At 38.9% G+C, this 144179-nt stretch overlaps 4 protein-coding genes and 2 long non-coding RNA genes across 8 annotated transcripts; 5 read left to right on the top strand and 1 right to left on the bottom strand.

The window, feature by feature from the left end:
* Positions 1 to 37546: 37546 nt before the first annotated feature.
* Positions 37547 to 40340, top strand: LOC127351696 (guanylyl cyclase-activating protein 2-like). The gene is made up of 4 exons (XM_051379501.1): positions 37547 to 37804; positions 37901 to 38050; positions 39128 to 39236; positions 39367 to 40340. Exons 1-4 carry the CDS (start codon positions 37607 to 37609, stop codon positions 39492 to 39494), a joined length of 585 nt encoding a protein of 194 aa, XP_051235461.1. The 5' UTR covers positions 37547 to 37606; the 3' UTR covers positions 39495 to 40340.
* A 549-nt stretch (positions 40341 to 40889) lies between these two features.
* Positions 40890 to 42964, top strand: LOC127351694 (guanylyl cyclase-activating protein 2-like). The gene is made up of 4 exons (XM_051379499.1): positions 40890 to 41190; positions 41317 to 41466; positions 41761 to 41872; positions 41989 to 42964. Exons 1-4 carry the CDS (start codon positions 40990 to 40992, stop codon positions 42129 to 42131), a joined length of 606 nt encoding a protein of 201 aa, XP_051235459.1. The 5' UTR covers positions 40890 to 40989; the 3' UTR covers positions 42132 to 42964.
* Positions 42965 to 45390: 2426 nt separating this feature from the next.
* On the top strand, positions 45391 to 52955 carry si:ch211-210p4.6 (malignant fibrous histiocytoma-amplified sequence 1 homolog). The gene is made up of 9 exons (XM_051379478.1): positions 45391 to 45491; positions 47063 to 47927; positions 48425 to 48722; positions 48920 to 49106; positions 49204 to 49397; positions 49795 to 50294; positions 51142 to 51299; positions 51376 to 51550; positions 52089 to 52955. Exons 1-9 carry the CDS (start codon positions 45476 to 45478, stop codon positions 52162 to 52164), a joined length of 2469 nt encoding a protein of 822 aa, XP_051235438.1. The 5' UTR covers positions 45391 to 45475; the 3' UTR covers positions 52165 to 52955.
* A 1767-nt stretch (positions 52956 to 54722) lies between these two features.
* On the top strand, positions 54723 to 107542 carry mapk8ip1b (mitogen-activated protein kinase 8 interacting protein 1b). 3 transcript variants are annotated; one of them, XR_007880931.1, is made up of 13 exons: positions 54723 to 54820; positions 71590 to 71701; positions 83899 to 84156; positions 91596 to 91677; positions 93353 to 94486; positions 97212 to 97287; positions 98646 to 98818; positions 100338 to 100441; positions 100874 to 100990; positions 101684 to 101754; positions 101912 to 102010; positions 103953 to 106350; positions 106389 to 107542. XR_007880931.1 is itself a non-coding variant. In XM_051379481.1 (12 exons), the coding sequence occupies exons 1-12, from the start codon at positions 54744 to 54746 to the stop codon at positions 104023 to 104025; spliced, it is 2376 nt and encodes a 791-aa protein (XP_051235441.1). In that variant the 5' UTR covers positions 54723 to 54743; the 3' UTR covers positions 104026 to 107542. The 3 variants fall into 3 exon arrangements, 2 of the variants coding, with proteins under 2 accessions (XP_051235441.1, XP_051235442.1); XM_051379481.1 differs by having other exon boundaries at positions 103953 to 107542; XM_051379482.1 differs by lacking the exon at positions 54723 to 54820 and adding an exon at positions 62804 to 63101 and having other exon boundaries at positions 103953 to 107542.
* A 167-nt stretch (positions 107543 to 107709) lies between these two features.
* Positions 107710 to 110178, bottom strand: LOC127351701 (uncharacterized). The gene is made up of 4 exons (XR_007880934.1): positions 109779 to 110178; positions 109466 to 109542; positions 109158 to 109237; positions 107710 to 108974 (listed from the first exon to the last, which is right to left on the bottom strand). It is a non-coding gene; the product is annotated as an uncharacterized LOC127351701 (long non-coding RNA).
* A 2261-nt stretch (positions 110179 to 112439) lies between these two features.
* Positions 112440 to 116377, top strand: LOC127351700 (uncharacterized). Its single transcript, XR_007880933.1, has 4 exons — positions 112440 to 113647; positions 114129 to 114203; positions 114310 to 114402; positions 114892 to 116377. It is a non-coding gene; the product is annotated as an uncharacterized LOC127351700 (long non-coding RNA).
* Positions 116378 to 144179: the final 27802 nt, after the last annotated feature.

Here is a 144179-nt window from a genome sequence, read left to right as displayed (position 1 = left end):
CATTTTTAAAGTTTCAGAAGTACTGTACAACCAGGCTGTGAGCACAGCTGCAGCTGCTCTGCCTGGCTGTGGTGGTTAAAGTTGTGGCTGTGGACTGTATTGCTCGGCCTACGACTGCATTTGTTGTTAATCAATGACGCTATGGATATGGTTGCAGTAGGTGCACTGTACTGCTCCAATTTACATTAGCCAAGAAAGAAATAAATCAAACAGGATTTTAACCTGCAGTGCTTACTCAGACGTGACAGATTTGTTACCAATACACCACAGGAGTTAACGCTCAGTCAGCAGCACAACCACGTCAATCCCTGCATGAAGTGTTACACATATGGCATTGTTACCATAACAACCAAAGCACTTACTCTTTGTTTACAATAAGTGGCGGTCTACTACATAAGACATAATAATATCACATAATGCAGCGTAGCCTTTCTCCATGGACATGCAAAACATATTGTGGGGTAATGCAAAATATTGAGAGGGAATGCAAGACTTAATGCAAGGTAACATAAATTAAGTAAAGTAATTAAATTATGGAACATTTTACAGTTGAAAAAACATACAGTATTTATTGTTACATTTCTTGTCAGCCAACATGCCGAGATGGTCTATTTATTGAGCTAACCTTAATAATAAAGAATGTACATATTACTTGGGAAAAAAATTGGAGAAACATGGACATGAAGCCCCTAAAGGATAAGTTCAAACTTTTACAAGTCTGTGTTAAACCAGTACTCATGTTCTCAGATACATATTTAAAGCATTATTGTATGTTTTAATGTTCATGGGCATGGTAGTATTATTGTAAGAAGGTCTTGTGAACAACGGATGAAGAATCCTGTTGGTATTAACATAGTATTATATATTACAGTTAAAAGCATTTACATTATATATTATAGTTATAGTTATATATAACAACCTCTTGTCATCATACAGTTAATATTGCCCATAACATCATACAAAACAAGTGCTGTTAGTTCATTTCATCCTCATCAACTTGGCATGAAGTCTCAATACCACACATATAATGGTGTGTTTTATTCAGGGTTGACTCGTAATGCTTCCAGCAGTGTGTGTGTGTGAGTGAGTGTCTATTAGTGTGGCCATTCGCCGCTACGTCCACCCCCTCACCATTATAGCAACATTTTAGCAATTGGCCTACTGCATATAGTGAAAAGAAAAGGAAGGAGGCCCTGCCGTGAAATAAAACACTTGGCACAAAGTAATTACAAGTAAGGAAGTTTGTGTACGAGCCAGCAGTCTGTTTGAAGTTCTGAAAAGGACCAAGCAGCAAGAAACGCCTTATCTGATAAAGATCAGCACTATGATTGAAAATGGATTTTGAATCATGAATATACATTAAGTAGCCTGGACTCCCATATGTATAAGTCAGTGACAAGAGTGTTTTAGCACTCGTAAACTTCAAAAGGGTTATGTCCCTCACACTCTTCACTATTTCCTATATGTTTCATCAGATAAAGTCTTCAGGTTTTTCTTCATTAAGTATGGGGCATGCTGCTCTGCTGCATACTGTATGTCAGCATCTTTCAGATGGTCTTCAGATTGTCTCCTTTGAACCAGGCAGAAAACATACTCATCATATTTAGCTCGGGAGGGCTACAAAACACTGCTTGCTGGCTGTGTTACTGCCATTGCATCACCTTGACTTCCCCACTTTAGACTACTTAATTGCTACTCGTGCCTCGACTATAAATAAGTGGGGTAGGCATCCATCATTGCTGCACCATTTTACTCAAGGGCCACTTGTGAAGAGATGAAGCCTTTAATGTATGAGGGCTCTTTCTGTTGAGTATGTATACAAATACTTTTTCACATTATAGTTATAATTTTCAATTTCCTGTAAACTTAAATGACCACAACCAGTTTTTTGGTTAATAATTTTGGGCCGGTAAGTGGTTTTAGCACACATCCCAAGCTAAAGCTGAAAGAATGTTTTCATTTAGATCATCGCCCCTGTCTCCCTGTTAGTACTTGTGTTCCTGTCGTAGGTGTGCCATACTGCTATCGATTCTAGTGAAATGGCCTTTGACAAGAAGGTGGCGCTGAACCAGCAGCACATACCACTTCTCTGTATTGATCGCAATTCTTGCTCTACAGAACCTTTCCATGCTTGTTTATTTAGAGCCTCTGGTGTGTTGACAGAGCAAGGCAATAACCAGGCCAGGCACAAAGGACAAGCATGTCAAACCAGGTGAAGAGAGCCCAAAGACCCCATGAGTGATTAAATGTGTTTCATTCTCTCTTGTCGGCTGAGGATTAGAGGGGGAGAAATTACATCATAAATACATTGACCTAAAAAAAAAAGAATAACAATGAGCTGATGTGGAATCCAACATTAATAATTTGCATTTGTTGGGCTAAATTTAAGCTAGCACATATCTTTGATAAGAAAGTCTATATTTAAGTGAGACAGTCTTTGTTAAAATGCTACTGATTAAATCTCAGTTGGGGAAGTCAATTAAGCATGCAAATGATAGCAGATGTGTATCTTTCAGTCTCTTAGCCAACTGGTGTCTTCTTGCTCACAAGGGGAGACTCAGAATTTCTGCATCAATGAGCTTTACTCAACTCACATAGCTCATGTCAGGCCTTCACTCATTAATTCATTATCTCCACTTAACCAGGGTAATCCACTTTTAACCATACTCTCCAAGCAACTGCTTTCCAGGGACTCCTTGGCACAGTACATTATACTGTGACGTTGATACAGGTCCTTTGTATTGTAGTTACAGATTTTGTTCTTTCCAGCTGAATAATGATAGATTTTCTAAACTATTAAGTAATCCACCTACCCTCATTATGATATCATTGTATGACCACTGGATTTATGTATTTTGCAGATTTTTGATTTACTCACTGTGTGTTTCAATATTCTATCCCTCCTCCAAGGACAACTACATCCATGTATTTTGACATGGGTTTTACTGCCTAACACCACAACCTGACAAGGATTGTGTGATTCATTCTAAACACTCTCAGCCTGCCTTTCACTCCCAGAAATCCTCATTTCAAGACATGTCTTACCAGCAGGTGCTTTTCCAAGTTGTCACAAGGGCTGTCAACTATTGTGACATTCAATTACTCCTTCAGTGCCTGCCATCACCAAAGTGCCTTTCTGGGGCATAGGAGGTCACTCAATCCCTACTATGATTGGCTGATTTGGCCCGGTCAAGAGAGCAAGTTTCGAACTGAAATGAGACACTGAGCACACCTGACAGGGATCACGAGTATGGTGTAACAGGACTTGGTCTTTCTGACACTTTCCAGTTTGCAGTTACAGGGAAAAAAGCTCTGTGTACATGTGTCCATGCATCTGTGTGTGTAGTATTCACCATCCATTAAGGTTCTCAGAAAACCAGCATTGTTCGCTGATGTGGAAGTAAACAATTCTCTTACATAACGCTCTTTGTAATTTATTTTGAAAATGTTGAATAGAATCTGAAGTGTCTATTTGCTGCAGAACTTTTTTTGTTCTTGTCAGAAAGAAACATCAAAAGTCTAAATGTCTTTAAAGATTTTGGGGGGATGTGATATTGTTGCAAATCAACTGGAAATAATGTCCTGGGCAAAATTAAAGGGACAGGATGAATTTTACAGCAGCATTGCTCAAGGGATGCCAATGGATAGTCTGTCGGTCAGTGCACCACTTTGACTCTCAACAATCATGAGACAATCATGGTCCCAGATGGTTAAGACTACTAATTTTGGAGATTCTCTGACTTTTCCTATTGTGCCACCATGATGCTGACAACTATTGAATGAATTGTCATGAAATTTGATAGAAACATTCACATTCCCTTTAGGATAAATCCCTACCCTGAACGTGTTAGCATGCTCACGTTAGCATTTAGGTCAAAGCATCAATGTGCTAAAGTAGAGTATCACTGATATATTTTCTGAGTTTTTCAAAAAGACCATCAAATCCTATAGAAGTGTGGTCATGACCAACCATTGATCAGACAAGCAGTTATAGCCTATGGTAGCATGCCATCTGCTATTTTTAGTTTCTCTTTAGTGGCATCTAGTGGTGAAGTTGCAGATATTAACAACTGAATACTGCTCATGATCCCCCCAGGGATCAATAAAGTATTTCAGATTCTGATTCTGAAAATTCTAGAACCAGTGTTTTGTCCGTTCTAGGCTTCTGTAGAAATATGGTGGTTTAATGGCGGAAACAGCTCATTCTAAGGTAGAGCTAACACAACAGTTCTTATTTTCAGGTAATTATACACTGATGAAATGTTACACAGTGAACCTTGATTCACTACATCAGCAAGCCCCCTGAACATTTAGACTGGTTACAGAGTAGTTCTGTTGTGATTTCATAAATGTCAACCTGAAGTTCAAATTTTCCTCACACCCATCTTAGCTTAGTTATTTGATGGCCTATGCATTTTACCTGGAGGATTTGTTTTTTAACAAAAACATGTATGCATCTTTTGATGGGACAATTATTTGGACATACATTGCATCTGCACCAGAACACCATCTAACCCTGAAAGTACTAGAATAGCAACAAAGTCAGCTTTGTTTTGTTTTTTGTTTTTTCTAAAATATAGAGCTGTTTGGTCTTGATTTTTCATTAATATGGGCACACACGATGCAGCTATAGTGTGTGTGTGCGTGTGTTTGTGTGTGTGTGTCAACTGATGCATGATGGACAGAGTTTGTCCTCTTGTGTTTCAAATCAGTTCACTATGTTGTCTTTTGTGGTTCTAAAACATTATGCTAATTTACTTGGTAATGTTGATTTTGGAAACAAACAGTAAAATGCCAAGTAGGGAAGCCAAGTAATTTCATGTGTAGGATTGTGGCTTTGTACTGATAAAACTCATTGCTTTGCTGTGCTCAATTCACTAATGACTTAGGACTATTATTGCCAGTCATATCATGCTGGTATCCAGTTCTAGCAAGGTCACATTTTCAAATTCAAGTTATTAAACCCTAGCTTGACATGGCAGTGTGACACATTTGGTCCAGGTTCAAAACACTGTATCAGAACTCATTAGCTGTGACTGAATGTGTGAGCTGAGCTATGTCACAAATTGTCTTCAGTCAAACTAAAAATAGAATTGCAGCCGCTGTCACATAGCATGCCATGCTTGCCACCACTTGTCATTCAAAGGGATCTCAGCTTTCTGATAAGTTAGCATGTAAAGCTGGCGTTAGTCACCTCAGGCATGCAGTTGTCATTCAATGTTCCCTTCTCATTTTGTTCCAAGTGCTTCATTTCAAAACAAGATGTCAATCTATGTGAAATAAATGCCTAGAAGGGGCAGAACTCAAATCAAATTACCAGTGTCAATGTCCCAATGTCCCTAAGTGGTTCTCAATATTTGCTGTATGCCACCCCTGGAAGCAAAACAAATGCCATGCCACCACCACCCAAACAATTAAATCAAAACAGAAAAACATTTATATTATTGGGGAAATTTGTCAACATCTTAGGTTTTCATGTTAGCATGCTCACATTTGATAATTAGCAGACACAAAGTGCAGCTGAGGCCAATGAAAAAATTACCATGCAGTCATTACAATTCAGTGGGACATGGATGAATAAATTTAAATTCATCAAATAGTTGGAGACATTTCACATAAGACCACAAAGACCTGACATGCATATGGCTCACCTGCATATCCGTACAAATTTTTGTGGCAACTGAATAGATATTTCACTGGAAAACCATGACCTGCTCATGGCGCTATAAAGTTAGAGGATCACAGAAAGTATTAGCATCATTTTAATATCATAGATATCTGAATCAATATTCATGGAAATCCATCTTATAGTTGTTGAGATATTTCACGGGGGAACAACTGACCAGCAGGCAGACTGACATTGCCATCCCTAAAGCTCTTCTTGGAGTTCTATTCATTTTAGCCTTGGAGATTCAAAATCTGATCTACACTGATCAGCCATAACACTATGACCACTGACAGGTGAAGTGAATAACACTGATTATCTGGTTATCATGGCACCAGTCAGTGGGTGGGCTATATTAGGCAGCAAGTGAACAATTGTCCTCAAAGTTGATGTGTTAGAAGCAGGAAAAATGGACAAGTGTGAGGATTTAAGTGACTTTGACAAGGGCCAAATTGTGATGGCTAGATGAGTCAGAGCATCTCCAAAACTGCGGCTCTTGCAGTCATTCAGGGTGCCCATGAGGTCATAACGTTATGGCTGGGTTGGTTATTACGTGAATGTTAACACATACTAGAATATAAGACCACCAAAACGCTGGTTCTACACAGGAGGCCAAAGCTGAGATTTCAAGTACCATGCTGCCAAATATTTAATATAGTTTTCACTGTCACTTCAACAAAACTGCACAGTAAAGTGTTTAGCATCCTAATGCAACTTAATCTTCTCAATGTTGAAATAGCTTCTTTTAAAAATGTTGCTCCAAACTCGTTTTAGACTTATGATTAGCTGTCACACGGCCTACTGTCACAGTTTAATTTTGTCAATTTAATTGCTTTTCTTTGGCAAGGTTACCTCTTCTGTTTGAATAAAAGATTGATTATTTAAGCTGTTATTACAGCAATTGCTAAAAAAAAACTTAATCCCCATGTAAAGTTGCAGACACTTTGCCACAGTCTGCTATATCTCATAAACCCAGACAGTCAAGCATGAGCAAATTAAATGCATCTATTGCAAATTTGTGCATTCAATGTCTTGACATCATGAGGTTTGAAGAAGTAATTTCGGCCTTCCTAGCCCTTATAGACACTCTCCAGCTTACCCAGTATTATTTTGACAAGCAGTTGTGTATAATGCAACCACCTCTCATACAAATAACACAATTTTACACTTTCAAATGTTTACGCTGAGTGCAATTTTGCATGTACTTGATAGTTTACAGAGCATTCCCATCAGCACCTTTTCAGACTAAGTGTGTCAAATTTGCACAGGATTGTTGCTTTGTGTGTGAGGTTCAGATCTTATGAGAATTTAAGTATTTTCAACAAGGAAAAATGTGGAATGTGGTTCTGTTTATTAATCTCACAAATGGGTTACGTAGTATTATAATAATTAGAGATAAAATAATAATTATTTATTTCTGATGCAATTTTCATTTATATGTAGTGTTTTGATGATCTGTCTGTTAATGTTTGCTTGCTTTTTCCTATGGTCCAGACTTATAGCAGCATCAGTTTATATACTGCATCAATTAAGTCTGTTGTTGGTTTTGGTTTAACTAAAGTATGAATCTTAATATGTTAAGAAAATGCTCTGAATTGCTGAAACACCTGGATATGCTAACCTTCAAACAACTGACGGTACCGGTGCTTGGAGCGGCCATGAATGACAGCTTCGAGACATGTAGAGCTGGAGTTGGAATACTGGGCTGATGAGCAGATGCTAGGCAGGTGAGCTGAGCTGGGTGCCAGGAGGGAACCCTCAACAACACACATAACACAAAGAGACAGACAGGAGCAGAGGAGACACAGGGGAGCGGGAAACACAGGAAAACACTTGGGAAAATGCAGGGCTGTGGCTGTGGCCATGATAATAATAATAAAATGTAAGGGAAAGTCATCATGGAATTCACTAAAAATGACCCTTTTCTACTTAATAAATGTATAAAAAAGGATTCCTGGAATCTCTATCTGAATATAATTTACTCAAGCCTCTTGCTTAGTTCATTATTTAATTATTATTTTCAACTTCACCTTTCTCTTCTTGTATATCATTTTATGTAAACATTTTCATCCTGTTTAGGAAAACTTGTACTTTAGCCTTCATGTCTTATGTATGTTACAAATAAAGTTGCTTATAAAAGAAAGTTAACAGGAGTTGTCAATCAGGCTACAAGGAGGTCCAGTGCCACCTTTGGTTTCTACCCCAAAATAGTCAAAGGTCAGATTGAATTGCGTGAGCAGAATTCAACTTTAGAGCAGAGTAAAGCCTGTGAGAACATATATGGCCTCCAGCGCTCTCTCAGGCATTGTGGCTGCTTTGTGTGCTTGCTGCTTAGATGTATACACACACGTGCCATTCCTTGCCTCGCCCTATGTATTGTTTCTCCCTCGCTACTGCCTGTACAACCCGTGGTTGATTAAATTTGTGTGCAAGGACTTAAATTGTGCAAGTGGCTGTTAACATACGTTTGTGAAATAAAATAAGTTGCTCATAAGCATGTTTTATGACATGACATTAATATGACGCCATATAAAAGCTACATGCTATTACAGACAAGCAAAGACAAACAATGTTCAACAATTGCTTAATTACGTTGAACGAATGCCTATTTGTCTAGAGCCCTATTCGCACGGGAGTAGTATTACCTGGGGACCTCGTGATTTAGTAATTACCCCACCACGTCTGTGATTCGTGCGGCGCATTCGCAAGGGATAAGCAAAGTCTGTGTTTTAACTCGAATTTACTGACATTATCCCCCGGATATGATGTCAAGGCTCTGCGTAACCTATGCTTAACATCTGCTTCCTGGACAACAAGAGCAATGGCTGCAAAGAAAAAAACCTGGCACTGGACGCGCAAAGAGACGCTCAGTTTAATTGCTGCATACCTAAATGAGCCTCCTGAATTTGCACCCAAAATGCTGTTAAAACTTTCATTTATAATTGCAAACGCAGCCTCCATAATTCTCGACCGGGAAAAAGGCAGAAAAAAGGCGCGAAAAAAACACAAAAAACCTTGTGTTTAGTTCAATATGTCCCCATAAAACATGGCTCTTTTCAAGGCTCTTTTCCACTGCAAGTCTTTGAGGGAACACACACCAACAATACTTATAACAAACTTAGGTCAACTATTATCATTAGTCTTGGAGATGCTATTATAGTGGTTACCAAAAGTGCTGAGGTAAACACAGAACATATAACATGATAGGATGTAAAACCATCACAGCAAAATACTTATACTATATAAAATATTACTATAATAATATAATATATAAATTTCCTTTGTAATTTGAAAATAGCTGAAAGGTATGCATAGCCTATTACAGAAAACATTACCCAGGCAGAGGTTTGATACAACAGAGAGAAACTGTAAGCCTCCTGGGGTAAGGTAAGAAGCACAAAATACTTTCCATGAGAACAATGACATAGTATTATCTGATAGAGAGGTCTGTAAAAGAATTTCCAAGCTATTGCCGCGGACAGTCTGGGTTGACACAGCGTTGGAGGTTGTATGTGCAAGGACTTCTCTGAAATACATGAATGCACAGTGAAAGGCAGATTGCCAGTCAATTGCCACCACTCGTAAAGCAGAGTTGTACTAACAGCATTTTCAGTACCTTGAGAATGATTTAGTCCTTAGTGGAGGAATCTGATTTCTTATTCAATGACCTATTTTCCAGTCAGCTGGGGTTTGAAGTGTGTTATTTCCCCTGATCATTTCTATATCCACCATGTTGTTACTGCTGACTGTTTACTTCCCTTGAACTGAACCAAAGGATCAGTCAGTTTGAGTATGGTAATGCCAATGACCTTGTGAGGCAGGGAGCAACTGAGCTGGAATCTGCACAAAACATTAAAAGACAAGAGGATATTGCTGGTTTACTATATCATTTTGAAAGCCACTGGAAACATATTGCCCAGGCAGAGGTTTGATACAACGGAGAGAAACTGTAAGCCTCCTGGGGTAAGGTAAGAAGCACAAAATACTTTCCATGAGAACAATGACATATGTTGATATAAATAATGTACATCTCTGCTGCATTGTATTCAGATTACCTTTTGATGTTTAAATACAGAGGTGATCACTTTTGATCTTCACTTTTTGCTGGGCCCCCCAGCAGTTATTAGCTCTTTGCCACTGCCTTCCTCCAGTCCAGGCGTTGTGGCACCTAAGGGCCTCAGTTTTTTCTATGTTGCTGTTTGCAGGCAGTAAGGTAACATTTATTTAATGTCATCTACTTATCAATTGTAAATGACCAACAATTAGCAGATAGTGTATAGTCAAAGTCTCTGAGTTTAAGTTGTGGATACATCATATTGTTTTGTCTCAAGCTTTATCACCTTGACAACTCTGAATTGGGCTGTCTTTCTGTGAAGCTACAACAACAATTTCAGATCAGAGTTGACAACAATATTATTAAGGGGTCAGATAAAATTGAGCTAGCTTTTACATGGTCAGGTATGACTCACCAGCAGTTTCTTAAGTTGATGTTTTGTGGCCTTAGAGCCAGGAGTCTTGTAGTGTTTTGTGCAGCTCTTTCTCTCTTCTGTGCTCTTCCAGGTACTGCCCTCCCCCTCTGCAGCAAGTAGCTGTGTGCGTCTGTCCCCAATTGCTAATCAGGGCTGGGCACATATAAACTGGGAACGGACTTGCAGCTGGTACCAGTGGGTCATTTGGAAAGCTAAAAACTGAAAGTGGTACGCCTCCTTGCCATTGGGAGTGTGTGATTGTTTTTCTACTCAGTTTGTTAAAATACTTACAAATAAATATAGCCATACAGGATAGACTTATCCTTAGTTTTTGTTTTTTAAAGGAAAGCATATTTTCTCACTATTTTAATTTTCTGTTGATTGGTAATAAAAAAAAAACCTTTGTTTGGATCGAAGTACATTTTCCTTGGGTAAATTTTTAATGTGCTACTTCCCACAACCCCTGGACCTCTCTGGGAAGTAAGATGATGTGTAGCTGTTTTAATCCAAGACAGTTATTTTTGTCAGTGAATGTTAAGAATACTAATATGATAACAAATGTCTGCTTGCATTGGTAACTTTTTCTACAGATTAAAAAAGTACACTTGACTGTAATCTTCCAGTGGTTTGGGATAACAAATCACATATGCATGTTTTTCCCGAATCACTCAGTGGGAGGAATTTTACTAAATCATGGGAATAGTTTGGTCCTAAGAAATGCACAGACTGCTGACTCAACACCTCCTCCAAGGCCTCATGTCAACAACACTGTCATCTTAGGGCTGAAAACTTAGAAGTTTAGTCATATTTGTATTTAAATGTTGGTTCATGATTGATTTAATGTTTTCTCATGCTTGCAAATGCCACAAATGCCTGCACTGCAACTACAGCATTGACAGAATATGTAATTTTAATATGTAACTATTTCATTTAATACAATCCAATCCATATCTAGGTATTGTATACCAGCTCTATACTTTTTATGTCAATTTAGCTGCAAGGGTGCAAAACACATGAATTATATCATCTGCCCATCTCAGAGAGGGTCTGTACACACCAACAAACGTGTGAACTAGTCCATGTACGCACAAACCCAATGTAGAGTGCACCTTTTTATAAAATTCAGTATGTTTCAGAGGAGGAGCTTGTTGGTTTGGTGAACAGCATCTAAAACCCCCTCTCTCTACACCTCGTTCCAAAATCTATAACTTTCTGGAACAGGCAATCCAATTGTAGGGATTAGCTAGGTGTGCCGATATGGGAAAGTATGCAGGATTTGAATTCAAAATTGACCACTGCATGAAAAAATGCCTTTCTTGCATTAATGTTAATACACCTGGTTGAAATCCATTGTAAATAACATGATGTGTGAGGCCTGAGACAAAAGCATCTTTAGAAATACCTAGCTGACTTTATTTAGCCACAGTGTTTGAATCATACTGAGATGGACAGTGGAGGAGGGGATTGTGCTGCAGGAGTTCTTTGATAAGTTTCTGTGAAAACTACTGTGAAGACTCCTTTGTAACTGACCTGAACCCAAGCTAAACCTTTCTCCTCTGTGCCGCAGAAAATAAGAGACATTTCACAGCCACCTTTCTTGTCAACGGGGGATACTCAAGAGCATGGCTGGAGCATTACTTTCAAGAATGTAATGTCATAATGAATAGTAGGGTGACTGAGAGGAAATGCCTCATGGATAATTAAAATATTAATAAATATTAATTGCATATACCAGCACTGCTGGAGTGTTTGCATAAAACTAAACTGCCAAAAAATGCAGGGTTAAGTGCATCCAAAATACACTAAAGTTAGTACACAGAAAGAAAGCAGGTGTTTGGCAGCTACGTGTTTGGAGAGTTGTAAATAGAAACTCATGAAATATGTATGGTCTGGATTGTAGATGAGGAACAAGCAACTCCAGATGCCATTAATTTGCTCTGACGAAACTATCAATAGTAATAACAGCAGCAGCGTAAACTACTCCTCTCAGCTTTCCACAGTATCCCTGTTATCTCAGAACTGCTTCCTGTTTTAAAAAGTAGGGCAGGAAACATGGAAATATGAATATGAAATATGTAATTGACAGGCTCAAGGTTATATCTCCATGTCACATAGATAAATTATTTTAGAAATAAATTCTTTTTGGAAATATGACTTCCTAAAAAGGGGTTTATTGGCACAACCTTGGAAAAGTTGTCAGGGTTTTTTGGATCACTTTCTTATCATTTTAAAATGCTTATATTCGTTAAACATTTCATGACTTCCAGACATCTGTTTAATCATTTGCGTAAATCATCTTGTTTATCTGACCGCTAACATCTGCTGTCATTTTAGACCTTGCCATTCCTCTCCTGCCCACCAGTTGTCCACAGTGTGTCCCTGCCTTTGCCAGTCACCTGATCCTCCACCTGCCTGCACACCTGCCACTCATTACCCCATTATCCCCACAGTACATATAGTATCTGCCCAGTAGCCTTAGCTGTTTGCCCTTTGTTTTGTGAATTTGCATCCCTGTCTAAGTGACTTTGGTAGTTTTGTCTTTTGTTTTTTTGTCTGGCCGCCTGCCTGATCCCTTTTGATATGTTTTGGCTCTGTTGACCTACCGGTTGCCAAACTGTGTTCTGCCTATTGACTAATTAAACTCAGTTTTGTATTCCTTCTTCATTTAAATAGATGACTTGGCTTTTACTAACGACAAACATGTTCTGATAAATTACTTCACGTGAAAAGACAATGTACAATATGATTAAATATCAAATATCGTAAGTCTTGTGCTCTGACACTCATTTGTTTGTGTAACTCACACACACTCACACATTTGTGATATTTTTCTTTCCTCACACTTTTATACTCGTATCTTAGGCTCTCCAGTACAAGACGCTGGGATGAGTAAATGAGATGAGATGAGATGATATGTTTTTTTCCTCCTATGTGCTATCACTAATTAACAAATATAGGCTTTTGGAAGAGGGGTTGAACAGACAGATCACCCCCCCCGGAAAAAAGAAAAAAAATCCACTGAGCTGCTCAAATTGCAGCCCATCTTTTCTACACACATTGTAGCATGTGCAATCAAAAGATAATTGGGAGCCTCTGGTTCTAACAAATCAAATCCACCATCAATTTCCATATTTCCCTCCCATAATTTTATGCTTCATCCTTGGCACACCCATTAATTCATACACATTACTACAACATGGATGCAGTATGCAAGGCAATGAAAATGAAGCACTGTGATTATTTATTTATTTATGTTATCTATTCAATTCTACAAACCCAGCAGTTTCTGAATAGAAAATGTTATTCACCCAGAATTACACACTTGTTGTTGCACAATAGCTTCCTAAATGTTTAATATATCTGCTGTTGACACAAACATTTAATTAATAGGAAGGGACCCTATCTCTCACACTTGCAAATGAATGTAGAAAGCATATCATCATTCTTCTGCTGATCCCATTAACACATTCACGGCAATGTGCTTCCCAGAACGCAGTGTACAGCTCACATGAGGGTTCACGTTTATGAATCCATCATGTGCAAGTACTGTCTCTCTAATCAGTTACTATGGCTTTGAAAAATTCAAGGATTCTTTATTGTCCTTTGCAGAATGCATTTCAATTCTTATTGTGCTATGTCTTAATCTGGTGCCGTCAATTATTCAATGAAAAATACATTAGAAAATAAGTCTAATAAATGAAAGATAAAAGAAAAGTATATAAAAGAAAAGTACTGTAGGCAAAAATATAAAGACACAGACAGCCACACCACTCACGTACATCCATACATACTGAAGTAGACAAGGTGACAGTTGTGCTAAAAACATTAAAAGGATGTGCGAGCATTATAAAAGTATGACAAAAATTGTATAAGCCAGTCTGTGTAGTTTGCACACACTCTAATACAATCCATCTTCATGTTTGTCACCGACAGCCTGCCATGTTTTGAATTCTAATTTGTCTCTTACCTTCTCTGCCAGTCACAAATCTATACAACTTCTTGAAAGACTCTTGGAGATCACTGACACTATATCCTATAACAGCCAATTCCAATATCAAAAGGTAATCAATAGGAGCTTAGTGAGATGGCTGAAGGAGCTTGATGCTACACAAGAGATGCCTGGTGAGATCTAATAACAAACTGAATGTTTTTAAATCAAATGGCTTTTTTAACTGCAATCCTGAGCTCATGGTTTACAATATTTCTCCACTGTTACTCATTGTTTGAAATCTCAAGACTTGGATTGTTAAAGCGTAAAATGTGCTTGTTTGTGAGTGTGGCATGGCCACGCTCAGCAGGCCCTATACAGTCAGAAAGATGACATTGCGGTTGGAAATCAAAAGCAATTACAGCTTTGGGGTATTGGTTCTATGGGTTTTACAGGTGGCAGCAGCTAGTGGGGAAAGGATGGCAGAAAAAGAGGCTGGACGGAGGGAGCGTGTGATGATGTAGATGGCAAAGGAGGTAGTGAGCTCCTAGAAGCGTCTGTGAAAATCAGTGGCCCCCTGGGAGACCAGCTGAGCTCAATTACCAGGAGAATACAGTTGCAAAGGGAAGCCGAAAGGATACAGCATCGATCTGTCACACACTGACAGCGGGGAAGAGAGCGCAGGCGGAGAGGGAGGGGTGGGTGGCAGACTAGAAACAGAGTGAGAAAAAGAGATGAAATTGGAAAAGGAGCGAGCCAGAACAAATAGTGAGGTAAAGGAAGGTAGGCGTAAGTGAGAAAAACAAATTCTGCTGTTTGAAGGCAGATTATACTACCTTAAGTAAGTGCATAATGCTGAATTTATAGTCTAAAACAGTTTGTATTTGCCAAGAGTTCATGCTAAAATAAATGAACCATCATTATATCAGACTTGACTTTAATAGTCATGAATGTACAACCTAGGTAAGAATTAACATCCAAATGTTAAATAAAAAATCATCTTTCTCATGCTTCATTTCAAACAGTTTTGGGTACAGACCATAACCTTAAGGTTTGTTTTTAAAACTTCATGTGCAGTTTTGCTTTGCAATTCCTTAATAATATTTTTTTCTTTTCTTTGTCTTTTTATTTACTCACATAGGATATTAGAGTGCAGAGTGCAACCTTAGGCTAACTCAATATTTTATTTAAACCTCTATTTTGTAATCTACACCTTAGTTGTTATTTTATTTGCCTATTATGGAACATTGTTCCTGTCTATTAAAAGTAATGCAGAGTTTCAATTAATGCCATAAAAAGTGTGCTACAGCACAACAATAACTAACATACATACAATATATTGTGTGTGTGTATATATATATACAATTATTATTTATAAAAGACTAACACTGGTAATTATATATCTTTATACTAATTGAATATTACCATCTCATTAACTCCAGCTTCATTACGCAATAGTCTTCTGTTTACCAATAACCTTATTTCTGTCGCCATGAGGTAGAAAACCTGTTGTACATAATTCCGTGTGCCAGCTGACTCACTGTGCAAGTACAGAAACATTCAGTCTAATAATAAAACCAGCTGTTATGCTTGTTACAGTGTTACATGAAAAATAGTAATAGAATAAAATAGTTTGACATGATGGAGCTCTTCTGACAGCTGCCTGATTATAACAAGTAGCTGAGTATTCCTTGTCATAATCACGAAGTAATAAGGGATTACTCAGTAACTACTTAGTATGATTAGTATGATTTCTCACTTTACTTGAGGGGGCACAAAGAGAGTAAAACAGTTTTGTACCACTCACCAGCTGGTTCAGAGCTAGTCAGGAACGACTAATGAAGTAATCTTTACCTGATGTTTTCTTGTAAATCATCATTATCTACTAATGCTCTGAGTTATTCACTAACCATTATTTAACGATTCATCTCGTCCCTTAATAATTACTCACATTTTTACATATCATATGACGTGTCACTGATACATTTACTGTGGCTATATATGACTTTAATAACCAGAGTGTGTTGATATTGTGATATCTGATCTGTAGAAATGAAATGAGGAGAACATTGGCAAAGACAAATGTAATATGGGAGGTGCAAGACAAAAATATAAAAAAGGAATTTTTATGAATTATGTAAAATGAGAAGCTATATCTGAGCAAATCCATTAAAATACAAGACTGCAGAGGGAATGGCATGAGGATACCACAGGCAGCACATCTGAAAACACAAAAGCACAAAATGTAAGGAAGTGGTAAAAGAGTGCAAGATACATTGGAATGAACATCAGTTACATAAAAGCCAGTTGGTCATGACTTTGCATTACTTGAATCCATCCAGCATTGAGCAGAAAACAAGGCAGACTGATTATGCAACATTAAAGTCAAAGTCTGGATCACAGGAGTTGTGATGATTCCCTCACTCTGGTGTAAAATCCCTTTTGCTCAGCTGTGTTGAGCTAAACAAGTGTTCTGTCTTCACTTAGCAACGCCTTGCCTTCAGAGATACTTAGTAAAGCTAAACAGAAGCTATATTCAAAACCACCTACATGTAGAATATCCTGCAAACTGTTTTTCATAGTAGTGTGAAATGGTAAACTGATAAACTTTGCAGTTAGCTGGGCTTAGCTTAGACTTTGGAAAGGACGTAAATATATAATATAATAGCACGGCTAATGGCAAACCACCACGTGTGTGTGTGTGTGTGTGTGTGTGTGTGTGTGTGTGTGTGTGTGTGTGTGTGTGTGTGTGTGATCCCATTCTCTTCTAAAATCAGTTCTTTTCCAAAGATGAACATTTACTTGACTACATCTTTTAGGTAAATGTTCATATGGTCTATCTAATGACTTCACTGCAAATGTATGTCATTCTCTGTTCAGTAATGTAACGCAATGACAGAATAACAGCGGTACAAACATTTACAGTTGTGGCCCTGACTTTCCTCCTGTTGTTGTTGTTGCTGAAGTCATCTGTTGTGTTGGCTGCAGTGTTCTGTGTTAGCTTTACTTGTGTAGCTTCTCAACTTCAAAAATGATGGAGCACATTTCACAGTCTTGCACAAGTCTACACAGTCTCAAACATTCTCAGAGGTGGATTTAGTGATGAAATAGCAGAAGACATTTAATAAACTTTGTGATCGTTCCAGCACCTTGGAACTCATGATGACCACAAAGGAAAAGTTAGTGGATCACTAAAATGATTAAAATACATAATGATGAGGACATGACTGCATGTACCAAATAGCATGGCAATTCCTTCTGTGGTTGTTGACACATTTAACAGAAAACCACAAATGTCAACCTGCTGGTGGCACTAGAGGAAAAGTCAGGGATCACTAGGTCAGAATGTACCAAATCTCATAGCAATCTATCTAATATTCTAATATTATTTATATATTGCAGTTTGAACCAAAGTGATGACAGAACGACACACCATAATAATACAATATATTAATGAGCCCTGAGAGGCTTTATTCTTATCCATGTTGGAGAATTCACAAACCAAATCCTTTAATATTTCAAACAAATCTGTGTCTTTTACACTGATTTTATGAATATTAAGCCAGTGTTGCATTAGCAGGGCTCTTTGATTAATCAGAATGTCATGAGTTGCTATAGGCCTTGCAGCGAGGGAACGGCTGGACCACAAGGATGATCTACAGCTGCTGGATTCCCTGCTGCCATGTGCCTGCTCAGTTGCCTCCATGAGCTGTGGGATGCATGTGACTTGGATCCTGCGTTCACCTGACATGTTTAATCTTTTAAAGAAAGCTTTGATTATAACAATAACAGGGACCCACACAGATCTCACAACTAATTCAGCTGTCTTTTTGTTCATGAGCATTAGAGAGGCCATAGAAAATGTACAATGTGCAAAATAAATTAATTTTGCTAATTTAAAATGAATGGAGGTGTCACAGCCGCAGGTGTTGGCTCAGGCTCATTTTCAGATGCAATTATTAGATTGGATCAGGGTACGTGAGTAATCATTTGTGGAAAATCAGTTTTCATAGGATTTTGATGGCACCCACTGTCTCAGCTGGCTAAAGCAGCAGATATTCAAATGTTGACTAGTGTGTTTGAGGAGGAGACAGTCACACTCGATTGGTGACTGATCCCCTGCAGCATGTTTTTCTGGCTCTAATGAGGTTGTCTTTTATGCAGGAAAATGTCAAAACTGTCTCTATTTTACAAGGTTATTAAAGTTACAGAAATGCAGGCCTCAGAACTATAATACAATATTGAAAACTTATTATCTAAGAATTTAGAAATTGAAGTGAGGAACATGGCTGGAACAGGGATGCTGTGACAGCAGGTTCTTTTGAAGCCTGGAGTTTGGGTTTTCTGCTTTCTACCAGTTGGGTCACAGTTGGCTCCAGAAAATCCAAACTTCCCTTTGTGTTGCTGCTGCTGTTTATATAGAATTTCAGAGGGCGACTTCAAATTTGGTCGGTGCAATCTAAAGAACATCACAATTAAAAGTTGTGCTCTTTGTGTCTGTACATCGAAGGGCGTGTCTGTGGTAGAATTTCTATACATCGCCATGAAACAGGACGTTTTCATAACTTCAGTGTACGTGGTCCAATCTCCATTAAACTTCACACATTTGATAACAGTCCCGCCATGAACACATCTACATGCCAATATTCAGTCATAGTCATCTTTTTTGGACTGGACTGCAAATAAACATGCACCCACCACTTTGAGGATGCTGGACTCATCCTGAGCATGGCCACTTTGTTCCCAATGATTCAGCTTGCTTCTGTGTGACAGCCACAGTTTTTTAAAGCTGCAGTGCGGCACTTTTGTTTCCCCCTCTGGCAGTGAGAGTAATTACACACAAAACACACTAAAACACTGTGGTTTACTTCAAATTCTTGAGCCAGTGCTCAATACAAAACCCACAGTTCAACTAACATGATCTTTGGGATCCAAGGACGCAAACAAATAAACTCAGTTTGAGACATTTTCAGTTAAAATCACACTTTTTTCGTAGTCAAGAGGGTCCTTAGCAATAAATGGCAATAACCTCTTCACACCTCTTGCAGATAAGCTCAGTGATTCTCAGACACTCTGGAGTTACCTCCTGTAGTCCGGCCAGTGCGCTGCAATCAGTTTCAGGAAATGGCCAGACTGGGAGCTGGGGGTTTGAAGCTGGTTCCACAGAGTAGTTGGAGGAAGGAGTTGGAAAATGGTCCGATTCTGTAGAATGGGAGAACTGTGATCATTAGCTTGCCAACCAGCCAAAAAGTCTGTATTTCACTCTCAGGACGCCCTGGGCCTCTTCCACTGGTTACTCGATGTGCCCTTTTTCGTTTAAAGGTTGGCATTGATGGTTAATGTAAAACACATTAATATTGGTGCTCCAGCAAGGAAAAGTTGCCACAGACACAATATTTATTAACTGAGATACTGTATACTGAGAAATACAGAGATTTATCTCTTGCTAGGCTTAATAGGCACTGTGTTAACTCGTTTGGCATGTTCTTGAATGTAACAAATGTTCATTTATTAAATCTGGACTGCGGGAGATTTACACATAAAGACAAATAACAGGAGTCTAAATTCTGTCTGGACGAGGTGAGACACTGTCTGAATGCGGATGTTTCATTAAAAATGTAAGAGATGGCAAGGCTTTTTTAAATTTGTGAACGGGCTGTGTTCACAGTTAATACAGAATGTTTCTTTTATTGTAAATTTGGCCATCCTACTGCAGCAACAAAACAAAAAAAAGTCACATTTATGTATTATACTTCCTTCCAGTCAGCTCCTCAACTGCTTTTCAGGTAGTAACCAGAATAATAGGATATACAAATGTTTATGAAGCAGAGCCAAGATTGAAGCGATTGATGTGTATAGTTGACAATGGGATGTTTATTTCCGACTCGTAATTTCATGTAAATATAATACAATATATTTGCGACACATACTACTTTTTATGAAGATTAAGATTAGTCTGAGCTTTCAGACTTCATCAGGGGGTGTCTTTGTTCATTTAATGAGCCTCATTACAAACCTTATTACTTTTATATCCAACATTTTTCCCTCTCTGCGTAGCTAATTATTTCTGTCTTTATTTTCATCAGGAAAAATAGAATTGAAGCCCATCAAAATTTCCTTTTTGATTTGAGAACAAAAGTGCCTGTGCACAGGGTAAGTTGCTCCCAGGTGTATGAATTGATTAGCTCCTGCTACATGTGGTTTTTTTAGAGCTCTGTGCCAGTCATCAGAACCTGCTTGGCTTTCTGCAGTGAGTCAGATTAGCTGGCCTCTCAGTGAAGTGACGTGGACGTCTAGTGGCACTGTGGTATTTATTTGTCTACTGTCTGATGAGCCTCGAGCCTGAAATATTGTGATGGCGTTCATTCAATGATATGCCTTGAGGGCAACTTGAATGTGTGGACTTTTTTTTCTGTTTTCTGTCCAGCACCTCGTTAGCTTTGAGATGTTCTTGTTTTTGTATTGCTGACATCTCAAACTTTGACAATGATCCTGATTGGCTGCGAAAACAGGCAGGTTTGATTCAAAGAAACAGAGATTTTCTCCTTACAATTTGTTTCAATGTGACAAGTTTGACATCCTTCTCACTCCATCGTCTCTCTGAGGAACATCCAGCATGCTCGTTATTTTTGGTACCTCTGGTACCAACACAGGGCTTCCCTCAAGGATGTGTATGTTATTTTTGATATTCATTTTATAAGGCATATGTATATTTTATAACCAAATGTTTCAATATGAGCAAAAATAGTCTACAACTATTTAAAAACTCCCGTACTGACAGAAGCAGCTGGGCACCAATTAAGAGGACAAATGGGGCTTTTAACTTCATTGCTCATTAAAGGGCTAATCTCCCATTGCATATTAAAATAGCATTGTAGTTGTAAAACCTTTTTGTGCAAAAGTAGGCTAACTGTCAGTGACTGATGAAAATGAACACACAGGCACACACTAGACAATACATCTATCCACACACTACTCAGTATACCTCCTCTTGATACACAAATTACAGTGGAATTTGGCCTTCAACCTTTAAATCTGTCACACCCATCTACTAAACCAGACAGCTTCAATGGCTCTGATCATCTAAAAGCTTAATGTAGCAAAAAGCATAACTGCCAGTGACAATCCAGTCTGGCTTTCATTATAGTGTCCTGGGGACAGAAGTGATTATGCGTGGAAGTAATATGACATCTTCAAAAAGGCTGTAATACTGTGAGGAACGGCATTTATTTATGCATGAATGGAACAAATGAAGTTTAAATACTACAATAGAATCCAAGCTTGCTGATAATGAAGTCAGCCGTAAATGGGCGGCGGTACAATATATTTGGAATTGGAATAAGAGCTTATCCAGGTTTATGTAAACAGAATATGTCATTAACAATCAGTGAGTGTGCATATTTTCATGTGCTTAGCCATCTGTGTGTGTCCCATTGCTGAGGACCTTGCACATTAACAAAACAGTGAGAAGGAATTTAAATTAACTCTATGACTTTTTGATACAATCTGATCAACCTGATCATTTGTGTGTGACCATTAACATCTAGCCTCCAAATGGAACATCTGCTAAAATATAATTTTTTCACAATGTCAGGCATACAAAAGGAAATGAAAGTTGAACAAATTTGAGTTTTAGTTGCAGTAAAATTCACTTTCCTCTTCCTCAAACTCAATTCAAACTCAGTTAAACAGTTCCAGAGACACCGATGTATATACCTGCATTTACACAATGAAATGATGAAGATCCGCAGTAATCAGCTATTGTTTAGGATTATGTTTTGTAAAGAGAAAAAGAAGTTGCAATAAAAGAGCAATTTTCATCTCTAAATGTGATAACACAAGCCCTTTAGCCTCTCTTCTCTTTGTTACCTTTTTATCCTCCCTTCCTTAGCTCCTTCTGGACCAATTTCACATGGCAGTAATTACAAAAACAGAATGCTTTTGGAGCCTTTGGAGCTTATGGACAGCAGCAGATAAAAGAAGCGTTCTGGACTGCAAAAATGGTCAGGATTAACCTCCCTTGGCTTTCCCTGAAGGCAAGTTGACAGGGATAGAATGACTTCCATTAAACAGAACATCACAAAAATCACTATGGATATTACATCACATAAATAGTTGTTCTTCAAACCTCAAATGAAACCAAGTCAGACAATAAGACATTTTTTTTCTGCCAAGTAAATGAAATGCAGTTTTAAATTTTAAAAAGAAGCCACCAAAGTTAGTGGAGATGATTATTGAGCCTGACCACATCAGACACAATTTTTTGTTTGAGTAATGGGCAAAAAATATGAAAATCTGTAAAAATGTTTTAGTAAAATATGTGAAAATATATCAGTAACTTATAACATATGTGGTTAGAATTAGTGGAATTAGGTCTTGAAATACACTACAATCTTTTTCATATACTATATGTTTCAAGGAAAATGCCAAAATCTTCTCCTGTACAAGTGGAGGAGATTATAAAAACATCTGATTCAGTGGAAACCATTGGATGAGACTTTTAATCAATAAAATCAATGTTCATACATGTATGCAGGTTACTGCTGTTAATACGGGTAAAACACTAACCATTCTTCCCTGTTTCCCCAACACTTTTTAATAAAATTTCATTGTGGAGTTGAATGGTCAATGTTTCCAGGAAACTGAAACTGAAACTGGACTGTGTCTCTGACCTTGATCATTGACCCAGAGACTGTTTCTAGAGACAAAGGACATGATTTACAGATAACCACCATGGGCAGACACACACACACACACACACACACACACACACACACACACACACACACACACACACACACACACACACACACTGTCTGCTTAGCCATGTGGTCAATATTCACTGGTGCATGTCATTGTGTCTGGGGAAGGGAGACAAAGGTTAATGATGGGGTAAAGGGCAAAACCTCCCTCCCCTGCGTGCAGTTTGTGCCCATTTCAACTAGAGGCGCAACACACCGTAGTGAGCTAAACAGGGACAATCATTGGTGTACAGAGTGTGTGTACGTGTGTCTGTGTGTGTGCGCGCACATGTTTCCCTAAGACCATATTATTTCTCTTTAGGCAAACAGTATAGGGGTTGTTTGACTTGACTGTCCTCTGCATTAAACTGGAAAGACATTACACAATTTCCTGTTGTTTCTACATCATGGAGAGTTTACTTTGTTGTTTTAAAAATTGTTAATGGCATATTGATTATGAATAGTGTTATATTACAACATTGGTCTTATTTTGGTAGTCTTTCACATCATTCCTCTCTAATCTGTCTAGATCTTGGTAGTGTTGGGGAACCTACCTCTAAACTCTAGGTAATGAAGCTACAAGCTACTCTTTCTTTGGAAGTAGTTACTGTAAGCTACATCTCCACAGCACTACAAGCTACTCCAAAAAAAAGTATCTTACTACAACAAAAGCAATTTCACATAAAAACACATCTCCTGTTATATAATGCTTATTATTTCCCAGTGTCATGTATTACGCTGAAGCAGGAGAGCAGGCGCAGGTCTGCAATTTTTGTGAGTGGTGGAGCAATTGACTGCAAGATGTAATGCAGTTTTTCTTTTCCACTACTCAATCTTTTATTGGAAAAAAACTTTACTTGCTGCTTCATATGTTACATGTTTTTGAAAATGGCTACGCTTGGATGAGGCTTTAACCAACATTTTTACAGCTGACAGTTTTTGACCATTTACATATACATCACGTGTCTTGCAATGCATGTGTTTGATATAGGTAGATAGTTTTAAAGAAACACCGACATATATTTTTCTGTAATATCTCTGTTCTACATTAATGACTCCAGGGCTACAGTGAAAGCAGACTCCAGTTTGAAGCCCTGATGCCTTTAATCCTCTTTAACTGCACCCTGCTTCTCTCACCAAAGAGAAACTAGCAGCAGAAAATCATTTTTCTACTCCACAGCCGATCAACAAAGGCTTACATTTGGCTTTCGGCTTTGCGCAATTTACTCATGGAGAGCGTGAATTAGCAAGATAGAGGGACAGAGAGAAAATAACAAATCAACAGATGGTCACAAAAAACAGGACGGCATGGCCACACTTAACGTCATAGTAATTTTTCATGCCAAACAAAGGGAAATCTGCTACTTATAAGAAGTCTTTGCTCTACTTTAATTTAAACTCATTTGGTAAATTGCTGATATGGGGTGTCCCATTGTGTAAATAATGATGGTGACTGTTTCCTCAAGTGACCAACTGTGAGGCGGACCTCAACACATGCCTTTACAAAGGAAATCCATCTGACCCATCCACTCTTTTTTTTTGTCCTCCATAAATTGACATCTTTTACACTTTTATTCTTCGTTGTCACAATCGCTGTGATTGCAAATCGCAAATTATGCATATAATTGGTCTCTGTCCATGTGTTGCCAGATGATGCCGAATTGCATTTTGGCAAAAAACTGAGCCAGGTCAGATTGTTTTACAGGACGACTCTGTGTTTTTTGGTGTTCAGTCTGCTGTGGGTGATGCCCTTTAGGATTGATAGATTTCAAGTGATTTTAAAGTTATTACAGTAGTGCCCAGAAATTCCTAGGATTCCCGGGATTCCTCACATTTGTTGATTAATAATTATAAAATGTTTCTAAAAAAAATTCTGGTGGTTTTCCTTCCATATTTATTATCTTATGTGACAGGAGAACAACAATTCCTCCTAAAAATACCTTTTGAGGTGCAAAAACACACTGCCTGTGTTTGATGGTGCTCATGCCGCAATATTACAAATATTACCACTGTTAAACTTAGAATCTCAGTTTATTGGTCTGGTGTTTAGAAAAGCACTGAATGTTAATTACCACTGACTAATCATGTCGCTGTATCAGGAGATGGTCTGATGTTGTCCTGCATGCGGAGGAAGTCTATATAGCCTTCAGAGTATTTTTCATGAAAGGTCAAGTGTATAACATTTCAGGTTCTATTGGCAGATATTGGAAAATACTATTCACAGGTTTGTTTTCATAATTGTATCACTGTTAATCTACAGATGCTATAGGTTGCCTTTCATGGAGTTGAACCACCAAGTTTCTACAGTAGCCAAGAAGAGACAAACCAAACACTGACACGGTCACCGTAGTTTCTCCTTCTCGTTTGGAAGGGGAAGGTGAAACAGGTGAGTTGTGATCTTAAACTACATCGTTAGACGCCACTAAATCTTACATGCTGCTCCTTTAAGAAGCGGCTTTTGTCACTTCCTCTTTTGTTGCGTGAGAGATGGGCAGCGTGAGTTCATCAGACAGAGCAGGCAAGCTCTGGATTCTAATCAATATTTAATCACACAGCTGGTCTGTGAGCTGCCAGCTAAAACCTACAATTTGATCCAGTTATATTATCATAGTAACAGCATTTTAAGATCGTGATATATCTACAACAATTACGTGGAAGTGTTAATAGACATTTTTGTTTTAGTATACACAAACGTATATGCAAAAATTTTTTTTTTTTGCAAAACTTCGGAAATCCCACAATCTCAATTCTCAACACTCCATGAAACAAACATATCACCTGCAGACATACTGTATAAGTTCCCAGTTTAGCTTCATCCAAGTTTTACTTATATGTGTGTGTGTATATATATATATATATAGTTGGTCACATAAATGCAGTGTATGATATAAATCATGCAAATCACTTTTTTTTAACATCAGTTAGCATTAGGTGTGAGAATAACAAGGCAAGCTGTGTCTGGTGCCCTCAAATCGGTAACCGCTTTGTGAACAAGGGTTTACAAAATCTGGACTGTGTTCCTGTGTTAACAGGACCGTTCCGGAGTGGAAAAAAGTTGGATGACTAAAAAAGTCAGCTGAATTGCTTCTGGTGTTTACAGTATATAAGTATCATACATATAGGCCTAGATGATATAACTGACAGCTGCTTTCACTTTTCCTCTAGAGAATAATGGAACTAGTTTATTAGACTAACATACATGAATGCAGACACAACTGAGAGGACATACAGGAAACAATTACAGGCTTCTTCATATTCCATTTTATCAGAATTTAAACATTTCCACATTGATTTGTTTTTGTTTCTGAGTAAACTTTTAAACTACCATAGAATTATCTTGAGGGTCTGAACACAATCCTACATTTTCAGATCCAAGATTTACCCCTGGCAAGGCAGTTATGTTTCTACCCATTTAATTAGTTTCCATCTGTCAATATAATATCTCCAAAACATTTGACTGTATTTCAGGGAAATTTGGCAGGCATATAGGCCTTGGGGTAAGAAACAACTCATTAAAGTTGGTTGTTAATCTGGGTTTTTTGCTATTAGACAGAAATTTATATGACTATAAGACATGATCCAGATTTTGAGGAAATATTTCAGGAGATTAAATCAATTTAATTCAAATGAGAGACTTTGAAATGTGGTCTTTGAATGTAACAGAATGTTAGGACATTGTTCGAAACTGGCCAATGTTTCTGCTCTACACTGTAAACCCGGATAAGTTGAGTTTACTTAAAAAATTTGAGGAAACCGGTTGTAATGTTTCATGAAAATTTTAAGTTCAATGCACTAACCTCCAAGTTGATATAACTTAAAATCATTTGTAATATAAATGTATTTGCTCATTTATTCCACTTAAAATTTAAAGCTCAACGCTCTTATCTCCAAGTTGATTTAACTTAAAATCATTTGTAATATTAATTTCATTGCTCATTTATTCCACTTAAAATTGAAAGCCCAATGCACTAACCTCCAAGTTGATTTCACTTGAAATCACTTGTAATGTTAATTGCTTTACCCAATTACTCCACCTAGTATCTTAATTGTAAAAAACAAAATTACATTTCATTAAACTGTTTTAAACCAGAAATTCTAAATGTGACCTGCTCCATCATTTTGAGTCACTTTGACCCAGAAACACATTTTGAGTTTTCTTCATGGCTGTAAAGAGGAAAGTCTCAGCTTTATGGCGATACCAAAATTATTTTTCTACTCCAAAAATTGTATGAGACACGCCCTTCCAAAGGTCGACTGTCACCAAACCTTGTTTTTGAGAAAAAGGGCTCTGAAGATAGCAATCAACATTCCGCCATATTCCAAATGAATTGGAAGACATTTATAGACAGTTTATATTCAAATAAATAAACTTTACTGCTTTACTGCTTTACATAATTATAATCAGAGACATTGTATGCTACCATCGGGTCAGCCACGAGTGGAATATCTTCCTCCTGGCCTCCGTCACACTCACTTTCTTCGCCATCACGATCGGAGCCGGCCAGTGTCGGTAGCGCGAAATCCAAGTCAGACTTGGAGGTCGAGCCGCCGCTGTCACTCTCACTCTCAGCTGCCGGTGCGGTGAAAAAGTCCGTAATAAGGTCGATCCAGTTGTCGTAGCATGTCTTACAAGAATTGAATTTAATTTAATTAGAAACATGTAAAAACTGAAAATAGCCCAAAATTGTATTTTCTTGTAAAAACGTGTTTCTACACAAACGGGCCGACATCGGACTCATTTTGATGGAACGCGTCACAAATTAAGAAAATAAAAAGCAAAACACAAAAGTACATTCTTTTCATGTTTTATTTTAACTTGGGGCACAGGAAAGGAAGGAAGGGAAAGAAGACTGCCTCTTCTCTGTTAACTTCTGCTGCTCTCTACATGCACAAATTGGAAAGTGGAACCACAACTTTAGCTTTGATGTGCACAATTCCAGTGTCTTCCATGCTCCCACTATGACAGGATTGCTGGAGGATTACAAGGACCCTAAGTCCTGCTAATAATAAAACCACAACAAAACCATAAAACATGCCTAGCAATACGGATGGAACCAAACTGCTTGATCGGTACATATACATCATCTGATCATCATCAGAAAGACACAAAGACAGTGGAAATACTTAAAAACATATCACAAACAGTGCAAAACAGTAAACGTGGTATTTTAGACGTGCAACAGCACCAAGCCCTGGTATTTGGAACAGTGGTATATTTCAGAACACTGTTTTAGACAGAGAGTTGATTTTTCAGTGTTTGGATTTTTGGTGCAAGCTCACCTCTGCCCAGGTTGAGCATTACCTGCTGAATGAACTGGAAGGTGTTTTTCATGCATTTAGGGTAATCTAAGGGCAAGGCATAAATCAGTCCAAAAAGATCACAGAAGGCCTGTGGTAGGTTGGCCAGCTCCTCCATGACCACAACCCCCTCCAACACGATGCCTACTCTGGATGGGTTGAGCTGAGGATTTTCGTCAATGCAGAGGATTCCCACTGGCATCTGACTGTACAAGTCCTTGTCACTTGCGTCCTGACAGAAAGAAACAGACAAGGAGAATAAATATAACTTCTCAAACTAACAAAACACAACAAAGTAACTAGTAAACACGGCTTCGTCCGCCTCCTACGTCCCATCCGCCTTCTTCTTCGCTTGGCAAAGTAGCGGCGAATCGCTACTGTGCAGCGGAAGATGTCAGCCTCCGTGTAGGGGGACCCAAGGTATATGTACACATAAATGCGAAATCTGAAGTAATAAAAACGTAACGACTCGTTTCATAGGGTGACAATATAGCACTAACAACATAGTTATATGTATTATATTACATTTCTGTTAATAAATCACCATAAATATTACACACTGGAATCACTAAAAAACAATGCACCTGCATATAAAAAATGGACAAAAAACACATCTGTTTTGTAGCATCCATGTTGTTCCCACAATATTTCCCACAAAGTCGGAAAAATTACTTCCCAACTCAGGAATGCCGAAACTTCCAATACAAATGAATGCAGCACTAATCATCAAGATTCAAATTCTGTTGTGACGGGAAATAAAGAGGCGTGGTCATGACCAAAACTTAGGAATTCCAGCCCATTAAACTTAAAATTATTCACACATTATATTGCTATCAAATGTAAGTATATTCTACTTTTAATTAGTAGAATATACTTACATTTGATAGTAATGCAATCAAACTTAAATGTATTGATAACATTGTACTTGATTGTTTGTTTAGATAGGAAATCCGGGCTAACAGTGTAGTGTATTTTAGTTTGATTTGTCTCTCTGTAGCCCCCTTCACGTAACTTGGGTGTTTTTGCTCTAGCCCAGCAATGCTACTGGGATCAAACTGTATAAATGATTCAGAATTTTCTATAGCTCTCAACCCAAACTATGCCTTTTATCCCCACAACACCCCTTGCACAAAAGATTGCCACATAAACATATACTAACACACTCAGGCACTCACACACAGCACCACCCCAAAATAACTGCATGCACTATTTAGACGGTATAAGAGGTTCTCACAGGCCTTTTGTAGAAAATGAAACACTGGCCCAAAATGGATGTGGCAGTAAAACAATGTGCAGGAAACTTTATCATCTTAATCTATTTTTGGTTATTGTTACTGTATGTTTTTTTTTTAGCTTTTACCTAAACTCGAAACTCCATAAACAACATCTAGAAATGTTTTTGGTTAGGAATTTGAGCAAGAACATAAGTGGAACTAGAGAAAAAATACCAATTGATTTTGGTTCTCCAAGTAAGTATTTTCTAATGAGCATATCTCCCTGATTCATTACTCACGAAGACACAAAACATTCTGTGCACATTCATTCTCCCTGGAGCAAGAAACCCATTGATTTTTGAAACTCTTTCTTCCACCATCAGGCCACAATTTGACATTTGATTGATTACTATTATGTCATACCCAGACAACATTTACAATGAATGTAATGGCCAGTTTCAGAGATTAGTAGACCACAGTTTCCCAAACCTTCACATGTGAAGGACTCCCACAGTAGATACACATTAGACCACAGGGCCCCCAATTTGAGAGGATTTTGTCTGAAGAAATACCCCAAGTAGTGTTCTTCTTTCTTTTCTTTTTTTTTAGGGTTGAAAGCATTTAGTCTTCTAACTAAGTCTTAATGGTCAACCAATAATGAAACCAGGATCTCTGATAAATTACAACCAATCAAAACACCCAACATAATTTCCTCCCTTTTGGTTCCAAAACCTGATAAAAAAATTATATTTCTTCTTCAGCAGGGGACCCACTACAACCCATTCAAGGACCCATGTTTGTTCCCAGACCCCAATTTGAAAACTACTGTATAAGACTCTACTGACTGAATAAAGGCTTTAATTTACACAGTCAAATATTTTCTTTTTTAATCAAGACAATTTCATATTCAGGTGGTAAATTACCCAGGTTATCTCGGCTGGGCACAAGTCTCTGTGAAGGCTGAAGTTTATTAACTATATTTTTCAATGTCACCCCAATGCTGTTCATTGTACATGAGAAATGGGGAACGATAGAATGGAGGAAGGACTGAGGGACCTCTGTTGTGAATTCATCTGCCCTGTCCTTGGAATACTTTAGGTGTGTGTTTGTTTGTTTGTTTGTTTGTTTGTGTGTGTGTGTGTGTGTGTGTGTGTGTGTGTGTGTGTGTGTGTGTGTGTGTGTGTGTGTGTGTGTGTGTGTGTGTGTGTGTGTGTGTGTGTGTGTCACTAAGAAAAGGAACAGATATGGGGAAGTATTAGGATCATATGTTGACAGAGCGTTGTGCAGAGAGAAATTAAAAATCAATGTGTCGTCCTATGATCCGTGCTATTCTTCTCTTTCATCACAGCCAGTGGTGACCATTGACCTCCGCAGACTGTTCATCATGAGACGCCAGAAGGGGGGGAGTCCCAAGAAACACTGCAACGACCTTGATTTTTTTCATTAAACGATTGATGAAACAGGCCGTTAACTGATGAATCAACATTAATCTCTATAAAACCAAACTATAAAAATAATCTTTCATTTGATCTAAACACCTGTTCTTTGTAATTTCAGGATGTCTGTTTCAAGGACAATTAGCGTAAAGGGGATTAAAACTGTCTTTACAGTTATATAATTTCTACAGTGGAATAATGGGATGTTTCTGTCAATTCTGTTTGATGATGGAGGAACTTCAGGGCGGGAGAACTCAAGGATCTGATAGATTATAGCTTTAAAAAATATGACTTATATTGGGCATTTACACATCGAGCGGACCCAAAATAACACATCATATATATTAGCATTCATTACTCATTATTATTCATTAAAAGTCATGTCTGTGGCTCACAGACAACGGTAAGTCCATTAACTCTCCTTTTAGCTCTGTTTTCTGGATCTCTAGCTGCTATACCAGCTAGTTGATAACTTTTTCTGTCTGAATTTTTGTGCTGGACAGGTTGTGTATACAGGGCTATCAGATCTTTTTTGCTCACTGGTGATCTACTCCTTTCAGATTGTGTTACATGTGTGAGGATTTTATTCTGAATGGCAGATTCTTAAACCTGATTTGAAGTCAACAGCGAACTAGCTTTACTGTTACCTGAGTTCTGACCATGTGTCACCTAAAGGTCTACTGTGCATAAAGTGATAGCAATTATATACTTCTCATTATTGGCCATTAGACTTAATTGGGAGACATTTTATGAACATGCTTGAGCAATACAGGACCCTAACCCTAACCCCTGCCCTTTAAAGCAAAAAAATAATAATAAAACTACATATTTAGTCAAAACTGAGTTAAGACAAAAAATCTGACTTGCTGGTATCTGTTTCACCATATAAAAATGATTATGCCAAAGAAATGTGTAATTAAAAAAAGGGGGGGAAAAAAATGATGCTCCAAAATGTCTTTAAACTTTATTATTACACCACTGATTAAATCATAATATAAAAATAAGAGATATATTCTAAAACAAGCATAATATCAAGATTTTACAAATGATATGTATATTAATTATACAATTTTGCTTAATATTTTTCAAACTCAAATCCCTTTTTCTGTATTTCCCTTTTTTCTGTAGGCTAGTAACTGCTGAGCTACTTGTTCTGAGAGTAAAAGAATGACAGAGGTCACAGAATGTGTTCAAATGGAAACCTGTTTACATGCTGTATGCAGTATTTTAATGGTTGCTTTGTCTATTTAATAGAAGGCCTTTAGAAACAAAGGGTCAGGCTTTTCAGGGCTTCCAAGGCTTGAGTACACCTGAAGAGGGTGATTTTAATCGGTGAATGCTGTCTCTCACTGTAAAGCACATGAGCTTTGGAAATCATTAAAAGTCTTTCAAAATATACAAATAAACCTTTTCAAAAAAGTGATGACCCTGACCCTTCTTCAAAACCTCCCTGACCCTTCTCCAAACCTTTGAAATAAATAGTACAAAGTACAAAAATGAATAGATGATTGTTGCTCTTCAGTGAGGGCACAGTCCACCCTCAAGGAAAGAAATGCTCCAGTTCAGAGGTGAATAAAAGGTGGCTGAAAGAAATATACTTCACAACTGTACAGCATGTTGGCTGAGTTAGATGTTTTCCTGATAACTGGTAGTTTTATCAGCCAGCCCCCTTTCTCTCTTTTTTGACCCACCAAACCTGTAACAAAACAAATCTCTGTAACTCAAGAAGAGAAAGTGTGTGTGTATGTGCGCTGTACTCATATTTAACTTATACTTGAAATTAAGCATCATTTTATGTTTAAAATACAAAGAAGGGATTATGAGAGTGAACCTGATAAAAAGAAAAAAGCTTTTCCCTATATAAACAGAAGGTGACAGATAGAGGAAGAACTATCAAGTCGCTCTTATGAGATGTGACTATAGATTAAAAAGATTTGATTATTGAGCTTCGGTGCTGCTGTTGATGCATCCTTTTGTAATTTAATTTAGTGATTTTTTGAACGCTTGTAAGGGTTAGCTGTGATGTATATATTTCTGGATTAAAATCATTTCCCAATAACCTGTATAATGTAAAGTATACTGTACCAACAGTGTGCAGCCACAATGCTCTAACTGTGAACTAATGTCACCATCTAGTGGACATAATATGAGGTACAACGTGATTCATGCCACCACACAAATTGAAATATCTTCAAGATTGAGAGGTGTTTCTAACATTATGCCCCTCTCCTATAAATAGGAAGGACAAACACATTAGAAACACCTTTCAATAAAATGCAGTAATACCACCTTAATTTACTTATAATTAAATGTATAAATTTCTGTCAGCAAGAACTGATTAAATTACTGCCAGGTGCAAAGGAACATTGGTTCATGCCTGAATAACCTTTCTCACAATCTCACTTAAATGGCATCTATTATTTTATTTCTGTCATGATATGTCATCAATACAGAGCAAAATTGTAGAAGCCAATCTGCTTTTAATGGACACATGCACACGCTGTTCTGGATCAGCGAGAGTTATTTGGGTTCTGCAACTACATTGGAGCTGAACTCCAAGAGAGTTTATATTGGAATAGCAGAGGAGGTTAGACCTTTTGCGAGGTGAATCCCTCCATCAAAAGTCTAATCTTGTTAGGTTTACTGACCCTGTTAGGTTAACTGAGGAAGAGTACCAACAAATCTTAACCTAAAGACAGACCTAATTAACCTCAACGAGTGTGACTAGACCTTATTTAACATCGGTTCATGTACTTGTCCCTATAAAAATAAACATTAAATAAAGTTATCTACAGAATTAAACTAAATCTACAGAGTGCTGTGGCAATATGCATGCATTATAAAACAATACACTGTAAAACTTTTTCCTTCCAACTTCAAGACATGAATAGACCCATGATGGTTCATATCAAATCTTCTTAAAACACACTCAGTAAAACCTTCTCTAAACTTGGCGCACAACGGAGCTGCTAATTTTAGATCCACCCTATGGGTTGGCCTTCTATCTACTTAAGACCACTATAATTGTTTAAACTAATTTTGCTTCTGACAGGCTGTAATGTATATTCTGAAAATAAGTCTGAAAATATTTTCACTTTCTAGCCAATGGACAAAGACAACATTCATAAGAATAGGACCTGTCAAATTTCTTCCAATAATTTGTATTAATAGTAAGACCTTATACAAAGTAATACATACTATGCAGAACAAGCAAACATGGTTCGTTGGTATAAAGGATAAATGAAACAGACAATGCAAAGTGTTCTCCACTGCAAAATATTTACATCATTAGCATGGAGTAAAGCTCCAACCCTCAAATGAAGATCTGGGATTAGGGAACAGATATCTGCCTATCTACACAGGTTAACTCGCCAGCTCATTAGCAGGTCTTAAGTGATTCTTGACCTCGACAACAGACAAGCTTTGGTTAATAAGTTTAACAAAAGCCTCTAGAAACTCAGCAAGACCAGTTGCATAAGTGCTGTGTTAGCAACTGAAGGAATGGGTTTCATATAGGATCACATATACAGTTCTCATCTATCCTTGTCCACACTGAGAGAGAGAATTCTCAGCAGCAACATTTTGTAATCGTCTAATCCTTTATTTACACAGGTAGTCTCATTAAGATGAAAATATCTTTTTCAAGAGAGACCTGTGCACAAGAGTTCATAGTATTAGCATAGACACAAACAGAAATTTACAGCAAACACACAATTTACATACACAGAACAGCGCTACACATTAAAAGAATTAAAAAAAAGATTTTCCCAGTTTTGTTTAAACATGTCGTATAGATACAGTTAAAATGTCCTGTGACCTGACATCCTAATGTCTGTATTTATATGTGATCAGAGAGCAGTTAATTCCTGTCAGTTAAAAAACAAGTGCATGTTGGTTAAAACAAAAGTCTGAAATGAATCAAAAGGAGATCAAGAGAAGGAAACTGGGGGAAATGGCCATTCACAATTTGTAATAAAAAATGTAGCCCATAAATGTTATCAGTATGGCCAAAGAATTTGTGCATTTTTCATTTTTCCTTCCTTGAGTATAGGTACTTTATATGTTGGTATTTGTACTAGCACACATTTTAATGGATGCTCAAGGTTCCTTTATTGGATTCTTTTTTCATAGAGGTTAAAATCATCCTTTGTCCATTTTGTGACATATGTTGGTGTAAAGTAGCAATTCTTAGGTAGGTGGGCATCCTAAAATGTATTTGCTACCTGCTGAGAGTGTGTTTCTGCTGCGCAGTCTGGAGCATCAACCGCAGTGCATAAAGATTTACGGATCAAGCCTGACAGTGCCACATAATCAGATCAACAAAAGAAAAAGAAACCAGGCTATATGATTACACCACTAAAGAAAGTGAACTCAAAATGTGTATTAAGAGGAGTAGCAGGATGTTGCCAAAGTATGAGCCACTATTTATTTGCTTAAGGCTGTGCAGGTAGCTAGCTATACAGCTTGCTGCCAAAGAAGAATAAAGCAACAAAACATTTTCTATTGTGTATATTAAATACATGAGCATGAAGAGCTAGACACTATACACATCCTCGTGGGCGATGCTATACATTTAATTACAGGTTGTTCTAATACATGTTACAGACATCATTCTATAGTGCACCTCCTGTTGTGTGATAATCTTAACCTCTAATCACCTCTCAGGGATTTCAATGTGGATCACACTCTTAATACATTACCCACTAACCAATGAGACATCAGCATTAAAGGAATCCCAAACTTTACATCTCAGATTATTAAATAGACCACATATTTGTACCAGCTCATCCTGATTGGCAGTCCACATCAGTCTTGTGGGCAAGAAATCCTGCCATCATGCCATAGAGGCTACAAACCACTTTAGCAGACCACTGTACAGCAACTAATTGATTTCATTTGATTGATTCCAAGGCGTGTTTTTGTCCTTTATGTAACTGCAGGGTAAAGAGAAAGGAAAAAATAACAATTAACAGTAAATAGTAAATAACATTTCTAAAAGAGCACACAACATAATTAATTGTTTTACACTAATCAGCTCCTCTGAAACTTTTGCTCAAGGGCACTTTCACTGAAAAATTACTGTTTTCTATCCTTTCACAGAAAGAAAGAATGTCTGTGCTTGCTGCACACACTGTATTCAACAAATCACCTAAAAGTGTAAAAGGTAATGGAGTGTAATTCATGTTATTTGCTTAAAGGAGTGAGTTACACCTCTGCTCTGCAGCTAAACACTGGTTGAAAGGGTGCAAACATAAATACTTAAAAACATAGCTAGTTATTCATACTCACTGTATCTTACTAATAATGCAGCAACCAACGAGTAACCATCAACTATTCTTTTTATTGGACACCCCCGATTGGGCACACTGAGAGATCATCTCAGTCCATACCCTCTGTAGGATTTGTGTCCCTTGCCTATTTGCAAAGCTAATGCAATCTAATTAAAAGAGATTGATACCAATTCCAAATTAGCATGACCTAGAGCGCCTTAGTCTCTTAGCTTCTTTTTTCTGATCAGAAAAAACAACACTATGACTGATTAGGGACAGTAACAGATTTGGACATCAGCCATTTGGCAGATAAATTCATGGCCACATGTCTATGTAAGAGCTCTAGATCCAAACTCACTCCTCAAACAAAAGACTGATAAAGGCCCTGTGCTTAAATGTGCTGGCTGAGTAAAGACTGGGCTCTGTGAGTCTGACTCTGAAAATTTCGTGGAAATCCATCCAACAGTTGTTGAGATAGTCTGGACCAAAGCGGTGGACCACCCAACAGATCAACATTGCCATCTCCTACAGCCATGCCACTACCATGTCTAAAAAAAGTGATCAGATCACAACAGCACATCGTAACTCTATTCATTTTCCCTCCTTTTCAAAGTGCAAAGGGGAAACTACACTGGCCACAAAATATGCAAAAAGCGCAAATGCCCCTATCTAGAGCATGTTTGGTTTGCGGGATACTGTAGGAACATGGAGGTTCAACATGACGGCTCATTCTAAAGTAATGAAAACATTACAATTCCTTAATTCAGGTGATTATACACTAATGAAAACATATAGTTTTGAATATTGTATTCCATATCTGCGAAAGAGACTCCGAAATGTTACATGTTGGACCTTTTAATGGTTGTTTTTTAACAAATGCATCCAGCTTTACAGCTCTACAGAGCTTTAGCTTCTTTTGCCTCTTTGTTTTGGTCTTTTAGTCTGCAAACTCTGTTCTCATAAACCCCATTTTCAGCAACAGTAGGTGGCTGTTTTCACAGAAAAATCTATGATAAACCTGCACTACCTGGCCAGCTCTAAACAGCAGACAGTCAAGTATAGAAAAGAGCCAGATGTTTTTCTCAACAGTTGGTGGAGACCATAAGGACAGTTGGTCTTAAATTAAATGAAATTCATTCATTCAGTAACATTTATGTTACATCCAAGTCTAAATTTAATTCACACTCCTAAAATGGGATTTCACAGTCTTACATATGTATTGCCTTCCATAACTTAAGAAACTTCAAAAACAGTAAATATGCATTGCTGATCTTTTGGCAATATACAGTATGCCACACTACACTTTTAATTTGCATGTTGGAATAATGCCTGTCACTCCTACAAGTTTGGAACAGACCCACATTAGCTACATACCTAATTAACTCAGAGAGAGGAAACTCCACCAACGTAACACCTAATCCTCAAGCCACACTAATCCCCTATATGCTAACTGGAGCTTTGGGATTCCACAAGGTTATAAAAAACAACAAAGAGTATGAGATGCCTCTTACAAGTCTGGCCGCTCCATTGCGGAGTATATACCCAAAGGCTACAGGACTATGGACTGTTAAATTACAAGTCAACCATGGGGCAATCACAGCAAACAGAGAACAGTGAGGAGATTGATGTTAAAGCCCTTCAAGATATGTATAAAAAGTTTGTCATAGAGTGCCCAAGTGGACTACTTTTTCTGCACGAGTTCAAGCGTTTCTTTGGTGTGGACCCAACAGGGGAGGCGTCTGATTATGCGGAGAACATGTTTCGAGCTTTTGACAGAAATGGGGTGAGAGAGTAAAAGCTGTTACAGCCTTGCATTCTGTACATTTTTAACAAAATGTGAAAATGTGACCCAGTTGTTCTCATTCAATCTGCCTTTCAGGACAACACAATTGATTTCCTTGAGTTTGTGGCGGCACTGAATCTTGTTTTCCGGGGAGACCTGGAGCATAAACTGCGCTGGTCATTCAAGGTGTATGACAAAGACAACAATGGCTATGTGGACAGGGACGAACTACGATCAATAATTGATGTAAGTCTACCTTTAAGTCAACTACAACAAAAATGTGTATTGGATGCTTGCTGCTATTCAAATGCTAAACATGAAAAAGGGGATTCCATTACAGAAAGTTCCCCTTTCAAGCCCAAATTTAAGCAAGAAATTAGGGCTGCTCAGTCTATCTATAGAATTTGATTTATGTAGGGAAAATTGACAAAGAGTTTGTTGATGCTATTGTGCTAACCCTAAATTCTCTAAAATCCAACTAGGATCCCTTTTCATTAGTCACTTCCCCTGTAATTGTTAATGATTTACAAAATTGTGTTGTGTGGCCGGACATTAACTTTTTTGGCTTCTGAATGGGGGCATGACCTGAAAAGTTTGAGAAGCACTGGTTTAAACCATGAGTTCTCGGGTTTAAGTCTGAACCGAAACATTCACTTCACTTTTTCTCTGGATTCCAAATCCTCACTTCACTGTCTTTCTTTCTTTTTCATTGAGATAAAAGTAATGTATCTAAAAAATGCCCATGGGAAAAGAATTACTTTATTTTCCTAATATCATTTTATTATTGTGTATTTTAACTGTTAGCTTTGTATGATTACAATTTGGGCACAAGTATATGCAAATGTTTAACTTCCCTCTATGTTGCCTGCACCCAAAGCACCACGCTCATTTTTTCTCTGTCGATCTAACCATGGCTCTATAGAGCTGTTGTTTGAACTACGGATTGTACTTCTGCATTTCTTGTATGCCCACTTCCAAGGACAGCTGGATTGAGACAGCAAATGAGTGGGGAGCTCTGGGTGCAGGAAACCTGGAGGGAAGTTACACATTGTTCATTTGGATGCACCGGAATCATAAAAAGCTTGGCAAAGTTTCCCTTTAAATCAAATAAGATAAGCTTTTTTCAAATAAAAGAGTGCTCAAGATGGCCACATATTCTGGATTTCTATGTATGAATAGAAGTAAAGCCAAAGTGAACATAATGCTGCAGTAAATATATTCAGTTCCATTTAAATCTCAGTCCTTTATTGAGTATATCATGCATCATCACTGAGTGATTTTCTATGTTATTAACATGAAATGTCTTCTTTTCTTTTCATATAGAGCATTTATCGGATAAAAAAAGTCTCAAAGACAGACATGAGTGAATCACAGCTTACAGTAGATGAGGTTGTGGATCGAATATTAGAGGCAGTTGACAGTGATGGAGATGGTAAGTAGTTAGTTACATGTCTACAATCTATCTACAATGCAGTGAAAGTACTTTTGGAGCAACATTAGATGGAATATTTTGTTGTATCAGCAGATAATTTTAATCTTGCTGGGACTTTTTTGTTCCACAGGTCACATTAACATGGAAGAGTTCATTAGAGGTGCACAGCAGGACCCCTGGGTGCTCAACATGTTGAAGTTGGACATGAACCCTGCAGGATGGGTGCTGGACCAGAGGAGAAAGAGTGCACACTTCTGAATTGTCAAAGCACACGTGCCTTTCCTATGTGGACACAGGGAGAACCATGGATAAAACCAGCTAACTAAATTTACAACTAAAATCTGAATTCATTTTGGATACTGTGTTAGCAATTTCATATTCACAGACCGTGAAAGAAGCTGTTCAGAACAGGCCATCATTTGGCTTTTAGTAAAGCAACAATAGCACTTAAAATCTCAATATGAACAGTATCGCACAGAAAAATGTATAATTTCTACGTCCCTTTTATACATTATTCTCTCTTTCCACTATTGAAACTATTATAAAAATAATTCTTGAGCTTAATTCTATTGTCTTTGAATACTATTAAAGCAACCATTTCCAGTGCATATTGCTTGCTTACTAAAGCCACAGCCTTCTTGTTATAAAGTGATAGTGGCATTATGTAAATAGTGAATGATTATAATGTGTGCTTTTCTATTGTGGTTTGTTTTTTCTGTTCACAATTGTATTTTTTAATCTTGTTTTAAATAAATAATACCATAAATAAGACACAAATACATCCTTACTGTGTATATTCAATTAAAGTAATGTTGTTTTTACCGGATTACCTTACTTTGTTGTTAAAGACAGGTTTAAACACCAACAACTCAAGTTTAATTTAAAAAAAGCCTTCATGTCCTGCTTCTGCCTGAAATGCTTGACTTTTTATTAGAAGTGTTTCTGTAGTAAGCCTCACTGTCTCCATTTAAAGGCAAACAGCGGTCTTGCCTTCAGTCACACCTTGAGGCAGAAGATAGATAAGAAAAGAAGAAAGATAAAACACACTTAATACATACACATATAATACAATCTGGAATTTGCAGTGTAATTTTGTTGTATGAATCAGGTACCAATAAAATACTTATAAGGTGTTGACCCTTCTCCAATTTGTACTCTTTAATTACACAGTAGAAATAAATAAGTTGTATAAAAATGTAAATTATATAGGAGACAGGGTTGCAACGAGTGATTTATTTGAAAGACATTTTGACACATCATAATCATATCACATCAGTTTTAATAGTAAAACTAATGATAGTTTTCAGGTGTACAAGTTAATTATATCAAAATCAAACAGACTAGCCTGACAACCTTAACACAGAATACAGAACAATTTCCCTGCAGATATTTAATTTATAGTGTACATATCTTCATCATCCACACACAGGAAAAGAACCTCCAGTCACTATTATAAGTTATCATAGTAATACTGTGTAGTGGCCCTGGGTTACTTAAGGTTCAAGATGGGATCAGGCAGGTGGATTACTGCTTTAAACTCAGCTTGCCAAAGACTTTAGCTAAAAATAAGACTCTTGGGGTCACATAAATCAGTTATGACAGTCGACTCAGTTCAAAACCCCTGAGTTGTTGCAGAAACTGTCAACGGCAGCCATGAAGAGGGCATTCTTAAGGATATTACTTTACTAAAGCAGTTTATTTTTTATATAAAATAAAGTGTTTTTTGCTGCAGTGGCACGATTTGGATTTTAGCATGGGTCAAAGTCAGCAAATACAGACACAGGAAGAAGAACTGGAGTTAAACAGCATCCAGGACCTCTACAGGTCATTCATCATGGAGTGCCCGAGTGGATCTTTGTACCTGCATGAGTTCAAGAGGATGTTTGGAGTACAGAATGGTACACCTGAATCACAGTACATGGACAGCATCTTCAGAGCATTTGACATGAATCATGTGAGTTACAGCTCCTTTGAAGTCACATGTTTCAGCCTTTAATTCTAAATCCAAACAATATCAGCAATTATAAAAATATAAGCTTTCCTTGTTGGGAATTCAGTAATAATGTTTTCGTGTTTTCAGGACAACACAATGGATTTTATTGAGTATGTGGCTGCACTTAATCTTGTTCTGCGTGGAAAACTTGAAGATAAGCTGCGGTGGTCTTTCAAGGTCTTTGACAGCGATGACAACGGCTGTCTAGACAGACATGAACTATGGAAGATTGTTAAGGTAAAACATATTTATCTTATGTCCCATTAATGTCAGCATACGAACTATTCACAATGACAATGCTAATATGCTGATACTTAGCAGATATAATGTTTACCAAATTCACCAAATTCATAGGTGTATTAACAATTACCAAATACCAATAAACACAAATCAGATTTGAGGCTGATCAACTATCAGACCAACATTGACATCCCTAGAAATATGCTGCTAGCATGGCTAAAAACCACACAATATGTCAAAAGCTTTGCAGAATAGGATACGAAACAGTCAAATTTGGAATCTGTCTTTCAGATTATCTACAAGATAAAGAAAGGCTGTGTGTCTGATGAAACAGGAACAGGGAACCTGACCGCGGAGCAGGTGTGCGATCGCATCTTTCAAGAGGTTGATGTGAACAGTGACGGTATGTTGACTGCATACTCTACACCAACAACATCCTCAAACAAATCCCTCAAAAATAGGTTTCCTCAATATTTAGCCATAAATAATTCATGCAGAGTTTGTGTGTGTGTGCTGCAGGTCAGATTACACTGGAAGAGTTTGTCCAGGGGGCTCAGAGGAGCCCGTGGCTGCAGAACTTCCTGCGACTTGATGTTAATCCCTGCGGATGGGTTCAGAGGTACTTGTGTGACAGGAAACTCGTAAGCACCAAAGATTCCTGAGGGCATTCAATATATTCAGACCCGCCTGCCAAATGGAAAGGAACCTGATTGTGAACTGATGTGAGAAAACAGAAATACTTCCACCAGCATGTGTGTGAGAAGACTCCTCTTGCCTTCACTGTGGTACAATGCAAAGCCAGCATTGTGGTTTTATACATCATCATAAAATATAGGTCCCTATTTCATATGCACCTTCATTAAGTTGGATGTTCTTGCAAGAAAGTTTTTAAAAGGTAAACATTGATAGTGCAGAGACAGAAGTATACAGAGTTCCAAGTATAGGTCAAGTAAGTATAGGTCTGTAATGACATCATCAGGTTAGTTACTTTCTGTGTCTACTCAGACTAATGTGTACATTTAAAATAGCTGTGGTGCAGTGCCCCTTAAAATTCCCAAGATACTAAGCTAGTCAACATACAATATGCATAGGTATTAACTATGTAATTCATGGCTATGCTAGATTATGTTCATTATAGTATAGGCTTACACTTTGTTGTATGAGAGGATAAGTCTCTCCTTTGAATTTGTTGAATATAAGCACAAAACATACACAATGTTTTTAAATGCTGTTTGTATTTAAATGTTGCCTTTCTCAGCCTGAACACATACCAGACAGTGAATTGTGGATGATTAAATTGTGTGTCTTTTATTGCTGTAGGTTTATGTTGGCACACTATGGTGTTTGCTACGGGATTTATTTTACATGGTAGCATAGTTTTTTAATTTACCTCTGAATTTATGCTTGCATTGAAATTTGGCACAATGTCCTGTGTAATATGTTTATAATGTCACTGATTAATGTGGTACAGCATTAAATATGTCAATGTGATTTACTCAAGTCCCTTACCCTCATTTTAATAGTGAAGTAGTGCAATGCAGATACACAGTTCTACATGGATAGTGTATAATATTACACCCTTAAAACTGACAGTACACACTTCTTCTCATCTCGAAAGAAACAGTACAACTTACCAAATAAAATGACTCCACTATGATATGAAGCATTTGATGAATGAATGATTCTAAGGTAGCTACCCAGCTGCGGTGGGAATCTCACCATTTCACAAAACAGTTACAGCACATACAGGCAGAGAGGAGCAGTGTCGAGCTAGTGTCCTGTTAGAAAAGTCTGAATAAGGTCACACTGGAGCGAATTTCAGTGCAATATATGCAAGGTCTGCTACCTTAAATGGTAACAGAGGCAAAGGTTAAAGGATAAGTAATGATATTAAAAGCTACAACATGTAGCATTCATTTTGGCACCATCTGGTGGTAGTATCAAAAATACCACTATGCCAGGAGCCATGTGAAAGAATTAGTTGCCAGACTGCAGTGCTTGTTTCATTTCCTACAAACAAGAAGTTATTATCTCAACATTAAGTAAACAATTACCAATAATATTTAATAAGAGTACTAGATAGAATTGGAAGAACATTTATATATATATGTTTTGACACAGAAAGTTTGCAAGAAATCAACTAATTATTCAGATACTGAAAAGATGATTATATTTTTGATGCAGTTAGAAGTTAGGAGATGGAAGGAAAGTAAATCGTTAGGTCGAGGGTAATGTACAACTTGCTGTCAGAGACCATATCTGGACACAAAGTTTTAGAAACTGTAATTGTAATGAACCACACTTAGACAGGGACTCTTAAGTATTGTACTGATACCTTGAAGATGGAACATGAGAAGTCACCTAGGCCTAATCTGAGTACTTTACTTGCACATACATACAGTATATGCTGGTAGTAAGCACTTGCACATACATGCATACTCTCGTGCACATACGTATATACTGCTACTAAGCACTTGTCTATGTATGCACACTCTCACACTTTACATATGCATACATACATACATGCATATACATACATACAGCCATGCACATACATACATACACAGATACACTACATAATCAGACATGCATGCATTATGTATATGAGTGTAAGAATGTATTTATGTATGTGTGTGTTTCAGTATTTATATATGTGTATACACCGATCAGCTGTAACATTATAACACCTTTCTATCTGACCTTAGCATCAACTTTTTCAGCAATTTGAGCTACAGTAGCTTGTCTGTTGGGGCCAGCCTTGAAGAGCCAATGAGCCTTGGTTGCCCATGACCACCAGTCACCAGTTCACCTCTTTTCCTTCCTTGGACCACTTTTAGGTAGGTACTGACCTCTGCAGACTGACCCCACAAGAGCTACAGTTTTGGAGATGCTATGACCCTGTCGTCTAGCCATCACAATTTGGACCTTGTCAAAGTCGCTTAAATCCTCACGCTATCCATTTTTCTGCTTCAAACACATCAACTTGAGGACAAAATTTCAACGTGCTGCCTAATATATCCTACCCACTAACAGGAACCATAATAACCAGATAATCAGTGCTCATAATGTTAAAGCTGATATGTGTATATTTCAGTAGAGACAAGACAATGTAAATATATATATTTCCTGTATTGTGTTAAGCATAGAGGCAACGCTGGAGGCAATGCTGCCACTATCTAAATAGTGCCACTAGACATTGACAGGACAGAATATACAAATACAATGAATACTTATATCCTAGTTGATTACGTACACTAAGATCAAACTAATACTGTATAATACAACAGCCCTGCAATAAAATCTGTTGATGTGAATGTGAATATTTTTTCTCAAACTGTTTTAAAGAAGGAAGGGTTGAACTTTACAGCACATTTCCACTCAAGTGAATGAGGGATGAGGGAGTGAAGTGCCTCCAGTGAGAAATTTGATGCTTTGGGGACACCCTACTACACCAAGTAACACTCTCCAGTGTAATGGCTACAACTGATTCTGGGGAAACACATTTTGTTCTGATGTTACTACAACTGTCTACATACAGGGCAGTGGGAAGTAGAGGTACTGCCGGTGCTGCAGCATCCCCTGCTGGAAATGGATCAAGCTGCAGACATGCACAGCGCCCTGTCAGATGCAAAACAAATAAATAAACGTGTTAAAACTTTTAAAATAATTCTTCTGTTATTATTTACCTGAGAATTGAATGCTTGAGGAAAATAATTATTAATACTAAATTATTATAAAAAATAACGCCAAGGTTCATAGTTAATGGACATTACCTTTTAAACTCTTGTGCGTATTATATCTGGAGGAATCAGCTCAAGGTAAAAGTAATAAAGGTGTTTTTTTTTTTTTTTTTTTAAGATTTAATTACTGTAAGTGATCAGAGTTCATTTCACTTCCCTTTGTTGGGTTTGGTGTGTCTCAACTGCCGGCTCACTCTCTGTTCCACCCTCAGCCACACTTCCTGGGGAAGTCAACAAGGAAGCAGCCCAACAAATACCTGAAGAAAATGGCCTGTGTAGAAGGTAAGCAACCTAACGTGGATTTAAATTATTGTTAGATACGTCAGCCCAAACAATAGACCTTTGGGGTACAGAAATGTTATAATGAGAAATGTATTAAATGTGGCAATGTTGCAGGAAACTTGCAACGCTTGTGCCATGAACTTTCTGTTCTGTACTCGTGCTGAGGACAATGACGCAACTTTCAAGTGAAAACTTAAAGACGGATATACCAGTGCATTTATTTTGAAACTATAACAAAAACAAATCTCTGACAATAAAACAGTACTATAGCCGACCTACACACATTCAAAAACCGTAAACCTGCTGTGCGAACACCTGAAACAATGAGTCCAAACCCAACCCAATGTTAAACATGGAAATGGCTCCAACAGTTTAAATGGCTATCTATATAAACGCAGACGGACGAGGTAAAGCAAAGGTGTCGCTTTTCAGCGTCTCCTCCACATCCAGCTCACCTGCTGCCTGTATGATACATGGAGAGAGAAGCAGAGACGGTGGTGCAAGCTAGTGTGTGTGAGATAATGTAGTAGTAGTAATTTAATAACTAATTAATTTTAATACTAAAGAATAGTTACCCTGGTTATTTATCTCTTCCTATACATCATTATAACCCTCTGAGGTTTGTCTGTTTTCTCTTAAACTCTGTGACCTCCCCAACATTCTTTTTTGTTACCAATTTAAGAGATATTTCTTTACCAGCTTCAGAGAAATTACAGTAGTTGAGGATGAACCTGTTTCGGCTTATAGCAGGCTTGATATTGTAAAACCTTTTGCTGCTGATTTGGTTTTTCCAGGAATGGAAGATGAGTATCATAAAAATAGTTTTTCCTGTTTCTCGTGTCAGGCTTTCACTTTATGAAGATATGTAATTTTTAATAATATCTTCTGTTTGTCAGACTAAGGGCCTAGTCATCTTAGTATTTATCCCTACAGAATTTATGACCTAAATGAATTCAACAACAAGTTCAACTTTTGGTGACTTTAACATCTGAATCCATACTTGAGGAAGTATATTATTATCCTAATCGCACCTTTGCTTGTTCGAAGGGGTTAAAGTAAGTACCAATGATACCTACAGTGAAGGTTTTGATTTATAGTTCGGTGTTCACCCGTTGATATTACCCCACAGCACTAGACCATAGTATACCATATATGCAGTATTTGTTTTTACATATTTCCATTTACCTTGGGGTACGAACAACCGTGGAAAAAACAAGAAGATGACTGAGCCTTTTTCCAACTTGGTTAATGCTGTCTTCACTCTGAACAATCTATACTGGGATCAGAAATTTGTAGGAAAAGAAAAAATAGCCCATGTTGACCAGTCACAGTTCTTGTGGTTCCCATGTGGTATCTCCATAGCCGCCATAGCCTCGACTGTAGTTAGGCAGACATCAGCTACAGTGCAGATTATGCGTGGCTTCAGTGTTACCCCCTATTATGCAGAAATATAAAGCAGCATGTAAAATTAGCTGTTCGTCGTTTAATTTCCCAGACAACTCTGTAAACCTGCTTTTTTAAACAATTCCCAGATCTTAAACATACTGTAACCCTACTCATTCATAACACAGGAAGCAGTTGGGAGGAATGTGATATGTCTGGAAAGAAACTGAAGTCCCTTCCTCAGGATCTTCTAATACACGCTAGTAGTTTGGATTTGCAGAGGAACAAACTGAAACGGGTCATTGGCATCTCCAGATTCAGCCATCTGATAGAGCTTAATCTCTCCAGGAACAAGATAGTGGAGTTTTCTCCTGAAATGCACCACTTGCACAAACTAGAGACACTCTACATGAACTACAACAACATCAGATCCATTCCAGAGGGAATCTTTCCACATCTTAAGAGGTTAAAGTTCCTAAAACTCAGTGCCAATCGCTTGTCCAGGATTCCTTCAGATATAAACCAGTGCACCAGTATCACTTACCTGGACCTTTCCAAGAACTGCCTGCAAAACATCGAACCACTAGTTGGTCTCCCAAAATTGAAGGAGCTTTTGGTTGAGAAGAACAAACTGACAGAGCTGCCATCCCAGCTCTTCCAGGATGGCAACTGCGAGCTGACCATGTGCAAGGCTTTAGGGAACCCACTTAGGTGCCCACCAGAGGAGGTCTGTGCTGGAGGGGTCATGGACATCCAGAGCTACTTTCGTCAAATGAAGGAGAATCCGAACACACGCAGTGCCTGGACAGTCAAGACCATGTTCCTGGGCTCCTCCATGGCTGGAAAGTCCACACTCTGCCGCAGCCTGAGGGAAGGGAAGCCTGTGGCCGTGGCAGTCGAGGACCGGACTGAGGGAATTGAGATCAGTCAACTCTATGCCAAGGAAGTCCGTTTCCTTTTCTGGGACTTTGCAGGGCAGGAGGAGTACTACCTGACACACCATGTCTTCATCACACCACGAGCCCTTGTCATCCTTACTATTGATTTAGCCAGGTAAGCAAATGTAATGATTTTGATTAATCATCTTTTAGGACATAGCTTCACAATCTTTTATGGCTTTTGACTCCTTAAAGCTACGAACATACATGATATTTATATTATCCCAAATGACAATCATGTCTAACGTGTTCATTTAGCGCCATCATTGCCACCATTAGATTTATGACCACACACCTGCAAGACTAATAACAGATCCCCATTAGCCTCTCCTGCACTTTGTGTTTTGTGCTAATGTGCAAATGTTAGCATGCTAACATGCTAAACTAATGAGGTGAAGGTGCTAAACATTACTCCTGCTTAACAGCATGTTAGCCTTATTGTTTTACACAAATTAGTATCATTTTTGCATTGAGCTCAAAGTACCACTGAGCCTTCAAGTAGGCCTACAGCTCCACAGAGACATGAGCATGGCTGTAGACTTTCAGTGTCGTGAGTAATTTTATTTGCACAAGTAACAAACACACTGCTGTTTGATTTTGATTTTCAATCAGTTACAGCATTGTAGAGCCACATTCATTCAAAGACCAACTGTGGTTCTGGATAAACAACATACAGTTGCGTGTGCCAGACTCAGTGGTCCTGTTGGTGGGAACACACTGTGACCAGTGCAGAGACCAGGAGGAAGTGATGGAGAAGAAGAAAGACATAGAGGAGAAGGTCAAAACCATGTTGGCAAACAGGAGAATGGTTTTAAAACAACAGAAAAAGAATCTGGAAGAAAACACAGACCTCTCTCTCTTTACAGACCAGCTTGATGAGCTGGATTGTCTCTTGGAATACAATTTGAAGGTACTGATTTAATTAATGGATGTATTTTGTTACTTTCCTCAGAAAATGTGTTTTTAGATGATTTAATTGAAGCACAGCTTTCTCCTACAAGTACCATATTCTTGGTGTCCTTAGTGTATTAACTGTACTGTATAAAGTATGAAGTTTCTTGCCTTGCCTGTATAGCCTTTCATAGCTGCGCATAACTGTCCTTTTAGGTTCTGGATCTTTTAACCATTGACTGCACAAGGACTGAGGATATAGCAAAACTGAAAAGTCATATTTTGATGTGCATTCAATCAGAGAATGAGTTTCTGTGCTCTGAGAGCATCTTACCAAAAAGTTATGAAGTGGTGGAGCAAGCCATTCATACACTTGTTACACTTCAAGAAATTCCCCAACATGGTAAACTAATTATTTTAACTCCAAGGACTGTTTACTTTATTTATAAATGCTTATGTTGATTTTATACCTTAATTGTTTGTTCTGATTTATATATCAGGTATTATTCTACTTGAAGAACTGAGTGATTTAATTCTAAACCATGTTAACATGAGCAAAGAGAGTCTCCACTCCATCTTACGATTCCTCTTGCGATACCTGCATCGGATTGGGGTGATCATTTGGTATGAAGATATTAGTATACTCAGTGACAGAGTGTTTATCCAGCCTTCATTCCTCATCTCAATGTTCAAGGTAAGCAGTTACTTTTTAAATAAATTACATAAAACAATTACAGATCATACATTTTACACCACTATTTGTAAATTACTCTTTAACTCTAACTGAAAATACAAAAGAAAATGTTCAAACCAGCTTCCTTGACCTGTTATAATTATGAGTGTGTTCCTTACCTTACTCAGTGGCAGTGAGCTGAGTTGATGTAAGTGTATCTGGCTTTTATTGCCTATGGGTGATCTGACAGTTGTGGGGCTTATATGTGGAGCAGGGAAGTGGTAGTTTCAGCTTGGTGGTGCGTTCCAGTGAACACCATTGACCATGTTCATGTGTGAGGAAGCACATCTAAACTCTTTCTATCCCGTTACTATGATTCATACATTTTCACTCTCCCCACCTCTTTATGTAAATGCAGACCATTGTGAGACATGACCTGCTGCAGCAGCTGGAGGGACTCTCCAAAGACCTTCTCATGCAGGAGGGGGCTCTGGTGAAACAGAGGTTCACCTGGGTGGATGACCTGATCTGCAAAGGCATCCTGCACAACGCAACAATGCGCATCTTGGTCCGCAGAGAGTTAGAGAAACTGGTTGTGGACGATGACGACTTGGTCAGAGAGGTGGTGGGAACCAAAAGGGAGGAAGGCATAATACTCACCCTACTGCTGTACTTTGAGGTCTGCCTTCCCACTTTTGTTGGAAGCCCCCTGAACCCTCAAGCACCAGAGTTCATCCCTGGTGAGAAACAGTGGGAGTTAGTCAGGGAGGCCAAGAGGGATCCGGACGGAGCCTGTCTCTTCCCCGTCTACCTGAAGGACGACCTCATAGTGTGCCACAAGTGGGGTGAGGACAGACAAGATGACATCAGTGTTCACTTGTACTTCCTTCCTGAGATTCCTCACGGCTTCTTCCACAGGTAGCATAGATTAAAACATGTTTCATGGTTTGATGATATCATAGTTATATCTGTAGCTGAAATCCATAACATTTTAATCAGGTTATTGTTACTTTACCCATCAGTGCGGTGGCATGTTGTGAAGGAATCATGAATATGTAACATTTTCACAACGTAAATCAAATGAGACACTGCATGGTTTGTCATTAATGCTGTAGTTTGAACACACAGAAAGTCACACATTAGAATTTTATTTTTTACAAGGACTGCACACATTAATCATTTAATGCTTTAATGTTCTTGATTTATTAAGAACACCCTCCACATTCAGCTTATGTTATATTTTAATAAAGTATAATAATAACAAAACAAACATTTGTTGACCAGAGGTTTACGGTGTGAGCACAAAAAATACTGTGGTAAATCAATAATTCCAGATTTGGAGTCTGATTCGTAAAGTGCAACCTGGATCCTTGAGGCCGAACAAACAAAAAAATTTTGAATTGAGGATGTCCCAATTAAATATTTTTGGCCCCAATCCCTATATGAGTACTTTGACATTGGGTTTCTACCGATAACCAGACAAATCTTTACTCAAATGTTGATTAAATATGTATCTGACAAACTGAACTTGTAGAATGTGACTCCTGAAATTGATGTGATGCTATCAGCTAGAGAGAAGACGTGTTGATCTGCACCTACCAATCTATCCCTGTGCACTCTTAACAGTGGACCTACAGCTGAAAAGTACTTGTTTCCAATGTTTAGATTTTTTGTATTGAAAAACACAATTCAATTGTGTTTTCTGATACTCTTGTCATTAACGAACTTCCATAAATTGGGGGTATTAACTGTGTGTAACCATCAGATTGATCATCAAGACATGCTCCCTGTACTCGACTCACTGGGTGGGTAAAGAGCAGTGTCTCCTCTGCTGTGGAAACAGACTGGCTCTGGTGAAACAGAATAATAGAGATGAAGATCCGTTCATAGAGATACGCTGCAGGAGACCTGAGAAGGATGAAGGTAAAAATCTTTGATCACTCTTTCATAATGAGACCAAATGCACAGCTACAGTACAGCCAACTGTTTCTCTCCTCAGAGTTTCGACCGCTGTGGGATCTGATCTTGGCGGTGATGTCCAAGCTGTTTGTTCTGTCCAGGCAGTGGCCAGGACTGGCTCAGCAGGTGCACACACCCTGTCCAGAGAGAGGCTGTCCACACTACTTCCCCTGGAGAGACTGTCAGGAGTTCCACAACACTGACTTCTACAACCTGTAAGTGTTCCAACAGTTTGGCTTTGTGCCTTTTATGCACCTGTTTTTCCTGAAAGACAGATCTCTGGTTGTTTTTCAAAAACTCAGAACTTAAACAACACCACTGTTTTTGAGTTCTTCCCAGAATCGTATTAAACACTTCTGCCCATCTGGATCAAATATCACATCACTGCAGAGAAAGAATATACATTTTAACCATTTACAAATAGTTGCTCTTCATTCCTAATCCAAAAATATAAATGGAATAGCACCACAGGTGTTTTGCATTACACAGTAAAAATATGAATATATTTATTATGTATGAAAATAGAAAATTACGACTTGTGATAAACTTGATGAAAATTGGCTTATATATTTCCACTTGACAACATTGTTAGAAATGCAACTTTCTGGGGCCTTCTACGTCCGTTATGATTGCTTGTTGTGTAACAGTTGGGAATTTACTGGTGGCTTCTGACAGGTTATGACTCAGATTGTCTCGTGTCTCAAGCAAAGACGACACCCATCTTTCATACTTTGTCTTTTTTGTGTTTTTTAGTGTGAAGGAGGAGAAATTAGTTTGCCAGGGAGGCCATACACGGCGGACAGAGCTGATTTTTCCAAAACATAAATAAATGTCTGCGTCAATATGTGAGGTAAAGGTGGAAACACAAAAGGATGTGTGCTTAGAATTTTATTTTAAATTCATCAACAAAGCTTTTCCACTTCAGTTCCCACTTTGCAAGCAGCAGGTCTATAATAAAGTTGAGAGTTTTGTGACATTTGCAGTTTTATCAAGTTTGTAACTTTGTGATTGTTCTGAAAACCAATGAATGAGATAAATGTTTATGTGGCAGGTTGATTTTATTTTATTGTATCTTTTGTATCGCAGAAAATTCTGCTTGTATTTAATTGCACAGCTTACATGTACATGACTGGGAACTGTCAGGTCTCTGTAAACAATGCTATAAGGACTTCGGTCTAGACCTGCTCTATTTGAATTTTATTGTCCTGAGATTACTTCTGTTATGATTTGGCGCTATACAAATAAAACTGAATTGAATTGAATGACTGTTGTTTGGGACTGAATCTATAATAAAGAAGGAAAGATGACAAACAGGGTCAACTACAGGGGAAAAGAGAAGAAAGTTGAAGACAGAAGAAGACAGGAATATAGAATGAAAAATTCCTCGGTTTCCCCCTTTTATACTTTCTGTATACAATACTGCCCTCTGCTGGTTCTCTCTGACATGACTCCTTAATGATCCCAGTTCTTGTTAAAGAACATGTCAACATACTGTCTCAGATGTGACTGTTTTGTATGTGTGTTCGTTTTACAGTGTAAGGACAAAGCTAACAGCTTTCATTCTAAAAACTGTAAGGGATTGTCTTCATGAATGAATAAACCAAACTGTTTGGTCTGCGAGTAACAGGTGTGTTTTTTTCTAAAGCTCTTTACTAGTCACACAGGTGTGTCAGATACATTGGGTCAGATATTTCAGATTAGTCCAATCTGATACTGGCTACTGACATACACCTAGCTGGTATACCACCTCTATTTTTCATCAGGTTCCCATCCCTCTCCTCTCTGTGGGAGGTCCTGCTGCCTTCAAGGTCCCCTCGTAAAATCCATGTTTTTGATGTAATAGTCATGCAGTCTGTTGTTTTTGAGAGCATTGAGAAGATATAATTAATTATTAATTAGACACAGTAACAACAGTGTATATGCTGGAGAGTGGTTTATCTGAACTAAAACATCCCAAAAATAGAAAAAAGTCATTATTATTTGAGATTTAAAGTTAGTTTTCACAGTACAGTTAAAACTGCTCGGCCCTTTTTGCCAGAAAGTGCTGCAGTGGATCAGAACAATGCTCAGAAAATTATAATAAATGTAATCCTGCAACTTACATACAATTCTTAATTGGTGGTGGGAAATATAACTCAGGAGATTGTTCCCTGTTATATGACAAGCCTGTGCAAGTTAAAACACAACTGAAAATGTATTTCATACCGAACTGTATGTCATAATACAGAATCACACTTCCTGCTTCAGATTACTGTACTCATTGATTAATGACTAACAACTTCCCAACATAATTCACGTCATGCTGTATAGAGGTGATCACATCTCTCCACATTTGCATCACTATGAGCTCTGTGTGAGTGTGTGTGTGTGTGTGTGTGTGTGTGTGTGTGTGTGTGTGTAAGTATGTGTGTGTAAAACAAAGACTGAAAAAAGAATTCCCCCAATTGGGGATAAATAAAGTATATCTTCTTTTCCTTCTTCTTCTTTAATACCACGAAATCAAAGGATTTTGATTGTCATGATACACATTATTTGATTGTCCAAATATACACAAAACAAGGGAAAAATTAAATTAAACGAAATATAAATGGCGTGTTGTACAAACAAGGTGTATTGTGCATACAATTGTAGACTGACAGGATAAAAAAAAGTTCATATAACTTCTTGTGGTCCATGGCCACCCCAAATCATGAACCAAGGCACTGTCTTTGCTACATTACAATTATGACATGCAGGTTTAATTGAGGTATGACTCATTATACAAATAGTAGAAAATAATACATTCACCGAGGCCTCCTCTTTCCATTTCCTTTATAAAACACATTAACAAATGTATGTAAAAGTGTAATAACCTGCGAGTATCTCATGTGATCTTGTAAGGCTATTACAACTGGTGGCCTCCACACAATGTTCCAAAAGAGCCATATCTATAAAGTTTTGACTAAATAGTGACTGTGCATATTACAGGCCGAGCCTACCTCTACTGTAGTTAAAAACTCTGTAAACAATCTAGTGCCTGGTTGTTTAAGGATTTATAGGTTACACATTTACATTGTCCTGCTGATAAATACTTACTAGCAATGTCGAACTTTATTTTTTAATTAAAATGTTCCATGGGCTCTTTATTGTAGGCTAATAAAAATGTCACCTTAGCTATTCTGTGTAAGCTGATTGCTGTTGCTTAGAAGGATACATACATTTAATGCATGGAGACTAAATTAAAAACCACATTTTCTAAAATTCTGCAAAGTTACAAACACTATTTAGTCACCCTTGCGCTGTTCTGCCGAGTTTCCATTTCCCCCACAGTCTCTGAAGGCAACACCCTATCGCAGCATCGCCGGACCTCTCAGGTGTCTGCTGGGCGGCTGCACAGCGGAGCCAATGGAGGAGATATAGCGCGGCGGCATGGCGGATAGAGAGAAGAGGAAAGCCAGCACGCCGTCTGGCCGCAACATCCAGGTGAAGTCCCCAGCCAGCTTCAGGTAAGAGCCCCGGCGAGGGAGCTTGAGAAGAGGGGGCGGGGGGCCGAGCTGCCCCCCCTCGGAGGCTGTAAATGAGCTCTGCAGAGCTGAAGGTGCTGATGCTGGCTCCTCGGAGCCGCTGCAGCTGCGTTTGGCTCCGCTCAGCTTTGCACATTGAAGTCGCAATGTGTTGTAGAGGCGCATGTTTTGTGTTTGGGCGTGTCTGCTCCCCGAGGACCGGGGCGAGCTGTGCTCCCTGCATCCACTACAACCATGCATTCTCAAATATGTCGCACACTTTTTAGGTTGTCTGTTCCAACCGCAGACCAATGTTAAACTGCAGCTCGAATAATGACTTTATATTAGCCTTATTGCCTGCTTACTGATCTTTTTCCTTAACCTCACATATATAGGCTTTTTACTAAAGGATTGCTTTTCTCTACAGCATCATTATGAGCTTGATTTGGCACAAAAATACTATTTCACTGCTGTGGTACCCCTGCAGTTACTCCAACCACTGACTTAATGTGTTTGTGGCGCACAGTACTATCGGATATTAACATATATTAATAACACTCTAACAGCAGCATATTAATCTTCTATCAATATAGCAGTCTATTAGAGGAGCTCATATTCATATTGTGTGTGTAGGATTCATTGGTGAGTTTTCAGCAACCTTATCCGAGCTGTAGTAGTACCTCATCATGATCTAGTGTCTTTCTGATGTTGTTGCTGTTTGGTTTGGATTAAGCCTGTTTGCAGCAACTTTAAAGTTTAGCACAAACATTTTATTATAGGCTTGCAAGAAATGTCTTATATTGTCTATACAGTCTCTCAAGTTTCACAAAAAGTTACTAGGAAGTAATTTATTTACTAAAGTATCAAATTTTGCTGATTGTAGTTGGGTATTTTAGGCTCCTGATTCATATTTGTCTAATTTGAATCTCCTTTGGTTCTTGGATTGTTGTTCAGACTGAAGGATCACTTTGCATTTTATTGTATAGGATTAATAAATAATCACTTGCATAAAATGTATTGATAGGTTATTTGATAATCAAAATAGCGTTGCAGACTTACAGGTTAGACAGAGTTCATCAGGTAGGTGATCAGCTAATTCAACCTGCAGAACAGCCCAATGTGTTAGAGAGCCAAACAGAATCCAAGCAGAAGGGATTATTAGCTGCATGCTGTTCACATGCTTTTACACTCTCTCACACACACACACACACACTCACACACACACTCAGAGATCCTTACAATGTTGCATGGGGAGAAGCTATGATTTTTCAGTGGTATCACTGGGTGGATGGAGGCCTGTGATCAATATTCCCCAGTGAGACTGCAACACACACACACACACACACACACACACACATTACACACCCTCAGGCTCAGGCTGTCCCTGTCTCATTAGCTGCGCTGCAGCAGGCGGACCCACAACCATCTTTCTTCAGGTTTTCATCACAGTGGCTTCGGAGCAGTGTTTGATTTATCTGACATAAAAAAATAGAAATAAAACAAATAATGGCCTCAAAGTAACGCAGAACAAAACTCGAACCACCAGGAGAAAACAAGCAATACAGCAGCAGTGCGAGGAATTAAAGAAGCATCCAAATGTAAACTAAAGTGTTGTATTATCACCAAAATTTCAAAAGACACTAAATATTACAACTGGCGTTACTTAATCAGATCATTAATGTTGTAAAGGATTCGCTGTAAGTTAAACTCTATGTTTTTTATATGTAGAAAGTTAATGTCAGTTACATGGTAAAAAAAAGTTTGGGTCTTCCAAATAACATTTTATCATAAAAAGAAAAAATGCAGTCAGCTGATTATAAGAAAACAAAAAAGAAAATAATAAATTCCACAGGTTCTTTTTTTCATGTTATTGGAGACTGTATTGACTGATATTTCAAAATTGTGGTTGACTGGAGAAAGGAAGCCAGATAATCCACAACCTCGGGGTTGGCCCAGTCCCAGAGAAGCCATATGTTGGCATGTTTTCCTCAGTCACCCTCCCTGCCTCCACACACTGTGGTCGAATCCTCCGTCTCTCCCAACCTGCTGCTGTGAGAGAACAGACGGTCGATCTGCTGCCGTCTGTGCAGCTCTTCATTGTGTGGAGATATTCAGTGACTGAGATATAGGAGCAGCTCACCTTCAAATCTAGATTCATTTCACAGTTTCTCTAGCCTTTCAAGACTGTGACCCCATTTTGAAGCCCCTAAAGGTACACTGCAGCATGTACAGCAGCCAGTGTGTGCAGCAGTGCTATTTACACTGAGTTAGAAAACTTAAAAATACTGTTTCTAATGACATTTCTCAGGTTCATCACACCTGTGAAGTGCTGTTTTTGGCTGAAAACTGCATTTGAACATCTGTATTTAGTTGCTGGAGATACTGAGACTGTTCAAACAGCTTCTTACCATTGACAATCGGGTATTACACAAAAAAAACTATAGGTCGTCACACAGTATAGTGCACAAAATCATGAAAGGAAAGATATGATGCAAGTGATCTAAACTGATCAAATTTATTTTAATAAATAGGGTGTACAGTGCAGCTATCCTGTAATATTTAATATGTGATCAAGACTCTGTATCAACAGATATTCAGTATCAAAGGACTGTTCAATAAAAGATAACATTTTAAATCAAATTGAAAACTTTGAACGTTTTTGGTGCTTCTACCAATTTCATTGGAGCTGAGCTTGACAGATAAAGACAGACCTTTCAGATTCCATAACATATATTTAGGCGAACTGTACCTTTATATTCTCCTGAACTGCATTGATCATCAGTGGCGCGAGAGGGCGTCACAGGAGATTCTTTCACATTAGCACAGTGTTTATATCTGTGTGTGTGTGTGTGTGTGTGTGTGTGTGTGTGTGTGTAATGCAGCATGTAAGGAGCAACAGGGCAGTGTAGGATTGCAGTCCATTCTGTAGTGCATTATGGGGAAAAAATAGAGTACTCACGATGGCATCAGTGACATAAAAACAGTAGATCCCTCTTGGGATTCCGATCTCATATACAATTCAATATTTATCTTATTTTAAAAGGCAGTTATAGTACTGCCTGTCACTCTAAACGTGTAAATGTGAACAGCAGTGGATGAATACATACATTCATGGAAACTTAGATTTTGTTGTTGCTACTTTTCTGTTTTTTAAGTTTTTTTCTTTTTTCTAAAGCCCTTGGACGGGAGTAATTGTTGTGTGTCAAGAGGACATGTAGGTTGGATTGTACGATACTGAAATGTATTTTCCATCAGCATAAAATGGAGTAACTCATGAGAGTGATTTTTACTAATGATTGTTTCCTTGCAGGCTGGATCTGTTCTCTTTCTCATAAGGCACGTAGAAATTACTAAGTTGCAACAACAAATACATTTTGATGGAACAAACGAATGAGAATGGGTTGGAAGGAAACATAATACAGAACGGATTATGGTTTGTAATACCACCCATTTTGTTAACGTATCCGGCAAATCACAAAACTGTTGATACTGAACATATCAGTAAAATGTTCAACATAGTATTTAATTTGTTTTCTTCCAAAATATGCCACCTTGCCATTCAATATCCACTTGTACAGACTACAGCATTATTGACCTTTTTATGGTTCGGTTTATGCACTCACAGGACTTGGTTAAAGCTACAATATGTAATATTTCCACATAAAAATGTCTAAAAACCCTAGACCTACTGTATGTTATATATTTGTGTGTACTTGCATTATTCCAAATGTTTACAACAATGTTGAAAGCCAGAGCGATATGTTGTTTTATTCAGGAAATGTTACGTTTTACCGGTCGCCTGTGGTGTCATATCCCCCTCGCGCATGTGTCAGTGGTTGTCTGCTAGAGGCTGCAAAATCAATTGAAATATTATCAAAATCACAATATAGCCCAATTCAAACCCAAAATCACAGAAGCTGTAATTTTTTGAGAATTTCTTTTCACAATATCTGTCAAAATAATCGCAAATGTTTTTACCATATCGTACAGTTCTACTTTTCATCCAGTTTAAAGTCTACGATACACTCAATATTTTAACCGGATGAATGATTTTAGTCATCGGATGTCTGGATCTTAAGTTGTCGGAGAAACATGCTGAGAAAATGTTAACAGCAGCTCAGCTCGCAGCCCCTCCGGGAGGTCCTTTGTTGACGAGACATAGATTTTTAATGTGATACTGCTTTATTCAGCGTTTTTACCAGTTTTAATCACCCTGTCCATTAGTTTTGTACGTTTTTAGGTTTTGGAAAGATCGCAATGTTTTTTTGATGGAAAAAAGTCTTAAATGACCTAAATCTTGAGATTGAAAATGTGAAACATTTAACATAAACCACAATTTCCCTGCAGGTTTTTAGGTGGAAGAAGAGCGTAATCAGACTTTATTTTGAACATACTCTGCATTTGAGTTTGCGTTTTAAAATATACAGATGAATCAATATTCAGACTAAACCATAGAAGTCTCCATGATTTCTCCTTCACTCTCACTCACTAATTCATTGGCATACCCTATTTCATTTCATCTTTTCACTGCAGCTTCCACATTTGACGTGACTCTGCTGACAAGATATGCTCAGGCAGATGGATTCACAGGGTGTGGGATGTGAAAGGGATGTGAGAGAGACGGGGGGGAACCAGGGAGTTTAAGCAGATTTTGAAGTGTCAGTTTCTCTGATTCACTGCATCCGTCTTCCGTGGACTTTGATGTTTTCCTGAAAAAAAAACTTGATTTCAGGGTTTTTCAACAGGATTAGCTTGTGCTTTTTCAACTGTCTTTTACCCTGAGCGAGACACAGAGATAGGCATAGAGAGAAAGAGAGAAAGAGAAAGAAGTTAAATTGAGCTGATTTGAATTTTATCCACAGTAGAAGCTGACAGAGTGGACAGTTATTGCTCTGGTTGCAGTCTCCCCCCCCCCCACACACACACACACACACACACTGATTATTTACTGCTGTCGCTCAATTCTGCTGACACGGCATGTTCCACCTAATGGAACATCCCCTCTGCTTATACAGTGCATCTCTCCCCCTTTGTCTCTCTCTCCCCTTCTCTGTCTCTCACTCCTACTCTACATTTTACAGCCTTAACAGAATTCTAGATATGTAAATATTATATATGTATATTGTTTCACACAGGTTGAGACTTGACTTGTGGTGGTGGGTGGTGTGGCAGGTGACAAGAGACCTAAAATTTCTATCCCAGTATTTTTGTTTTTTTATGGTGACGGTATTGTATCATTACAAGAATAAAAGTGCTACTCCACTCAAAACATGATTCTACCGCTTTGCACTCTATTGAAAATGTAAGGGGACTTCTTTTAAGACAGAATATATATATATTTTTTTAAAAGATGTGTTTAGTAGTATACAGCTCATTCAAAATACTGCAGCCAGCATACTCATTGGGATAAGAAAAAACTAAACAAATTACTCCTTAGATTACTTCACTGGCTTCTGAGAAAATACAGAATTGGTTTCAAAATATTGCTTATTGATTAAAAAATCACTTAATCTATTGTCTAGCTCCTAAATACATCTCGGACCTGCTCACTGCTTACAAAGCCTCCAGAACCCTCAGATCATCAGACACTGGTCTCCCCATGATCAGAAGTAAACCTGGTGAAGGTGCATTCAGTCATTATGGGCCCACAAAACACTGCCTGATGATATCAGATGTGCCACAACTGTGCTGTCTTTTAAAAGCAAGCTTAAGACCTACCTGTTCTTTCAAGCCTATGGTTAGGTAGTGCCTCCATCTCTCTGTCCGTCTACCTGTCTATCTGTCTCTGTCTCTAACTCTCTTTCCCATGTGTGGGTGGATGGGGATAAATAACTATCAAGTATTCATATTTAATTTAATCTTTTTCATATGTGCTGTGTGTGAAGCACATTGAGCATACATTGCATGTGTTATATAAATAAACTTCCCTGTTGGATCCAAATAGGAAAGAAAATGTAGTATAGGCCTTCTGTTTTGAGAGGTGTATTCTGCCCCATAATGTAGGTTGATTAGTAAGTGTAATACACTGTGTGATACAAGCACTTTTGTTATAAAACTTTCTGCTACAACAAGATTAATTCAGCTTGTTACCCTGAACCTGTGGCCATTACAGGGTTAATTTGCCTCTGCTGGTGAGCTGAACAGGGATTAAACGTCACACACACCTACACACACAATCCTGGGATACAAACCCTTGCTCAGATGTGTGTCTTCTTTGTGTTTCATATCTGTATTACATTTTCTTTTCTTTTTTTATCTATCTTGTGAGGATGTGTAGGAGGAAGGGTTTGAAGCTCTTATAGTGTGTGTGTGTGTGTGTGTGTGTGTGTGTGTGTGTGTGTGTGTGTGTGTGTGTGTGTGTGTGTGTGTGTGTGTGAGAGAGCTCCATAGAACTTGCTGTATGGCCATATGACTGTGTTGGTTGCTCAGAAATAAGGATTTACTGTCTTTGACCTTTCTGATTGAATGTTTGAAGCCTGGAGTTGGACTTTCCAAAGCTTTTGGTTTTAAGTTATAACGGATGCTGCAAATATAAATGCAAGGGTGAATTAAATGCTTTTGCTGTCACTCGGTGCTACGTTAATTGAAATCTGGTCACTGTGGGGCAGAGAAACATCAGCTGCTGTTGGAAATTGGGTTGATGAGAGCAGAGCTGTGGGCCTTAAAATCAAAACAAATAACATTATAATAGTGCATCAAGCTGAATTGCATATAACAATAATTACATATAATTATGTATGGTAGTACACACACGGTCATTTGGTTTTTATTATAACTAAAATATTGATTAGTTTAGCTTTAACAGTCTCATTAAAGCACAGTGGTTATGTTTGTGTTTATTAGCATAATCTCTTTCTCTCCCAGCTTCATTAGCAAACTCAGATACTTGGATACCTCCTTGCTTCATATACTAATTGAAAACTTTGGTGGCTAAAATTAGCACGATTCTCCTATATACAGTGCTATTGCCCACATACAGAGCATGTGTGCTTTGGCATAAGAGATGTTGGCAGGAGGTTTTAAGGTCGGCTGGGTTGACAGGGTTAATGGACTGTACAGTTCCCTGCGCGTGGGCGTGTGCACAATTCCACACACATATATTGATTTTGAGTAGAAGCTTAGCATAAATAAGGAAAGACCGGCACCGGTTAAAGGAACTATTGCCATTATTTCATCAAGTTTATGGCTGAAATCTGGGAACAGGGTGGACAGGACATGAGCGGTCAGACGATCAGGGAGGTGCCAAACAAACACCTAGGTTACCAACACTGGGGGAAATTATTATGATCCGTTACATCCATCACACTTTACAGGCAGACTTCCTTGACCTACCACAATTACAATTGTTGTGACCATTACATTTTCTGTTTTGTTGTATTTTGTGTAGACTTATTTTCAGTTTTACCTTAAGATAAGTGGTGATAAAATAAAGACAAAAACAAAATATACGTTTGTATATAATTAAACAATGAAACTGTTGGCTTGTTTACAACCTGTCTGGTCTTGGGACTGATTGTGCTTTATGCCCTGTCTGTTGTCTTTTTTATCAATGTCACTTTGTTGCCAGACCTTAGCAATTACCTTGGCAGAGTGCAATGCTATCTTTAAAGAGATGATGGCCAAAAGTACAAAAAAAAGACCCACGTTGTACTAAACTGGCTTTTTCATTTAAGAGGATGAATTGAGAGAAATACAGAGAAGAAAATTAGGCTTATGATCAATGGGCCTCATGAATAATTGAGCACAACAGTGTTTTGCAGAGAGAGACAACGGAGAGAAAGAGAGAGGAGTGTCCTCTGATGTTTCTCCTGTTTGGGCTTGCTGTAGCGTTGGATGTTCTGCTAACACCAGCACTTTCATGCAGTGGCGTAGTAAATTTGATGCACACAGGACAGAGTAAACATCAGAGAGAGAGAAAGAGAGAGAGAGAGAGACACACAAAGGAGTGGATTATATAACACTACTCCTCTGTAGCAGATTCCGTTCCTGTGCTTCAAATAATTCCCCCTCTATCTCTCTCTCCTCCGGATGAGCGGCAGCAACAGCAAGGCTCTGAATCGGATGCCTCTCCCATCGACCCGGGCGAGCTGCACCCCTCCTCCCTCTCCTACGACTCTCTTCCTACTCGCTCCTCCCTCTCTCCCACCCTCCCTCCTTCACTTTCTAACCCTCTTGCTCCTTCTCCTCCTCCTCTCCTCTCAGCTGTGGATGCCCTCCTCACTTACAGTATGGACTCGGGAGGGGAAGGAGAAGAGGGTTGGATGGAGGACCAGTGGGAGAAATGGTAGGGCATCTCTCTCGTTCTTCTCTTTTTCTTACTGGCATGCAGCAACATGGCTGTGTGTGACCTTGTGAGCGCGCAACTGCTAACATGCCTGTTTCTTGCTATATGTCGTCTCCATGCATCTTAAAGCTCAGGGCAGGCATGCCCTTGAAGGAGAGCGGATGCATATGGCCGTGTGTATGTCTGTGTCTAAAGAAGAGACGTAGAGCGTGCAGCAGAGGTTGCTGGTTTATGTTGACCATAAATAGGACCAGAAAAGCCACAGAGGAGAACACAAATCACACTTTATGTTGATGTGTGTGTATTATGGCAGCAGTGCCGATGTAGGAGAAGCGCTGGATGAATTTGTGTCTTTAGAGTTTGTTTTCATACAGTGGGTGATGGTGGGGGGTTGTTTTATCTGGTGAACCTGACAGGACGGTCCTGATCCTGGTCCTGGTCTTGTCCTTGCAGGAGGACGAAGCTGATGAATGACATACAGCATGCAGCCTTGTAATCTCTCAGTGGGAGCATAAATGTGTGAATTATTGGGGAGAGATGGAGGAAAAAACACATAGGCAAAGGTATACGAATCTGCTGTGACGACTAAGTGCTGGGCTTAATGTGTATGTAGTGTGAGGGGACTGAATCCTAACTGCACAACACAGATGGTAGTCCTATGAGACTGTAACGTGGGAAGAGATGTGTGAGTGTAAAGTATCCATGACTGTATGAGTAAAATGACAAATAAACAAATATAATAAATATTTGGACAGATACAGTTTTTTACAATTTTATTTTGTTTTAAAAAAAAAAATTACCTGGGGGGATTTTGTTCCATAATTAGTAGCTCATTTGCATTTTCACCACATATTTGAAAATGCATTTTTCTGATTTGTCTATACCACAACATGACCTTTATCCACTGTAAATTGCAGAAAGTGTATTTTTGCAGCAGGGAATATAACAACTTGTGGGACAGTAGGGATATAAAATCCTGGTGGAAATCTGATTTACCCCTTTTGAAGTAAAATCTCATACATTTTCAGTGAAAATCAGTGAAAACAAAAAATGATTACCCTTATCTATATTTGACCTTGCGTGCAACTTGTGAACAAAAACTGCAGTCAGTATTTACAAGCAAGCTGTAGGTAAATACAGTGCTGTTTGCATCAGGGTCATAGCTGGATTCAGATAAAGACTAATGAGCTGGCCGGGCCCATCATGGCCTAAGCGCGAGGTCATGCTGTCCTTCATTAACAGAAGTAGAGAAGCAGGCCGGAGGAGGCACAAACACGCCAGCAGGCTGCCCTGTCACCCCCCACTGTCAGAATAATGCAGGAGTTTATCCCAAATCCTTAACGAAACAAACTGAAACATCCATCCTGCAGTGTTGTTGTCCTCCGATGTCATTTTACAATACAAACAATGGACATAGTGTCTGGGATTTCATGTTTTCTGAAGGGACATTTTGAAACCTGGACTTTATCCACACGCTGACATTTTGTCAATTACATAGCTCCAGAAAATCTGAATTTGTAGATTGTAGCTGAGAAATGACCACAGCTGAGTTTTAAAACCCAAGATATGTGTCCGTGAAAGAACAATCAGTACTCAAACTTACCCCTCTTAAGCTTTTAAACCGTCATTATATCAATAATTTTATACAGGGAACTGAGTGTAAGTCAGTCATAAACTTCAAAACACAGGTTGTCTACCTGAAGAGGAGTTTCCATAATCACAGGATCACAGAAGCAAATTAAAAATCAAACTTTCTGTTATTAATATTGTGCTAGTGGGTGAAAGATCATACATGCTAAGAATAGGATCAAATCACTGAATAGCACATAAAATATTAAAATTACCCCTGGAGAGGAACTTGAGGCTTAAGACACATTAAAGTAAAATCAACTAATGAGGCTCCGACATCTCTTGGGGAAAATCATTTATATTGTAAGAGATGTTTGGGGTCTTCTCAGATGACTTAGATTTCATGGAGTTGCTACAGGGTGTCTATTAGAGAAATCATTTGCGTCTGCAGTGGCTTTAGCATTAAGCTACGATTTTTACATGCAGACTTTTGCACACATGCATGCAAAGTCACTGAGTGAACTTGAAATCAATTCTAAAACTATAAGCTGTCGTTGTTGCTGGTTCATGTTGTCCTATTTACTTTATGTGTTTTAACACATGTAGAAATAGAAAAGAGACATTGTTAGTCTCCACAGCAATATTAAATGAGCAGATAGCATTAAGTATCTTAACTCCTGTACTCATAAACTGTTGCTTTGCACCAGGGTGATTTTTGGTTATTATACATTCGTAGCAAAGGAAGCATTTTTATGGTTATGCTTAGAGAACTCAAAACAAGTGTTTAAGTTTTGGAAAAGCGATTTAAAGCATGAGAAGGCATAAGTCAAGTGTCTTGATATTTAACCCTAACCATCTTTACCCAGCCATAACCAGTGTTAAGGTAACATATGGCATGTAGGATATAAACATCTCTCAGGTGTCAAACATTCACTCCACTTCCAATCTTCCAATGACTTTCGTGTTGTATAAGGATGTCACACATCTCTATTTTGGTAAAATAGCTAAAATGCAATTGAACATAATCGAGGCAGCAACTAAGTTCCCAGAACTGAACGGTGCACAGTAATAACATGAAGATGTATTTTGTAGGAGACAGTGCAGGTCCAACAGATTTCACAATTCATGGTATCTTTTCAGCAAGCCATAACCATAATATAACCTGCTCTCAACTTGTCTGGCAGAGGCAAAAACAATATCAGGGTGCTGATATAATAACTAGTTTGGTTCTTGTGAGGTAACAGTGTCACAGTGATGATGTTGGTGTCAGCCTGTTATTACTACGGTCCGAATGATTTGCAGCGTCTCACTTTCATTGACGATGAGACAGTAGTAGCTGTGTCACAGGGATATCTGCCCAGGACAGCCAGTCGGCTGAGTCAGCCTGCATTGATCACGGGGGTGTTGAATGAGGATGTTTAGGGTTCTGGATATTCTAGCTTATTAATGGGTCCATTTAGTGTACATTCAGGAAAGTTAGGTGGGATGTTTTTTCTTTGAACAATTATGTGTGTGCATATGGATGTGTACCCTCAGTTGCCTAAGGGTCAAGTGTATCATGTAACTGCAATGGACATTTGTTAGATGTCATCCTCCTCTTTTTTCTTCCACATTTCCTGTCCATATCTCTAATGTAATTTTACTGTTTGTAAAGCAAATGAGTTTAAGGAGGACACTCTTGCAATAGTAATTGCTCAAAATATATTTAGGGATTCTTCACAGTTAAAGGACAAGCATATAGGATTGGCATCTAGTGGTGAAGTTACAGATTGCAACCATTTGAATACAGCTCAGCCTTCCAAACTTGTAGTAGATACTACGATGGCTGGGAAACTCAAGTGAAGCCGTTTGTCTGTTCTGGGCTACAGACAAAAAAACAGCTCATTCTAAAAGATCTTTCTAAATGTTACACACTTACACCTTTAAGGGAATTCCAAACCTGTGGCTGTTTTTCCAGTGAATCTGAACCTTTTGGGGAATTGATACTGACAAGTGTTTCCATTCTTTTAACAAGGTTAGCCTAATAACAGTGACACCTCTCTGTATATAGAGTACAGTCCAACAGCACCAAAAACTACTTCCTCCAAAATGATTCTAAAGTTGTATTAATACCTCTTTTGAACATTATAACCTTAATAATGCTTATATTCATTGCAGGACTGTTAGAGTGCAATGCTAACTGAGTTAGATGTGAAAATATTCTGGCACTCGTTTTCAGCGTAATGTGTATGAAGTTACTGTGCAGCTGAACATCTTCCTTCAGAGGCAGACCACTAAATGAGCAAAACAAAATGACCGTTTCACTTAAATATTGACTAAAAAACCCACCTGCGATATACTCGTCCATTCTCCCAACCCTACATGGAACAGCCTAAAAATGTTAAAAACTTAGGTTAGGTCCACAGCTACAGTGCTCCCTGTTTGGCTGGATGCTCTTTAAACAGCATTGTGGGTGGGAGGCAGGTCAGGGATCATGTGCAGGCCAACAGGTGACTGCATGTAGGAGGGAGGGATCTGCAGGATGAAAAGAAAAGCTTTGTTCACAATGTGTCAGATTCTTACAAATTAAGTTTGTGATGCATCTTTTGCTCTGTTAAAATACAAGAAACATACATTTAGACAGGTGTTTGCTAACAGTCATCATCTTTATCATCACATTGCTTATTCTATAGAACAGGAATGACATTTCTCCACTATTGTGGGAACTAAAATTGTGAAATACTATTATGAACCTGAGAGACCAGACTCACAGAAGAACCCTGTGACTATTTATGTGAATTGAGTAAAAAATTAAAAACAAATTTGTGTCTTCACACCGCAGCTGTGACGCGACTGTGCATCCAGTTTGATGTGAGCGTGCTCGACATTGCACGCCCTGCATGCTACCCTGTAATGTCTGGGCCTTGATGTGTGACAACATAATTTACTCTGTATTATACACTCTGTTGGTTTTCTTTGGTGTCTGCTACCTTCCTTACCCACAATTCACTGCTGCAAAGGGGTCACCCTGTCCTGTTCAGGTGGTTTATCTCCCGGCACTTCATTTTCTCCGCCCTCCCTCCATTCATTTTTGTCCCCATGACTCTCTCCATCCTCTCACTGTCCGCTGCTTCTATTTGCACTTTCCTCAGGTCTTGATCTACAGTCACGACATAATTTCCTCTCACCTCTTGTTCGCCGCTCCTCTTTTTGTCCTTGTAAAGCCCTAATCATTGGTCAAAACCAGCAATTGAGGGTCAAAATAACGTGACACACTTATGGCTGATTGGCTCCGATTGGCATCATATTTGTAGTTTTTTCTTCCCTATTCTTTCATTTCATTTCTTCTACTCTCCTCTCCTCCACCTCACTCCTCCTTCCTGGAAGTTATGCTGATAACGGAGGGACACTTGGAAGCATATTGATTTTGTTCCTTTCCCAGGGATCTGTCTGTATTGTAATAAATTACATTTGTAGTGAAATGATAAGATAACACTTTTTGTTATTCAAAAGCAAAACAGTGTCTCCAGACCAAAGTATGGCAAGGCAATTTGGTTGGGACAAAAGAAGTTCAGGTGGCACCTTAAAGCAACATTTGTAAGATTCTGTATTTTGAGCACCCAGTTTCAGAGTCATAAATATGGACAGCCGTACAAATGCATTTGTTATGATTACATTACTAATGATCAAAAACTAATGAGTCTACAACTTTTCTAACACAGCCAAACTTCAAGCAAGTGCAACAACACAACACAAAGCAAGCCAGCTAATATTACTTACTAGTCCAACAGGAAGAACGACTGCTTGCTGCAGTCTGCAGCCTTTTATTTCATGAACCAACAACTAAACTATGGCAGATTCTCTCTCCTTTTCTTTTCTTAACTTAGCATTACCTGTATCCATAGAAGGTGCTGAGATGGGTAACATTGCCACATCGCCTGGCATCGGATCTGGCATGACACCGCTCTCCATCTGTTAGGCATTTGTGGCTGTAAAAATCTCATATCTCAATGATTCTGACTCTGAATGCTTGTTAATTATATTTATATAGAGGTAAAACCACTTGTAATGTTATTGCAAAGTAATCTACAGTATCTAAACTACTCAAACATACATCAAGTGATATTTTGAATGTCCACACTGAGTCAAATATCACTAATGTCAAAAGATCTGAGAATTAACACCAACTCTGCAGCTCCACACAGCTTTAAGCTAAGCTTTGTAGCAAATTGTTTTGGTTCCCCAGATGGCCATGCACTGTACCCTGTTTGTAGCACCCCACTCCCAAGCCCATTCCACACACTGTATTTAAAAAATTTACTCATTTATCAAACACAAGCCAAACCACGTTACCCAGACAATAAAGTTGTTCTTTTTACTACAAGTATTGCTGCTTTCCTAGCTGTTTGCTAGTTTTGAGCCTAGTAAACATTACTCAAACATACTGTTTTCTAGAACAGCTGAGCCATTGTAGTTTTCATGAGTGATTATCAGTTTGTTAGGAACCATTTTCAGCTGTGTCCATGGTTCATGGAACTTGTAATCCAGTGCAAAAGTGTGGCTCATTGATGTGTTTTTAATATTTTTTTTGGGGGGGGTTGGTCAACATTGGCAACATGTGGCAAAGAGAATGAACCTGTATCAGACTTTGGCTGCACAGATAATACTTGTAAGTACGATCAGGTCATTGTTGGTTTTGGTCTTTATATGGGATTTGCTGACAATAAGAAAAATATATCCCTTTTAGGAAACTCTACAAAGCTTTATCATTAAAATAGTTACATTTTAATTCCAGTTGCAGGGGAAAATGCAAGTCAGCTGCTATATAACTTTGCATTTAGATGCCATTTTAGAAAATCAAACCTGAAACTTTATTGTCGCTGCAGTTTTGCCAGTTGGAGGATTGTTCAGTGAAGGTGGATGATTTCACTGGGTGATTTCATAAAGTGTCCTCCTCCCACTGCTTCTTTGTCTCAATCAGGTATATTCCCATCTGAGATCCTTTACTCCCTAACAATAGATTGCTTGATTCAATACTCTCTAGCTGTCTTCTTCCCTTTCTTTTTCTTACTCCCCTTCTATCCTACAGCCCTTCCTGCCTCCTTCAGGGCCTCATTATAGAGGTAAACAGATGCTTCTACCCGGGCTATTTAACTCCCATACCCATCCTCTAACACGTGACGGCTAAAGACGTCCGCAGCTGTGCGTGCTTTTGCAAGAAGAGGCAGCTGCGGTGTCGATGTACCCAGAAATGACATTAGCATCATGCAACAGGGGGATCATAGCTCTCAAAATTCACCAGGTCTTTCTGACAGCTTGCTGTTCTGCTCCTTGTGATCGCTGTCATCTTCTCTTTCCTCCCTCTAATAACATTTTCCTGCTGTCTGTTACGCCCAGGAGGCTGCTGGGTAAAGAGATAAAAGGCGGACATAATTACAGATGGGGAAAACTGAAGCATTGTTTACTGGAACCTAATTGAAACCTGCCACAGACAGCAGGACAGTTCATTTCCCTGGCTGACACTGTGATATCCAGGGTTGCTGCAAGCATAGCCAAGACCAAAATATAAATGTTTTTTTCCTTTAGATAGATAGATACTTTATTTATCCTGAGGGAAATTCAGCCAGCATCACACTGGGTTGTAGGTAGAAAACTGATGCAGATGCTGTAATGATAGGATTGTTCAGCTTTGACAAAGGCTTGCACACTGAGAGCCTTATTGTTACATGATTAGCGGTTGTTTTTGTCATCCTAAAAGTTGTTCCAACACGGTTGGTCAGTTGGTCAGAAATATCAACAACAATTGGCCTGATTGCCATTACATTTTATATATCATTAGATACTCCATGTCCAGAGATACTGAATTCTAAGGTATTAAGTCGTGGCCCATTTTCAAGCACCACTTTGATGTCAACTGTTCAACTTTTATACAACAAATAACCAAATTTACTGAGTACACTGATTCTCCTTAGAGGACGACGACTCTGATTTTGGATGCTATGAGGTTGTCCATCCATGTTAAATTTGTGCTTTAAATAGAATAACATAGCGGTGTGTATTTTCACCTTTAGTCTTTTTTTATCACAGGGTTTAACCAATTTTATTTGGACTTGTGGGTGTGGATGTCATTTCTCTGGTTGTGGTATTAACCTTGAAGGATCTTATGAGAAATCTATTGATATTAGCTGAGAGTCAATTTATTCAGCTTGACTAATCAAGGTAAACCAATTCATTGATCATGAAAATCTTAAAGTGCAGAATGATCGCCAAATGCAGAAGAGCAGAATAGGGAAGCATTTCAACTCAGAACATGTAATAAAGGCTATGTTTTCATTAATTGAAAACATATCAGTAATCTATTTTAAATGTTTTGACACAATGGAATCCAAGTAAAAAAAAAAGTAAGATTAAGATTCACTTCATAGGCTACTCGCGTGCACCGCGTGGAGTCCCCGCAAGATATCAGATTTCTATGTTGATTGCTATGAAGATTGCTGAATACATTGAAGCTCCTAATTAACCCATGACCTTTTCTTCTGGTCTTGCCTGTCAAAGCACTTTATAAACTCTGAGATCCTCTTAAATGTTACACACTGGACCTTTAACAAAATAATGCGGGGTATGACTACATTAAATATGGGTTGTAGTATATTTTTATAGTGCTTATTTTTCTTTGGAATGTGGAACTCACTTATGTTAGTTAGTTTTATGTTGACCAGTTATGACCAGAACTTGTGACCCATGTTCACATTTGTGTACGATGTCCTTGGGCTTGGATCTTGGCTTGGAGCTGCCACACTGACCCAGATCATTTGGTCAAAAAGAGATTTTGAGATGTACTTTGGCTACGGATGAGTGCTGAAGGATTAACATTGATTTTTATTTTTTTTTCTCCCTTCCCCTTTTCCTCTTTCTCACCCTAATCCTCCCCTTCAACCAGGTTGACCCATGACATCAGCCTGGATGAGTTTGAAGATGACGACCTGTCGGAGATTACAGAGATCACAGATGAGTGCGGGATGAGCCTCAACTGCAATGGCCCGGATATAAAGGTAAGCCGCCTCCGCAAAGAGCTGGTTCTCACCATTTCATTTCACGAAATAAGCTTTATATTCTTTCAAGGAAGTCTTCCACTTCTTAAGAAATTTCATGTAACTAATGACCTGGTTTATGACTGTGCTGCTCTCATTGATGATTAAAATTTACATAATACTATAATGTCAAATCCTCAGAGTCAAAAGAATTCCTGTCCATAAGACACATTTCTCATTCAAATAAGATTTATTTTTCTTTAAGGTCATTTTCACTTTTATGTTCATACAAGCACAATAGCTGTTATACTTTTCAGCTGCAAAAGGACACAGTCCACTGCAGTTTAAAAATAATGAGGTCCTCTTTTGACATTGACTTCTCAGGAAATGCTTTCAGTAATAGAAAAAACAAAGAGGAGCTACTGATTATGTCCCTCTAAATAACCAATGAGTGTTGCTATAGAAGGTACTTTTGAATACAATTTTGACTATTTTCATGTATAAAACTAAATAAAACAATACACAGACCAGTAATCTCCTTTCTTAATCGTCATGCAAAATTAATCAAGTTTTATGAGACTGCCTTGCAACCATTCAGCAACACTCAGCTCAGTGAGGGGTCGGACTCTCCTCAGTGTCATTTTGTCCAGAACAGCTGCTGCATTCAGCTTCCTGCCAGCAGAGGAAAGAGGCCAGAGGCAGAGAGGCCTGACAGACAGTGGCAGAGACGCTCTGCAAAAACTTTGAGCCTGATCACATATGATTGCCCCGCTGCTTCCTGGTTATCTAAATAATTCACTCTGAGCTGTTTACTGTTTGTTCAAGTCCTCTGAAACTTTCGCTTAAGTGGATACTTTTTTTTGTGGCCACCATGGGCCCAGTATTACCCTGGTTTTCTCAAGTTCTATTGGCATAGAAACGAGTGTATGTCATTAATGAAAACTGGAGCGAGTGTGAAGTGCTGCTACGAGAGTGAGAGAGAGGGAGAGAGATGTGGAGTGGTACAGAGGGGAAAAAATAAGCAGAGGTAGATTTATTATTCTGTCAGATCTCTCCGGCTGTTCCCAGTGAAACCATCATCACCTCCTCCTCCATTCAGCTCTGCTACAGTAACCAAGGCAACAGGATGGTCGAAGGGCTTTTTTCAGTGTAATTTATACAAGGAGATGAGAGATTTTTTTTCCCTCTGTGACTCGTATTTGATTGTTTTAGTGAGTCGATGACCTGACAGATGAGAAAATCGCTCCGTTATTACAAACTGCCTGGAATACTTTTAGGCTGAAAAGGCCGGTTCTCTCTCCCTATGCTTTTTCTTGTCTTCCTGTCCAGGGGGCTAATTATAGCCCAGATTACTGAATGTGAGAGCTCTCTGCAGGAGGTGTGTATGTGTAGGTGTGGACATTGATGACTCATCCCCTTGCAGGGGCCACACTGAGATCAGAATCCAAAATGGCTCCTTGACTGGCAAACAAGAAACAGTTCTGACAGCAGCAACAACAACAAACCACACGTGACGCAGAGTGCCATCACTCTCAGGACAAACTGAGTGTATGGAACATCTCAACTAAGGGTTTTATGGTTTTGTAGGGGAAGAGCAGGCTCTGCTGGTTGGTCTCAATCATGTGTTTTCTCTCAGTCTGTCATTTTCCCTTTTTGTTGATTGTGGATTGTCTTCCTCTTTTAGTTTTGCTGCACATCAGACAAAGAAAATATATCAGTCTTCTACCATGGCTGTACATGGAGGTGCACAGCTATGCACGATCTAAACACATCAATAAAGGTTGAAGTAAGTGAATGGTGGAAACAGTTTTGCACAGAGCAAAACAAATGATTACAAATCAAAAAACATGACCACCAAAAAGAGATATGGCACTGTAAACAGCTGTTCTACCATAGTTATCGCAAAAAAGAAATTACAGTACAGTAAAGTAACAAAAAAAAGGATTCGGACCGGACCGGTCAGCGTCCTATGAGGAACTACAGCATGAGCTACGAGTGTGGTTTAACGCTCGATGTGTGTGAGAAGGGACTGCTTGAAAAATCAGTTGAGTTTTTTGAAAGTGCCTGCCCCTTTTCTAAACCGTTTCCAACTACAACCAGATGGTTCTGTGTAACAAATCACCTGCCGCAAAAAGAAACTGTGAAATAAAAGTTAAATAACAACAAGAGCCTGACAAGTTATCTACCTCAGAATGTTGTATCAGCAACAAATTAACCTCAAGCACTAGACTGATTTCATATTTCAAATTACAAACATAAGTAACAAAACAGGTAATGATCAAATAATGACAGTGAGAGGGAGGACAATAGATGCTTGTCATACATGCTGCCAGTGGCTTGACATTCAGAATCTGCAGATTAGAATTTCAGAAAAGTCTGATTGGTAATCCACGTTAAAAGCAAGACGTGAGCTAACGTTAGTGCTACTGAAACGTTGATTTTTGTTTAATTCACGCTGACTGTGACCTCTGTTTGAGTGTCTTTGTCGTCAGAGCCAGTTGTCTGTCTGTCAGCAGCAGCTCCTGAGGGAACCTCCTGAAAGGACAGTGGTCGGTCAAAGTGTCTTTACCAGGCAGACTACTGTTAAAAATGTACTGGATAAAAATAGTTTTAAAGGAGGCTGCTTGAAGATTGTACAGGAAGAAAACTGAATAGTTTTTCTTGATGGATTTGTTTTCCCGCTCATCGTAGCACTGAAACTGCAAAGCTCACACTGAAACTGGGAACCTTGATCAATCATTACAGATAGAGGAGGTAGAGGAAGATTTGAGTGATTTAAACTGTTTGTGGAGATTAAACTTCACCAGTGTGCACCAGTTGAAAAACAAAATAGACTAGACGTGTTAAAGTGCCCCCTGGGCTGCCCTTCCAGTGGGGAAAACATGATGCAGTGCTACGCTATATGCTGTGCCTTTTAAATGGTTAAATAATTCCCTGTGTTTTTATTTCAGTGGTGGTAGTCACATGATAAAACAAGTTTAATCTTAAAGGACCTGTGTGTAGGATTTAGAGGCATCTAGTGGAGAAGTTGCTTATTGCAACCATTTTAATACAGCTCAGCCTTCCTAGCGTGTAGGAGAAACTACGGTGGCCACAAAACTTGTGAAAAACAGCACCATCTAGAGCCAGTGTTTGTCTGTTATGGGCTACCGTAGAAACATGGAGGTTCAACATGGCGGCCTCCACGGAAGAAGACCCATTTCCTCTGTAGTTAAAAATGGCTAATTCTAAAGTAACGAAAACACAACAATTCTTATGTTCAGGTGATTAATGAAAACATAAATATTATATTAATTTCTACCAACAGATCCTCCTAAGTGTCCTAAATAGACCAAAAATATGATAATGATAGTAGAGAACACCGAAGTAAAGCCAGCAGGTGGATGATGGAAACACTCGGCTGAATCTCCGGGATCACCCTGAAGGTCATAGTGGTGATGATGATGATGAGAGAGGTGATGGGTGTCACAATAGTCTGAAAGATAAAATGACATAATGAAAATTTAAAGAGCAGCATCCAGTAACCCACTGGCTCAGGGAATGCAGGCAGAAGGATGATCGGCCAGTTAAAGGGCTTGGCACTTCTGACAGCTTTGGAAAGCAGAAGTGACAGAGAAGAAGAAGGCAGGAAGAATGAGAGAGAAAGGCTCTTCCTTGTTGACTTTGGAAGCTTCATTTAGAGTTTGTAAACTGGGGTTGTGGTGGAATCTGCTTACAGCTGGTGGGTTTTCAAAGATTTTCTGTCTTACGTTCACTTGTATTGTTATTAAGTGGGTTGTTTTGTGCCTGTTCCTGGCTCGTGGTGACAAGCTTCTTTAACAATGTCTGGATTGTAGCCCTCCTGCACTTCTGCAAGATCTAGTTGTTTATACCTTATCATTGTTGGGAACTTGTTTCCTGTCCCTACTTGATTGTTGGAGCTTGAAAAACAACACATAATGTCCGAGAGGAGCTTCAAATGTAATACAGGGAAGATTTAGATAATAATTTGTGCCAGTCGGTAACTGGATAAATCATGTCTTAAACAAAGTTGACCCATGGTGTTGGACAATATACAAGTATATGTTCTCAGAAGCTGTTGAAAATTATGCTGAAAGCAAATCCCAGAATACTCGCACTGTTTGTTTCATTAGCATTTAATCCACACCAGATGGAGGAGCTTGTAGTCAAAGAATCAAAAGCCACAGCAAATTACATCACAGTGTTTATTCTTTAGTTTCTGCTATTTCCATTCAGGTTTTTAACATCCACTCTTAAGCAGCACATAGATGGTTCAGTCTTGTGGCTCTCATTGACCTTACTGCATAAAAGTAAAGGGACCTGTTTTTGGCAAATAAGTTCTGATAAACCCACAGTTTGCTCCCAGTTCAGCCCCAGATGGCAGACAGACAGTTAGCCACTAGCTATTGAAGAAAATGGATCACCTACAGCTAAAGAGTCTGAATTTTTCTTTAGGAGCTGGTGGAGACCAAACCAGAGCTAAAGGACAGTGAACATGGGCGATGGATTAATCAGGTGGACACAAACACAACTCCAATGGGATGTTAACCATGCTTTGGGCTACAAATCTAATGTAAATAGACCACCAGCTGTTGTGTGGCCAGTGCGTGGGTCTCTGTGTTTCTGTGAATTTTCTTTTTCTCTTCTTAGTTTGTCTTGCAAATTCAAGATTTGCATGAAAACATCGTTACTCAAATTGTTTGGAGATGAAAAAAAACAGAGGTGAGGACCAGTGAATGTCAGACAGGCAGACGTTCTTTCTGCTTCTCTGTCACATATCAGTTGTCACCACAGACCTTAGGGACATGGCTTTATCTTTCCTTTCTATTTAAAAGTGCACAGTGTTGAATGGCAGCCTGGACTGTTTAAAAATGTACGAGGAGGCGGTACAGCTGCGGAACATCAGGGGGGGTTTTGGGGAGCCCTCACTGTATGTACACTCACAAAGTGGTGACCTCATCAGTGAGCTCACCATCCCAGGGGAGTTTTAGGATGCATCTTGTCTCATCAATAATGGAAGGTCACAAAGAAGGAGAACCACTCACCCCAGACAGGCGTGGTGTCTGCCTCATCAGGGAAGCAGTGGTTGTAAATGTGAGTGTGTTTGTTCTAGACGTAGGGAGGGGTCAGAGGGTGTGTCCTGTTACAGGTCAAGCTGGGTTCCAATCACATTTTCAGGTTGTTGTAAATGTTGAATAAACTGTAACAATACAACAATATCTTTTGGTGTAAGAAATGTGCATCACTGCCATCCTTCATTCTGTCGCCTCCAACTGTGTCGCCTTTTTCGACCTCAGAAATGTTTCCAAGAAAAAGCTTTTCTGATCTCGAGAAGTTAACCCCCATTTCAACCACAGGATCCTGGTTCCAGGTTTACTTCTTATACCACTTAGGACAAATAATGAAGGGAAGACTTTTCATGCTGTCCAGGGCTCACAAACCAGAACACTTCATATTCATAAATGGAAAACATTTAGATCTGGAAATGGTCTTCCTCCGTCTTTCTTCAATTTTATTTTATACCATAAAAGTGAAGAAGGAAAATATTTATAGCCCCTGCCCCTCAAAAACCTTAACCTGCATCTTGAATGGAGGAAGGTTCTAAATTTGGTTTTTAGCCGGTTCTAGAGTTAGTATTTCTTATAGCCACAAAACTATTGTGGCAGAGTTAGTTGGTTGAACACAAACCTCTATGATGCAACATGTGTTCAGGATTCATTCACAAAGTAAGCATCCACTGGTTGCCAGTAGTATTTTAGGACTCGGGATAGGAATTTCTTGGTAATTTCTGTTTGAAAGAACAATATGTTTATAACTTAATGTTATTGGCGAAATATTTAATTTTTGAGATTTAAGCAGAAAAATAACCTGAAAATACTCCGCCGATCAGCATCACAGAACAGACGGGTGTCTCGTCTTTGTGACATTTTCCAGTTCCATCTCCACGTCCAATATAATATATCTATATATATATATATATATATATATAATATCACAGTATTACAACATTAAATTATGAAACAAGTAGAAAAAGATAAACACATTGATTCTGTTACTTTCTCAAACATTGCTTCAGTCTAATTTACCAAATCTTTGCAGCTCCATTCTCAGATGTGGTGTAAACACAAACATGAATTAACGTAAGGGATTCATAGATCCGGAATTTAGTTACTGGTTGAATGCACTCAATTCAAACAGTCAAACAGAAGAAGATAGATTTCCAGACGTATCTGAATTAGTGTGCACATGGCCGTAGTTATGAAGGGTTAATGTGGAGCAGCAGAAGTCCAGAATGAGCATTAAAGAGATTTGATGTTCCTCAGAGACATGAAATGACAACATGCATTATCATGAGCACTGTGTGTGTGTGTGTGTGTGTGTGTGTGTGTGTGTGTGTGTGTGTGTGTGTGTGTGTGTGTGTGTGTGTGTGTGTGTGAGAGAGAGAGAGAGAGAGAGGGGGAGAGTGCTTCTGTGCATGTGTAAAGGGGTGAATGGATTTTATTAGCAGTTATTTTGTCATGTGAGGATGGTTGAAAAAGTCATGTCAGGGTGGGGTCAGATAGAATAACATTAAGTGACTGCAGGAACATAAACATAACCCCAATGCTGTATTTACACACACATACACACACACTACATCTTACTCTGTCTAGACTGCCCTCTATTGTCACATTTTATTAGACAGAGAGACATAGACAAAGCAATGTAAAAATAATATTAGATCAACTTAAACAATACATTAAAGTAAGTTATTGTCTTCACATTAACCAAAATTATTCAAATCCGGCATGACTCTTTATTGACAGTGCAGTCTGAAATTAAACACATCAGACAATTCTCCAATATAGGATGCTTTATTCTAAAAATGTTTCCAGTTTTCTTGCCTTAACCGGAGTAGTATCTGAGGTTGTATCCTGCTTATTTTAAATGTAGTCCAACATTTAGTCCTGTGACTTATAAATTGGCATAAATACAAGTTATTTTAAAATGAAACTATGGCCCTCTTGTGCAGTCTGAACTTAATTTTTTTGTCCAGAATATAAAGGCTTGTAAATTCATTAAAAAGTAGCCTATACTGTATAGGCTACTTTATATATACACTTGAAAGAATTTACGTTTATTTTTCTTTATTTTCTGATGCTAAAAAAATTGTAGAAACCTAGAGAAAAATATGTCAATACATATGAGGAATGAAGAGTCTTTATCAGGACTAATGTTTATGAATATAAACCTCAAACAATATTCCAGAAGCCATGAAGTACATCCGAAAAATCACAATTTCAGTAAAAATAAAATATCTAAAGAATGTTACACACAAAAAGACCCCTCTTACTCAACTTTGTATTCATATATATGATGACTGTCAAAACCTTTTGTACCAATGAAGATGATTGATTTTATTGAACTTTTACTATATGTTACTAACTACTACATCATTACCTGTTAGTATAAACAGATCTCATTAACCCAGAGAAGAGCAGGGAGGGAGATATACAGAGAGAGAGGGCGCAATAGAACAAGATAGAAAGACGAGAGAGCTGAGACACAGAGAGAGGGAGACATAGTGAGAGAGAGGGGGGATAGGAGAGAGAGTCCAGCAAAACATTTACAAGAGGAGAAGGAGACCTATTGCCATGGCAACAGTGTTTCTCTCACCTACTGCACGTGTCAGAGCTGAAAATACATGCAACACAGTGTCAGTGTTGACGCGCACACACACATGCTCGCACACACACACGCTGCCCCCATGGATACTGCTCGCGTCATCTCATCCACACATGGTAACAGCAAAGAGGAAGCTGCCTCATAAACACAAACAAAAACAAGAGAAGCCCTCCGTGTCTGTGGTCCTCTTTAGAGCATCGTTCACTGTCCTGTGTTGTTGTTGTTGTTGTTTACTGATATTTCAGTAAAGAACGAATATATTAACATATCACCTCTTTAAGTTCAACAGTTCAAAACAGTTAGCAATAGTAGCATTCATTTAGACTGTTTTTGTCCACCTGATGAATGTCTGGTGTTCGTTCTCTATTTAGTTATTCTGTGGTTCTGTGGTATTCTCTGGATAAAAATATCTGGCTCTTTAGCAGCTAGAAATTCAATTTCTTCTCCAGCTAGTTGTTAACTTTGTCTGTCTGGTGTTTGGTGCCGAACCAGCATACAAAAAGGTTTATCTAAAGGTTTGTTTTGTGGGCCAGGAAAACAAAACAATCAGATGAAATATGCCAAATATTCTGTATAGAGGACTGGTACTGCAGTATTTGTGGTAGTAGTATTTGTAATTCTGTGTTTGTCACTACAAGTGGATATCTAGATTTTTGTAATATCTCATAATTTGCATCAATGATTTATTTTACATCAAACAAATGAAAAATCTAAACTTCAAATGATAGTGAGCTTTTTTTAATTTATTATTATTATTATTATTATTTTTATTATTTTATTATTATTAATTCATTTATTTACCAGGTCCTTTATGTATTTATGATGTAGATATTTGATACTTTGGATTCTGATGTCCCATTTACAGCAAATCTACACCCAATCTTGGCATTACATATTGTCTTTTTTGACTTTTCTCTTTATTTATTGTTGTTAATTTTACTGATTGTTTTGGTTGTTATCTTTTTACCATCAGACAGAGCTTTGCATCAGGCTGTGAGTGATTTAGCATTTTCAGTCTTGTGTTTGTTGTATCTGACCTGTTGGCTGTGTGTCTGCCCTGCTCGGGCTGCTCTGATTGGAGGAGACCCAAGCATCACAGCATCTTCAGGGCAGCAGCTCTCTCCTCATCCTCCTCGTCGTCACTGAGCCCCTTGTCTCCTAGCAACAGGGCCGGGGTTCTCTTAAAGGGGCCAGTCATAATTGAGGTCATAAAACATGAGAGAAAGAGAAGAAGCCACTGCATTAGCAGGTATCGATCTGTAGCAGGTGAAAAGGTCAACGGGGGGGGTGATGGCGATGGCGGGAGAGTGGCTGCACTGTAATTACAGACACAGACAGTGGTGTAATGTGACTGTTGTAACAGGAACATCTTCTGACAGCTCATAAGATAAGGTAGTGATTTATGGGTACTGGATGGATGGATGGATGGATGATTGATAGATGGGTGGACAGGACGAGCAGATTAGACGGATGAATGGGCAGATGGATGCATGATTGATGTATGATAGATAGATGATTGATGGGTGATTTCTAGATGAAGATAGATAGGATGAATGGATAGATGGACAGATACATGAGCAGGTGGATGGATGGATGGATAATGGACAGGATTGGAAGAATGGATGGATAGATGGCTTGATGGATGCATGCATGAATGAATGATGGATGGATGGATGGAATACGGATGGACAGATGATTGATGGATGGACGGATGGAATACAGATTGATGGAATATGGATGGAGAGATAATTGATGGATGGATGGATGGATGGATGGATGGAATACAGATGGATGGATGGAATACGGATGGACAGATGATTGATGGATGGATGGAATACAGATTGATCGAATACAGATGGAGAGATAATTGATGGATGGATGGATGGATGGATGGAATACGGATAGATGGATGGATGGATGGATGGATGGAATATGGATGACAGATGATGGATGGATGGATGGGTGGATGGAATACAGATGGATGGATGGATGGAATACAGATGATGGATGGAATACGGATGGACAGATGATTGATGGATGGATGGAATACAGATGTATGGATGGAATACGGATGGAGAGATGATTGATGGATGGATGGAATACAGATGGATGGATGGAATACGGATGGAGAGATGATGGATGGATGGATGGGTGGATGAGTGATGTGTGCCTGGTGGACGGATAGATAGACAAGATCGGCAGAATGGATGCATGGCTGGACAGTGAAGATTGCTGGATGGATGGATGGATGGATGGATGATAGATGGGTGGACAGGACGAGCAGATTAGACAGATGAATGGGCAGATGGATGCATGATTGATGTATGATGGATGGCTGGACAGTGAAGATTTCTGGATGGATGGATGGATGGATGGATGGATGTTGGAGGCAGTTATAACTAATTAGTGGCTGTGATATGAAGTCACTCACCAAACATTACTGTATATTTTAATGTTGGCAATTAAAATGCAACAAAAAATGCCAAGATCCTAGCACAGAAGTACAAAGGCTGACATTGATTGTTGTCTCGGGGAGACACATTTCTTATTGCGTTGATACTGAGTGTTGGCATTTGGTGTAAATCCTGTCCTGTGCTGCAGAATCATCCCATTTGAAAGTAATCCTTGGACTACTGTATTCGTCTTAACATCAAAGGCTTTAAGACTGGGGCAATAAACAAAAAGTTGACAAACCGCAATAGCTATGAACTCTATGTACAAATACTTTTTCTGCCCTTACTTCTTCTTATGTCTCTATTTTTCATAGAGCTTTTTTTTTTTATTTTTGGTATTAAGTCTGAATGTGGACTTTCAAGGATTTGATTCCTGAATAGGAATGCAGCTACAAACACCCATTGTAATCCAAATTCAAGGTTTGTAGCTATTTACCAAATCATTACAGCAGCCCCCTCTCAGACACGTGCCTCTTTCTTTCTTTAGTGAGACCTCTGGATATCTGTTGATTGGTGTTTCGCTGCATACAAATGTGCTTGAAGGCAACACTTAGCCGATGGAATAGGATTAACCTCCATTCCATTCACCAACTGTGAGTCAGCTTACTGTCTGCATCTGTGCTGTACACACATTAATACCCACTCTGCTTCATTTACAGGAAACACATATAATAATCTTCATAATACAACCATTCACCAATGTACAGTACAGCCAGCATGGAGGTATTTACATGTTTAAATAAACATCCATGCTGTATGTTGTATGGTTTAAATACTGTACATATGACTTTGGCTTCGTTCCTGGAAATGATTATTTCTCAGGCTATAAATGGATGTAGAATAAAGATTAATGTCAAAGGAGTTTAGTTTACCTCGCCACTCTGCTATCACTGATCTTCTCTGCTGAAGTAGTCCAGACTGTGGTGAATGTTGTTATCATGGCAGCTGAGTGTTAACACAACTGTTAAATTGCTGATCTCCTCTTTCTGGTACAGCTCTTAAAGAAGGTTTTCTTTTTGGTTTTCTTTTTAGTACGTTCGCTGAAATAGTCCAGACTGTGGTGAATGTTGTTATCATGGCAGCTGAGTGTTCACACAGCTGCTACATTGTTGATCTCTTGTCTCTGGATCAGATCTGACATAGCTCTTAAAAATGTATGTGAATGCTGTTCACCCAGAATGTAAGTCATATCAGGAGGAAAAGACTCTTGCTGTCATGTGACAGTAATAATAATAGATATTTGAGGTTTAGAAACCTTTTTAAGTGACTCTAACCTGATCCATAATTCTGTCAGATACACTTTGATGCAATTCTACATGTGTGTTGTAGTTCATATGAGGTTGAGAGACTTTGGTGTTGCATATGTGTCTGAGCATTACTGTATACGCATGTTTGTGTGTTTGCATCGTATCTGTTCATACTTGTGGAGCAAAGAGGGAGCTAAAGACTGTAATAGGCTTAACAGTGAGTCTGTTGTCCAAGTCAAAGCATCTACATCAGCCGACAGGAGGAGTTACCGTGTGCTCTGTGTGTGTGTGTAGCTGCAGGGACAGTGATGGGAAGTGGAGCAGACTGTACTGTCCCAGTGACCTCTGACTTACTGTCTCTCAGCTGAAGCTTGGGCTTGTCACTTGCTTTGATTTCTGCAGTGATGTAAAAGACATTCAAAGTAAATGTCATCAGAAAATAAAATGACTGCTCTGCTTGTTTGAGTTGTCTTTGAACAACAAATTGCCTCGTGGGATATATGAAGAGAGGCTGTTCATCTAAATCAGCTCTTTGTATCTTAGCCCTGGCTGATATACATGTCTAAGATGTGAAACTGAACCCTGATACGCAGAGCGGAATGAGTTTTTATTCTCACTACATTACTGTAGGTATGCTGTTGTATGGAGGATGCTGCGAAAAGTCACTGCTCTCTGCTTTAAGCAGCTCAGTGTTGGCAGTGAGAGTGTTACAAGCTGAAGACAGAGCAGCTTCTAATTGGCCAGCTCAATCTCCTCATCCCATCCACACACGCTCTCTCTCTCTCTCTCTCAGTGTCCGTCTCTCTCCCTTTCTCTGCCTTAACTGACTGTGTGCTTCCTCCAATCCCTGCAGGGCCATGTGAGGCGAGGAACCAATAGCATGTCGGGGAGGGCAGAGCTGGGTGCCGTTGGCCACCTCCAGGCAGAGATGCTGCATTTGGAACTCATCGACGGTGCTGACGGTTACCGCGGTGACAAAGAGTCCTCGAAGGCGTCCGCCATCGCACCCCCACCAGTTACCAAGGTCCCTGCAGCAACTGTAACTATGGATACTTACCGACCCAAGAGACCAACGACCCTTAACCTCTTCCCGATTGTGCCACGCACACAGGTAGAGCCTGAATTAACCTTATCCACACACACACACACACACTGTTTGTGGCAGATGACTGAATATTGATCAGATTGATCGGCAGGAGGAGTGAAGGAGGAGTTTCAGTGAAGATTTTTTTTCTGTCTGTCTGTGTGTCTACTTGTCTGGTTTCCTCTCCTCACACAAATATGACATTTAAAAATGAAATTCAAATGGACAACCTACGTGACATCACCATTGAATTCACTACAATTGTTTCTCTGACAGGATGTGTTTACTGGACTGAACAATAGCCTCAATTGTCAGGACACAGCGACACTGAGATTTTTTTCTCCTTGGTGCCCATCTCTGTTTGTGTTTGAATGCTGCTAGAGCTCGTGACTGTGTGTGTGTGTGTGTGTGCGTGTGCTTGTGTGTGTATTCTTGCACCTCAGTCACTGTGATGACCAATTTCAGCTTTAAATCTAATTTGGGAAGAAATCTTATCTTCAAATGGCTGTTCCTTTTAGGCTTAAGGTTAGAATTAGGTTTAGGTTAAGAGCTTCAGAATGCGCAGTATCAATAATGGTCCTCACAAGTATAGATGTACAAACATGTGTGTTTGGGTGAGGCTGTGTAGGTATGCGTGAGTGTTGCTCACCGTCTGTTGATCTCATGTGTGTGTCCATCCCCCTCCTGTTCATACAGCAGAGCTTTGGTCCATGTTTTCCTATGAAATGGACACACGATTTGTGTGTGTCGTTTGTAACTACAGTCTAGAACAACACATAAAGGCGTTTTCTGATCTCCCCAACACCATTTGTCTGTGCCCTCCACAGACATTATAAATCACAGTTGAGAAATAAATCAGTTTTATGACGTGGCAATGCTATGGTTATGGTTTGGTTAAGTTTAGGCACAGAAACAGCTTGGTTAGGTTTAGGGAAAAAGATACTTTGGTTATATGGTTAGGAGAGCTTTGTTGTCATACATGTGGTTAAAGTCAGGGGATGATCATGTTCATACGTTAAAAAAAAACAACATTAACTGTTGGAAATGGGAAACAAACAGTGGTCTCCCAGTCCAATGTTTTATTGATCCATCCATTCTTCTCCTCACATGGAGGAGGGCTTTGTCACTTGAACTTGAACATAATGTGGTTACAAAATACACATTGTGTGCACAAAATATCAAAACAGAATCACTACTGTAAATTATATCTAAATAATAACTCAAGTATATTACAAGATAGGTCTTCATTTCCATTGGTTATAATATTGTATTCATTAAAGTCATTACTTGATACAAAGAAGGAAAGCACAGTAAAAAATTATGAGCTGTCAAGAAACATTTGCGTACACATTCAGAGCACAGAGCAACATTAGCATTCTCTTTCTTTATTTATTCAGGGTTTCACTAAGAGAAATTCTTTTTGATAACATTCACACAGTTACATATTCACACCTGAAAGCTGTCCAGTAAAACCAGTCTGATCTGCTGTCACCTCAGTTATGGTAATGATGGGGAGGTACAACTGCAGCTTTTTACTTTCCCCACCCAGATTTACCCTGCTAGAGGTTCCACTTTCAGCTCCAGCTGGTTCCTAACTTTAGCTAACCAACACCCCGGATGCCTGCCACTACAACCTGTGACGTCACTTGCTATTGGTCTTTTAACGTTAGGGAATTATGTAATTTTAGGGCACAGTTCAGTTACTCAAGGGCATGAATAATTAATTCAAGGCAACAAACAAAAACATTTTTTAGGTATGCATTATACATAAAAAAACAAACAATTTGTGCACAAAATATGTACTCTTTGTGTGCCAGATTCAGTAGTAATGTAAATGCTGCATGGTGTTATTTCTGTTATGCAACGTATACAGTAATGTGCATGTTAGTGAGTTGGAATGGGAATCGAGAACTGGTTCCAGTCAAAGCAGAAGCTAAAGCAACACTTAATTTCACAAAGACAGATGAAGACAGTGCTATGTCTGTAAAATTATCATTTTAAGTAAAAGTGGAAACACCAGCAACATGCTGAAACACCCTTCAACGCAACATGGGCTTAAATTCCAGGAATGCCCTGTACATGAGTGCCACTGCTTCCCAACCCAGCAGCACGTCCTTTACTGAGGGTAAATATCCTGCTATAATAACATTAGTGCCACAGTTACATACATGCCTTCCTTAGTCTCTATGACACTGTGTTCAGACTTCATTATAGGCCTACTTTTTGCACACAGAATATTGATCAGGAATCAGGATTCAATAAGGGAATCAATAAAAAATCAGACAGATAAGCAGAACCGATAAGGGCACTGTTATTAATAAAGTCTTATCAATTCCCATCTCTCTTAGCCGGTGACTCTAATATGCACACACTCCCACATAGTGCAGGATGTCGACCTGGTCAACCAAGCAGCTCTATATTTGTCTGCGCTTTGTTCTTTGCTCAGCTTCTGTGAGGTGGAAACAAGCCTACTGTTCTACTGTGCCTTTGTTCTTGTGTATGTGTATGTGTGTCTGTTTGAGCTGTCAGAACTAGAAAGTATAAAGGAAATAATTGCTCTGAAATGTTTTCCTTCTTGGGCGGTCTTCCTGTCTCCTGGGACATAGCTCACCATCTTCATACAGCAGCTAAAAACCAGAAAACAAAACCTGATTTTAAATGTATCAGTGGGTGAAGGTTTTCTGAAAGTGGCCTTTGCATGAACTGTGAAGACATGAAGCAACACATCTAGTTTACACAACATCCATCAGCAGCAGATCTTGGAGTCACTTTGGTTTCTGGACTTTAAAGCTTTTGGTGTGCAGCCATATTTACAGATAATGTTTTGTGTCTGTTTAATGTGAGGCTCACTCACAGGCTCAAAAGTTCAAGCTCTCTGAACTACCTGTTGGTCAGAAAAGCCTTTTTGCTCTGTGCATTACTGATAAATGTTTATGGACAGTTGGCATTTGATTCAGGAATCTTAACTGGCTAACAAAAAAGAATGGGGTCCACTATATTAACATGTTTATTTTGTATAAAATGAGGACAGTCTCAGTTAGTAACACCGCTGCTGTACAATGAAGTAATCTTACGATGATAACATTGGCAGGGAAAGTGTCCTTGAGAAGAGAAACCTTCTTTTCAAGGACACTTTTCCTGCCGTTTCTCAACCTTTGTATGTACACTATGTGTGTGTTCATCAGGTATGTTAGAGGACCACAGTTAAAGTGTATTTCAATCAGTCAAATAAATTACTAAGCAGATTTGGTGCACTCCAGGAGAGTTGTAGTTGGCTCTTTGTTCAATCAGCTGTCTCTCAACCAGACTCAAGCATTGATTCAGCGGCTGGTTTCCCAGAATACTTCCTGAAATCGTCGTTTTTGTTGGGGTTTTTTTTAAAAAAACGTTTGAGAAGGCCTTTGTATTAAACACACCCGATGGCAAATCTGCACAGCATGTCTGCAGTGCATTCTGGTCTATTTCTTGCTCCTACGGGTGCAGAAATTGGTCTTGGTGTTTACTCTTCTTCCATGGATTTCTCACATAGCAAAGGAAGTAATTTCTTTCTTTCACTTTCACTGCTGTTTACCTGCTTTGTGCAAAAGTCCGCTCCATGTCCAAAATAAACAGACAAAATGCACAGATTTGGAAGACCTTATGGCAATATAATATAACTGAATAGATAGATAGATTTTTTTTCACCCTTTCATGGAGCCTGAAATGTATAGCACATCACCAAAATCGGTTCAATTTTTTTTTATCTACACACCTAAAGCTGAGACACAACTCTACCAGCTCCAGCTGACTGTGAAGACTGAGGTTTAGTCAGGCAGTGCAGAGAAAACTCAAATGAGGTGAGATAGATGAGTGCTGATGATCTCCAGGCAGTTTTTCTCAGACTACCGTTAGAAGAGAAAGAGAGAGCGAGAGCGCACTGTGGGACTGTTTCCAGGTCAGCGGATTGGTAAAAATGCAAAATATACATTTAGCTTTGCATCATTTGGCAGCGAGTTCTGTAGTTGAAGAAAAGCAGCTCTGAACACTGATCAAAAAGCAATATTTTTAGATCCAATATAATGCCTAGTGCCAGCATCTTGTGTCAAAGAATTACAAGGAGAAAAATGCTATCTACACTGAACAAAATTATAAACGCAACACTTTTGTTTTTGCCCCCATTCATCATAAGCTGAACTCAAAGATCTAAGACTTTCTTTATGTACACAAAAGGCTGTGTTCCTCTCAAATATTGTTTACAAATCTGTCAAAATCTGTGTTCGTGAGTACTTCTCCTTTGCCAAGATAATCCATCCACCTCACAGGTGTGGCATATCAAGATGCTGATCAGACAGCATGGGTATTGCACAGGTGTGCCTTAGGCTGGCCACAATAAAAGGCCACTAGAAAATGTGCAGTCCCATCACACAGCACAATGCCACAGATGTTGCAAGTTTTGAGGGAGCGTGCAATTGGCATGCTGACTGCAGGAATGTCCGCCAGAGCTGTTGCCCGTGAATTGAATGTTCATTTCTCTACCATAAGCCGTCTCCAAAGGCGTTTCAAAGAATTTGGCAGTACATCCAACCGGCCTCACAACCATAGACCACGTGTAACCACACCAGCCCAGGATCTCGGCAAAGGAGAAGTGCTCATTAACACAGATTTTGACAGATTTGTGAACAATATTTGAGAGAAATAGACCTTTTGTGTACATAGAGAAAGTCTTAGATCTTTGAGTTCAGCTCATGATGAATGGGGGCAAAAATAAAAGTGTTGCATTTATAATTTTGTTCAGTGTATCTATCCATCCATCCATGTATTCATCCAGGTATATATCAGCTTTAGTATATGGTTACAATAGACACAATGAATTTTAATGTAGTTTATTTATTTGTCTGATCTTATTTTTGTTGTTTTGGCATTGAGAACATTCTCACCGAGTTAACTGCTAAGACATGGGAACAAAGATTGCCGCAAACATTGCTAAAATAAATCAGACAAGGCAAGGAACACATTGCAAGGCAGCTGACTCACGAGATCATGTCATGTGAGAATCCATCTTCCAGTAGTACCGGACCAATCAGCTTCCTTTGAGGAAGTACTGGCAATATAATATATAATATACAGGGTGGGCGCTAGGTGTGACGCAGAGAGAAGACACTGTTTGTAGCATCAGTTATATCAGACCTGGACAGTATTTCTTAATTTAAAGAATAGCAAATGGTTAGGATGGAAAATGTGTTTGCCCTTTTCCAGACTACATTATATGGTTCATTGATGTGATTGGTTGGAGTTTGCCTGATGGGGGTAGACAGATGGTATTTTACCTGTCACCATGTTCCCAGCTCTTATCAATTAACTTGGTTAGTATAATGTTATTAGTAACAGAAAATTACAAATATAACAAGCTGTAATAAAATATAGGGACATAAGTCAAAAAAAGGAAGAAAACCTATACAGACCAAACCCTACAGATTCAGTTTGATGCATGAGGGACACAACTAAATCTTCTGTAGCTTCTTTTTTACTGTAAGTAAAATCTTCTCTTGTATGTTTTTTGTTGTTTGCTTCTTTTAGAACATGTACTGTGGTGTGTGTGTGTGTTGCCCACAGCCAAACAGTTGACAGCGTCATGAACTATCAGAGTCCATGTAGATATTAATACACAAACACACACTGCTGTATATTTGAGTCACTTCCCTGAGCTGTGATCTTTTTCTCTCTATGGTAAAACAAGCCTTTGCTCCTCAGACCAAGGCTGCTGCCGTCTCCCACCTGCTGATTCACTCGTCACCACGGCAACGGCTCTGTCTCCTCCTGGTACATGTAGATGGGAAGTGAGTCATGTGGGGTGGTGGGTGGACAGAGGAGGAGGATACAGTCTTATTTTGCACGACACGTTGTCGTCACAGGAGTTTCCAGTTCTCCTTTGATGTGTTAAAATTTCCCTCCATCATCCCTGTGTCTCTCCTTCTCTTGTCCCTCGCTAGGTATGAAACCTCAGTGCTCCTCTGGTACCTGTGCCACACAGACTCACAAAATGTTGGGCATATCTTATTTGCTTTGTACACAAGGCACTGACCAGGTTTAAAGCTGATATGGCAAACAGTTGCTTATTTACACATCCAGCAGAGAAACCTTCATTTGAAGTCATATTTGTGTCCAATATTCACTCTCTTTTTTGCTCTGTTTTGGTCTCTACCATCTCCTGCAACAAATACCTTTCTCTTTAGCTTCTAAATGCTTCATGATTTAACCAGCTAGTCTTTAACTGTTTTATATGCTTTTTAGTGCGGGGCAAGCATCGTACAGTAGTTTTTTTTCGAGTGTAGAGACAAAGACGACTCTGTGGTGAGAGTGAACTTAAGCTAAAGGCTAAGCTTTGAGCTTTAACTTGCTATGAAGTCGAGGGGAGCTGCAGATTTGGGTGATAATTCTCTGTAAGTTCATACAAGTGACCCCCTTGTTTCATGTGTTGGAATAGGTATAGTTTTATTATTATGGATTATTATAGAAACTCATACTGTATATCATATCGACACTAGTATTGACTTATTTCAAATGATACCCAGTCCTTGTCTCGACCCTAACTTTTTGGCATTTAGCACATCAAAAAAATTATAATTTCTCCTCGCTGGTTAAATAAAGACAACATTAAATGGTTTGTATCATAAGATACAAGATCAGAGAGTAACTTCACACTGGGGCGAACAGTGTTTCACTGCCCTCTCTGGCTGAGTCAAGTTTGTTGCACCTCTGACTGTACCTGCACCTGTAACCATCAAGAGTGATGTCACTGTGCACAGACCACACCCTGTAGTACTCTTCTACATCATCAGTGAACGTCAACAAAAAAAAAGATTGTAATGCTGCTTGTAAAGTTGCTCTTTAAATAACATGAGTCAGCCATTGCTTTTTCCTGGGAAACATTTGCAAAAGAAGTGTATAAAAAGAATAAAAGAGATGAAACAGTTCTGTAGTGCAATGAAATCATTTTTTTTTAGATTTGGGTTAAGTGGCTCTTTTTAAGTAGAATTGGAAAGAAGGAAAAAGGCTCTTGAGAAGTATCATGGTTTCTAGAAAAGGCTCTCTCCTGTCTATCAACAGCTCCCCCAAAAACAGCATAAAGAGACTCCCAGTGTGTGTGTGTGTGTGTGTGTGTGTGTTCCCGGTAGCTTTGGTAAAAGGTCTAGTTCCCTTTAAATGCACACCACGGAGCACAGACAAAAGAATCCCTGCTCATTCAACAGAATAAAAGCTTTGTGTGTGTGTGTGTGTGTGTGTGTGTGAAGTGAGCGAGAGAGAGGGAGAGAGAGAGAGAGAAAAAGTTGTGTACATTGAGTGTGAGGATCCAGAACTCTGTAACCAAACCCTCTCTCTCTCTCTCTCTCTCTCTCTCTCTCTTTTCCCGTCTGTACTCTCCATCTATTTTTTACTTTATCGCCACTTCCTTCCTCTTCCCCTCCTCTTTTTCTGCATTTCCACAGGACACATTAAACAACAACTCCTTTGGGAAGAAATACAGTTGGCAGGAGAAGGTTTCGGGCTCGTCCTCGCCTCTTAAAACAGGTGAGCTCTTCTTTCCCACCAGACCTTCACACCATAACACTCATATTTTAGTTTAACTAGTTTTTTTCTTGTTGACGATGACTGAGAGCAGATTGCAGTCTTTAATCTCATTCATCGCTGTGCTGCAAACACAGCAGCTGAACGCGTATGTGATTTACATTCAGTCTGGCAGGCTGCGTCTCTCTTATCCTCAGGGGACAGTGCTAAGGCTTGGATTAGCTCTGCCGGGCTAGGTGTAGCTAGCTGAGGCAATGCTGTATACTGTCTGTGTGTGTGTGTGTGTGTGTGTGTGTGTGTGTGTGTGTGTGTGTGTGTGTGTGTGTGTGTGTGTGTTTGGCCAGCTCGGGGCTTAGCTTGCTGGGAGCTGTCATAGCTCATTGCTACAACTCTTTTCAGAGCACCGTGTGAGGGAGCGAGACTAACCAAACCCTTCCAACAACAACTAACCACTGATAGAAGAAGTGATACAGTATATTACTAGTCATCTCAATTATTTATAAACTCAGCTAGAGCCTTCACACATCAGGATAAATCAACTGTGATGGCAGAATGCAGAATGTCCACTCATTATTCTGAGATGGTCACCCTGTTGCTTTCCTTGTATTCACTCTAAATATATGAATATCCAAACCAAATGCTAAACCAAAATTAACTTTTGTTTGCTCTGTTGTAATGTTTCACTCCATTTGGTAACAGAAGAAAACAGGATACAAACTTCATAGATTTTTTATATATATATATATATATATAAATGAATTAAGGTGTCAATAATGCATTTTCAGGAGCTACCTTTTTGAGATTGGCCGTATTCAGGGCTTCCTTAAGTGCACCCCTTCCACCACACTTGAACATTTTACACACACTAAGAATTCCAAGACTTAGTGTGATTAAATCTGCAGATTAGTTGATTAACACAACTGGTCCCATTCATATGCAAACTAGCAAATGACGTCACATGGCCTCACAGGGACTCATTTGTAAGTTAGGAGAAGTTTGTTTTAAGGAGTCATCTGAGAAGATTCTGCTAGATTTGATTTTGCAGGTCGAAGTGAATCAGTGCAGAACACATATGTGCAGCCCAACAAGGAATTTTTGATTTTGTCTTTTTAAATATGATAAGAAGGTTAATTGTTGTAAATTAAATTTGCAAAAAAAAAAATACCATCCGTGATGTATTGTTAAGTAACGAAAATACAGATCTTAATTCCTTTCAAGGAGAGACAAGACTGATGTGTCTCAGTATTGTCCTGTATTGGCCTCCGTGCTTCATAAATGCTGAAGCTTGTTTGAACACTCGCTCAGAACTCCTGTGTTTTCAGGCGTCATGCTGCATCATCCACTGTGAAGATATCATACTTGGATTTCCTGGCGATGGATTATGACATAACGCATCAATCACTTTTTCCTGGCTGCACTCTGAATTTGATGAGTAATGGGGATTTAGCTGCGTAATCCTGACATCTGTTACCTAACCATTTCTACTTTTCTTTCTTCCTGTTTGTGCTTTATCTGTCTGTGCATTCGGTGCCATGTCTGCCTTCATGTCTGTCTGTCATGTCTGCATTTCTGCATCATGTATATTTACTCTGTGCGTCTGGCCTTTGTGCATGCTTGTGTGTCTGCACGTGTGTTTGTGCGGCTGTCTGCATGCTGCTGTTGTCTGCTCTTCCTCCAGGTGAGCTCACTCCTCCACGTGAGCACAGCTGTCTGAGCGACGAAGACAAGGTCCAGGGAGGGGGAGCGCAGACCAAAGACCGCGGGACCTCCACTGACGCCCCTTGCAGACACAGCCACACCTCTGGACACTCGCACGGCTCATCTACAGCAGCTGCGACACGCTCCAAGCTTCAGGAGAAGCCACCCGCGCCACCGCCGCCACAGAACTATACACCAGCTCCTCTGTATCCGGCAGGGAAGGCGGATGGAGGCAATCACCACCGGGAGAGGATCCGCTACCACACGGACGTTCATCTAGAGCCCACAGAGGAGATCTATCTGACTCCTGTGCAGCGTTCTGCAGACCCCCTGGAACCGCCCAACTCACAGGACCGGCCTTTCCTCTCGCAGCAGACTGAGCAGGGCCGTATGTCCATCAGCTCTGACACAGAGGGCCCGCCTCCTTACCAGCCCCTCCCAGACCGGACAAACCCCTCCATCTATGAGGAGGACGAGGTCTACGTCCCCCCACCTTCATATGCTTCTTGTGTAGAGTCACTCATTACGCCGCCCAGCATGGCTGTCTCAGCTCGCTCCTCCCTCGCGCTAGACCTCAGCCTGAAGGGGGCGGGAACGGAGGCCGGGGTCATGTTGAGAGGCGGGTCATCGGTGGAGTACGTGGATGCCACAGATGAAAGCTACTGTGGGGAAGATGAGGATGTTGACAGAATAATAATGGATGGAAGAATGAGGAAGGGGGGAGGAAAGGGGGATGGTGGTAGCAGCAGAGTCCCAGTAAGGACTTCCATGAGCTCGGAGGCCAGCGGCCTTTCGTATGACTCAGTCAAATACACGCTGGTGGTGGATGAGCATGCTCAGCTAGAACTGGTCAGTCTCCGGCAGTGTTACCAAGGCTACAGTGATGACAGCGACTCAGCCACTGTCTATGACAACTGCGTCTCTTCTCCCTACGAGTCGGCCATCGGGGAGGAGTACGAGGAGGAAGATGAGGAGGAGGAGGACAGCACTCGGATAGGTGGAGTGAGGAGAGAGGCCACAGCCTGTCTGTCTGAAGACTCCACTCCAGAGGTCGACCTTCACTTCTCCAAGAAGTTCCTCAACGTCTTCATGAATGGACGCTCCCGCTCCTCCAGTAAGTCACTGCCATGATACAATGAGGTTTTACCACAATGTGGTTAGTACATGCAGTAATTCATCTTTATACTTTATATGTCTTATACTTAATTGTTAAATTGTGACCTTATTGCCCAGCCAATGTATAATGTAACCAAACTAAATAAGGTTGTACATTTAAATTTAGTTTGAGAGTTTGTTTGCAGGGTTAAGAGAATATTTCACTGATGAGAATGGGTTTAGATTGTTCTCTGCAACCAGAAAGACACAGACATAGTATGCAAACACATACAAACTAAGACACTCCTTATTTGCATATGGGGCAGCCTCACAACGCTTTTGTGACATCACAGCTTCTTTTAGGTATTTTCTTCTTCATCCATTTGTCTCAGAGAATTGATATGATTTTTAAAAATATGATTATTCCTTAATACAAGGCATTATATTCCCCCAGAGAATTGTATGGGAAACAACCAGGAAGCACATCAGCACAGCGGGCTGTTGTTCTGTGTGATTCCCTTTAAATACAGGGTAACACAGCAGTGAATGCTGTCTAGCCGAATTGGCAGTGCGGTGGGAAAGGCTTAAAGCGATGTGGCTGATGAAGCAAAGCCACAGAGATACTCAGGAGCTGGAATATTCTCATACAGCACAGATCATCGTTCACATGACATGTTACTCTGGATATTGTGACTATCTGTCTGCACTGAGTTAAATTTAACTTTGTGACTAAAGATAATCACATCTGAAACTGGTTGAGGAATAGTTTTTGAAAATGTTGTTTTAGAACACTGGTGGCTTGAACATAAACAGTTTGAACATGTGATTTACATGAAAGTTGTTCTAATTTAGGAAACATTGTCCGGCTCAGATTGTTAGTTCTGAAAATGAAAGCTGCAGTTTTATGCTGCTTTGTTGCTGTTGCTATCACCGTTCTGACAGCAACACGTTCAGGGCAGAAACCCAGCAGGACATTTAAATGGCCTGCTGGGTGGAGTGACACTAAGCCAAAAGCAGCTTGCAGTTTCCCGGATTTGCCTCCAGACCCTCTCTTCCTCTCTGTTGTCCAGACCAATCACGCATTCAAAAACAAATTTGTTGTTTTCAGAGCATTAAAACAAGGGAAGCCCTAGAGAGGGAAGGACTGAGGAAGAAATCAAGCAATGACACATGCAGTGATTGGCTTTATAAAAAATCTGAACCTGCTAAATATTGTGTCACCACCATGTGTATTTTGGCTATTTAGAGAAGATTTTTTAGACCCCATTTTGTTGGACAATATTGTCTATGAACACATAAGTTCCTCATCGTCTGTTGTAGCAGCTCAAGGTGTTTGCTTCCCCCAGAGTTTTCAACTTTTCAAACAGGCCTCTGGGAGCTGCATTATTGAAAGACTGATCCACCAGTTAAGCATTGCGCTCCTATAAGGATAAGGATCAAAATGTATGCAGCAGAACCAGAGATATCATCTCATTATTTATTTTGTGCCTTCTTCCTTATCAATTCCTGTTGCCTACATTACCTATAATGCAGCTTGACCACTAACAGTTCAGCCTGAGATAGGGGTGTGGTATGCTCAAGCAGAGATGAGGATATATAGGATATGTAAAGAGACTGTGGCACCCACTTGCTGTTACCACCAGCAACCACAGCTGTCACCAAATCAAACAGGAACAAGAATAACTTTTTTAAGACTAAAAAAGCGTTCACACAGAAAATAGGTGTTAAAATATGCAAATGGTTTTATTGGCGTGTGTGTGAAGATGTAAGAAGATGAAATCAAGTCCAAGAACAGAGTAGTTGTCGGCTACCTAACTGCTGTAGAGCAGTTTTTAATACTAAGAGACACTCTTGAAAGCGGAAAAACATTTAATCCTCTGACAATTGTTGTTGAATCGGCAGAAATATGCCATTCATGAGGGGGCTGAGCTTTTTGACCCAGGGCAAATGACGATATGAACATTGCCTAAGAGCCTTATGGGGCTAAAAATGTGAAGTGGTCATTTGCCAGGTATAAACCTTGCCAGTGAATTTTTATGGAAATCTGTAAAATAAATCTGTGAAAAAAAGTTTGGACTAACATTGATGCTAGAGGAAAGATCAGTCACCAAAATTAGCGGTCGTCTGGGGACCTTGGATATCCCGTTGCTGGTCTCCATATGCTCAGCCCAACAACTTCTGTTGATTTGCAACATGAGATCTGCAGCTTTCCCAGGTTGTGTCTTTGTGGTCTCCCAGTGGAAAACAGGAGTATGGAGGATGATAGGATTTACCTTCTTTAGGCTCATTCTCACCTTGGGAAAACCATAGGAAATATCACCAGTCACACACTGACCCGCATCACGGTGTGTATGCGTGCCAAAAGCAGCCGTCATTAAGGGGCAGGAGGGAGGATTCACATGAAAGAGACGGACAGACAATGAGAAATGCGTCTATAATGCATGTGCGGTCATTTCCTTTAATAGTCTTGGCTGTACTCTTGGATGCCGTCCATGATTTTTTACAGACTCATTAGAAACACCACAGCAGTTTATCTGAGTAGTGCAGGAGGGGGTTGACGGATGTCTCAGGGGAATGTAGGTAGAAATACACAATGCTCATCTGTTTCACGCCTAATTAAAGTGTGATTCATAGGTCCTAAAGAATACATGTGTGCTTTACAGTGAACACAATGCGCTCCAATTGTGTTTTCTGTTTGACACCATATTTTTTTTCCTCATCTCTTTTCTTCTCTGGTTCTCTAGGTGCGGAGTCCTTTGGCTTATACTCTTGTATCATAAATGGAGAGGAGAAGGATCAGAGCCACAGAGCTGTGTACAGGTGAGGAAGAACTACCACCATCATCACCCCTACATCCATACTAAATGTTGCACCATGATAATACAGGGGATTCTTCCAAGCACCGGCAGAAAAATGACATACACAAAAGAAATGTATTTTTCTTCAGTAGCAGTAAATACAACACATGGGCCTGCCAGTAACTGTGCTATATTCACTGCTTAAACTGTGATAGTGACTATTTCAAAGGGCCACAAATGTGCTTCTAGTGACTGTCAAAGCTCCACCAGACTCTGCCTTTTCAGCTGTGGAACAGAGCGTCTGACAGTAGCTCCTCATGGCTGGTTAGGTCTGAGCTCTACGTCGCTGTCCATGCTATACTGAGCAGTGATCAGTCAGTCAGTAACCCCCTTCTCCCCCGTCACACATTAGCAGAATTTGAGGGTGTAGTTACCTTTTTAGCACGATCATCTCCACCATTCTCATTTCTCTTTTTCCTTTTTTTGTAGTTGTTGGAGCAGAATAAGCTCAATTTCCTCATGTTTCCCCAGTAACAGTCACACTCCAGTTGGCAGCGTGGAGTTACAGCTGCTGTTGATGACCTCAGGCTGAGAAATGCAAAGGGGGGGAGACAAAAACATCAGCAATGCAGTCATGTGAATGGCAGCATCTCTGCGCACTGACAGATCATGTGATGGTGCGGGGCATTAGCCATGCATAGCTGAAAGTACAGGGCTTGTTACAATTTAATGGGTTCTAGTTTGTATGTGTGTAATATTCTGTACTTTCATATGCCTCTATAGCCATTAGCACCGCATCTGTCTAGCCAACATCAGGCTAGTTTTTGAAACCATTCCTAACCTTATTACATAAACTCAACAATGCATATTGGTCAAGGTTTCTTTTCAATGCAAAGCTTATACAGAAAACCCATGTTTTGAGTATTAACATACAGCTTATAGGCTTGAGTGAGATAGTAACTGTAGACAGCTTGGATTCACAAATGTCATTTATTGTTTGTGACCAATGTAAGAATTATGCAATGCATATTTCTATTTTGCCATATTTTGTGGCAAATACATACTCAATGTGCAAACAATTGAGAAGTGTTTTGTGTGTTTGGCCATGGTTCTACTGTACTTCATGTTGCTGTGAAACTAGTTTGCCATTGGATAACATCTATTGTAACTCCATGAATCAAAGCTGACTACAGTTGTTTTGTCCATAAAGAAGCAAGCTACCACTTTCAGGCTTACAGGGCCTGAATTTGGACTGAATGTCCCGGCAGGCTGACAACCTGACACGTTTGTGGTGCAGACACTGTACACGGTGGTCATCCAGCTCACGAGAAGCCTGTGAGGTTGTTCCAATCCTCTGCATAACTACAGCTGTCTCGGCAGGTTTGTCCCTCGACATGACGATGAGTTGGAGCTGGAGGTGGATGATCCGTTGCTGGTGGAGGTTCAGTCGGAGGATTACTGGTACGAGGGCTACAACATGCGAACTGGTGCCCGTGGGATCTTCCCAGCTTACTACGCTATAGAGGTGGCCAAGGACCCCGAGAGCTTCAAAGGTACAGACGCTGCCAAAACAATTAATTATAGAAGAGGTGACTGTGTCAGTAAAGATGCTGAAATGTCTTCTCTGCGGTATGCCTAAACTCTACACAAGACCACTGCATGAGTCAACTTTTTTTTTCATGTTTTTTTTCTATTTGTGCTGTTCAGTTTCAAATCGTGAACATCATAAATTGCCACAGTGGTGATTATTAGTGATTTGTATTATAGAGAGCTAATGATATTTGCTCATTCATCCTGGGAGATGTAGTTGTTACAGCTGTGGCTATACTCATTTATCTTAGTATGAGGACATAAAACTCCAGTATCACTGTCAGCATTAAGAAAAAATTGTGTCAGGACTTTGGCTCTGTATTCACTGGTTTAGTTCTTTTTTAACAGTTTGAGTTACATGGGCTTATAATTGACAAGAAATTAAAAATGAACACAAGTAAGCTGGCTCACTGAAACAGATCCAAGACTTGGCAAAGACTAAATGCTAAAAATAAGAAACATGGAATGCATTTGTTTTATGTTTTGGTTTGATAAGGCTTTTTTTAGCCTTACAACTCAAGTGCAGTGATGCTTCTTTGAGTCCCATCATGCCACCGTTTCAAAAGCAATTTCCTAATTTTAGAATTTTTTTATATTCATAGCATTATTTTCAAAGAGAATACGGAGAGGAAAACAGCAAAACGGATATGGAGAGGGAGTTAGATCTGTTTGTTCATCCAGGTGTATTTAGAAAAGCCTCTGCTGAAATGGGGAATGGAAAAGGAAGAATGGACATGCTTATAAGTCAGCTCCATTTGGTAGAGCTAAAGCTGAACAGGTTGATAAGATGTACAGAGGAAACAGTCAAATGATCATTGATGATTAACTAAAGTCATTTTTCAAGCAAGAAATAATTAAAAAATGTAGTTCCAGCTTTTCACTTGTGAGGATTTGCTGCTTTTCTTTGTATGTGTAAAAGTAAATTGATATCTTTGGGTTTTGGAAGTTATTTGAATAACAAAAATGTTATTGGTTGAGGGTTAGGTATAGAATTATGTTTAGAGTAAGGTTACAAAGGCACAGTTAAGGCTGTGCAGAAACTCACCACCTCAGAGACCCAGACAGGTTCAGTTCCCAGTAGTGGTACCTCCTGACTTTGTTGTATTTGTGGGTTAACCCCTGTGGGGTTAACATGAACTCCGGGGAGTGTTGCCCTACTTCTCTGTCAGGTTTAAGCTAGGGTAGAAATAAAATGATAAATACAAGTAAAACTACAAAAGAGTTATAACAGATTGTGATATGCTTACATGTATAGAAACAACAACAATAACGCTGTCAACCCCCAACAGACATAGTATTGTCCTTGTGTTGCTGTAGAAAATTTTAAACAGTTATTTTGTCTCTTTTAAAGGAGCTACTAAAGTCTCACCTAGATTTTAAGCTTAAATAAATCCATGCTTCCATGTTACATTATCTTCTTTGTTGCCTTTGATTATTAATGCCAGGGTCTTTACTCTTTGTGTGTTTTTCTTTGCTGTGCAGTAAAGAGCAGTGAATGGATGGACAGATACCGGCTGAAGTTCCTGGGCTCAGTTCAGGTGCCCTACCACAAAGGAAACGATGTTCTGTGCGCAGCTATGCAGAAGGTACGAGGCCTGTGTGTGCAAATGTTTCTGTGTGTAAAGCAATTGACTAGTACAGTATAGTAGAGCAACATCACAGAGAGATAAATGCCACAAATACAGCAGCTATTTTCCTAGAAAAAAAAGTCTTATGTGGCATAATGTAAAAAATAATACACGAACTACAGCATAATATGTATCCCATTTGTATGTTATAAATAATTTGGTGTCCATAGTGGAAAAGTCACTTACCAAGCACCTGATGCAGCAAACATGCATGCAGACTGCTCTTTAAGAATGTGTTGTTAACTGACAGGAGCATTACAAAATCACACTGTGACTGTTTCCAACACTGAGCACTGTCAACATCATGAAAACTTTAGGATTCATTTTGTAATATCTTATAGTAGTAGACTTGGGTTACAGGTTAAAAGTACTTTTACGTTTGTTTTCCAGATTGCCACCAACAGAAGGATGACAGTCAAGTACAACCCGCCTTCCTCCTGCATCCTGGAGATCAGTGTTAAAGGCATCAAGCTTGCCGTTCAGGAGGATTATTACGCCTGTGACAGAGTAAGACTCTTACTGTCCCTTTGTCTGTCTAATTTAAAATAAATGAAGTGCAGTTTCAAGAGGTTTTGTCAAGTAAAAGCTAATCTTCACAACAGAATCCCATTGAATTAAGGCATGTTGCCCCCAAGTGGCTGCCAGTAGAGACTGCAGGCAGAGATGTTAGAGGCGCCCAAGGAAAAAAGAAAAGTTCTTAAGTATTTCCATTTTGAGAACCTTTAAACTTATATTCCATAACATTTCAGAAAGAAATATTGCATTCTTCCCTCCACTACATTTACACTTGTAATCACTTGTTAATTTTCAGTTAAAGGTTTTACATGCTGAACATGCGAACAGCTTTAAAATGTTATGTGTGCACATGCAAGTTCCCACTCCATGTGTTTTTATGATACAAAATATATTGTTTAAGTTAAGCTACATTTTCCAGAAAATAACTTTTTGCATAAAAAATGACATTGCAAACAAAGAACCTTGTCCGCAGTCCAAAACTCTACATCATCATCTGACATGACTTTCACTTGTATTACAAATAAAAATGAGCCTAACATTTGTTCCATACATGTAGTGGGGCAAACACATGTTGATTTTGTTCAGTTTGTTCACCCTGATAAGAGTAGTAAGTGTAGAGCAAATAGCCTTCTTGATGTTAATCTAAGACACTTATTCTGCCTCTCTTCTGTGTCTTCCTCACAGAGCAACGAGTGCAATCACTTCTTCCAGTTAAAGAACGTTTCCTTCTGCGGCTATCACCCCAAAAACAGCAAGTAAGTAAAGGCAGAAAACCTGAAACAGGACTTTCAATCAAGGACTACAGTGCCAGGTCAATACATGACAGAAAGAACAAATCAACAAATAAAGGTGGTGACAATGCTGAATGCCCTCTTCAGAGTGCCTTATCGGCTTTCCCTGTCCTCTCTGTAGGTATTTCGGTTTCATTACTAAGCACCCAGCAGACCAGAGATTTGCTTGCCATGTGTTTGTGTCTGAAAACTCCACCAAACCTCTTGCAGAGTCAGTAGGGTGAGTTGGAATTTCCTTTTCACTAGCGTTTAGATATTTATTCTTTGCATGGAGGAAGTTTATGCATTTACTTTATCTCTGCTGATACATACAGATACATGCATGCATTCTCTAGTTTAGGGATGATCTGATCTGGATTTTTAGGGCGTTGATTTAATGTGATTAGAGAGAGCTGATCTATTATAGATATTTGTTCTTGAAAACTTGAGTCCCTTGTTTAAAATCACTGGAAAATCCAACTTTTTATTTAATTTCTACGCATTATTTTCCATGGTTTTGTCTCTTCCAAGACAGACTCCCTTTTCCTCTATGCTACTATGCTATGCTTAAAGCCTCATTTAGATAGATAGATAGATAGATAGATAGATAGATAGATAGATAGATAGATAGATAGATAGATAGATAGATAGATAGATAGATAGATAGATAGACTTTATTAATCCCTGAAGGGAAATTGGGTTGTCATAGCAGCCAGGTACATTAAAATATAATAAAATACTATAGAATAAAATACAACAATAGAATAAAATACTTAGATAGAAAGATTTAAAAAAAATAATAATGATAATTAATTGATAATTAATAAATCCGTGGTTTTCAAACTGAGGTCAGGGGACCAACAGGGGTCTTTGAGTGGGTTGCAGGGGGTCCCCAAAAAAAGAAAGAATAAAATATTGTACCTTTTTTCACATTTTATGGAAGTAAGAACAAGGGAATAAATAGGTTTTGCCGTTTTGATTGATTGTAAATTATAATTATCCTAGTTTGATTAACTATGAAGACTTGTTTATCTTCAAACCTAATAAGAAATGCTCAGAGGGGATTCCTTAAGACTAAATCCTCTCAATAGGGGGTCTGTGATCTAATTTTGGATGTCCTTTACAAGAAAAGTTTGGGAACCCCTGTATAAGTCATTATTGCCAAGGAAGTTATTTTCTGTTTGTTAGATATTTAAAAATCTAGCAACCAATTTATAATGGTAATCCAGGTTTTTGTGTAAACATTATAATGTTATAATATAAATTTGTCTGAATATTTATTAGAAGACATTTTTCAACATTCCAGCTTTTTCTTATGAACTACTTACGTCTACTTTTGCCAGATGCTTTTAAATTTATGTATCTCTTTATTTCCCTGCTCTTTCTAACACTTTCCATAAGATTTTGCAGTCTTGGCAGAGGTTCTAAATGTATTTAATTTCATTAGATCCTCCAAAATAAACAAGCTCTTCAGCCAATCTGGAACAGATCTCTCTCCCTGGCAAAAGACAGTTGTATAGATCAGGTTACGTTACAGACAGTTGGACATATTTTGCAAAGATTGCCTACAAACAGATGACACTGCAGTCGCTGTTGTCATTTATTGATCCGGCAGTATGACAGTAACGCAGATCAGTGCTGGCTGCATCATGACTCCAGCTGTGGTCTGTTTTTATTGTGGTCACAAAACTGGATGAGATGCTGTGTGGAGAGAAGATATGTTTAAAAGTCAATTTCTAAAAATGTTGGGTTTTTCCAGTACATTTCATACACAGATGATAATCTCTAAAAGCTCTATTCAGAAAAAAAAAATGTCTCTGTTATCTCTGTGAGCATGTAGCGTACTAATACAGCCCCTGACTGTGCTCAACAGACCATTATAACTAAATGTTAACAAAATAATTGCAGTATTTTTTGGTTAAAATGATGAACTGATCAAGTTCTACTGTCGGGTATAGTGGTAGACCTTGAACAGAAAGCACTAGGATCATGTTTAAGATTTTAAACAATTGTGAAAGAAATCAATTAGGAAAACATTCATTAAGAATTGTAAACTAATGGGACAGAACCTAACCTCGAGATGGGGTCTTACTTTGGCTCTCAGTTGGGCACCATAAGAAAGTCAGGGTGTGTCGCTTTTACGTGAGGTCTAGCAATGACTGAAGTACATGTCTGTTTTTCAGGAAAGCCTTCCAGTTGTACTATAAAGAGTTTGTGGAGGTGTCGTGCCCCACAGAGGACATCTACCTGGAATAACCCTACCCTGCCTTCAACCACAGCCCTGTACAGTACACTGTATCATAACATAATGTTGCATGGACAGACATATCTAAAATAAAATTTAAAAAAAAGAAAAATTGAAAAGTTAACACATCTGACAGACGAGCAGGAAAAGAAGGATCAAGGACTGGAACTGTGGTGAAACCTTTGTGCGACAAGAAGAGATGAAAATGAGCCAATGGAGGCATGTCTTGAGAAAAGAAAATATGCAAAATGGAGTCAGTGATGAGGTGGTGATCACAGGCTGTCCATGGAAAGCACAAACGTTGTGTCACTGTAGCCTTGGCAGCGCTAGTTAGCCTGTAGCATCGCCTCGGCAGGTTCAACACTGAAAGCCCGGGAGCCGTACTGCACCAGCTTGCACTCGACAAAAGGAAAACAGCAGCCGAGGTTTGGAAAAATGAACACATGATGAGTTTGCTCTGACTTTTAATATTTAGGGTCTGAGCAGAAGAGATGTGTATATTTACTAAATAACATCCTCACACTGAAAATGTACACTAAGTGAAACAAATCCATGTAGGAACAGTGAATTTTAGCCTGTAGCATACCTGATAGGAGGCCGATATTCACATTGCTCAATTACAACAGAAAATCTACCCTAAAACACTGTTTTTAAAACCAGCTACAGGTGATGTTCTTTGCATTTTTTGGGTCCCTTTTAGACAACCAAGCCTTCTTTTCAAATCTATTTTTATCAGCTGTTTGGCAGCAGAAAATGTAGCCATCTGAGACATCAATGTCCGCAAGGCTCTCTTACACAGGAGCTGAAGTATGAGCTGTGCACACTGCAAGGCACCGAGAAGCCGGAAAGCACCAAGGAATTCAAACAACAAAAGGAGCCTAGCAAACACTGTGTATTTTAGTTTAACACAAATAAGGGTTAGAGCTGAAAAAACCCACATAAAGGTAGCCAGCAACTATTGTGACAATCACTTAATTATATAAATGTAAAGTATTTCAGCAGAAAATGCCAACTTCACTTCAAATGTCAACATTTGTTGAATCACCTTGTCAACTTGGGAATTTTGATTGTCATGTTCAACTTTTTGCTGACATTATATAGAACAAATGATAATTAATTGATAATTAAAATAATCATTAGTTGCAGCCTTAGACCCAGTGACCTAGAACGTTGGTCTCCGTCACATGCCGCACTCAAATAAGGTCATGGTTGAAACTGATTAAGAGATTGATTGAGCGCATTGGCAAGGCATAATGTTGTGGAAGTGGTGCACAATGCAAGCCTTCTCCGATTGGCAAACAATAGTTGACGCAGATGCAAAGCAGTTCTGCTGCAGATCATGTGTAGTCCTGAGAATCATAGAGCCGACCCTTTCCACAGATGTTCCACAGTCAGACAGGGAACAGAGGAAATATAAAGACCGATTTCTACATTCAAAAGAACATGCAATAGACTAGAATAGTAGTTGAAAAAAAAAGTAGTGGAGAATAAAATCACAAATAACTCCTAGAATGCACTGAGCATCACTTGTCCTTGATAAAAAGAAAAACAGTGTGAGGGTGTACAAGTGTGGATTTTTCCTTTCAATCCTTTTAGCAGCTTCTGTAGTGCTAAGCTAAACAGCCCCCACCATTTGCCCAGTAAGCCTTAGTCCTTAACTCCTAGTCTAATGCAAGACACACTGCGCTTCTTTACTGTGTGTTCTGACTAGGTATGAAATCAGTGACTTGAGATGTTTAATACAAGGAAAAAAAACAAAACATTTGGCTTCGGCTCTTTGGTGGTACAAGACGAGGTCTTCTCCTTTTGTGTGGTGTTCTAGAAACTTGCTCCTCATGGTTTCCGCATCAGAAACATCAAATGCTCTCAGTGTGGCGGTGATAGGAAGAGAAGGCTGATCCTCGGTACAGTAGGTACAGGTGCTGACAGGGGAGCTAAAGCAAAACTCTGGTGTCTTCATATCTTCACTAGTAGTGCCTCTTTTTTCATCAGATCATTGTGTCCTTCCTCAGTGAACATTATCACGACATTTAAAGGGATTGCCATTGAGTGTGTGTTGAGTTTAAGAGTTTGAATGCAAATAGTGATGTAGGGGGATGTTTGGTGTGACTTGTGCTTTCTTTCCACTGCACTAAAAGTGCTGTGCTGTACCTGTGCTGTCACACAGAAAATTGAGGCTACACTAAAATTGTGCTAATACCCTTTATCTCTGTTACAGGACAGTATACACATAGACATTGCTTATAGTCTATATCTGGCCCTCGGAATGATTAAAAAAAGACAGCAGCGGGCAGGCTTTACAATGCCACAGGAAGCAAAGGAATTGTAAGGACTTGGTCTCAACTATCTAAAATACTACAAACAGCTTTTAAAGAAAAATGTTAAAAGCCATAATGACATTTATTGGTCAGCATTTAGATACCTGGAAGACTTACATTTTTACTTGCAGTTTGCTTATGTATACTTGTGACTTGACTACATACTTGAGTAGAGCTAGAGAAAGATAATTGGCGTTATTTTTCAAGTAAAAATGGCAAATATTCTCCAGTTCCTATATTAAGGAGATTTGCTGCTAAACTGAATAGTGAATATTTGAAGGATCTGGAGTTTTGTCAATGAAACAAAACAAGCCATCTTATGATGCCACCTTAGGCTTTGAACAATTGAAACAGGCATCTGTCACTATTTTTGGTTTGATTGGTCGTTAGTCCTGAGACTTGACTTAGATTTGTCCCAAAGGATTCTAACTTTTTAACTTAGCTTTACAAAACAGTTTCACTTCCTCAAATGAATTTGCATGCATATCACATTGGTTCCCCCTCTGTAGTTTTCTCTCAACGTGTTAATAATGCACATTGCATTAATAAAATGAACTTAATGGTGTAAAGTTGTGACAAAGTGTCAGTTTTCGAATTAAGACTTTATGATGTGTTCTGAACAAGGGCTGAAAGGATTGTTATCAGATCTTTTTCAATCGTCCTGGGTCCAGCATGGGTACAGCACAGTTGTTCTGCAGTAAAAAAAACAAAAAGAAAGTTTCCTTGGGTGGCTTACTACATCATTTATCACTAACACTTATTTGTAACAGATTATTTTATGTGATCTATATTTAACAGAAGATAAAAACGTCTGTAAAAAGATTCATTAATGAAGGATGTGGAAATTGTCATTTCAGCCATCTCACCAGTCCCTACAGTTTGTTCCATTAAAAAAAAAACACAGTATCTCTAGCAAAACAAACGAGTTGTCTGCTGTTGCTGATCAAAGTCATCATGTTCGACTCACAAGATCAACACTGACTTTTATATGAGTTCCCTTCTCAAGAGCCAATCAGGCAGACAGGAGAAGTGTAAAGTAATGGGAGCTATACAAAGGGTGTATAGACATGCCATATATAAATAAATAATTTAATATCTGTAATTATAAATATTAAATTGTATTGATTCAACATGTAGTATGTGAAATTTCTCTTTATTTTGGAATTTTTTTAGGTGTGAACTATTCTTTATTTAAAAATTTTAATGCAGATCTCATGGTGTCCTGTCATTATTACATTTGGCTTCACTTGCACATATATATGCACAAACACATTAATATCTCTGTACTTGTGAGGTCCTGACTGTAATTCTCATCGGATCATGTGACTGGCCATGTTGCTGCCTGACTCCAACTCTAGTGATGTTACGGCATCCCTACATATCATCACTTAGGTTGGTGAGTAAAATGTTATAAATGAAGTAGCTCACTACTACAACAACAGAGGATTGTTTGTGTGTATATGAAAATCTAAGCAGGTTGATGGCTGCATAAAATAAAGTAAATGAATTAAAGGTTTCGACTCAGGACCAGTGTGATTTGGTGCCACTGGTCAGCGGATGTCACTGATGGTTGCCATTGAAACATGGCTCTGAGTTCTGAGTTAGCTGAATGATATGAACGGTTGCACCAGCCATGTGAAAGTGTCAGCTATGTGGATTGTTGTTAGGGTGTAAAGTAACTACTAATTAGTTTGTAACTAAATCAGCTACTAAAATGAGTTGCACATGATTACTTGGGGTATAATTTAACTAGTTTGGACATAAAGTCATAACTAAGGCTTGTTCCAAATCATGGAACTCATCCTCATCATCATCAATATCCAAATTTGGTTCCACTTCATTTGGATAAACCAACTACAGATGGTTTGTAAGTGTGTGAGTATTTGTAACCTTTTAAGAGCTTATTAGTTAAGACTAAACAATTCAACAGTTTGGCAAATAAAGGTGTGGTTAGGTTAGGGTGTTGTGTTTGTGCTGCAGGCTCTTCTGAGTTTATTAACACTCTTCCAGCAAAGTGTAGAGTCACTGCACCATTTCTGTGACCAGCAGAGACATGCATTAATTACATGCACCAGATACTTAATCACTTCTACATAGATTGAGGGCAACCACAGGAAGTAAAGTCATAAACAAAGTAACACCGCTGCCTACAGGCCTGGCATGCATTCTACAATTTTTGCAGATCCATTTGCACAAGGATATTTATTCATTCATATGAATGGAGATTTTTTTAAATGCAAAGAAAAAACATTTCCTTTTTTTAGAAAATCTCCCCCTGTAGCTTTAGCCATCATTGTAGGCCTTTTTTGAAGCAGGTATGCAACCATAAGCTTCTCTTTCATAAGTTTTTATAAAGAAAATAACTAAACATGCACTGAATAAAATATTAATAAATAAAATAAGCAAACAACGTTCATACAAGAAGATTGTATGTCAGAAGAAAGTTTTTTTTCTGTTTCTATTTGAATATGCTGTTGTTTTTTTTTTGCTGGAGCTGATCCTCCATACAGGGCAGATCAGCTTAATTGTTGTGCATCAGGAACTTTTGTCTTTCCGTTAGTAGTATTCATCCTCTAGGTTAGGTTGATACGGATTTCTAGTATCAGGTGGCAGAGGAGGAGGAAGGGGTCTCTCACCATAATCTGCAAAAACACAAACAGATGGATGGAAACTATCCAATAAAGGTTTCTGCTGGTCAGGAAAAAACATTGTCCAGAGTTTTGTTACGATATAAAGCACTTGTACGTTGTTTGAAAAAAGCACAATGTAAATAATCACTTGCTAAGCATCCTCAATAAACTGATATGTAACGTTAGCTTTCTTACCATCGGTTAGGAGGCCAGTAACATGCTGGAGGCCAGGGTCAAAGAGCAAATCCAACTCTGCTGTGCCTTCATCAGCTCTGCTTAAAGAACACACAACACTAGCGAAATGAAACCAAGTGGACAGTACTAACGTTACCCCCTTACTTAAAAAAAGAAGTTTAAAAAAAAAAAAAAAAAATTTTTTCTGAGACGCAAACACATTTTTTTTAAAAATGCACATTTTACAAATAATAATAAAAGACAAAATAGTTATCTTCTATTAATAATATATTTATACATACTGGATTGAGTCAGTAAAGAAGACCTACTTGCTCAGCACAGGTGCAGAAATACCTCCACCAACCACAAGAGAGATGAGAATGACTAGAGCCAACATTTACCGATCCTGTCGGACCAAACAAATGCCTTGAGCCAACTATACTACATCAAATCACAAAAAAGTCATCTGATTCTAGAATTAGTTATTACATTTGTTTGTCTTCAAAAAAAGTATTTTTTAAAAACTTTCTTCTCTTAAAGCCTTTTTGAAGAACATAAATGACAATAGCAACACTAAACATGTTTTGCACTGTTCACATACAGTACAAGATTAGCAGAAATGACATTTCTACTTGAAATTACCTTGTATTTGTCAGATAGAAGTTTGGTTTAGCCAAATTCTTGGTCCCCTTCCTAACCGTGTCATGATAGGCAAGGCAATAGGTATGCTGGCCTAATTAGCCACAAGGCCTACAGTCATGGCTCCCACACGCCTCTGCATTTTTTAAATATGCAGGTAAAGGAAGGGTTCTAACAAAATTTGAGAGTGTCGTTACCCTTTAACCTCTGATATTAGTGTGATCCTTCAAGACGGTGCTGTGTAGATGGTTTATCATTTCTCATTTGTTTTCTTTTGTTCAGCAGGCTAACTTTCTGCTAACACTTAACTGACCTGTGTGTAGGATTCAGTGACATCTAGTGGAGAAGTTAAGAGAGATAAGATAAGATAAGATAAGATAAGATATTCCTTTATTTACCCCCCTTAGGAGAAATTCAGGTTGACACAGCAGCAATAGGGCAAAGTAATGCAAAAACAGAGAACAAAGAATATCACAATAAAAATATTAGAAGATATTAAACTATAAATTTGTATTAGTTTATAGTTATATATAGTTATAGTATAGTTTATTAGTTTATTAGTATAAACACTATGCATTGTTCAAGTAGGACATGGAGTGCAAAATATAAGCAGAAAATTAAACTTGACTAAAACTAAAAAACTAAAACTAAACTAAAAATACTAAACTAGTATTTTGTGGAAATTAAATATAAATAGTGCAAAAGGCTTGTGCGTTGTAGGTAGGAGTTTTAAACCAGTCTTTGTCTGCGGGGTTTGGAGGTACTGGGTGCTGTGGCGAATCTGATGGCTGATGGTCCAAACGAGCCTCCAAACCGCTTCGAGGCTCGGGGCTGGGTCAGTCTGTGGCTGAACGTTCTCCTGAGCTGCCTCAGCTCAGTGTAGAGAGAATGAGAGGGCTTGTCCATGATGGCTTTCAGCTTCCCTCTCATCCTCTTTTCAGTCGCAGCCTCCACACTGTCCAGCTCTATCCCCACCACCGAGCTGGTCCAGTTTATTGTTGAGTGTCACCAACAGGAACTTGTAGGTGTCCACTGTCTCTACCTTCCCCCCCTAATCTCAACAGGGGAGGGGGTCCTCTTGCTCCGCCGGAAGTCCACCACCAGCTCTTTGGTTTTTCCTGTGTTGAGCTGTAGGTGGTTTCTGTCGCACCATCCAATGAAGTTCTCAATCAGGTCTCTGTACTCCTCCTCCCTATCATCTGAGATACAGCTGACAATGGAGGAGTCATCAGAGAACATTCAGTGCATACTTTTGATGTCCCGAGGACTAAATGCTGTTTCTGGGGCTTTCCCAAGATTAAACACAGAAATTTTCTTTTTTTTTCATTTATAAGCTATTTATAAAACTAACAGTGTTACCAGTTTACATTTTATTTTTCCTGCTCAAAATAACTGAATTATCACTTCATATAACAAACTTCATATAACAATACTTGCTTACTAGTTTGATAAAGAAGTTCCAAGTGATCTCCCAGTCCACTACACTGTACTTTCTTGCCTGTTTAAACTGTTAAATTCAGTGACACATATTCTTGAGAGAGACCCAAGAAGCATAATTAGCTGGACTTTTTTCTTCTCAGCAGACTGTACAGACAGACTAAATGATCAGTTTAAGCAGCAGCAGATCCAGACAGAGAATAAACCTGACGGGTGGGTTGAAAGAGTCGACTGAGAGAATATATAGCAGCCTCGTAAGTGACAAAGAGAGGGGTGTATGCGGATGAGCAGGTCGGGGGACATGTTTGCGGATGTATACATGTTGAGAGAATTTGCATAGTAGTCTGAAGAAGTTTTTAAGATACAAACATTACAAAATAGCACACACCCCACGACAGTGCTTCCAGGAAGACAAAACAGTCAGCCAGTTAAAAGTTAACGTTCTCAGGGGGGCTGATCCCTGTTTGTTGCCTCCCAAACAGGAGTTCTCTGTGCTTGTGGAATCTGTTATACCATTTAGACCGTTGCTCCAGGGGGAAATCTAAACAAAGTTGCTGAGGAGCATTAATCCTGTTGATGTTCTGGGTGCGTTGTGGATTTGTACCTGTAAAAAAAATCTACAAAAAAAAAAAATATTATAAATATAAAAAATATAAAACACCTTGTTGTAAATTAATGTTACCTTTGCCATCTAAAAATCTGTTTTTTTTTTATGTTTTACCCTTTTTGCGATTGTTCAGTCTCTGATTGATGGTACATTTTGTTTATGGAAAACAACTCTGCACACAGGCAAGTCATTATCTAGTAAAAATATTTTATTTTTTTTAATGTCTCTACCAAGGGGAAATTCGCAGCATCAGCAATATTGCGCAAGCCAACCCTGGGGATTCAAGTGTGGGTGGGTTTCAAGATGTGTGGCAGGTTAAAAAAAAAAAAAAAAAAAAAAAAAAAAAAAAAAAAAAAAAAAAAAAAAAAAAAAAAAAAAAAAAAAAAAAAAAAAAAAAAAAAAAAAAAAAAAAAAAAAAAAAAAAAAAAAAAAAAAAAAAAAAAAAAAAAAAAAAAAAAAGAAAATTGTGGTTCACTTTGACTGTTTAAAAGAAGTTGCAGTTTATATATAACTTCAAATGCTTTAAATAAAATATTTTCCTTGTAGAAAGGATGATGCAACTACTATATAATATTCTCACTGATTTTTTTGTTCATTGTCATCAGTGTCACATCTTTAACAATTTTTTAAAAAATGTTTAAATTTGAACTTTATTGGGAATCATACATTTGCTGGTCATGTGATTCACTCATCATTCAAAATAGCACATGATTTCAGCCTTCAAGATCATTGTCATAACTGTCAGGGAGGATTCATAACTAAACTGAAAAGAGCTGTTACCAGAATGTACATCTGAGTTTAAGCGACTTATTTCCTGGCAATGTGACACAATACTGACAAACTATATCAGAAGAAGATTAAGATTTATTTAATGAGCTCAAAGATCCTTGTTGTCTTTGCATGCACTTTTTCCCAGCTGCTGGCTCATTTTGGTCAGTATTAAATTTGTATTTAGCCAACATGTTCATGTCATGTCATTCCTCCATGCAACGCCCATTTATATCTACAGCTATAATATGCCATCTATGTATACTGGCATGGCACTGCTGATCTCTGATAAACATAAGAAAATAGAGAAGGCTTCTGCTAAACTGTACCACTGGCTTTAAAAGTTCAAAATTATGGAAGATGTGGAACATTATAATATTTAAATCACGTTTCCAGCTTTAAGTATGCATGGATGAGTATGGTAGATGAGTTGATAAAGTTTATTATATTTTTGTTTTTATTATATTATAAGTAGTATAATGGTCAAGGGGTGAAAGACGCAAAATATACTGTAAACTGGGAGCCAAACTTCATTAGCTGGGAGCTCAACTGCATTGCATGCATAAAGAGATCAAATAGATTGCTGTGTGTGTGGTGTGCATGTGCTGGTGGGGATTAAAGCACAGGTTGGCCTGGGTGCAAGGGACTCACATTGGCCAGTACTTTTGTACAACCTTACAATGCAATTTGCACATTTAATAAATGAAAGAATTTCAGTCATGCAAACCTGTCAAAATGACAATGACTCAAAAACAAAGAATAACGTACGTGAAATACTTGAAAGAGGAAGTGATTTGGGGCTTTTGTATTTTGTCTGTACCTTAAACAACATTAGTTTCTTTATACTTAAATATTAAAAATGGATAGTTGGTTGAAAAATAATAACATTGAAAATGGGTAAAGAGTACATGTCGGCTTCTGTTTTGTCACTGGTTTCATTACTATGTCTAAAGTGAATGTTGTTTTCTTTAAGGCGCCATTTTATCCACCTGCCAACAGATAACTTCACCTACTGCCAGAGTTTGCGGAAAAAAATGTGGGAGGAATTCAATGCAACAAGGTATCCAAGCCAAGTCAATTAAAAAAGCATCTCAATAATGTTTACAAAGAGAGACTCCTTTGGTAAGAGGTATGAGCTATGTGGATTATCCAGAGTGACCGGAGACATTGTTTCTGGGCATTCTCAGTTTTTCTACATTCAGTTCTATCAGTATGATACCACTAGGGATGAGTGACATTATTTATTTCTCCTGTTTTGTTTATTTAGATGATTTATATTACATACGAAAATAATAAAAAAAAACTGTAGAATAGCCCTCATCCAATCAAGATAAATGTATTTCAGTAGCATTGCTCACACAACTTAATTTCACTTTCATCGTATTCTTCAGTCATCAACCACTAGTCTTTCTCTCCCATGCAGCTTTGCCATATCTCTGCATGCTCAGTATAACATCATACACTGTATGTCATTTATAACCGTATATTATATATCTCCAACTGAAGTGTTCTCTTTTTTGTCTGCTTTTGCTTCGATCCAGTTCAAAGGTAAAGCGTACTGGAATCCTCTGCTGTCTTGTGTTGCTCATTATCAGCTTAACTTGCTTATATTTAAGGTGAGTACCAAAGTCCTCATTAGAGAACTATATAGTAGACAATTTAATTTATTTGCTTTTTAAAATGATTTTATTCCACTCTTATGTTGGTTATTTTCTATATTAGATATTTAATGAGCCTCATCCCTCCGGACAACATACTGAAGGCCACTGAAGGAGAATTGAAACAGATAGACTTAAACGACGCGCTTAACTTTGGGTAAGAAACCTGGGGTCAGTTGCACAAAACACCTCCTGCAGTATGACACTTAAGGCTTACAGTTGTATGCAAAACTTTGCCCACCCCTTGGCAAATAACACATTTTGGTGATGCTTGTCATACCTGGTAAACAGGTTCATCTGGTATGACAAGCAATACATCCACACAGAATGTAAATGTTCCTACTTTTAACTCGGATCAAGAAAAATCCTAACTTATGGTGTGTTGTGCCACCTGGATCTGGCAAAATTAATGGCAACATTAGTTCATTCCGTATACTCTTCAGAGAAATCAAAAGTACTTAATATCAAATCAATAATAATTATAAAAATAATAATTAAATATGGTAGTTGATTTATTTTTGATTGAGTGATGGTAGTAATTATTATTAGAATAGAAACTACACAAAAGAAAACAGACCACCGCACACAGTGTAAATTCCCTCCACATATGGCTGATTAACATATTTGTTTCCATCTTTCATTGTAGGGCCGCCATGGAAACCTTCTTTCTTCTGGGAGGGGATGTTTCACCACAGCCTGGATGACCAAATAGACATTGAAAGCCAGTCATCTGTGGTCCTCACCGTGTCTGCTGCTGAAACTAGGCGAAAAGCATCACGCAGCTGTACTGAACATGAGGGGTTTGATGCTCGGTCCGGTTCTCTTTTCCATTTACATACTCCTTCTTGGTCACCTCATATTTCCAGTTTTATGCAGACAATACTCAGATCTACCTAAGCTGTGACCCTGCAAATCACTATCAGAACAACGTCAACCTGCTGAACTGCCTTTCAGCAGTGGACACACACAGTTTCCTGCAGCAAAATGCTGATAAGACAGATATTGATCAAAAGGTCATGATTGTGGACATTCTCAAATAGCAAACAGTCTTGTTTCCCGATCCTGCTCAATAACTTAGCATTGCTGTTCAAGGATAAGACCATTTCTCTCTGCCAAAAATCTGGAAATATTTATTTACGCCTTCATAACCAATCAGTTAGATTACTGTAATTCCCTGCTCTCTGGCATTAGTAAAAAAATCTCTGTCCCATCTCCAGCTCATCCAAAACTGCCAGGACTTTGATTCGGACTACGAAACATTGTACACTGGCCAGGCCACCTGTTGCTTTTAGACTTGATTTTAAGATATTATTGATCAGTAACAGAGCTCTTAGAGGCCTAGCCCCAAGCAATTTAGCGGATCTTTAAGTGCCCTATGTCCCTTCCGTCTTTCTGAGATCCTCGGCTGCATCGTTCCCAGTTGTTTCATGTGATGACCCAATGAGCAGGTTTCTCCCTAAGAGGTGGGGGGGCAGTTGGTTCATCAGCAAGATTCAGTTCTGGTCTGGTGCCAAGACTATATAGGCTGGAGGCAATCAGCAGGTCTCTCTTTTGCTCCCTTGGGTTTCACCCAGTTTGGTTTGGTTGAATTTCGTTTGTCTTTCTCTTAATTTCTCTTTTTTTATAACGTAAATAAACATATTTTTAGTACAACTCGTGTGTTCTCCCCTTCTTTGTCCAGCCTTGAGCCAGTTTTGTCCAGATTGATACACAAAGGTGATAGAGCTTTTGCATTTAGGACACATTGACTTTGCAGCTCTGATTTCCTCAGGTAGATAATTCCAAACAGTTGTCTCATCTTTTAAATCACTTTTAAACCCACTTATTTATTTGAGTTCATGTTACTCTTTGTTTTGTAATGTGTTTAGTTTTTATGGCTCATTTTATTCTCTTGTTTTAAATGTGTTCTGTTTAATTGTAAAACACTTTGTAACTGTTTTGAAAGGTGCTATAAATACCGTTTATTATCATTATTATTGACAGCAGACCTACAGGGTTATGGGGGTAGAGGATAAAGCTTGTGTTCAGACTCAAAGAAATGACCCAAGTGTTAAAACTGACTGTAGCCGATGTGAATGCATATATGTGATAGCTGTCTTTAAATAGTAACATTAAAAGAAAACATAACAATATGGTATTTGTAGTGTTTTTCTCCTTATCATAAAGAGTTATGAGGAAAAAGCAATTGTTTTTCTCTCTCTATGTCTCTATCTAACATACCTCGATGCCTTCCTCAACACTTTCTCCACAACACAAGGCAATTTTTTTTCCCTGGACCATATTTTCCCATATTCTCTGTCACGCTGTCAACTGGGGACCACATGCTTTGAATTTGGTCCAGTACTGAGGGAGAGCGCTGCAACCCACAGCCATGAAACTGGGTACTACGTAATCCTTAAAATACGTCCATTAAAAGTGCTTAGGCCTTTTTCACAGCAACCATTTGACATGAAATGGGATAAACACAGGTGTTACCCATGATACTAATTAAGGTTCTGTTCGATGCAGGTCAGAGTCGGGGTAACTCCCTGGAAAGGCTCTGGTACACTAAATATCTTCTTGCATGACTCACCCAACTGTGTTACATACATTGGACAAAACCAGACAAACCGCACAAACCTGCTCACCACAGTGATGTGTATAGGGTTGTTGCCCTTTTCTACTTTAAGGAAGAATTTGGAAGCCTGTTCTCCTCAGGCAGGTAATTCTTGAGCCTGGAGCAATGACAGCAAAGGCACATCCATCTGATCTTAAACCTAGACATGGGAACAGCAGGTTCTTGTCTGAGTGTGCGCAGGTTGGTAAGGACAGAACAACTCTGAACTAATGACTGGAGTCTGACCATGAAAATAATTCAATATGATTTAAGTAAAACGAATGGCCAACCACTGTGGTGATGTTAAAGGAGGGTAACATGATACATTTTCTTGATTTCATATAAAAGTCTAATAAAAGACATTGTAACAGACATGAGTACTGCATGTCAGAAGCCAGCCTGCCCAGCTCACCCCTGGGTGGTCTAACCCACCGCTCAGCATGAACCACACAGCAAGCCACCTGTGTCATTCAGCTGACCTCAGATCAGCTTGGACCTGTCTGACTGAAGGCAATGATGCATTATTCATAGACTGCCACCATCTGGCACATCAGCGCACACTGCCACCTTAGCACTCACCCTGTCAAAGACAAACTGTATACGAAAAAGGCAGTTTATCATCAGAACAGTCCTTGCTTTACTGCCGATTATTTACAGGCTAAAGGTATTAAAGTTTAAGGGTCTGTTAGTTGGTTCCAACAATTTTTAAAATATTATTTATTATAAGAGGATTCGGCCACAGGATTGAAAGATTAAGCCACTGGATACCACTTTCCTCAAAAACTAAAGAAAGAGGGTTGAATAAGCAGTGCAGCGCTGTTTGAAGAGCAAAGAGTGAATGCCAGAAAATAATAATATGATAAGAAGCAGTTTAGCCTTGTACCACTTGAGGGTGCTAGTGTCAAATCTACGTACACGCACACAACTGTACCTTCAATTCAATCTTTCCACAAATACATGTGTCATATGTGTGGGAGTATGTATAGTAATGTAGTAATGAAGGTCCCACAGGATGACATCAAATTCTAATGATTGTTATAAATAAAAAATTGTAACTTGTCCTTTGAGTCCTCCATATTTGTGCCTGTCAGTCTCTTCGAATCCCTTCCCTGTCCAGTCTTAAACTTGACTACACTACTACTACTATTCCTTTTAACAAAATTTTAAGGCTCAGTAATATACATAAATGACTTCTAAAGGTGCACTGTAGAGGCTGTTCAAAATACCAGATGGGACATACAAAGTCTCTTCACTTTACTTACCACTTGGGAAAACACCACACGATGGCGCTCAAAGGACACAAAGCCCACAATAATAGGGCCAAAAAGCACAATGTACTTTCCAAACAAAGGAAGATGTAGGAGTACTGTGAAAACAACATCCGAAAAGCAAAAATAAAAATGAGAATAAAACAGTAATATCCTAGAGGAAAATGTCCAAACTGGTTATACTTTCGTCAGACGTATGATACATATTATCACTCTGCTGTCATGAAGGATGCTGAGAGAATAATGTTTTTATTTGTCTGGAAGTTCAACAACTTGCTGTAACAGCAATAGTAAAGTATTTAGAATAAAGCTCAAGACACACTACACTTGGACGCGGTGTGCACCTAAAAACAGATTCAAGAAAATGGGTTTGGGCAAGGTGGCTCTCAATATCTGCTGTCTTAATGACAGAAACTGTGAAACATGACTGTGCCAAAGTAGAGCTCAAGAAGCAGAACAAGCTCACAGCACAAATTGTTTGTGCCCTAATTTGTGCTGAAAATAGAAACAATAGAGGGTTGGGCCAGGGCACACAGACAGCATGTGTTCTTCAGGAATCAACAATAAAAATCTAATCAAAATATTTAAGCTAGGCAGAGTATTCTTGGATGCTTTTCTGGGACAACTAATCATTACTGAAGTGATTTAGTGTGCACAGGGGTAAGTAACTCATCCAGCAGGTGCTGGACTTACAGTATGTACCATTTTAATCAGGTGGTATTTAAGCATTACCATTTAAGCAGACATTCTGCTTTTTAAAAATAAATATTGTACTTTTTCTTCTGATGGCTGTTGTTACAAGTTACTTTGCAGATTCAGATGTCACTTTTAATATGAAATGAGATCATAAAATATTGCCGTTAGCTTTTCAGAGACTAGGCCTTGTCTAAACATTAACATTAAGACATTAACCTTCAACATTATCCCTGTGTGCAAATACAATCAGTATTGAAAATACCTTCAGTATTTGTGCTCTGATGCAAAGAAAATTGGGGCCGATGTCTGTCATTTCTACTGTGTTTGAGTATTTCTTCCACCCCTGAAAGTGTGCGTCGTGCTATAAATTCAAACCCACCCATGTCATGTCATGTCATGTCAACCTCTCTTCACCGGCCTCTGAATCTGCAGGTAGTAGTCCCAGTCTCAGGGGTTCACCTGGGGTGTGAAGAAGGTGAAATCGCCTCCCAGCGTAGCGACCTTCATGCCATCTCCATCTGTATGTCAGGTGTATCATACACAGCTGCTGTGTCCATTTGAATGAGGCAGCAGTCTGGTCAGGCATGGTTCTAACTGAACACATGCAGCTGGTAAATCTGGTGCTCAAATCTTCCTCCGCTGTCCTCTCGTACTAATCAACATACCCATGACTATGACAGATTCACTAGGAACATTACACATTATTATAATTTCCATCTGTATTTGCTAGAGGCATATCATTCAGGCTGGAATGATTAGTAAATGATTAAAGTAATCGTCAACAATTTTAAGCATGGAATAATAATTTGACTCATTTATCCAGTAATCGTGCCAAACCTCTTCTCTTGTTCAAACTATTAAAATGTTGTGGATTTGCTACTTTATCTGTTTGATATTACTGTTAATTATTGGTCAGACATCACATTGGGCTGAGATTTCTGAGACTTTATAGAATAACAATGAATTGCCTAATCATAAACAATTATTGACAGATTCACCGTTAATAAATCATAAACCATGATTCAAGAACAGATCAGTGCTGAATACTAAAAAGGCAGATTCACAAACATTCATAGAGTTCAAAGCCACATTGAAAAGTATCCATGCATGTATCAAATACATGACTTAATGTTACACACTCTAATCTACTGCATGCTATGCTTGGCATAAAACCCCTCGTTAAGGCTTACAGTATTCTATTTACTTTTTAAAGCTATACTCTTTAAACAACAGAGTTTAATGACAAAAGAGGATGGTGCATTTCTAACAAGCAACTGTGCTGGCAGAGCTTCTGCACAGGCCACAAATGATCACATCAACAGGTGACTGAACAAACAATTAATTCCAACTTAATTCAAAGCCTCAGTAGCATCTGCCCCTGTGTGTTGTCTATATAGACAATGCACCATAAAACAACCGTTTTCAACTCAGTATATTTAAGAAATATAACCCCCATGTCATCAATGACACACACATTGTTAAAGAGACAGAAATACAGACAGAGGTGTATTTGACTCAGAAGTCCATTCTCCTTTCCTTCATGTTGCCGAAATGGTCCATATCCATTTTATAATGCCTCACTGCACCTGATTCTGCAATGGTAACTAATTTATGTTGGTTATTAGCAAAACATCTTCTCCTTCCTCCTTGCACTAGCTTACAGGCCTTACAAAATGATATAGCTATACTGGCTAACCCGCATTATGATTTTAATATTTTATATTCAGAAGAAATGATTATACGTTATACATATTTTACATATTATACATATTGTGCAGCTGTAACACTGGTCACTGACTGTCTGCACTGACTGACATTTAGCTGCCTCACAATCCAGTGGGATGCTGGGTTGAATGAAAACCTTTGACAAAATAAGACTCATGTGTGTAATGTGATCACTGTGATCATTAAATATTTTATTGGAATGATGGTGATAGCTATTCTGAATTTTAAGGGAAAACATGTGTCTGGTGAACTCAACATTAACCCGCTTCTGAAAAGGTATGTTTATTGAAAGGCTTTTTACATAACTTTATCGAATATAATTTTATGATTATGTTTGTATGCCAGTTGGTATACTGGATATTATATGTGTGTGGCCTATGTATGTACTATGTAAACTGATCAAAAAGACCTCAGTAAGCATCTGGACCAAATGGCGAGACAATCTGGTCCCAGCCCATACCTTGTGTGAAGAATACAATAGGAAGTGTAACATGTACTATAAAATGGTGTTTAATCTTGTTTTAATCTTTGTGACGTTGTATGCACAAAGTATTCTGTATAATTCTCTTTGTTTTGCACAAATGTTTTGGTTTTTTTACCATGTAAAGTGCTACCAGCAGTCCAACATCTGGGGTCTTTGATTGTGCTTAGAGGAAACTAATACACTTCAGATAGACTTCTAAATTTGTCTGTAGCACAAAAGCACAAAAAAGAAGCAGTTTGCTAATCTGTCAAATAGATTTACACCATTTATGCAGTTTCAAAGTGCATGAGGTGGTTCTGGAGGTAATCTTCCAGACGTAGCACCAGACTTGCACATTTTATCCACTGTTTATCCACAAGTGATCCGTTAAACTGCTATCCGGTTTTTACAAACATAGTATTCAGTTTCACGCACAACAGAATTTCAAGTTATCATAGTAAAATGAAAACAGTGACATTTCAAATACTGGGCTTATCTAAATGTGCTGCTTGAGTAAATTACAACTAGCAAGTGATCTAGGCTAAATACAGTACATGACTTCACCTGCTGGTACAAGAATTATAGCAGGATAGGAAGGGTGTGTCCTGAAGAATCCATGGATCACAGAGCTGACAGCCTTTTCTTGTAAATTCTTCCAACAGCACCAACACAATAAATCCTCAGCTTAATTCTTTTGTGAGGACTGTGCATATGCGTGTGTGTGTGTGTGTGTGTGTGTGTCAGAGATACAGCTCAAACAGAGAAATGGAAGACAAGTGGTTATAAAAGCTAGCTGCCGTGTTAAGACATATTTTGTACACAAGCTTACAAAACCCTTTGTGTTACTGATTATGCTCATACATTACATTATTATACACATTTTGTTTTGGGGAATAAGCATAAAAGAACCAGGAAGTATATATATATAATATATATATATATATATATATATATATATCCTCGTCCTTCTCAGATAAACTGGCCTTGCACATTTGATTAAAAAGTTAAAATAACCATAGAGCATTGTTATTGCACCAAATAAGGAACATTTCTTATCTTAAAATGTTTTTTACGTCTTATATGGTCCACACATGAACCAGTATTCATAGTGCCAAAACATCATCCACAGACAAAGAAATACATCTTACTTTGTGATGCTCCTTATGTTTTTGGTCCATAGTCTCCAGAGAGGTCCATTTTATGAACAGACTATTATAAAACTCGATAAGAGTAATCCTAACAGACTTATTTGGGATTTGAGAGGGGAAGTGCTGTGTAAAAACTTGTCAACACCAATCAACAATAAACACAGTACAAGGGAAACAAGTACCGGTGGCATATGGTGGCACACAGAAACTCAAACACCCAAAAGGACAGCATGCTATACGAAAATCTCTATACACGCAGACTTCAACCTTTACGATGTCAAATGTGTTAGAAAGCCTAAAAGATGTCTTAAGCAGCAGAAAAGCAGCCACGGAGAGGTCACTTACAGGTTAAAAGAAACCTGTCACCTGTTTCTCTAAGCTGTCCAGGAACTCCTTGATTGAATCAATAGTGTGAAGTGTTCTTACATAGAAAGGTTGTTAATTTCTTCAACAGGCCATGTTGTTGGAAGCAGCAGTTTCAGGTTCGGACCTGCTGACATCATTTTGCTCTTGTGTTTTACGAGAGGCGGCATGTATGTTTAAACCCAGCTATGAAAATATGGCAGTGAACTGGAATCACATAACCGACTGGCACATAAACATGATGGTGAACATGAAGTCAGTAGTAAGTGTATGTACACCTGCATGCGTCTCTGGTCGTTTGACACTTGACAATGTTTGCAGATCTGCCAGGCCTCCCTGTGCCCTTTCCCCCTGAAAAAAGGTGCAGAGCAGCTCACTCAAACAAAGAAGCAAAGATGAATGAAGGTGTGAATCAAACCCTCTGAAGGCACTGCAGGCTGTGCACATTTGCTTTCTGCAAGAGTGGGCGGAATGAGTTGGGGTTGGCTTTCAATTAAGGTTGAGTGTTATGGATGTAAAATCTTATTTATTTTTTAAGCCATGTCAGCAGCATTCCTCTAATCATGGCAGTGTTGGTCAACTATCTGATCCTGACTGAAATGTCTCAACAATTATTGGATGTATTGCATGTACTTTAGTAGTCAACAGAGGATGAAGCTGACTGACTTTAGGGATATCCTGACACAGGACACAATCAAATCAAAAATTGAGCTGTACTTTATTTATAGTATTTATGATACTATAATAATTGCAAATGCAAGTGCTTTGTATTTAGTAAATGTTAAACTAAGATGGTAAACATACTTGCTTCACATCAGTATGTTGTCATTGTGAACATATTAGCACGTTGATGTTAGCATTTAGTTCAAAGCACAGCCTTATAGAACTTCTAGCATTGCTGGTGTTCCTTGTTTTGTTTTTTGGCAGGAAAGAGAACTGTACAAAACAATAAGATGATAATTGATTTAAATTCCACTGTATAATCTATCTAGCGAAATCAACAAATACTCCAAATGGCCATTGTTTATCCCTCACCACATTAACATATCCTGGGTACCACACACTGGCTCGTTCTCTTGTCAGGTGATAGCATGTCTTCTTATGGGGGTCTTGTAACAACATGTTGTTAAAGAGGCAGTTCAGGCAAACGTCTCCGGCCAGAAAGCATCACAAGAATAGATGTTGAATTCCTTCAGTGATTTTGTTCTTATCAAACTCTGTTTATACACAAAAATAATAATGTCTGAGGTTTCCCAAAGGCCCGTAGAAACCTAACACTGATCTAAAAAGAGATTCCTGTGGATTATCCTCCCCACTTATTCTTATCTTAAAATCTAATAAGACAACATATAAGAGTAGAGCTTTGTTTAGTGAAATGAAGGGCACATTTTAGAGGTTTAGAGGTTTTATCCCCCCTGATTCTCACACCGATCTATGACTTTGAAGACAGTCGCTTCCACATAGCCCTAAACACAATAGATCCCCCCACCTTTGCATGCCCTTGTGAGAGGATATACGTCAAAGCTGTAACATCATACTCCAAAGTATCACTTTGACTCTCTACGGGTCACATTCCTTCATGATGGTGGAGGACGTGTGAATGAATTAAGCTATGTGTAGGGAGAGAAGGAAAAGAAGAAGAAGAAGAAGAAGAAGAAGCTCAAGACGAAGAGAAGGAGCTAAAATTGCAAGAAAGAAAATAGAGCAAGGAAAACCAGAGTTATAAGAATAAAGTCTACTGACACAGAGCAGCATCTGGCATGGCTCATCCTTCCCATCATACACATTCCTGTCTGACACGCTCACAAAGCACCATTGTAATGAACTGGATCTGAATCATATCCTCACTGCTACCAAACCTATAAGCTACGACCACATACACACATAGACACACACATAGACACATACTCACACACGCACACACAGACACACATTTGGCCTTCAGCCGCCTCCATTGTGCAGAGTTATGGACTGACAGTTTTAATACCACCTGTAAATGATTCTCTGTACAGAGAGGAGGTGTGAACTTCAAAAGATAAGGAGACACGGGAGGAGGAGGATGGATGAGTGGTGATATAGTGTTGCTCTAGTGTCACGTGAGCCGTGGTCGAAGGGGGCACAGCGTGCTTCATACTTGTCAGTCCTTCACACATCAGCCCCTGCAGTCAGAAGCCTCTAAAAGATCACAGACTCAGTGTCAGTGGTGGAAGATGTTCTTTTTGTAGGTTTGCTTTTAAATACATTGTAGTAGTTGTGCCACGAAATCTACAAAAAATCTACAAATTTGTATTGAGATTTGCAAATTTATTGAGATTTGTAAAGACAAATCTGTAAGTGCACATATAGATCTGAAAATGTGTGGACAAGTCTGTAAATGCAGAAATACATATTAATGGAAAATATTTGCTCCAGAGGGCTGGAAATACAGAGAATTCAGTGGGTTACAACTCAGGCAGGACTCTCAGTTGGCTGTCTTTACATGACACATTTACATCCTGTGCCCGTTTGGGTTGCTGCTGGCAGAATAGAGAAAGAAAGCTATATATTAGTACAGTATATTCTATAATACGAAGTTATAACTTTGCTCTGAATGCAGTCTTAAATTCATTGTATTGCTGAAGCTGAAAGAACAATGTTATCAGAGTCCTAGGAAATACAGTACATTGTGGAGAACAAGATAACGGCCATATTTATCTCATGATGAATGTCAACTCCTGGAAGGGTAAATTAATAAATACAATACTGGAGAGAAAGGTGACAAGTATGCCAAAAATAAAATACCCAAGTCACGTAAAAAAACCTAAAACTGTACTCGAGCAGTTGGGTGAAAGTTAATGTTATTCTGCAGCTGTGCTGATGAACGAAAGCAAATCTTTTCTATATAGATACAGATTAAGGCTCGCTTGTAACATTTCCCCCATCAACAGGTATACTCATCCTCTTCTTGTGGATTTTCATCGACATCACATTTTAGGTTACCATGGAGCCACATGGGCAGGGCAACATCTACTTTATGTTTTAACTCTGGAATTGTGTTGCTGCTGTGAATAGTCAATATCTGCCAGTGCAACCAAATTAATGAGGCTGCTGGCTTGTATTGTTTATACAGTGCAGTGATGTGTTTTTATCCTTGCGGGGCACTGTATGTATAATCTGGTGTGGCTGTAAACACCCTCAGTTTAAAGATGAGAGCCAGCACTTTCAGATCTAGTGTATATATTATAGATTTCTTATTACGTTGTTGTCTATGAGTCTGATCATCTCTCTCATCTTATTGGTCATTTGGCATGCAAGATCACGATAATCTGCAACTAAATTACTTCAGCATTGACACTAATTTAAAAACTATAAGAAAGTCAAATGTCTGTCCTGTGACTTGCATCATCACGTCAACAACAAGTTTTCTTCATGTAAGATGAAGTTCAAAGTGAGCAGGAGAGAACTGCCTCTTATTTTCTCCTCGTTACATTAACACTGAAACAGACACAGTAAGCGTTTGCCCCACAGTCATCGTGAAAAAAGTGGGCAGGTTTTTTTGGGAGCGCTGCACCCACAGAGTCAAACGTCCCCAGGGCAGAGGTGTGTGTCCGCTAAATGGGACAAGAGAGAAAAATCCCCAAATTCCCCCTGTGAATGGTACTGAGTAATTAATCTCCAGCAGGGGTTTGCCCTCCTCTCTGACATATGAGTGACATGCAGGCTGTGTGTGTGTGTGTGTGTGTGTGTGTGTGTGTGTGTGTGTGTGTGTGTGTGTGTGTGTGTGTGTGTGTGTGTGTGTGTGTGTGTGTGTGTGTGTGTGTGAGTGTGAGAGAGGTGTTTGATTGCCTCTCCCCCGGGCCTGCTCCATCATGTCCTCTTCTTCTTTTGATGTTTCCCCTTTCTTTTTTTCATTTTCTTTCCTCTCTTCTTCCTCTTTTCTCTCTGCTGCCTGCTGTGCTCAGTGCTACATTATTCTTCTTTACTTTTTGGTTCTTGTTTTCCACTGTAAAATGGATGATGCATACCAAGTCAGAGCTGACATAAGGTGTGGGAGGCACAGTACATGCAATGCTCAGGTGTCTGCAGGATCCTTTTTTATTTTTAGGTGAACTGACTTCAAAGCTGCTCTGATTAATACTTTTTCTATTAAAAGCGTATCAAATTACTGTAACTATGTTGTGAAAGAGGTTCCTCAGTGACAAACCCACAGAGAATTATCCCCCAACTCTGCAGTCCCCCCATAGTTCTATCTAGCATCTTTTAGCTCATTCTTTTGGTTTTGTGGTCAAGATCTTTAGTGATTTGGTTTATGGCTCTGAACAATTCCATTTTCAGCAGCAACAAGCAGCTGTTTTCATCTCTTATAAACCCAAAGTACGGTACTGGTACAGTACAGTTAGCGACTAGCTGGTGATCATAGTGGAGCATTTTATTTGTAGTTTATTTAGTTTTTGTAGTTTTTTAGTTTTAAAAGAGATGAGTAAGACTGGGCCAGGAAGGCACCACAGAGGAAATATTTTAATTCAGTTGTCAGCTTTGTTTTTCTAGCTGTAAATGTACACTACAGTTCTGATGCTTTTAATTCTGGTCGTCGGAGGAGGCTTTAGCAAAGATAGATCAGACCTTCCTTTGCACATGTGCAAATACAAACTCCAAGGCAACAAAGTCTCCACAGAGCAGTAAAACAAACAGGTGATCCAGCTGTGCCGCCCAGGGCTGACTGGGATGTTTATTCAGGCATTAGCCCAGGCCATTCTCCACGCGTTCACAACAGATCATATATGCTGTGACCATTTATCTTTAGATATTTTCTGTTTAATGTTCATGTCAGTAACATGAATAACATCTTTTAAATAATAAAATAGCTCATATATGATATGCATATATGTATACTTTCTAGCATTTAGTTGCCCTTTCCTTCAGGGCTACCCCCCACCCCCCTTTTAATTCTCAGCTCCACCTTGTCTATCTCTTATTCTCTGTTTCACCTGCACTGTCCAATTTATCAACAGCTGTAAACAAAAATCAGCTACTTTTTCTTCAGACATTAAGATCAATTCCAGCTAATGCATTACCTGAAGTTATACATACACAACATGCCTGGAAAAACAATGGATTTTCAAAAATGTTATTGGCCTACTTTAAATGTAACCACTCAAACACAGTCACATGTGTCTGCATTTATCATCTGTAAATACTGGAACATTTTATTTCCCATAATTGCACTTCTTTAAATAAAATCTTACTGGTGAGCAACAGCGATGGTCTATGGGCCGTAACTTGAGAAGCAGCTATTTGTGAGTAACACTGAGTGTGTGTTAGCACTGCAGTGGAGGAAGGAAAGCAAGCCTGCCACATTAATGACAACCACACTTATGTAAAGCTCCACACAGTATTTATAGAGTCAGCTGGGCTTCAGAAGGCCACAGTCGGAAAGTCCGCAAACCACATGTCCTGACACACGCACACAGACACACAAGCGTGCACACACTACATGCTTTAATTCATCATGTGCAGTACACAAGAAAAATTTCCTGATTATAAATGTGTTTTAAGTTTCCAGATTGTAACCCTCGTATTCCCTACATCAGTATGTACTGTACTGGCACAACAAAAACTTGCACTGTAAATTAAAGGAAGAATTACGCTTTATGTTGGTTTCCTGAAATGTACTAAAATATACACAATGTGTCCTAAATGACAGCTACTATGATCTGTGCACAGAAAAGACATCAATCTGTGAGTCCACTAAGACATGAGGATTAGGTGGAGGAAATGAAATTTCAGACATTTTTGTAGTCCCAATATTAGTTTTTCCATTTGAAAAGGACAGCATCTCTCCAAAGTTGCAGTTTTCCATACTTTGTTTAGCACAACACATTAAACTGAATGAGAAATGTCTTTACTTCTTTAACTGCCCAACTAGCTCACATTGCATTAGCACATTAGTGCATGTTAGTGTTAGTATATAGTATTAAAGACTGTGTGTGTCAATCAGAGTAAACTGAGTTAATTGTGCTGGACAACAGAATAAGCCAGAGTGTATTTGACCTGACTGTGAGCTTTGATGACTTCAAACTTTCTCTGCCATATTACTCGGAGCTACATCTGTGTTTACAAAGCTGCCTGGACAACTATACACACAAATATACAGTACACAACATCAGCGCTGACACATCTGTATCTGTATACATTACAGTGAATGTGGAAATAAATGTGTACACCTCTGCTGTAAAGGAGGAAGGTAAGAGAGTGAGAGAGAGCGTAAGAATCATCCCCTATCTGTTCTCCCATCATGCACTCTGCAATTTTTCTTGCTATTCTTTCTTTCTCTGAACTACCAGCACATGGCTGATCACCACTATACTTATACCAAGGTTAAATCTGTGTATTTTCTTTACTAGAAGAAGAACAGATCATTTCATAGGTATATTTTCATCAGCATATAATCACCAGAATACAGGAATCGTTGTGTTTTTGTTACCTTAAAAGGAGCCTTCCATTGCATCCACCATGGTGAACTGCCATGTGTCTACAGTAGTCCAGAACGAACAAACCAAACACTGTCTGCAGACACAAAGATATGTCAGGGGAAGCAGTGCTGTAAGGTGTAGCAGTAATAGCCACGCACCCCAGGTGTTTGACAGCTGACATTTGAGTTAAACATTTTGACATTTCATATGACCAATTATCGTTAAAAAGCGTCTCTGAATGGGTGCTGGGTTAGGGTTAATGTCAATACACTGTCAGCTTTTCCTGGGTGAGCAATGGATTAATGCATTTAGCAATTAACTTTGCCTTGACCTAAGCCACTTACTAAAAAAGACCTCCCCAAGTAGGTTACGCATAACATTGTGGAATATTTACACTGTTAAAGACATAGTTTAAATGGTCAACCCATAATCCAACATTTAGTGCCAGTTTTTTAAACAAAAGTGTGTTTACTTGCACCGAGTAAATGCAACATTTCACACTGCATATTTAAAAATATATTATGATAATGGAGCAAACCCAAGGTCTTCTTCTTATAAATTATTCCCACTTTTTTAGGTTGTAAGATCCCTGAACCATGATAGTTCTATTCATCATGTGTAAAATATAAAACAATTTTGAAAATACACCCAATATACAATAGTATATAAGAGAAGTTGTCTATGTCTACGCGGGAGACGGCATGACGTTAACAGACCAGTAGCCCTCTGTCCACATGGGATGTGTTCAGGTGCAGTACTGAGTGTAGGTAACTTTGGAACTCTAAGAGCCCAACACACAATCAGTACAGTAGCTACACACATAAAACAAAGGTAGACTTGAAGTTTATGTGTATTTAAAGTGAGTGAAACACTTAAAATAGTTACTTGCAAGTGGACAGCATTATATGAAGTGACTCTCTGAATAAGCCAGAAACACATATAACCTCAACCTAAAGAAATACATTTGAGTAGTCACTATGGAATGAATCAGGAACTTATAAATAAAGAATCATTCATGCATCGTTCAAATAATCGAAGACTATATGGTGGATAATGCTGAGTTATTAGGGAACAGACTGGGAGATGCTATATTAATTAATCATTAGGTAATGATTAGTATCTCTCAATCAGAATAACTACCACTTTCTTCATATAAGTGGTTCCTGATTAACTCTAAATCAATCAGCACAAACTAGTAACATACTCATTCTTTACTAATTAATTAATCACAAGTGATGTGCAACCCCAAGTAAAGTGATACATCATACTGAGTAGTTACTACGTAGTCCCTCATTACTTACACTTTAATATGGCCCCTCAAATAAAGTGGTACAGCATCCCTTGTTCCTTAGTAACTGCTCATATTTTTGTGTATATACTGTGTATCTAAAATATTATCTATTATTTAGTTATTTAGTTAGTGCTCCAGATTGGGTGAAAGTTACTACAGATTCAGAAGTTTCCACAGTGGAAAGTTAAAGAAACATAACAATCCAACAATCTCCATAGTCCTGATACGAGGGCGACTCAATTTTTGTCAGTCCTGACACCTCCTCAGAGGGATAAAAGATGCTGCCACAGTGGGGGGTCTCCGTAATTGGCCCGACCCGACGGATGGTGGATGGAAGAGGATTATGGGGGGTTGTGTGTGTGTGTGTGTGTGTGTGTGTGTGTGTGTGTGTGTGTGTGTGTGTGTGTACTTGTTGGCCCAGTCTGTGGAACAGAATTTCCCAGAAAAACAGTAAAATGCTGCACACCACGCTGCACACACAAGCCAGAGAGGCATTACTTTGTATCACAGTCAGTGACAAGCCTCTTGTTTCTGTTTTTTAATGTCTGTATGTATGTGCATTAGAGTGTGTGTACTTGTTTATGTGTGATTAGTTCTATGTGTGCATATGCCTGTGTGTGTGTGTGTAAGTGCGTTTGTGCCTTATTGTGTTGCTCTAGTAAAACAAGACACCATTAAGTTAAAGAAAATCTCAAAAATCTACTTTTCTTGCACCTCTACTGCAACTCTGCTGCTCAGTACAATCACTGCTGTCTCACACAGTGAATGAAGGGGCATAAAAATTGCGTTCTTTTAGCCTAGCATGGTGTGTTCCATTTTTTCAGTCACACAATACCTATGTGTGCTTTTTTGCAGTATATGTTACAAATACATAGTTATACGTATAGTCTTTGAGGTTTCATTAAAAACTGCTGTGCGTAAACCTGCATTAACTGTTGTTTTGGCCACTTGAGGGCAGCATAAGCAAGCTGTAGAGACAACACTGACACATTGTCAGCTTTTAAGTTGATATGGCAAACTTGTTCGCAAACAGTGGCTAACACATCCAGCATGGAGCAACATTAATTTATATGTACAGTTCATGGCTGTATACAGTAAGTCTGATTCACACTCTTTTTAGTTCTTTTCTGGTTTTCATCAACTCCTGATGGAAATATCCGCTTCCAAAGTAGCTACATGCTTCACTGTGTTCACAAGCTAGTTGTTAATGTGGCATGTCTGCTGAATGGTGCATACAATGGGTTTTTATAGTGTTTTCCCTTAAAACCTCTGCCTGTTGCTGTTGGAAACAAAACTGATTAGAGTGGTCAAAGTTAATGCTAATGTTCCACATAAAACCAAAACAATGAACTGAAAGACACAAAAATGCTTCCTAGAGCTGGAGGGAACTGCAGAGTTGAATGATAACCCTCTGCAGGCCTAATGCTTTGGCATTGCATCCTGGGTTTTTGAGTCCTGTCAGTGTGCAAATTCATCTCTCTGCCTTGTCAGATGGATTTCTCCCTGTAGCTGGTTGTTGTCAAGATAACAAAAATACAGAAACAGATACACCAACACAGTCAATCAACACTGAAAACATGCCAATATTAGCACTGAGTACGGAAGACAATATGCTCAGCCATTTAGCACACACACTAAACTGTAATGCTACAGTGAGGTAAATGTGTTTCACAGTTCACTGCTGACAGCTTACAACATATTTCTTGGCTGTTTTTTAAGGTTCTCAGGCGACCAGCAGCAGGATGTGTACACCATAACATGACTGGGAAAGCAGTCCACTCAAGTCTCATTTCTGTCCTCCAGAGAATGAATAACCCTCGCTTCAGCCATCCATCCATCCATAATCGTGTTTAGTAGAGTCCGAGTCGTGTCTCACAAGTCTTTTCCACATCATAAATCTGCTTTTACAGCTGGGATATCCATTCATACCTCTACATGGTTTCTACAATTTACAGTTTATTGCATAAGCAAAGAGAATCTCTGTCTAGGTGTGCGTGTCTACACAAAACTCAGGGGTTTATGGTATTGTTTCAAGTTTTTCAACTGTGTTCAGCTGTGTTCATGCAGTTCCAAAGGAAAAAACTGATCAGGAATGTAAGTCATGACTGACATCAGAAATCAGTGGAAGCACTGCATAACATACAACACCTTGAAGAGGACTTAAAATAAAGCCACAGAGTTGGACACTGAATGGTTTAGTCCCAAGGACATAAAACACTGTTTTATTTAAAACAAGAACACACACACGCTCTCTCAAGCACAATGGCAGCATGAAATGAAAGGTGCTTCCCCATGTGAACCACAAGGACAAACCAACAAACAAAAGTGTTTTGGCAGTCTCTTTCAATACCTCTCTTTCTGTTTCTGGCATACTTTTCTACTCCGTTTGTGACTGTTTTTTTCTTTCTCTTGTATGTTGTGTGCCTCCCAGCTCAGCAGGTGCTGTGCTGCAGTGGCAGCCGGCTGCAGCATGAAGATCGGTAGTTTTGTCCTGCAGCTCGACACCTGGGAGGCAGATTCAAGCTGCTGGAAGTTCAAACGCACAGACACGACGCCCCCCGAGTCACCAGGACAAACACAAAGACTCTGCAAAGACAAAGGCTATACCTTTTTCAGCTCTTCTCTCTCTCGATCTGAGTTTCAAGGCCAGAGGTGTCTCTGTGGTCCAACCAGTTCTATTATCATTCCTCTGCTCATCTTCTTCTTTTACTTCATCCTCCACTTTCATTAAAGATACACTCCCTGGTGTTGTTGTTGCAACCACCAGCACAACATTCCACCCAGTTCACATAACCCTGGAATTATGAAAGAATGTAAGATTAAATTAATTAATTTCACATTTGCATTGCTGAAATTCTAAAATAAATAATGTTTTATCAAAAGAAAGAAATCACACACATCTGGAAAACTTAAACATCCAGCTGCCTCCTAAATTATAGAATAGTCTGGTAGAGTAAAATGACAAAATCACTGATACATTTTTGACTTGTTTTTAATGTGTAAGGAAACTGACAACTAAAATTAGTAATCTGTTCAGGTATTTGTAACACTCTGAACACCCTTGAATAGTGAGAGTTCTTGAATGATGCCTTAGCAAATGGAAGAAGCAGAGTTCAAGAACTCTCACTATAAAAAAGAAAGCTGAAAATGTCCTGTTATTTTAAAAAAGTCAATCTCACAAAGAATATGACTGATAATTGTATGATTTCCTAAAGCAGAAAAACAGAGAATCAACTAAATACTTTAATAGTTTAGCACACAATGTTAAAATACCTGACGTGTGGGGGATAGGAGTTTAGATTTCATGTGTTGTTTATTTCCTTATCACTGGCAATCAGCAGGTTTGGAGAGCATCCATCTATCACTGTCAATGAACTGCTGGCCTGCTCACACAAACACACACACACACACACACACACACTGCACACAGATAAAACCTGCGAAACCTCAGATGTGCTGATTCGCAGCTTCAGACTTTGTTCATGGAGAACATGAACAGCTGACTGTCCTCAGGACACCTGCCTCCAAATAATTTTGTTCAGATTATGTGACTAAACTGTGGATCTGTAATAAACCTGCTTGTCTGACTGCATGCTGTTTACCCTAGACTCCCCTCTAGAAAGGCTGTGAACCACCAGATTTCAGTAAGCGAGTAAAGGTTATCATAGCCGATGAAGCTGAATGATGGACAGAAACTGCAAAAATAGGACTCATGCAGAAGAAAACAGATACTTTTGTTTTGTTTTTTTATTTTACTTATTGATTTTGTTGTTTTTTATTTTACAAAAAAGCGGTGAGGTTCTTTGGCCAGATATAAAAGATGAGAAATAAAAGGCTGAGACATTTGGACTTTAAAAGAGAGAGTTTATCCATCCTTAAAGAGCTTTGAAATAATTGTATCTAATGGTTTGGCAATAATAAAAGTTTCAATAAAGCATCTGTTTAGCTGGAATTATTGAAATGTAATATTCAGGCCAGTGGGTGTTGGAAATAAATCCAATATTATGGATGACACACCTTTCCTTTTCTTAATAAAAGGGGTTTCCAGTGTATACATCTGAGATCCTTGATATCCACTGGTCACCCACATCATCCCCTACCCCCACCTCCCACTGCTACCATGCTGTGAAGACAAAGACTGTGCACCGGCTGTACATTCAGTTTGCATCCAAGGCTGTTCCTGACGGTCTGAGTAATTTATCAATAGTCACAATAACAGATCACTGATTACATTACACTGTGTGTGTGTGTGTGTGTGTGTGTGTGTGTGTGTGTGTGTGTGTGTGTGTGTGTGTGTGTGTGTGTGTGTGTGTGTGTGTGAGTGTGTGTGTGAGTGTGTGTGTGTGCGATGACTCAGTGAGTACATCTCAATGTACAGAGTGGAACAGACTCTGCCAACCAAATCTTTTTTTTCTGTGCAAACACAATCCTCCAAAGTCAAAGGCATAGAGGGAGAAATGAAGTGGCTCTGATTCTACAGTTGTTGAATTGTTGCCTGGAAACTAGGTGTTGTGAAAACAGTACATGCTGTACAGCCTTAAAATTATCTATTAGGTTTTCTTTTGTAAATCCATTATCAAAACAAAGTCTTTCTCCTTCATTGTAGGTAATGCCGCTTTCTATTCTTGCTGGAAAATCAGAAATTCTTATATAAACAGGCCTAGATGAGCAAGTTTAAGCCAATCAGAGGTATGATGCCTAAGCTCGATTAGATTTAGTTTAGTAATTAAAATATTTCAATCTGCTTCTTAAATCTGAGATCTGCATCTTTTTTTTATCATTTACATTTTTTTTACTCATTTACAAGTGAGTGCAGTAGTTAATTAGAAAATTGAGAAAATGTTCAATTCCAATTCTGGTGCAATCCTAATATTGACAGTTTACTCCAAAACTGAACTGAACAGGACTCATCAATATCTTTTTGCTTTAATGTCTAGTGTAAAAGTCAGTCCACCTTAAAAGATTTCCGAGTTATAGTTAAAATTGCCATTTTTTAATGTTGCTTTATTTAAAAAAGCTTACAGTGTCAATCAGTATAGAAACTGCCAGGTAATACATAAATGTTTTAAAAAGAAATTGTAATGAAACATATTTTGAAAGAGGAGATTCGGTCCTGTGGGTGGGAGATGACAGATCAGAGCGTGACATAAAGTCTTAAAGTCTTAAATAAAAAACGTTCATGGTGACAAAACGAAAAAGAATACAAATGAAAGTTTGTGTCCTGTTTTTTTTCACTGAGCGACTAAAATGGCTGAGACCCTGAGAGATATCTGGATTATTCAGAACACCCTTGATAACTTGCACATACTTGTTAGTGTCAGTTTGTGTGTGTCTGCATCCTTCTGATTGTGCTCTAGCTGTTGCGTGCTGGACAGTGTTAATGGCATTCTTCACCCTGTATCTGAAGGCGGCCCCCCAAGCACAATTTGTCCCTAATGGCTTATTCCCCCCTCGCTGTCATTCCCATGATGCTCGTCGCCTTTAGTCCCCGTTGCACTCCTCTGTCTGCGACTGCCCAGCTCCTCATTGTGATGTTCTCGCAGCAGATGGGGGCCCTTTCAGCGACATCAGCTGGGGCTTCTGTCCACCAAGACATTAGTCATGCCTCCGGGCTACCAGGGACACAAGAAGGCTAATTGGAAACAGATCACACACACTCACACTTGTGATCACATTTACACGTGCAATCACGCACACAGGCGAGTGAACCCACATGCAGGCCATTACACACACACCGACACACACAATATCACACACTTAATTACTCAGACCCTCACACTAATACACTCACACACAATGCGTCACACACACTTGCACTCTCTGTCTTTCAGAGGCCCCTCCGTCTCCCAAAAGGAAGCACCTCAGGGTGAGGGGAAGGGGGTCAGTTTATTGTTTCTTATGAAGAGCATGTGAAACAAACGAGGGACTCCACAGACGGGTAATGAGTGACGGATAGAGGGATCGAAGGACAGAGAGAATGAGAATCCTCCACCTCCATTAATGTGGCTTTTCCTCTCTCTGTATAAAGGACAGCTCCGTCCACATTGTGTGAAGTCAGCCCAGCGTGAACCCTTAATGGCTAATAGCAGAGCACAGTCCTCAATCTGGCTGCACATCAACTCTGCAGCTCCCACAATCAGCTAACTGCCTCTTAATTAGCCCATCAAAGCTTGACAGGTGGTTACACTTTAGCCATACAAAATTACAGCTTATGTCCAGGCATGTCTGTGAATGAGAGGATCTGAATCACGGTAGTTGTGGACCAGGTGCAAGTGGTTTAACAGTTCACCTGCATTCATTGTTTTTTCTTTTCATTTGTCTTAATGGCAGTTTCACAAAGACAGTTTGACGTCATCTGGAATCCCCGTAGTCGTCCCACATTGCAGTGCCTTTTTAAAAGAAAGATGCCTACCCTGATGTTTCCTGACAAGACACAAATATACAAAGCTACCCTGCAGTACAAGTTAGCCTGAACAACTGACAGTTGGGGAAAAAATGGGTGGCTGTGTTTTTTTGTTACCTTAGAATGAGATGTTTTAATTTATAGAGAGAGCGAGTCCTCATCCACGGAGGCCGCCACATTGAATCGCCATGTTTCTACAGTTAGCTCACAACAGATTAACCAAACACTGGCGGGGGTGAGGTGAGGGGGTTGTTATCTGCAACTACCACTAAATCTTTCAAACTGGTTGTTTAATGCTTCCTTGACCAACCACTAGGAGCTGCTATTGCAGCAACAAGGACATGATCCCTAGTAGACTTCCCACCCACATGCACAGTGGAACCAAGAACTGCCCACCCTTGCTCCAAATAACCTACAGACATTTCTTTGCAAAGAAAATAATAAAATGTGCAACTGGAACAAGTGGCAGCATGAAGCAGAAGTGTGATGTCATGAGTCAACAGTATTAAGCAAATAATCACAACGCTCACAGATGACAATGAGTCACATTCACTTAAAGCTGGAGATTGTTTGTCTTGGTGTGTCATGTTGCTTGAAGTTGCCAAGAAACTACTAACTTTAACTCTTGTGTAGCTCAGTCGAATTTCAGCCTGCTTCATACAAATATGACTATATATGTATTTGTATGTGTGATTATAGTGAAAGTACTGGTAATGTTTCTGAATGTGCAGTCGAACAGCTCATACAGGATTACATGCTCAAAGAACCAAAATACTTGTCACGAGGACACAGTTTTTCACAGCAGGGAAAAGGACATATAGTACCTATACATTGTAGGAAAGCAAAGGATCTGTATGTCTATGACAGGTTTCTGGATTTTGGACTCACTGCTGCCCACAATATTTTAGACTTGGATACCTGACAGTCAAGCAACATTTGTTTTAAGCCAAAGTCCCTCCTAAATAACAAAAATACAAAATGTAAAGCAAAAGACAAATTATTGAGACCCGCCATCTCACGTAAAAAATTACATTTGATTATAATAAATTTATAATAATATATTTCAACTGACTTCAATACAGCATCTAGTGGCCTTTAAAAGAACTGTAAGCTTAGGGCACGTTGCATTGTCTTCAGAGCTCTATTTTGAGGATTTCTGCTTATCATTGGCATTCTAAATATCACGATACAGCAAATACAATCAATAAGTCAGTCAGGGATAGCAGCATGATAACCAGCAGGAAGCTATACTGAACCTTGAAATGCATGAGTAAGAGAGCAGTATACAGTTTCAGGAAATAGAAATGCTGAACAGAGCATGTGAATGAAGTGCAGTGCATGAATGCAAAATATATGAAAATAACATGCAGGAATATGTGGTGTTGGATGGGAAACAAGGAGGTTAAAGCCTGCTGGTTTGAGCCAAGGTGACTTCCAAAATCTCTGTCTCTGGCTGGGTTTGTACATTTCTCTCTGGCTGCCAGATGAGGAACAGAGCAGAGGATGTCATTCAGTATCTGCCAATTAAATGATGCCCTGGAGCATGCCTTGCTAACGCAGCTAATTTGTGTATATTTAGAGATAGCAGTTTGGCGGCGCTGGTGGAGGCGGGTGGGCGGCTACTGTACCTGTTCTCCGGATCGGCCGACTCAGCAGCAGCAGAGCGTGGGGGCAGCCATGATGGACAGCGGCTGATTAGGGGAAGTCCAGAGCAGGTTGGGTTTGCTCTGATGCCCCAAGGCTTTGTCAAGGCAGCAAACATCTCACCCTACGGTGCAAACACGCCCCCCATTACTTATTCATTCATTCACTCTGGATGATGTGTTGACAGCCGGGGGGTTGCACAGATCTGTGATGAACAGGATATTGTTGTTTAGAGGTGATTCAGTGACGAACTGCTCTACAGTCCGCTGGGCTTACCTCTCGTGCTGAAAATTGGGCAATGAATGACATTAAGGAGGGTAGAGAAGGAAGAAGAAGAAGGGGCACAGACACATACATAAGAAAACAGAGCTCTGAACCATGCAGAAACTTGACAGAAATTGGACAGGTGTCATATCATCAGAGGGCAGCGAGCTGGAATTTGTCCTCAGGCTGTGGATACTTTCCTCCCCTGTTATCAATAATACATTTGGTAACACATAAAATATATTTTTTTTCTGCTTTGCATTTCATGCATATGTCCTTTGTATGCATACTTGTATCAGGCACCCCGAATGTATGCTAGACTATATAATATACCATAATAAAATAATGGATATAGTGTAAAGTATGAGATGATATTTGGAACAAACTCACTAGATGGACCACACATATTAGTTAAAGTTTTTTGTTATATGGCCTAACACCATGCAACTTTTACTAAGGGATTTACAAACTGTATAGCATACAACACCCTCTTTCATTAGCTACTTGGTTCAAATAAGGAAAAATCTCCCCCCAAAAGACCCATAACAGGGAAAAGCAAAGGAAGCAACCTCAAGAAAAGAAAGCAACAGAGGAGGGACCCCTCTTCTGGGCCAAACAGGCCAAAATCAATCCTAGAAGGTATGATTGTATGAAACTGATCTGCAACAGTAAATATGCACGCAAAAACATACAGAATCATCAAGGACTTCTTACGACATTTGTGTAGCATGATAAAAATAAAAATAATAATAATAATAATAATAATATAATATTATAATATTATATAATATACATTAAAAAAATGAGAAATTGGCTATATAAATGTAGTTTCTTGGAGACAGGGCTGCAATATCATACTCAATAGTATTTTACTAATACTTTAAAACTATACACACACATAAAAAAAAAAATGTTTTGAGATACAAACGACTTCGTAAGACTGAAATAAAGAAACAAATGTATAGAAAGACCACATACAGCTGCATGCCTACATACTACACACTACGCACTGCACTAACAGGATTCAGTTGGGAAATGTGTCCCCTGAACTGATGGAAGGCTTTTAATGTGAAACAGATGGAGGAAATGTTGCGTTAGCTTTAACAGCAAACAGCAGCAACAGCAAATTATCATGATTAATGGTGGCAGACCAGAAAAGAGAGGCTTATAACTAAAATATGGGAAATATATATTTACAAATATAAAAGAGTTGGACATAAAGACTATATAGTCTTAAATGAAGGCCTGGTGAATTCAATAGGCTTTTCTCCTAAAAGAAACATTATGTATAACAACAACAAACAAAACAAATAAAATATTAACAAAGAGGAAGTATGTAGACAGGATATCATGTACTGACAATTATATTTCTCTCCATGTTGAAAGCACAAACACTACAGCTGTGGTAGCTTTTGGTTGAACAGAAATGAGATAGTGAGACAGGTGAAGAAAGGAGTCACTGTTTGAACTCACATATAGGCCTGAAATGTCATCATCTTGGAAATACAAACACAATATTGAAGCTTTATGTTCCGGATGGCTCTCATGACATTCGGCATTTCATATATTGATTTCCTAACCTCTTCCATAGGTTATATCCCTGGAAATACCCACAGAGCAGTGTTCTCAGCTTCAGTTGTTAAAAGGGCTATCCATAGTACATCCACATATTCAGTTTTATCAGTGTTTGAACAGAACTGTCATCTGTTTAGTTTTCAGACCATATTCACTCTAATAATGCACAATTAGGATGTGCAAACTTTGCTGCATTTACTGACTGTTTGGACATTTAAACATCACACAAGCTGTAAGCCTGTTCCTCATAGATTTCACAACTTACTACGTTTGCTTAATGAACCCAAAGATGTTTATTTTTACACCTATTACCTTCGTTTACATCTAGCCTTCATGGTTTCCAACTCTGGATTAATAAAGTGGGAGTTGCATGTGGGGTACAGAACTATCATGAGTCTAATATAACTGTAATTTATGAAAGCAGGGGCTTTGAGTGCTGCCACTTAGGGGCGGGGGGGGCAATATGCAAGAGTGCATGAAATTGGGAATGTTAAGAGAGCAAAGTAAATACATAAATTGAATTATTCCTACAATCAAAATGAGAGCAAGAATTACATTAGGCCAGTGTTATGCATGAAAGCAACCATTTATTCTATTAGTCCACCAGGCCAATGCAGATTATTTGAACACCCACTCAGTGCTGATGTGGCACCATTTGTCCCTTTTATAAAGTGACAAAAGCTGAATTTCTGTACCGAGTACACATTCATTATTGTTCACATTCGTTTATGGTCACTGGGTTTTTAAGGTTGTTTTGCGGGTGAAAGTTCTAAATTGTTTCATAAAAAATCGTGTGACAAAAGAAAAACACTCCAGGGAGAAAATATGAACGCTGTCAGCGAAGGCACTCATGGAGTAAGTCAAGATATCTGAGGAGAAGTGAATAAAGGTTACAGTCAAGGGCTGTACCGCTGTGTGGTCATAAATATTTATGCAAACTTAACCTTAAGCCACTTTAATTCCTACTTCATTTCTACATTACAGATGCTTATATGACGTGTGATTCGTAGAGCATGAAATTGACTTACAGACTGGGGACATACTATATAAATGACACAAACACAATGGTGACAGTCAAAACTAGCTAATCTTCTAATAATTTTGACATTTTATGCTTCATATCTTTTATAAGTGTTATCCCTTATTTTAATTACTTATTTAATTAGTCAATTAAGTGAATATTTATGCTCCCAAAAAGACAGTCAGGCAAGCCCTGAGCTTAATTATTGTACTTAATAAATTGTCTTTTTGTGAGCATCTATTCAGTGTGCAACATCTAAAATAATAGAGTCACTCATTAGTACACATTACCACCACACCACCTGTCTTGATAGCAACCTACGCACAGTATATATATATAAGAGAAACAGAAATAAGGTTCTTAGCCTCGATGTCCATTACAATCATGGAATGTAGAACTTTCCCTACAGTGTGTGCCTAAACCAGATTGACTTCACATGGTGTAGAAAGCTGGTGCACTGGTTTGTTAAAAGATAATGTTTCATGGTGATCAAGTAGCCATCATGCTTTTGTAGCCAAGAAGCCAAAATAATTTGGCCAAACAGTGGCCCAAATAAGCCAGTCTTGTAATCAACTATGTGTCAGAATAGCCTCAGGGATGCTGGACGGATTTCTAGAATCTGACACCAGCCCAAAGATGCTTAATTGCAGCTAAAATGAGTTCTTTCTCCATCCAAATCACACTTTTAATAGCTTGCCAGATCTGGCAGCCATGTTTGGGCCAGAGCTGGGTCCACTCGGGGCCAGAAAACAACTGATTGTGCAGACAGTCAGCCGACATTGGCCTGACCTGGCTGGCTACCTGGGTGGAGAGGTAATATGATGCTGCTGATCAAGAGCCTGCAATGGATGTGGATTCAAAAGCACTGTTTTTTCTCTCCCTGCTATTTCCTCTCCTCAACTGATGGATTCACTAATCAGAGTTTTATATTTCTCTGCATGGGAGCAGCAGAGCTCCACCATAAAACAGTCCATGTGTTCATTAGTGGTAATCTGTCTGCAGCCTGCAGAAAGGGCTAAAATACGCTTTGTTTTCGTGCTCAGGGTCGGCAAAGTTTGACTTTTCTCTCCCTTGTCAGTCTCTGAAGCAGATAAACTCTCATTTCCTCTCATTACCCAATCAGATTGTAAAAACCACCACAGGGGCAGTTTCCTGTCGGGCCAGGAAGAAAAAAAATAGAAAGACAATGCAGAGAGGGAGATCAGACAGGCGTCTCAGGCTGATTGGAGAGGAAATTTTCAAAGAAGAATAAAAAAGTGATGGACGGCTGGATGATAAGCATCCATCACTCAGTCTGAATAAAAAGCTCCAGAGATGTACAGACGTACAATAAGCAAGAAATAAACACCCGCTTCCAGATAACACTATTTAAACAGGGTCCTGTGTATTCAGCAGAGCGATTGACTAGTTGCACTCAGTGCAGTGAAGTGGACATGAAGGAGCAGCAATTAAAGAGAGAGGCGAGAAAGTCAGAAGGAAAGAGCGACGTATCAAAAGAGAGGGGACGGGGGAGGTGAGTACTCCTTAAACTTCATCCGGAGACCCTCCAGTGTGATGACAGGAGAGGAGGAGAGCAGGATGACCGACATCAGAGGGATCATTTCTCACTGCCAAACCACTGTCTCCTCACACTCTCACTGTAGACGGCAGACAGTTTATGGTGGAGACGGAAATTGAGACAGAGAATAGAGACTTGGTGTTTAGCTGGCAGGACCCTTGACAGTAGGAAGCTTCGTATTTGGGACAAATGGACTCGCAGACAGAAAGACCTCCAATTAAATTAAGTTTTGAACAGATTCAGCCAATTTCAAAGTGCATTTAATTTAAAGATCAGACATTTTTTGGACGAATCGAGTAGATTTTCAATTTCAGACGATCAAATATTTGAAGAAATGGACTTAATGTCTAATGTCTTGGCTAGGATGAGTGTTGCATAGTCTGTAGACAAACAGCAAATTACCCGTCAAGCAACACTTTGAACACAATTTGTAGACCAAAACCTGAAAATATTTGAGCCATGGGTTGCTTTTCCAGACGTCTAATTTTGTTTCTGTGGTTCACATAAGCCTATAAATGCTCATTTACAATTTTCTGTGATACACCAACCAAATGATAGGTTCAATGTCGTTAGCCCAGGCCTTGTTTTTTCCCATCTTTTAGGGTAAGGGTGGGGACCTGGTGAATAATAACAGATAGTTATGAGAAATAAGTGATGAAGAGCTTGTTACACACAGTCCAAGATTGTCTTTGAAGGTCTACACAATTTTCCAAATAATAAAGCAGGTAGTGAAGAACTATAATCTCTTTTTACACCATAATTGAATGCTGGAAGCACACAAACTAAATTCTTTATTGTTATTCCCAAGTCGTGTTTTTTTTGGCACTAGCTCCACATTTGTCAAGGTGTTCACCTGACGTTTAACAAACACTGGTGATGGCTTAGTGTTTTAATGTGTCCACTTCTACCTTCCAACCTCCTGCTTTTATTAAACAAAGATTATTTTTGTGTATTATGATTGTTTGGACAGTGCTTTTACATGTACTCAAAACACATAACAGGAACTGCTTGACTCTAACCAGTTTAATCCCTCATCTTCCTGAGCTATAGTCAATCTCATGTATGACCATTTATTTTTTACAATGGCACAGGAAAACTCTAGATGAATGGTGAATCTCAAAATGTAGCTGTACGTGACCCTGTCCTGGTCCATCCACATATCAATACATGCCAGATCGTCATTTCATAGACACATGTATTACTGAATCAAACATTTGCTTTTTAATGTCCTCTTAAAGTATATATTTTGTTCACAATTCCTGTGAAGAAAATATGATGTTAGATTTCTGTATTAAAAAAGCTTCCTGCTCAAACAGTGTGCTAATAAGTGGAATTTAGTTCAGTTTAGCTCCCAGCAATTATTCATTCAGCTGCTTTTTATTATACAAATTATTATTATACAAAGCTGGCAATTCAGTTTAGCATCAACTGTTCAACATCCAGCAATCACATCTGCAATTTTTTCGT

This window comes from Dicentrarchus labrax, unplaced genomic scaffold, assembly GCF_905237075.1.
Source record: "Dicentrarchus labrax unplaced genomic scaffold, dlabrax2021, whole genome shotgun sequence".
In the NCBI taxonomy this organism is placed as follows: domain Eukaryota; kingdom Metazoa; phylum Chordata; class Actinopteri; family Moronidae; genus Dicentrarchus; species Dicentrarchus labrax.
This window is presented reverse-complemented; position numbering and strand designations above follow the sequence as displayed.

Excerpts from the sequence above, each read along its gene's own strand:
- LOC127351696 (XM_051379501.1), top strand. The coding sequence starts at position 37,607 with ATGGGGCAATCACAGCAAACAGAGAACAGTGAGGAGATTGATGTTAAA. Across the intron at positions 37,805-37,900 it reads GAGCTTTTGACAGAAATGGG|GACAACACAATTGATTTCCT; the intron begins GTGAGAGAGTAA and ends TCTGCCTTTCAG. Across the intron at positions 39,237-39,366 it reads AGTTGACAGTGATGGAGATG|GTCACATTAACATGGAAGAG; the intron begins GTAAGTAGTTAG and ends TTTGTTCCACAG.
- LOC127351694 (XM_051379499.1), top strand. The coding sequence starts at position 40,990 with ATGGGTCAAAGTCAGCAAATACAGACACAGGAAGAAGAACTGGAGTTA. Across the intron at positions 41,191-41,316 it reads GAGCATTTGACATGAATCAT|GACAACACAATGGATTTTAT; the intron begins GTGAGTTACAGC and ends TCGTGTTTTCAG. Across the intron at positions 41,873-41,988 it reads GGTTGATGTGAACAGTGACG|GTCAGATTACACTGGAAGAG; the intron begins GTATGTTGACTG and ends TGTGTGCTGCAG.
- si:ch211-210p4.6 (XM_051379478.1), top strand. Across the intron at positions 48,723-48,919 it reads TCTTGGAATACAATTTGAAG|GTTCTGGATCTTTTAACCAT; the intron begins GTACTGATTTAA and ends CTGTCCTTTTAG. Across the intron at positions 49,398-49,794 it reads TCCTCATCTCAATGTTCAAG|ACCATTGTGAGACATGACCT; the intron begins GTAAGCAGTTAC and ends ATGTAAATGCAG.
- mapk8ip1b (XM_051379481.1), top strand. The coding sequence starts at position 54,744 with ATGGCGGATAGAGAGAAGAGGAAAGCCAGCACGCCGTCTGGCCGCAAC. Across the intron at positions 91,678-93,352 it reads GTCCTCGCCTCTTAAAACAG|GTGAGCTCACTCCTCCACGT; the intron begins GTGAGCTCTTCT and ends CTCTTCCTCCAG. Across the intron at positions 101,755-101,911 it reads TATCACCCCAAAAACAGCAA|GTATTTCGGTTTCATTACTA; the intron begins GTAAGTAAAGGC and ends TCCTCTCTGTAG.